Source organism: Populus alba, chromosome 1, assembly GCF_005239225.2.
Source record: "Populus alba chromosome 1, ASM523922v2, whole genome shotgun sequence".
NCBI lineage: Eukaryota > Viridiplantae > Streptophyta > Magnoliopsida > Malpighiales > Salicaceae > Populus > Populus alba.
This window is the reverse complement of record NC_133284.1, coordinates 26,669,991-26,812,583: the sequence shown is the minus strand read 5'-3', so window position 1 is coordinate 26,812,583 and position 142,593 is coordinate 26,669,991. Positions and strand designations below refer to the sequence as shown.

At 33.7% G+C, this 142,593-nt stretch overlaps 14 protein-coding genes, 1 long non-coding RNA gene and 1 pseudogene across 30 annotated transcripts; 8 read left to right on the top strand and 8 right to left on the bottom strand.

Annotated features, from left to right (window-relative positions):
* Positions 1-497: 497 nt before the first annotated feature.
* On the top strand, positions 498-2,197 carry LOC118045348 (uncharacterized). Its single transcript, XM_035053951.1, has 2 exons — positions 498-1,986; positions 2,127-2,197. Exons 1-2 carry the CDS (start codon positions 498-500, stop codon positions 2,195-2,197), a joined length of 1,560 nt encoding a protein of 519 aa, XP_034909842.1.
* A 4,106-nt stretch (positions 2,198-6,303) lies between these two features.
* Positions 6,304-7,890, bottom strand: LOC118045347 (uncharacterized). Its single transcript, XR_004686966.2, has 3 exons — positions 6,969-7,890; positions 6,648-6,885; positions 6,304-6,525 (listed from the first exon to the last, which is right to left on the bottom strand). It is a non-coding gene; the product is annotated as an uncharacterized lncRNA (long non-coding RNA).
* A 3,309-nt stretch (positions 7,891-11,199) lies between these two features.
* Positions 11,200-13,711, bottom strand: LOC118045346 (elongation factor 1-beta 1). The gene is made up of 5 exons (XM_035053950.2): positions 13,333-13,711; positions 13,144-13,231; positions 12,381-12,498; positions 11,646-11,759; positions 11,200-11,554 (listed from the first exon to the last, which is right to left on the bottom strand). The coding sequence occupies exons 1-5, from the start codon at positions 13,533-13,535 to the stop codon at positions 11,391-11,393; spliced, it is 687 nt and encodes a 228-aa protein (XP_034909841.1). The 5' UTR covers positions 13,536-13,711; the 3' UTR covers positions 11,200-11,390.
* A 29,506-nt stretch (positions 13,712-43,217) lies between these two features.
* On the top strand, positions 43,218-45,747 carry LOC140954945 (uncharacterized; annotated as a pseudogene).
* Positions 45,748-50,775: 5,028 nt separating this feature from the next.
* On the top strand, positions 50,776-54,688 carry LOC140954677 (uncharacterized). Its single transcript, XM_073405105.1, is given in 9 exon segments — positions 50,776-51,341; positions 51,569-51,708; positions 51,846-51,943; positions 52,292-52,509; positions 52,682-53,140; positions 53,264-53,482; positions 53,571-53,716; positions 53,937-54,086; positions 54,216-54,688. Coding segments are annotated over 9 exon segments (1,875 nt in total). The 5' UTR covers positions 50,776-51,193; the 3' UTR covers positions 54,513-54,688.
* A 23-nt stretch (positions 54,689-54,711) lies between these two features.
* On the bottom strand, positions 54,712-66,828 carry LOC118045344 (uncharacterized). Of its 10 annotated transcripts, none has more exons than XR_012168128.1 (8): positions 66,452-66,815; positions 66,299-66,339; positions 66,121-66,213; positions 65,989-66,063; positions 65,499-65,588; positions 65,289-65,345; positions 61,255-63,555; positions 60,760-61,163 (listed from the first exon to the last, which is right to left on the bottom strand). XR_012168128.1 is itself a non-coding variant. In XM_073405097.1 (8 exons), the coding sequence occupies exons 7-8, from the start codon at positions 62,277-62,279 to the stop codon at positions 60,842-60,844; spliced, it is 1,347 nt and encodes a 448-aa protein (XP_073261198.1). In that variant the 5' UTR covers positions 62,280-63,555; positions 65,289-65,345; positions 65,447-65,588; positions 65,989-66,063; positions 66,121-66,209; positions 66,299-66,339; positions 66,452-66,828; the 3' UTR covers positions 60,760-60,841. The 10 variants fall into 10 exon arrangements, 7 of the variants coding, with proteins under 7 accessions (XP_034909838.1, XP_073261203.1, XP_073261201.1 ...); XM_073405097.1 differs by having other exon boundaries at positions 65,447-65,588; positions 66,121-66,209; positions 66,452-66,828; XM_035053947.2 differs by lacking the exons at positions 60,760-61,163; positions 61,255-63,555 and adding an exon at positions 54,712-54,999 and having other exon boundaries at positions 66,452-66,816.
* On the bottom strand, positions 55,838-57,883 carry LOC140955388 (uncharacterized). The gene is made up of 6 exons (XM_073408056.1): positions 57,387-57,883; positions 57,151-57,289; positions 56,980-57,050; positions 56,628-56,901; positions 56,441-56,560; positions 55,838-56,363 (listed from the first exon to the last, which is right to left on the bottom strand). The coding sequence occupies exons 4-6, from the start codon at positions 56,628-56,630 to the stop codon at positions 55,914-55,916; spliced, it is 573 nt and encodes a 190-aa protein (XP_073264157.1). The 5' UTR covers positions 56,631-56,901; positions 56,980-57,050; positions 57,151-57,289; positions 57,387-57,883; the 3' UTR covers positions 55,838-55,913.
* Positions 66,829-70,741: 3,913 nt separating the features above from the next.
* On the top strand, positions 70,742-74,280 carry LOC118045341 (uncharacterized). The gene is made up of 9 exons (XM_035053938.2): positions 70,742-71,068; positions 71,296-71,435; positions 71,586-71,683; positions 72,028-72,245; positions 72,418-72,876; positions 73,000-73,148; positions 73,252-73,452; positions 73,676-73,825; positions 73,955-74,280. Exons 1-9 carry the CDS (start codon positions 70,921-70,923, stop codon positions 74,249-74,251), a joined length of 1,860 nt encoding a protein of 619 aa, XP_034909829.1. The 5' UTR covers positions 70,742-70,920; the 3' UTR covers positions 74,252-74,280.
* Positions 72,291-80,511, bottom strand: LOC118045342 (uncharacterized). 4 transcript variants are annotated; one of them, XR_012168118.1, is made up of 16 exons: positions 80,152-80,510; positions 80,004-80,044; positions 79,826-79,918; positions 79,609-79,683; positions 79,097-79,146; positions 78,748-78,837; positions 78,538-78,594; positions 77,305-77,374; positions 76,466-76,567; positions 76,345-76,397; positions 75,529-75,676; positions 75,321-75,405; positions 74,913-75,041; positions 73,206-73,411; positions 73,015-73,073; positions 72,291-72,802 (listed from the first exon to the last, which is right to left on the bottom strand). XR_012168118.1 is itself a non-coding variant. In XM_035053943.2 (15 exons), the coding sequence occupies exons 1-14, from the start codon at positions 80,408-80,410 to the stop codon at positions 73,057-73,059; spliced, it is 1,269 nt and encodes a 422-aa protein (XP_034909834.1). In that variant the 5' UTR covers positions 80,411-80,510; the 3' UTR covers positions 72,291-72,802; positions 73,015-73,056. The 4 variants fall into 4 exon arrangements, 3 of the variants coding, with proteins under 3 accessions (XP_034909834.1, XP_034909831.1, XP_034909833.1); XM_035053943.2 differs by lacking the exon at positions 73,206-73,411; XM_035053940.2 differs by lacking the exons at positions 72,291-72,802; positions 73,015-73,073; positions 73,206-73,411 and adding an exon at positions 74,349-74,692 and having other exon boundaries at positions 80,152-80,511.
* Positions 80,512-81,128: 617 nt separating this feature from the next.
* On the top strand, positions 81,129-86,844 carry LOC118045343 (4-diphosphocytidyl-2-C-methyl-D-erythritol kinase, chloroplastic/chromoplastic). The gene is made up of 11 exons (XM_035053944.2): positions 81,129-81,426; positions 81,627-81,722; positions 81,835-81,903; positions 82,100-82,204; positions 82,278-82,334; positions 82,431-82,631; positions 83,333-83,425; positions 83,509-83,608; positions 84,775-84,874; positions 86,118-86,203; positions 86,480-86,844. The coding sequence occupies exons 1-11, from the start codon at positions 81,259-81,261 to the stop codon at positions 86,575-86,577; spliced, it is 1,173 nt and encodes a 390-aa protein (XP_034909835.1). The 5' UTR covers positions 81,129-81,258; the 3' UTR covers positions 86,578-86,844.
* A 1,717-nt stretch (positions 86,845-88,561) lies between these two features.
* Positions 88,562-93,714, bottom strand: LOC118045339 (uncharacterized). The gene is made up of 2 exons (XM_035053936.2): positions 93,542-93,714; positions 88,562-90,691 (listed from the first exon to the last, which is right to left on the bottom strand). Exon 2 carries the CDS (start codon positions 90,660-90,662, stop codon positions 88,701-88,703), a length of 1,962 nt encoding a protein of 653 aa, XP_034909827.1. The 5' UTR covers positions 90,663-90,691; positions 93,542-93,714; the 3' UTR covers positions 88,562-88,700.
* A 5,951-nt stretch (positions 93,715-99,665) lies between these two features.
* Positions 99,666-102,114, top strand: LOC118045338 (uncharacterized). Its single transcript, XM_035053935.2, has 6 exons — positions 99,666-99,858; positions 100,004-100,040; positions 100,853-100,926; positions 101,032-101,125; positions 101,267-101,349; positions 101,699-102,114. The coding sequence occupies exons 1-6, from the start codon at positions 99,787-99,789 to the stop codon at positions 101,873-101,875; spliced, it is 537 nt and encodes a 178-aa protein (XP_034909826.1). The 5' UTR covers positions 99,666-99,786; the 3' UTR covers positions 101,876-102,114.
* A 1,405-nt stretch (positions 102,115-103,519) lies between these two features.
* On the top strand, positions 103,520-108,515 carry LOC118045337 (uncharacterized). 4 transcript variants are annotated; one of them, XM_073409350.1, is made up of 7 exons: positions 103,523-103,732; positions 104,949-105,178; positions 105,969-106,041; positions 106,291-106,384; positions 106,832-106,948; positions 107,037-107,094; positions 107,465-108,515. In XM_073409350.1, the coding sequence occupies exons 3-7, from the start codon at positions 105,987-105,989 to the stop codon at positions 108,182-108,184; spliced, it is 1,044 nt and encodes a 347-aa protein (XP_073265451.1). In that variant the 5' UTR covers positions 103,523-103,732; positions 104,949-105,178; positions 105,969-105,986; the 3' UTR covers positions 108,185-108,515. The 4 variants fall into 4 exon arrangements, with proteins under 4 accessions (XP_034909823.1, XP_073265451.1, XP_073265449.1 ...); XM_073409348.1 differs by having other exon boundaries at positions 104,949-105,200; XM_035053932.2 differs by lacking the exon at positions 104,949-105,178 and having other exon boundaries at positions 103,520-103,732; positions 107,480-108,515.
* Positions 108,516-111,266: 2,751 nt separating this feature from the next.
* On the top strand, positions 111,267-113,260 carry LOC118045336 (thioredoxin-like protein Clot). Its single transcript, XM_035053930.2, has 2 exons — positions 111,267-111,485; positions 112,752-113,260. Exons 1-2 carry the CDS (start codon positions 111,341-111,343, stop codon positions 113,003-113,005), a joined length of 399 nt encoding a protein of 132 aa, XP_034909821.1. The 5' UTR covers positions 111,267-111,340; the 3' UTR covers positions 113,006-113,260.
* Positions 113,261-113,919: 659 nt separating this feature from the next.
* On the bottom strand, positions 113,920-119,191 carry LOC118045335 (sister chromatid cohesion 1 protein 3). The gene is made up of 13 exons (XM_035053929.2): positions 118,914-119,191; positions 117,996-118,257; positions 117,829-117,913; positions 117,677-117,738; positions 116,996-117,582; positions 116,769-116,907; positions 116,552-116,688; positions 115,861-116,453; positions 115,460-115,499; positions 115,309-115,354; positions 115,063-115,198; positions 114,369-114,511; positions 113,920-114,110 (listed from the first exon to the last, which is right to left on the bottom strand). Exons 1-12 carry the CDS (start codon positions 119,035-119,037, stop codon positions 114,413-114,415), a joined length of 2,310 nt encoding a protein of 769 aa, XP_034909820.1. The 5' UTR covers positions 119,038-119,191; the 3' UTR covers positions 113,920-114,110; positions 114,369-114,412.
* A 5,853-nt stretch (positions 119,192-125,044) lies between these two features.
* Positions 125,045-126,485, bottom strand: LOC118045334 (probable ribose-5-phosphate isomerase 2). The gene has a single exon (XM_035053927.2). It carries the CDS (start codon positions 126,148-126,150, stop codon positions 125,335-125,337), a length of 816 nt encoding a protein of 271 aa, XP_034909818.1. The 5' UTR covers positions 126,151-126,485; the 3' UTR covers positions 125,045-125,334.
* Positions 126,486-142,593: the final 16,108 nt, after the last annotated feature.

The window sequence follows — 142,593 nt, the reverse complement described above, 5'->3', positions numbered from 1 at the left end:
CAATGAAGTTTTTTTTTAAAAAAAATAATTTAGATTAATTCAAGTTCTAGATTAACCGAGTTCTAATTAATCTATGATACCGACTCAAGTTTTACAACTATGCTATATTATATGCATGCATATCAATAAAAAAAGTGTAGTAAATGGAAACTGAAGCGAAGAGTTGTAGTAGTGAGAGGTTACCAAAAGGATTTCTCATTGAAGAATCGAAGGCAATGAATATTTATGTGAATCTAATAAATTCTGAATTAATGCCACCTAAAATTTGTGAGATATCTTCGCAAAATGGTTTCTTCTATCCAATCCAAGGCCTTCTTTCTTTCTTCTTTCCCTGAATGTAGCATCTTATACGGCAAAATCTCTCTTATCTTTCCCTACTTATCTATCACAATACCGATTTTTCTTTAGCACCTTTTCCTAGAACCCTAGCTAGCTTGTGCTGCAGTCTTCTTTTTTCTTCTTCTTTTCTTCTTTTCTCCTTGTCTTTCAAGTCTCTCATGGATGACCATGAACGAGAGTTTTTCCAAGGGGATCATTATCCTTCCAAGGTTACTGCAGCTAAACCTGTTGCGTCACAACCATTAGATCCCTTAGCTTCGAAATCGAAATTTTGTTTCAAGATAAAAATAGCTAACAGCAGTAAACCTAGCGGGGATGATGGTGAAGGTTCAGCTGCTGACCTACATGGACCTGGTTATCGGGTGTGTGAATATTGCGGTAAAGAATTTTCATCAGGGAAAGCGTGGGGAGGGCATAAGAGACACCATCTCAAGAACGATAAAGATCTCAAGAAAGCTAAAAAATTAGAGCTTACCAAGATCCAGCTTGAAAAGACGAAGAAGCATGAATTGAAATTGTCAAAGAGTAACGCCAGTAGATGTAATACCATCAAAGCTGGTGATGTGAGTGTGGCTAGTGGAGGAAAACCAACCTGTTGTTTGTGTGGTAAAGTTTTTCCTTCGATGAATTCTCTGTTTGGCCATATGAGATTCCATCCTGATAGAGGCTGGAAGGGGACTCAGCCGCCTTCATTTTCTGACAAACACAGTAGCTCCTCTAGTCTTTCTGAATCTGCAGCTGGATTAGAGGTTGATCAGATTGGTTTAGCTATGGAAAAAGGTTTAGATGATGGTGTTGATCTACTCGCATCCCTCTCAAGTTGGAACAAGAGAGATAAACGAGGGCGGACCTTAGATCCAGTTGAGGCTGTGTGTGATCTGGACCCAGTTGTGGCTGCCTGTAATCTGATAGAACTATCTCGCGATGGTGGCGGCCAATTAGAGAAGCAGAAGATTGAGGAAGTTCGACAAAGCAAGAAGCTAAAGATTAATGACGAATCAGCAACTTATAAATCTTTTCAACCAAAAAACAGCGGCAAACCAGTGGTTGATCAAAAGGCGGTAGCTTTCGACAGTGAAGGGGGAGTTTCGTGTTGGTTTAATGAAGAGAAAGGCAAGACGAAGAGGGAGACAGATGAACAGGATGATGAATCTCACAGTATGATCACCAAGAAGAAAAAGAAGAAGAAGATGATGATGAACTGGATGTGCAAGTTGAATGATTCTGAAACTTCAAAAGGCACTGGATCATATAAGATTGGATGCCGCAGTTACAATATAGCGTTTCCAACATTTCATGCTCCAGGAGGTCATGTACCACCAGGCCTTGCCAAAGTAGATAGAGCTGAACTGTTGGATCTTAACTCCAACATGGATGTGAAAGGCCATGTTCTTTCTTCCACGGAAGTTAAACAGTCAGAAGAAATTGAAGAGGAGGGCTCAATCCCAATGGGGATTTCCTCCTTCCAATGTGATATATGCCATAAGACATTCCCCACCGGGCAGGCACTGGGAGGTCATAAGAGATGCCACTGGAAAGGGCCAGTTAAAGCTAGTCCATCACATGATGTAGCTTTACTAGGAGAAGCAAGTCAAAATACTTGTAATACAGAATCATCTGGCGAAGCCAATCAAGCTGGAGAAGCCAGTGCTTGTAGATTCAGCTTTGACCTGAACATGCCCTACATCATGGAGGAAGGACAATAGATTTCTTTTGTCTTCAACTAGGTCTGATCATTGAGCTAAATTTGCACCTCCTTTGTAGTATTTGAATTTCCTTGCTTCCAGTTACTCGGGCCAGTGCTTGTAGATTAAGCTTTGACCTGAACATGCCCTACATCATGGAGGATGGGGAATAGGTTTCCTTTTTCTTCAACAAGGTCTGATCATTGAGCTACATTTGAACCTGCTTTGTAGTTTTTGAATTTCCTTCCTCCTCTCCAGGTTCTCATGCATTTCCGTCGTCTTCAGGTTTAAATATATTACCTTTAGTATATTTCATATATATTGCTTGAATTTAAGCTATCTTCAACTACTTTTTTTTTTGTATAATGTCCTTTATTGTTTCCAGGCGGGCTATAACTATTTCTAATGTAAACCATTGCTGAACTTTGAATGAATCTGATGCAAGAAGGAAGCATATTGAGTCTTATAATGCTTAATTTCATGTTAATTTATCCAAATTATTGCTCAAAACTTGCTTGCTTCTCCTGATGATAAATGTATGTTGCTTTGTTTTTCTGGCGTATGAACAACTTAATTTACAAGTCTAAAGTCTAAACTCCTAGCTTCTGAACTGATCAGGTGAAGGGGATGATCCCAAATGTCTCGACGGTAAGAGTAAGGAAAAGAATAGATGAAGAAAAACCTAGCTAAGTTGTTCCTTGGCCAAGAATTCCTTATGCCTCTTGCGATCCATTTAACAGAAATTAAAGAAGGCTTTCATTTTGTACCATTTTCAATTCAATAATCTGCTCAACTTTCTTTGGTCCAAATTCTCTTGAGCATACAATCTTTTCACAAACAAGTGGTCTTCAGGTTTTCTCTCTTTGTTTTGTAATATAAAGTCCTGCTGGCAACAGCATGATTTTTTTTCTTGTTTTTGGATTACTAAGCAGTAACATCATAACCTGAATCAACTTGAATATTCACCTTCTTTTCTTCCTCTTCTGCAGATTTAGTATGCACTTGGATTGCATTCTAAGTGTTTTCAAATTGTGTTTAAGCAAAAAAGTCAAGTTATTTTTGAATGATTTTAATGTAAACGACGTTAAAATCATTAAAAAAACACATAAATCTTTACAAAAACATCTGCACAGCATTACTAAACATATATTAATTAAACATTCCTAATCTTGCTAGGTGTTCTCCATGACAAAAGTATTTAGAACATGTATAGAAATACATACATACACACACACAATCTTAAGAGGAAGACATGAGACTGGGAATTCCCTTAGGTGCTCCATCATATCGCAGAAATTTTCTCCTGATTTTTTGCAGTAGCATCGAGTAGAACAATGGCTGCGAAACTAGGTGATGGTAACATCATAAATCTAGTAAGATACGAGATTGAAAACGAGGGCACTGTTTTTCATTAATCACAGAAGTGCAATAAAACAACATTCTTAACAAGCAAGAGACGTGGATGTATTATCTTTACCATACTTTCATGAGAGATGGAAACTGTAACCATAATGCCTTGAAGGTAGTATTATGATGTCTGCTTGCTCATATAGTGCTAGACTTCCAAGTAAAATACCTTTTTAAGATGATTATAAAAGGAACGGGCATGCTTATCCTTCTCTCATAATCAGTTTTTGAGACGGAATGTATGATTTTTGCAATAAGCACAGTAGGATCAGATCATAGAGTATATATTTATGTTGATCGAATTCGGATAGGGTTGTGAAAACAAGAATATATTCAAGTGATCATCTTTTCAAGATTTTAGGCATGTTTGTTTTTACATTTTAAAATTATTTTTGAAAAAAATTAATCATTTTTTTTTTTACTTCAAATTAATATTATTTTGGTGTTTTCAAATCATTTTGATAGGTTAATATTAAAAATAATTTTTTAAAAAATAAAAAAAAATATTATTTTGATGTATTTTCAACTAAAAAACATTTTAAAAAAACAACGTAACTATATTTCCAAACAAGTTTTGAATATTTGAATTAAAAAACATAGTTATGAAGTGTCCAAATGTTAAATACATATACAGAAATTTTTATGTATAAAATACCCAAAATATTCATTTAGTCAAAATACGTTTTCTTATTATTAAGCTAAGCCCAAAATCCCCACTCCAATTAAATAACAGTAGCTCATGACATGATTATATTATAAAAATCTGTATTTCACTGTAGACCGTGAGATGTAATTCATTTTGGATTTGCATGATGTCATTATTATATATTTTGCTCTTTTCTGTACAAAGTTTTTGCATGGTTGCGGGGCTAGAATGGTATTTCTTGTGGGTTTTAAAGTCATTTACAAATTCATTGGGACAATTTAATAATTTATATTAGTAGAATTACATGGATGTCCTTAAAATAATAATAAAAAAAAGGCTAAGAGAGCTTTTGTATAATTTTTTTTTTACAAATTGTATAATTACTTCATTTTACTTAAAGTCAAGAAAATTAAAGGATGAGTCAAATGATATTTTAGAATTTTTCTTATGTTTTTTTTTTTTGTTATACTCTATTTGAATAAGAGGAAAATTAATATTTTTATAAATAAAATAAAAATATTAATATTAATATTAATAAAAAAAATGTTGCTGGCATGTCATGCGATGACTAAAATTTCCAACTATCATGTCTTTAACAGTGTTCAGTGGAGGCAAAGCTTACAAAACAACGCGTATTACTCAAGTCATGGTGGTTTGATAGCGGTTGAGTTTTTTTTTCTCCCTGTATTTTCTCTTTCTACTCTTTAAAATTTGTGTCAAATCAATTAAAAATCAAGGTTGTCCTCCTATTTATTTGTTTTTCAATTATAATTTTTTTATTAGTCTTTCTTCATTTTGGATTCTTCTATAGATTGTTTTTATTATTATTATTATTATTTAATCTCTTTCCATTTGATTTTATTTTACTTTTTATATCAAATATGGTACTTATTTTCATTTTTTTTTCCTTTTCTTGGTTTGTTATTTTTTTTTTAATTTTAACCCTCAACATTTTATTTCATTTCTTCTTATTTTTTAAGATTAAGCCCTTATTTTTTTATTGTTTTTTTTAAAAAATTTTTTTTCTTAATTTGTTTTTCTTTTTCAATTAGTCCCTGAACATTTTATTTCATTTGTTTTTTAATCCAATTTTGGTCCTCATACTTTTAATTGCTCTTTCTTATCCATTTATTTTATTTTATTTTATTTTTCAATTAAGTCTCTCATTATTTTTTTTCATTAGTTTTTTTATCAAGATTTGGTCCTCATTGTTTTGATTACTATTTGTTTTCTTTTAAATTTTTTTATGGTTAAGAATTTTGCTCAAGATCTTTTTTGTCTTTTGTAGGGTCATCTCGATCATAAAGAGTTGCTCACTACCAGAATTTTGCAATTTACAAACAAAATATTCCATCGGTAGTTAGACATTGATTTTGTTGGCATAAGTTTTATCATCTAGATCATGAATGGTTACCGTTTTTCAGAAAACTTATTGTCGATGATTTATGTTTTGTCAGTTATTCCATCAGTAATATAATCACCGATGGATTTACAAACAAAAAACACATACCAAACAAAAAAAAAATTGTATGCATCATTATGTCAGGATTTACATTAGTGAATATAACTGACAAAAAGTATGTTTGTAATTCCATCAGTGATTTATGTCTACATTATCGACAGATGAATTTCGTTGATGATTAAATATTATTAGTGGCATTTCTAGTAATTCTTTTTCAAATCTCTGTAATATACCGACAAACTTATTTTATTAGTGAGCTTGTTAGTACATTGTTTAAATATTTTTTAAAAAATATATAATAAACATAGTAGAAAAGAATTAAAAAAAACATATATTTATTACAAATTTAAAATTTATCAGTTTAAATATAATTCATCTAGAATTGAGGGGTTGAAAGAAGAGGAGGAAACGAGTCTTCGCTAAGACATGAAGGCAATGAGAGGGAGCATATGTACCGTCCATATATGAACTCCATTTACAACCATTAGAGTTTGGTCTTCTCATAACTAATTCTTGTTGTCTCAGTCGCAAGACGGGTCATTTGAGTTTCAACTGTTGGTTTAAAATTGCCTAAAACTCTGAAGATTTAGTGCTCAAAACTGATTGCGAGTATCCAACGGTTGAAACACTTCAGGTCGTCCACAACTCCTCTATCATAGTGTTTGAGATATCATAAACCTGATTTTTATCAGGTCTACTAGACAATCTTGCCTCCAACCACAAATCCAGATCGAGTTCTGGATGGGTTGAAAGATCATTTATATATCTCTCCTGCAATCGGGTGTTATATGTTTCTTGAAAAAAAAAAGTTAGCAAATTAAAAAAAATAATAACTTAAGAAAAGAAATTGTTGAAATCCAGCATACCATGAACTTTTGAGCTTGATTGTCCACTAGCTGCTACACCTCTTTCTAACGGTCATCATTTTGCATGTGAGTTTCTACAAAAAGTTTCATTGGTCTTGGTTTGCATCCAAAAACCATAACCTGCAAGAGAAAACTATTGTTAGTTAAACATATTAATAATAAAATAAATTTTTTAAAAAAATAGATGTAATAAATAAGAATATTATCATCCGCTTCACATGTGAAACAAACAGAATGCATACGCTAGTGTGTGTTGTAATGGTATCGTAAATCTCTCTATTTTGGTTTTCCGTATCGAACTGCAACCGCCACAAAAAACGCTTAAATATTGCTTGTTGAATGTATTATGTCCATATAGCCTTTAAGGCGTGTGAATGTCTAAAATCCCTTCAAACTATCGCGTCTCTCCAACATGGAAGATCTCTTTCTTTAGCATATTTTTTAGTTTTTTTTTTCACCTTATACCCAAAATCATGTAACCTGTATGGTAGAAATGAATTATTGGTTAATAAATGAAAAATAAAATTTAAATAAAAAATACAATATTGAGTATTCAATCTTACCTCGTTGTATTGTGATTCTCTTAACCCTCCTGACAACAACGTTGTGCCTTATCCTAGTAACAATTTTCCTTGCACAATAAATTTATAAAAGAATTAATTCATTAAAATTAATAAACTAACCGAATTAACATGATAAAAAAAATGAAGTATATATTAACCTTGAACTTTATGGACCATGTATCAATCATGGGTTTCCATTCAGGATTTTTAAAAACCTGACTCTATTGAAATAATTGCACTTTCATCGATGATTTAATCATTGATGTTATTATGCGGGCAGCCTCAACATTTATAAACCTTAAATTGCATTCGTTAATTGAAATTAATTTTTCAAAAATTATTAAATGTTCTTTATTTTTTAATAGTGTTTGAAAGGAAAACAAAATTACATTGAATGGTTGGGCTTCGATTGGGTAATGTACTTCCCAGTAAATGGTTCCCTCTCTAAACGGACCCCCCAATCAGCGATGCAGCATCATACTCGACAAACCTATATTGATAAAGGTTGTTTGTGCCTAAGGTGAATGTTCATATTCAGTACATAACGACTTATGGTCATAAAAAATGTTGCTTAAAGAACTAGCAGTGATCATATTTGTACGACATGCTAATGACAATCCTATTTAAAAAGTAAATAAATCGGCATCACCTTTTCTATAGAGGAGACTATCCAAATTTTGTTTACCTACAAATACACATCAATAATATGTTTCCACAAACTAATTGGTTTTATTTAGGACTTCTCCATGCTCCTATCAATTTCTAAATAAATAAATAAACCATAAAAAATATAAGGAGTGAAAAACTCTATTACTTCAATGTAAAATTAATTTAAATCGGTAAAGAGATTTATTTTTAGAGTATATCTCTTCAAAATTCAAACAAATCCTTTGCTCTTATATGCACAAACCTAAATACTCAAATCACTTAGTAGATATTAAAACACATATACTCACTAAATGCATCATCTTAATTGTATTCATTAACAAATGACATAACATCTAAATTAGTTTTTAAAAATAAATTAGACTTAATAGAAAGCCTATTTTGATTAATGTTTAACATTTTTTCAATAAACACACCACACAAATTCAATTTAGTATTACATTTTCTCAAGAAACACACCACACAAATTTGAAACTATGAAAAATATTTAATAAGCACATAAAATTTATTAATCTCATAAAACCAGAATATCCAAATAAGAAATCAAAACAATTAAGTCTCAAAACCCTAAACCCAGTAATCATTGAAGCAAAAACATCAAAACCCAACACACAACAACCAACAAAACACTTGTTAATAAAACACATTTACATGGTATTAAGAATCAAAACCCAAAACCCATTGGTACCATTTCAAACAAGAAACAAAACCCAAAAACAACTTCTATCAAAATAATACAGTTTTGGTTTCAACAAATTAAAGGAAGAAGAATGGGATTTACCTAGATGAAGAGCTTACTGGCTTAGATTGAAAGGGAAAAATCTATTAATAACCACCTTAACAATAAATAAAAAAAGTAAGAAGAAGTAAGAGTTAAAGATTTTACTTGGCATAGAGTGAGAGAGGATGAAAATGAGAGTGAAAAATAAGAGAAGAACTTGAGAAAGAGAGAAGAAATGAAGAAAATATAGAGAGAGAAGAAGAAATTACATTAAGGAAGAGAACAAGAGAGGAAGAAGATGAACTTTTGTTATGAAGTTAAGGATTTTGGTTTTTTAATTGTGTTTTTTTTTACCGATAGAATTTCTAACGGACAATTAAAAAAATTAAACCTGAAATTTTATATAAACCCCTCCCAAATATCACTAATGGAATTTTAGTCCATCGATGATTACATCAGTAATAGCTAGTGGTATGAGAGTGTAATTTTTCTCGACTTTCTAGAATATACCGATGAACTTAATTCGTCGATGATACCGTTTGTATGTTCTAGTGGAATTGGAGTGTTATTTTTTTCTCAACTCTCTATAATATACCGACAAACTTAATCCATTGATGGTTCCATCTGTAAGTCTTAATGGCAATACATGTAATTTTATTCTAACTCTCTAGAATTTTTCTACATATATAATCCATCAAGAATTTAATCAATATAAAATATTTTTTGTGTCCAAATATATATATATATTTTTTATTTATCCATCCTGCAAATACATTAAAATTACATCACAATAACATCAATTCTGTGTATAATAATAATATCATACAAAATATTACATTCCTTGTCATGTAATAATAAATTCATGTCATTGTGAAGGAACATCTAGAAATATTACAATAAATTTAATTTTATTACATATTCATGTTTTACAAACTAATCAAAATTATCTACTTTTTCATCAATTTCATTATATTCTTCTTCATCGCAATCTTTTACATTGATTTTGATATTGTTATCATCTTCATCAACTTTTGTATGTCTGTTAGTTCTCAAAACATTATTTAACTCCTTAACATCAACATTGTACATTAGGCATTATTTGTTGTGGATTACAATAGTGGAATTACATTCTTGCACTGAAGAGAAAAAAAAAACCATTATAATTGGCCTATAGGTGTAGATTAGTATTTTCATAAAGTTCATTTTATCATTCTTCAATTGTAGAGGGGCATCTTTGTCTTTTCATAAACTTTTTATAAAGTGGATTTACTTTAGTACCTTTAAAAGCAACTTTTAACTTAACTATGACTACGGGTATTTTTGGTTTTTAGCTTTTTTAGAACAATGCAATGACTCTATCACTCTTAAAAGGAAAATTCTCAAAGCATCTTTGTAAGGGTCAATTCGTCATTTCATGATGGTTTTTTAGCAATAGATGTTTAGTCCAAGGGGTGATGTCTTTTGACACAAAAAAATAAAAAGCTGCTGACATGTATACAACACACATCAGCCACTCCGTTGCCTTCGAACAAAGCATGTGGATGACTGTGGTGGTGTAAAAAATTGTCTTACCATGTCATTGGATTCGTCTCAGTGTTCTCTTCCTTCTTAGGCAGCACATGTATGATAATGATGTCTGGTTTGGTGTCTGTTTGATTATTTTTTTTTTCCCTTCATTACTCTCTCATATGCCTCAGTTTTGGCACTACCCATGGAAAAAAACATAGCAACCCTTGAACTTATTTTTTATTTTTTATTTTTTCAAATTCAATCCCTGTTTATTTGGAAAAATCACTTTAAATTGAAAAGAATTTTAAATTTTATCTTCCTTAAGTTTTTCATCTCTCAAAATTGATCCCAACTTTTTTAGATGGCTTATAGATTTTATTTGTTTCTTATAATTTTATCCTCATTTTTTTCCTTAGGTCTTTCATCAAAGATTTTATAGTTTTTTATTTTATCATTCAAATTAAATTTATAATTACTTTTAATAGTAATAATATTTATTTCAGTTTGGTCAGTCATCTTTTGATTTTTTATTTGTTTCCTTTGTCTTTTTATCAAAGTTTTTATATCAAAGCTTTTATGGTTTTTAATTTTATTCTTCTATTCAAGTTTACGATTTTTATCATAATAATAATAATAATAATAATGGTCATTACACTAGTTGAAAATTAACCTAAAAAATTCAATAAAAAATAACAAATAAAAAGACTCGAGATAACTCGGGTTATTTTATAAATCAATGAAAAATTCAACGAAAACCACTTCGAAAACTTGAATTAACCTCTAAAACTTGCACCCTTAAAATCCTAGAACAAGCTCAATACAGAAACTCTGAACTCAACTAATTTAATATTGAAGAATTAAATAGAAAAAATAAAAAAAATATCAAAGTAAAAATATATATATATATATATATATATATATATATATATATGGAGATCAAATTTGAATGGAAAAAAAAAATTAAAAAGGATGATATCGTAAATAATATCAATTTAAAAAACTATTTTAAATAAAAAAAATAGTAATTGAAAAAATAGGGACCAAACTTGAAAGTTAAAAAATAAAGGGATGAAATTAAAAGGAAATTTTAATTTTATAAATTATTTAAAAAAGTTAATTCTAAATTGTTGAATGATGAAATAAAAAAAAAAATAAAAGCTAGCCAAGGAAAATTCAATAAAAAACAACAAATAAAAAAAACCCGAGATAACCCAAGTTATTTTAAAAAAATTGTAAAAATTCTACATAAAACAAATAAAAAAAATGACAGTCTAGTCTAGTCTAGTCTCCAATTGAATAAATATAATATAATAAGACAAGCAAAAACAGTTCATATGGAGGCATTCAGCCAAACACAGCAGAAGAGGAATTTAATTTTTTAAGTGATCGTCATCTCATATCTCACTGATCTAGAGAACAGAGGCACAAGATTACCAGGACACGATATTAAACAAAAAGGAAATGACTGACCAGCAAAACTTAATGCCAAAGATGGCTACACTACAACCAGTAGAATGTAAGCTGTCTTAGATTTTGTTGAAGGCAACAATATCACAGCTCTGAATATATTCGCTGCAAGGCTCGACTGTGAGACGCTCCTCAATGAGGGAATCCACTGATACAAGGTCATCGATGATGGTAAGCATGATCTGGAGCTTCTTGATTCCATAGCCAACTGGAGCCAATTTTGCTTAACAAAACCAACACACAAGGGTTAGTATCACACAATCAAGTCAAGTGAGAGCAATAAATAAATAAAACTCAGTCAAGCCAAATCATACATGCTCCCCAAAAGAGACCGGGCATTTCAATACTCCTAACCGCCTTCTCCAACGCCGCCATGTCTGTCTCATCATCCCATGGCTTCACATCCAAGAGAACAGAAGATTTTCCACCTAAAGGTGGGGAAAAGTCAACAGAACAGAATATAAAATGAAGTCATAAAAGGAGTTTGTTTTTCAAAGTAGCACATTAAGGAAAAAAAAAAGGGAAAATAATACGTTGAAAACTTATTTAGCATAGTTTGGAAAGTGTAGCATATCTCATCTGCACCTGCTAAGTTGCAGGTGTCATCTACTCTTTTAAAAGATGTGGTAGAGGCAACTTTGTTAAAAAAAATTAATAGCCATTTTAAATTTTGAATTTAAAAAAATAATTAAATATCATTTTTATCACAACTACGGTAAAAAATAATATTTATTTACTTTTCAAAGATAATATTTTAAAAATAAATAAATAATTGTGATAAAGATAATATTTATTTATTTATCTTTTTCCGTTTTATCCAAATCTATGTTAACCCTAAAAAAATATTATCTTTATTAGAGATTTTAATAAAATTGCCTCTGCCAAAGAAGTCACCGATGACAACTGCAATCGTGAAACTTTAGAGTCAGTTGGCAGTTGGCACCTGGCACCTGCAACTGTGTTATTTACCCACATAAGTTTTCAACTGTGTTATACAAGAGCATGAACGAGGTTTGGAGTGAAGTAGAAAAGGGACCAAGGACACTTACTCTCTTTCTTCTTGGAGGATCCCTTTTTAGCTTTCTCCCTCTCCTCTGCTGCCTTCTTGTCCTCTTCAGTCTCATCACCAAAAAGATCCAAGTCATCGTCGTCGTCATCACCAGCAGCCTGAAACAGAACAGGGAAAACTTCTGAGTTCAATGCAAGCAAGTCAAGAAGTGCCCCTAATATTTTTGCCATATGACTTGCACCAATGCAACCAAAGCCCTGGACATTCCTAATTCGAAACTAAGGCACTGTACCGAATAGCAAATTCAGCGTGATTTGTGAATCGCCAGCAAATTATTCTTAGACCTATCACTTTGACCACGAAATAGTCATCCCTGGCATGTAATAAAACAGTACAAAAAATTATTGTCTGAATTAAACAATAACGAACTATCATCGCATCCTACCTCTAGCACACCAGCGAGAAACACAAGTCAAGCTTTAAATTTAAACTCATACGACAGCAGCAGCTATACTCTCGCTGGTTCCAGTGCAGAAGTCTTCAACTTGCAACGTTAAATTTGCAAGTTAAAGCTGCCCTATCTGTGTGTTACTGGGTAATAAGCTCATGGCCTTCTAAATCGATTACATTATTTTACTCCCAGTTGGCAATGGTTTTATATGCAGCAAAGCTAATCAAATCACACAGTGTATAAGCTACATACGCATAGCGAGAGATCCAAAATTTGAGATACCCAATTGAAAACAAAAACCAGAAATCAACATTCAGTTATTAAAAAAAATTATGAAAAGAAAGAAAGGAACCTCCTTGGCAGGGGCAGCTTCAACGGGAGCAGCGGCACCGGCACCGGCACCGGCACCAACTCTTACACCGGTGGCTTTTCCTGGGAAGCTATAAATCAAAACACAAAACTCATAATTAATCAACAACCAAACCAAAACAAAATCACCCCAAGATGCGAAATTGAACTTTGAAAAGTGAAAAATTGTTACCTTGAAGCAAGCTGTGAAGAAACAGAGTCATACCACTTGCTAGCATTAGTGAAAGCGTCACCAGGATTCTCCAAAACAGCACCGTAAACTTTGATGTCATCTTTGGAAATCTGATCTCCGGAGATATAAGATTTTCCGGCGAGATACTCGTCCAGGGATTTGAGGCCGGATTCTGTGTGGATATCTGAGAAAGTGACTGCCATTATTGAAGATGATGATGAGAAGGATATGGATCTCTCCTTTTCAATTACTTGGAAGATGGGATGCCAAAGAGAGCGATAAACAGTGTGATTGAAAGAGGAGAATTGTGTGGAGTGGTAGTGATGGTTTATAACAGTAAGAGAAACCCTAGATTAGAAATTATGGGATTTGGAATGATTGATTGATGGATATTCTTTTGTTCAGATGGGTTGGCTTTGTGTGGTGGACTTATTATGTTGCTTTGGCCCATTTCCTCTTTTTCAAAAAATCAACAATGCGTGTTTACAAAGTTATCATGTTGTCCATCTTACTGTTGGTTATTTATAAAACTAGATCTAGTAGGTAATGGGTTGATCCGGTGTTTAAACCATTCTTGATTAAAAAAATTTAAAACTTAATGGAATTGTGATTTAATAAATCTCAATTTGATTCGATTACAATTTACTTTTTTATGTGTTGATATATTTTTTTAGTCAAAACAATATTATTTTAATCTTTTTTAAAAACAATTGAAGGTCAACCTTAATTTCAATTTCAAATCAAGTTTTACAACTATAATGATTATAATTATATTGTGAAAAATATTAAAAACTCAATACTTTGTTTATCAAAATAAAAAATAATGTAATTAATATATTAAGATTGTATTTATGAAGATTAATGTTGAGAAGGATTCTTTTAAGAGTGTGTTTGGTATTAAGGTTGCTGTTGTGGTTGTGATTTGAAAAATATTGTCTAAAAAAAATACTTTTAGTTGAGGTTGGTTTGAAAAAATATATGTTTGTTTAAAACTGTGATTGAAATTAAGATTGAACAAAAAACAGTTTAAACTGTTTGGTAATCGTTTATGCGGTGCAAACTGCGTTCCTATAAAATGTTGAAATGTTTTTGCAGAATAAAATTTTTTAATTTGATTTTTCTAGGTTTTCAAATCATTTTCGTGTGCGGGTCGCAACAATAATTTTTACAACGTGAAAAAAATATTATATTATTGTTTCGTTAATAAAAAGCACTATGAACCATCACTGCTAACATGATCCTATACAAGCAAGCTTTTCAAATTGAGGTAATAAAATAATTATAAAAGACATATATTAATATTCTTGTTTTGCAATTGAAATATTGTAGAGTTAAGTACTACTATTACATCATTAATCAAACAAGACGTTATATAAATTATGCTTTATTGTTCCATTAAATTATCTACAATCCCATCACGTACGAAATTCATCCTATTTTGCCTACTGTTTCCATTGCTTTCAGAGTGTGCCACAACATCTAGTAAAATATCATCAGGTACATAACTGGAATTGCGATCAAATTCCGCAAATGCAACATCATCATGCGATCTTCTTCTAATGTAATTATGTAGTGCCATTGATGCAACTACAAATTCAACTTGCATTTTGTATGGATAAGCAAACATGTTTTGTAAAATCCTCCACCTTTGTTTCCATAATCTAAAAGATCATTCTATGACATTACGTAGTGATGAATGTGCACGATTAAAAACTTCTTGCAGATTTCTAGGTTGTCCACGACGCCTAAAATCTTGTAAATGATATCTCTCACCTTTATACGGACCTAAATAACCATACTCATTTGGATATCCAGCATCAACCAAATAGTATTTACCTATAATTAAAAACAACATCAAAATTTGTCATGTAATTAGTAAATAAAAAACAAAATTTATACCTAAGAACATAACAAATTATGTTGTATACCTACCTTCTGGTGGTTTAGGGAATTTTATATTTATATTATCAATAGCCTCATGAAAAATACGTGTATCGTGGGCATTGGCTTCCCATCCTGCCCACACAAACGTGAATCGCATGTCAAAATTACAAGTCGTCATTATGTTTTGAGTCGGAACATCTTTTTTTTTCCTAATAAATGAAATTTGATTTTCGGTTGATATACAAACCCGCACATGTGTTCTGATGCAACCATATTATTTGATAGTTTCACCCACATTTAACTAGTGTTTTGCATATGTTTTATATATAAAATGCCTTGATATTCTTTGTTTTATGTTTTGAAGGCACTTTTGGATGAAAGATGAAAAAATGAGTAAATTGGAGGTAATTGGCATATTTGACCTTCAGTCGATGTTTTGTGCAGAGCGTGAGCTCTAAAGGTCTAAATGAAGTGATTCTAGTGGAATTAAAAAGCTAACATCCATACCTTTCTGGACATCTAAGGCAAGACAATAAACTAAGGAAGAGCATGGAAATCGCAGCTTTCAAAGTCAAATCTCGCAATCTGCCAATGTTGACCTTCGGTCATTCTGACTTGAATATCGGAAGCTACAGAAGTCCAATTGATGCAAACTCAATTTTTTTGGATTCCTGACGCCAATTCCTATAAACGCTCCAAATTTCAGCCAAAAAAGATTTTATATGAGGGAGATATGATTTTTCAAATATGACAACTGAATTCTGCCAGCAAACAGGTTTCGTGAAAAAACGAGTCCAAATTACGTTCCGAAGCATCTAAACCGACATCCAAGTTTTTTATTTCAGCAATTTAGCTCCTCTAAGTCAAATTTTAAAGATTTCATGCAAAGCTATTTCTTTTTTTTTTTTTTAAGGAAAATAGTTATTGAACTACTTAAATGTAAATTGTCTGCTTAAGGGATGTCTATTTTATAAAATAGAGATTAGAGTTTCCTAGCATATAAAAAGAATGAGAGAAGAGAAGGGGGGCAGCCAACTAACAAGAGAAAAACACCCCCCCTCCTATAAGAAACCCTAAATCATGCATTCTTCCATCTTTTTGATGAGTTGTTCAACAAAAATACAAGGCTAAACTCATTTTCTTGGTTGCAAGGACACGAAAACCTTCAGATTTCAAGAACTGTGAGATTTATTCTTCCATTTATTTTTAGTTTGTATTATGAATGAGTATGTTTGTTTTCCTATGCAAATTTCCTGTGATTGTTTATCTTATTTTGCTAGAGCGGACTCTAAGTTATTATTGTGAACAATCTATTGCTAAGTTTGATATCAAAACCGGAGTTGTGGTATATAAACTTGTGAAGCAACTAAGCTTGATAATTGTAGCGGAACTACGTTATTAAACTTAAGGAGAACATTCGATCAAAGCAACATAAGCAGACAACTTGGTTGTTAAGATTAATGAATTTATCTAGATCTTAAGGCTGCCATTGGATTAAATCATTAGTGCGGACACTGTGATTATTTGTTGGTTAGGGTTAGTTATACGACGAATCCGTTAATTAACCAATGTTAAGAAAAGATAAAAATTCAGAATATAAACTAGAGTTTCGTTTCAAGGATTTTTTGATTTCTATAGGTGGATGTGTGATTTCGACCAAGGCTTGTTCTCTTGATAATTTTCTGATGTTGTTAAATTCTGTTTGATAGTTTTCTGTTTTATTTTGCTTTAGCCTATATAACATCCAAACCCCCCCAAATTGCATAACGTATAGCATAAAAATCTGAACTAAATCTTCCTCGTGGGATCGACCCCTTGCTTGCTCTAAACTATCTTGTGTGTTGTGTTTTAAGCTAGGGTAATTAATTTGTGTGACCGCGACATCGCAACATGTTCCATCAATTGCACCAATACAATTCTGACAAAAAAAAAAAAACATTGACAATATGATGTCGTTACTTACTAACATGCATAAATCAATTTTTGAATTGAATACTGACAATAATAACACAAATATTTTTCTTACCTTGAAATGCGGCATATATTTTGGATTCATTGCAATTTCTCATGGAGTGCTTGTAAAACTCGGGTTATCTGGTTTTATGACATTGACTGCAAACAAACATACGGCTGCGAGGACTTCTTTAATGCATCTACTAACAGTTTTCCCCGAATGTTGAAATTGCTCTTGCACCTCCCTATTCGAAGCTCCTAGTGCTATTGTATGTAGAAATATAGCAAATTTTTCAATCACACTCATCCTTCTCGAAGGCTTCAACCCATACGTTGTTTCTAAATCACTGCACAGGCTCAACAAAGTTGATGTGTCCATTCTAAACATGTTGACACATCGTTGCCAATGTCTTCATAAAACTTCAGTTAACCAACGCATGCCTATATTGTATGAAACCATGCATGGTTCTTTATGTATATGATTAACATAATACATGTTTAGTGCCCTAGCTGTGTACAAAACTAACTTTTTCATATCAAATTCTCGCTTCCAAAACGATTCTTCATCATCATCACTATCATCATTGTCGTCGTCATCGTCAATGTCATTGTCATCATTTGCGCCATCATCACCATCCCTTCCCAAGCCATCGTTGTCATCATCACCACAATAATTAATGTGATCAACAACATGATCCATTATGTTATCATAATCATCATCAAGAGCTTCATTGAATATTGCATTTAAACGTGCTTCTTCCATATGTATAATCCTAGATAAATAAACACTTAAATCATGTTAAACAATTTTTTTTTCAAATAAAACACAATGTCTGATGTAATACCTTTTCATTTAATTTTACACCACATAACTATTATATTCTACGACTTCACACTAAACAAAAATATTGAAACAAATTGTTGCATGAAAGTATATAATACATTGTCCACTGTTCACATTTCACGTGAACAGTAGAGACCGACAATGGTGATCAGCAAACGAATGAAGGAGAAGGCGAAGGACAAAGGAGGTTACCCTTGGTGGTGCGAGGTGTGGTTGGTGGTGGGAACGACGGGGAACAATGGTGGACTTCAGTGATGGTGTTCCTCTGTTCCTACTCTTCTCACTCTCCAATATATTTTGCTTGCTTCTCTCCCACTGATGGTGCTGCTGCAGTTGATGCCAATGATGCCAGACGGTTGCTATGGTGGAGACGATGAAGGTTTGCAGTGGTGGCGTGGTTTTTATCCTGCAGTGGCCCTATGTTTTTCGTTTGAAGCTGCTCTGCTTCCTTCTCACTCCCTCTGCAATGTTTTTTCCCTGTGGTGGTCGCTTCTATCCCCGTTGTTGGTGGTTGTGATGGTGATGACGATGAGGGTAGAAGGTTATTATGGCGGCGACGAGGCAAGTTGGTTGTGGTGGCCCCTTTTTTTTGTTTGAAGTTGCTATGCTTCCTTGTCACTGCCTCTGCTGCATTCTTTCCCTACTGCACTCGCTTCTCCCGGTTGTTGGTGGTGCTGCTGTTGGCGACGATGAGGGTAGACAGTTGCTGTGGTGGTGACAAGGAATATTGGTGGTGATGGCCCTCTGTTTATCCCGTGGTTGCCTTTTATATCCTCTGAGTTTGTTCCCTTGCATTTCTATCTCTACATGCCTTGTTTTCTCTTCTTTTAATGAAGCATTGCAAGTACCTGTGAGGTTGCTTCTTCTTTTCCCTTTCGTTTTGGTTCCAGCATTGTCACACAGGCTCGGTATTTAACAACCCGTGTTAATTACCTTTTCTCTTCTGTAACCAAAGTGCAAGGTCGAGAGCAGTTTATTGTAGTGTACCACTTAACTTGTTTTTGCATGTGAATTGTATTTTGAATCCTTGCATTTTTTTGTATCTTTACTTTTTATCTTCTATAACCAAAGTGCGTGCAAGGGCAGGAACAATTCTATCACAGTGTACTAGTTAGCTAATATTTGCATGAGAATTGTATTTTTAATCCTTGCATTTTTTTTATTTCAATTTTTTTAATATGTTTCACATTTTGTATATTGTTTTTTCCCTTACCGTTAATGCACATCACATGTGTAATTAGAAATACAAATTAATAAGTTAACAAGCTTCTAGACTACAATTTATATTTCTAACCCAAACTAAAACCAAGAAAAGGCTGATTTTTCATTTAAAAAAGATGTATAATTGGATTTTCCGAGCAGTATACTTTATAATTCCAAATTTTAATGTCGATAATTTAACAACCATTTGTTTGCATTTTCTACCAGTTGCATTTAAGCATGCATATTTTGTAAACTCTAAAAGCATTGTCCACATCATATTGCATTACAAATACTTAGAAACTTTCCGGATTGCAATTCATAATACATAGCACGTATCGAATAACACTACAACTTTTCGATACTTTAATATACAGTCCTTAGCATAAAAATAACAAATAGTAATGCTCCATAACCGAAAAATAGAACTTGCACACAACCTCTTCATGTCAAATGAGAATTGTTAAAATTAGAAATAGGATCTCGAACAATTCTGGCCGATTATCATCTTCAGATCTTTGCAAAAATACATAATTGTTAAGACATTTTAAAACATGTTACATAACAATTTAGATAATAATATTATCAACAAATTTATAAAAAAATGCATTCGGGATCAATATATACCTCCCTGTCTACGGTGCTTTACGCCGTGTAAACATTTTCTGCAACCATTTCATCTTGTTTTCAAGATTAACCATAGTTGACCACATTTCTCTATTCCTTCTCATACCCAAGAACTCAGTAGCATACGCATGAAAATCATCACCAATATGAACTTCTTCTATTAAGTGCAGCTCAATCATATCCTCATGAATACTACACCCTTTCTTATCTCTACATATAGATGTGGAATCACTATTGTTTGACATGCTGTCAACCATTTGATCAAACCATGACAGTAGTTGCATCCCAATTCCAGAACCTTTTTTTTTCCCTACTTGAACATCAAGACATTATCTTCCTTCTCGCTTTCCACTACTGCATGTGTTGCTATTGCTTGACATATTAACCCCTCTAACCATGTTGCACACATCATCGGTGAAATTTGGAATTCCATCCTCTTCTGAATCACCGCTTCCTTTCCAAATCAGGTTGTTCGTCATTGGCATTTGGATCCTCAGCAACACCAACATTGTCATCACGACGGATTCCAGCTGATGGTGCCCATGCATACTGTCCAGTAGCAACAATGTTGGAGAACATTCTGTTGAACTTCAACCGTAAAGACGATTCGATACCAGCTTGCCTAAATTTTTTTGCACCTCTTATTTCCTACACAGAACAAATGGAATTATTTAATGCAACTTGCCTAAATATTTTGGTAATTACTAAACTGAGATTTAATGAAATTAAAAATTGAGGCAGAAAAATAACCTGAATTTTTGTTTTCCACCACTCATCATTTGCATAAATTGTCCCTAATTCTGCACTCCAGCCCACACCAATTTCTGAAATGAGCTTCGTCCATATCCTCAAATCCTTTTTGCAGTCATCCCATTTGTTCTTTAATTGTGTCTTTGTAAATGCATGACCAATTATTTCCTTGAAAGATGTTTGCAAATATTTCCAACCGGCCTTGTCGAAATGAGTATTCAATCTCATTCCCATGTTGATGGCCTTGATGCAAAGGTCACAAAAGACATTCCTATTTGGATAACATATTTGCAAGCAAACATCATGAATTTTTATAACATGCTAATCATTTGCGTAATATTGGAATGAAGTGTATATGACATGCAATGGTGATTACCATTCTATAACAATTCTAGCCATTCCATACAATATGCATGTGTCCTACAAACAAAACACATTAATAGTGCACATCTTCATGCTTTATCAAGGTAATTGAAATCCGTTAGCAGTCAGCTCAGTTTCTAGCCAAAAGCATAAACATATCAAATAGATTCTAAACATTGTTTTTTACTGTTAGACCATCACCTCCCAGTTCTCAAATCCTAAAAGAAATAAGTATAAGCAAGCATTGTGTAGGATCAAGGCATAAAAACTATAAAAGACATGAAGCAGCACATATTTGACTCAAATGGCAACAACATTATCTAAATTAAACACAATTATCAGAACAAATTCTGCAAAAAATTTTAAAACAAACAGATGGTCAATTAACCTATTATCACAACACTGAATTTTTTTTCCATATCAGTATCTATGCAAGCAAAATGTTGTGCTTAATTCACAATCCTTTTAGCATAATATATTCATAAATATTGTAACCCAGAATAATACACGACACTTAAACATATATACATATCTATAATTATCTTCAGGGAGGCGTAATTGGTTAATAGAAAACATACTCTCTACTGTAGAACCGTCTCTTTTTTTGTCTAAATAATTTCTTAGTGTCCCCTTGTTCTTTTGCCTCTCACAAAACTCAGCTCTGCAGGCATAACATCAACAATCCTGAACAAATTATGAGAAGAAATGCAAATGAGAAAATTATTTTAAAATGCTGCAGATGAACTTCAAAATTAAACAAATGGCAATATACCTTTATATTAAACGAATCTACAACATCAGGCGCATGGCAAGTCATTTCAGGTAGAAAAACTGAAGGGGCAATTATTTTTTACAATAGATGAGATAATTTTTTTGCCGTGAGTGTGTTTGTGAGCTCACCCTGTTTTTTGTGTGACAGGGAGGAGGGATAAACACAATGGCAACGACTATAGGTGGGAAGAAATGATAAAAATGGAGGAGGGATCTGCTAGGTGGGAAGACAGGATGGTGAACGGTGAACAAATCAACTTCATAATCTCGTTGATGCTCATGGAACTAGTGAATGGCACGAGATAGGATTACTTAAATTTTTTAACAGTGGATGAGTGGGGAGGAGAATATTTGAAGTGAGGGCGTTTGAATTGATTTGTCGGAGAGGAGTTTTGCTGGGAGAGCAGTTAATTATCCAACGACTTTTTTTTAGGAGTAATTTCTTGACAGTGTCAGTGGATGTGAGGTTGCTGCTAGTTAGTAGCAGTTGCTGACAACTTTTTTCTAACCACAAGTTCGGCCACTAGGGTGATGGGTCCCGCCACTTTCAACCCACATTTTAAACATAACCAAACATATAAAAATTACGTGTTTGGCTACACCTCAGTTCCTGCCGCATTACCAAACAACCTCTAAATATATTTGGATATTATTAAAAAAAAAACTAAAAAGAAAGGTGAATTCAATGTTCTCTAAGACACTTTTCATTGTGAACAAAGTTGAGAATAATAGAATATGTTAGGTTGTACCTTAGTCAACCTTCCTATTTATACATATGCAGCAGAACACTGCAGGGATTACAACATTGGAATAATCCTATATTAATTTTCTATTTTGATAGATACATGCTATACATTCTATAATATATCCCCTCAAGTTGAGGCTAGGGGATCAACCCGAAGCTTGAACCGAAAAGCAGTAAAGGATGTAACATGAAGCGGTTTAGTGAAGACATCGGCAAGTTGATCCCGAGAGGGAACAAAACGAATCTGAATCTCTTTCTTGGCAACACGGTTACGAATAAAGTGATAATCCACTTCAACATGCTTAGTACAAGCATGGAAGATAGGATTTGCTGAGAGATTAGTAGCACCAAGATTATCACACCAAATGGTAGGAGCAGAGACTGAGGGAACCTACAAATATGTTAATAAGTATTGAAGCCAAATAACTTCAGCGATACCATCAACAAGGGCTTTATACTCAGCCTCAGTAGAGGAGCGAGCAACCATGTGTTGTTTGCTGGATTTTCAAGAAATCGGCGTCTAACCAAAAAAGACAAGATAGCCACCCGTAGACTTGTGATCATCAATACTACCAGCCTAATCTGCATCTATAAAGCCATGTAGAGCAAAAGAGGAGCCTCGAGTGATATGAAAACCATAAGATGTCGTACCTTTAAGATAGCGTAAAATACGTTTGACAGCGACCCAATGAGAATATGTAGGAGCATGCATAAACTGACAGACTCTGTTAACAGCAAAACATATATCTAGACAGGTGAAGGTAAGATATTGAAGAGCACCTATGATTTGATGAAATCGTGTAGGATCATAGAATGAGTGATCTGATAAAAAAGTGACTTTCGAAGGGGAGACTGGAGTATCAACGGGTTTGCAAGAAGTCATACAGCTTGGGTGAGGATGTAAAGAATATATTTATGTTGACGCAACATTAAACCCATACCAGTAGAACTGAACTTCAATACCTAGAAAATAGTGAACAATACCTAAGTCACGAAGCTTGAACTCAAAGCTAAGTAACTGTATAAGGTGATGGAGCATAGCAGAGTTGCTACCCATAAGCAGAATATCATCAACATACACTAGGAGATAAAATATATTAGTACCATCAGATAAGATAAACAGGGAGGTGTCAACCTTGGAAGCTCGAAAACCGATGGAGAGCAAAAAATCACTTAGACGAATGTACCATGTTCTCGATGCCTGTTTCAAACCATACAATGATTTGTGCAATCTGCACACATGAGATGGAAGAGAATAGTCAACAAAACTTGGAGGTTGTTTCATGTAGACCTCTTCAGTAAGAACACCATTAAGGAAGGCGTTATAAATATCAAGCTGATGAATCTTCCAATTTCGCGAAACTGCGATAGAAAAAACTAATTGGACAGTGACCTGCTTAATAACTGGACTGAAGGTTTCAGAATAATCAATACCTTTCTGCTAGGTAAAACTTTTAGCAACAAAGCGCGCTTTATAGCGCTCAATACTACCATCAACACGATGTTTGATCCGATATACCCATCTACTGCCAACGTTCATCGAATGATGAAATGGAACCAAAGACCAAGAGCGATTTGAGCGTAAAGCGGTGATCTCATCACACATAGCATTATGCCAAACTGCATACCAGTCAGCATCAGAGAATGCAAAAGGCTTAAAAGAGGGAGAATACAGTACCCATGTAGAGGTAGAAGTGGCAGCAGCGGAAGCAACCAAATTAGCTGTCGTTGGCTGTCGCAGTTTGAGAGTCATAGGATGTCTGCTACATGCTGGTGGAGACACAGGGGATGACGATGGCAGCGAGGAGACCTGTGGTAGCTGATAAGAGGACAAATCAACCATAAGTTGCAAACCAGCAGAAGAGGATGATGAAGAAGCAGCCTCAAGCACAGGATTGTTAGCAGAGGAGGGGTTGTAAGCAAAGACCAAATCTGCAGGAATGCTGGCCAGGGAGGGTGAAGCAGAGGAGGGACTAGAAAGTGCCCTAAGACTATGAGGAGATGAGACCAATTGACGATCTGAACCTGCATCATAAGGGTTAGATAAACAAGCATAGGATGATGGCCAAGGGATGGGTGGAGGCTGTGGTCAGGTGGTTGTTTGGAGTGGCAGAGCTAAGTGCTGTGGGCTATTTGGGTGCTTGGTGAAAATGGGTAGCAGTGGGTGCTTTAGCAAATTTGGGAGGGTGATAGTAGCGGGTGGGGTGGGGGTTGTGGTGGGGACCTTTGCAATCTGTTTAGAATTATCAAATGGAAACACATGTTTATAGAAGCAGACATGACGAGAAATATAAATACAGTGAGATGCAATGTCAAGACATCGATAACCAAGATGCGAGGAACTATATCCAAAGAACACACATGGATATGAATGAAAATCTAATTTATGATTATTATATAGACGCAGAAAAGGAAAATAGAGACACTTAAAAGTACGCAAAAAATGATAATCAAGAGACCGTTGAAATAAACAAATCAAACGAAGAGCGATGGGCAAGAACAGGAGTAGGCATGTGATTTATAAGATAAACAGAGTTTCAAAAGCATAATTCCAGAATCTAAAAGGTGCTTTACAGTGCGCTAAAAGAGTAAGACCTATTTCCACAATATGCCTATGACGACGCTCTACTATTCCATTTTGTTCATGAGTGTGGGGACAAATCGAACGATGATGAATACCAATGGTCTGAAAAAATGTGGATAATTTTCGGTATTCACCGCCCTAATCACTTTGAACAGATTTTATTTTTAATGAAAATTGACGTTCAACAAGAGTCTAAAATTGATGAAAAACAGAGTAAACATCAGACTTGGCAACGAGAGGATAATACCATACATATCTAGTATAGGCATCAACAAAGATAACAAAATAACGATAGCCATCTGAAGAAAAGAGAGGAGCAGGGCTCCATACATCACTAAAAATTAATTCAAGCAGAGCAAAAGTTTTGTGACCCATAGGTTCTAAAGACAAACACGATGATTTTCCTAAAGGACAACTTTGACATTGAAAATTAAGACGTTTGTTGTTACAAATGATCTTATTTTTTTTAGATTAACAATTGAAAAATACGTGAAGTAGGACGACATAGTCGACGATGCCATAAATCAGCAGAGGCAGTAGTGTAGGGAGACCAATAGGCTTGAGGAACTGACGTGACGGAAGACTTAGTCAGGGTATAGAGACCATCTTTACTCTGACCTGAAAGAAGGACTTCATGGGTGTTGAGATCCTTGACATAAAACACACGAGGGTGAAATTCAAAACAAACATTATTATCAAGATAAAATTCTGACACAGTTGGCAGCGTGGATTCTGCCCCCAATCACTGCCAAGAGCCCTGCCGACTGTCATCGAATGAGGAGTTTTGGAAGCTGCGGTGATTAGGTCTGGAGCTAGCAAATCAGTTGCCTCTACTGCTGGACTGGTTGGGACCCCAGCCACTGTTGAAGCGGCCCCTGCTGTGGCCAGAACTGCCAAAGGTCTGGTGTTGCACAACAAGGGCAGATGATGGAATGCTGGGTGTGGACAACAGAGGAGCATGAATGGCAGCTGAAGATTTGTGAAGAAATTCATGCGTGAGGAAATGACTGTGAAGATCTGCATATGATAAAGGTTCGGCCTTGGTAATAAGACTGGTAACTAAGTCTTTAAACTCTCCCCGAAGACCACGAAACACATATAAATTGAAATCTTTAAGTGAAACCAGCCGACCAGCAGCAACCAATTCATCAAATAAGGCCTTAGCTTTTAGCATAAATTGAGTTACTGATTCATCACCCTGTCGAAGATCCTGAAGAGAGCCGTGAAGTTGCATAATACGATAGTTGGAGGTGGAAGCGAGAGTTCACTCAAGAGTGCCCCAAGCTGAACAAGAGCTTTGACAGCCAACAACAAGATGCAAAACTTCCTTAGATAGGGAGGAAAGTAGAGCATTCAGAATGAGTTGGTCCTGTTGTTTCAAGCGGAGAAAGAGCAGATTTACCTGAAGAGAGATACCATCTCCGGCAAGAACATGTGAAGGTGGACATGTGTTGGAGCCATCAACCAAACCAAAAACTCCTTGGCCTAAGAGATACGGCAGTATCTGCATACGGCAATATAAATAATTGGTGTTTGTTAATTTGAGGGAGATGACTTGATGGGTGTGAGAAAGAGAGATATTGCTGGCGACAACAACTGCATCAGACGTGGGCTATAAGAGGAGGTGTTCACCGGCCATGGCAAAGGAGAAACCAGGCGATGAGGCAGCAGAGGAGAGTAGAGGAGGCGCTGCAGGAGAAGAAGGCTGCACTGTCGAAGAAGAAGGCTTGACTATTGGTGATGTAGAAGAGGAAGATGTATATGGCGGTTGTTCCATTGAAGAAAGGAGGCTGTGAAAAAAGTAGGTTTAATTATTTTAGGGTTTTACGTCTCTAATACCAAGTTGAGAATAATAAAATGTGTTAGGTTATGCCTTAGCCAACCTTCCTATTTATATATATGCAGCAGAACACTACAGTAACTGTAGGGATTACAACATTGAAATAATCCTATATTAATTTTCTATTCTGATAGATACATGGTATACATTTTATAATGGGCAGGAACAATGAATTCACCACTTTACTTTAAAAGAAAAAACCTTTTGGCTAGAGATTAAGGGCATGGTTGTCTTTTTAATGTGGGCATTTTGGTATTTTTAAATTGATCAAGGGCAAAACAAGTATTTACTTTAAAATTGCATCATAAATTATCATAAATACTCTTAAGATTAATGCATTGTTTGGTGTCATTGAAGGGTATATTTGTATTTTTACTAACAAAGTGCATAATAAAATAACCGATTTAATCTTATAAACAAAATATTTTAGCTGGCTAGTAGGGGTGTTTTCGTCTTATCCTTTTTATTTTCACAATAAAAATGCCTCTTTTGTCTTGGGTTTTAGTTTTGTATGCCTTAGATGGTATTTTAGTTATTGTAATATTGGTTTTTTTTATTATTATTATTGTTATTGGGTAAAGTGAGGGTTAGTTTTGTTTTTTAATAAATTTAAGGGATTTTAGACAAAAAAAATTAATAATAACAAAGCTGACGCATGCGTCAACATATCAGCCACTCCACCTTCTTAGGACGGCTCGTGCAGTTGATTTTGGAAACCAAAAATACCATTATGGGGTGTCATTAGATTCATCTTGGTGTCTTACCCATGTAGAAGTGACATGTGTAGAAAACGGACCTCCAATTTGACTTCAATGACCATTATTGTTTTATTGTTTTTTTCCCTCTCTGCCCTTTGATTCTTACACCTTACCCTGTAATTTTTTAAATTGGCCCCTTAGCTTCTCTTTGTTTTTTATTTTATCCTTAATCTTTTTTGTAAACCCTCGAATATAATGATCTCATCTTAATTTAGTAAAATAAAATAAAATACAAAGTATGTGGAGAAATGATTAAATTGAACAAATTAATTAAATTAAAAGAGAAGATATTTAATGAGATGGGTAAAATTGAAAATAATAATAAAGGAGTAAGGAGTTAGTAAAGAGAAAGAGAAGTAGTGGGGGGTCAATGGATTGATAAAAGGAATAGTGGGGTCAATGTAAAAATAGAAGTAAATATGGGGGGCAAGATGCAAATAAGGAAAGAACATAATTATAAATAATAATAAATCCCTAGAGTAATGGCCGGCCAAGGAGAGGAAGAAAGAGGAGAAAAGAAAAATTGAGAGGAAACCTTGTAAATTCATCCTTTTAATCCAAAGAAAAGTGAGAGTAAGTGAACTGAGAGTGCTTCACGTAAGATTTAGAAAGAAAACTTAGAAAACACTTACTAGTGGGAAGGGGTCAAGGGTTAGAAGAAGGAAGGAAAGAGAAGAGGAAAAAGGGTTGTTCTCAATCTCTTAACTCATTGTTTTGTAATAAAAGGTAACAAGCTCTCTTATTGAGATTTTAGAATGCCTTAGTATAGGTTTAATAAGTTTGTTAAATAATGATAGGTGGATGAAATGATCGAAAAAAAATGCATGGGAAACGAATTTATACTTGTTAAACACTTAGAAATCAAAAATGTTGTCTCTCAACTTCTCTATTGATATTTGGACCCTATGATGACAAATTTGAGATACTTGTCTTCATCAAAGTTGTAGACCCATGTCATAGTGTTCCAAAGAAACAAATCATGCATAAAACCAAGCTCTGTAGCTCCGGTTATACTCAAAATACTAAACAGTGTTCAGATAATAACAGTTTAATTTTTTTTAGATAGTAATAGTTGGACAATAACAGTCCAACATTCTTTGATGAGCAATTTTGACTGTCTTGGTGGCATAACTAGTTCTTCTTACATGGAACTTGTACCCTCGTGTCTTAGCTTTCCAACGAGACCAATCTCGCTTGAAATGGAGTTTTATAACTCCAGATATAGTTAAAACTCTAAGGAGAGGTTAGACAATAACAATTTGATTTTTTAGACAGTAATGGTCCAATGTTCATTGATGAGCAATTTTGACTATCTTGGGGGCAGAACTGGGCTATCCTTTCTACATTGAACTTGTAGCCTCGTGTCTTAGCTTTCCAACGAGACCAATCTCACTTGAAATGGAGTTTTATAACTCTAGATATCGTTAAAACCTGAGGAGAGGTCAAACAGTAACATTTCAATTTTTTAGACAGTAACAGGCCAAAGTTCATTTATGAGCGATTTTAACTATCTTAGGGGCAGAAGTGGGTTCTTTTTCCTACATGGAACTTGTAGCCTCGTGTCTTGGCTTTCCAATGAGACTAATTTCACTTGAAATGAAGTTCTATAACTCAAAATATAGTTAAATATCTAAGGAGAGGTCAGACAGTAACAATTCAATTTTTTAGACAGTAACAGTCCAACGTTCGTTGATGAGCAATTTTAACTGTCTTGGGGGCAAAATTGGGTTATCCTTCCTACATGGAACTTGTAGCCACGTGTCTTGGCTTTTCAATGAGACCACTTGAAATGGAGTTCTATTACTCTAAATATAGTTAAAAATCTAAAGGGAGGGTCTGATAGTAACAGTTTAATTTCTAGATAGTAATAGTTGGACAATCCGTTATGTGGAGTCACCTAAAACTTGTAAATTGGTATTTTTTATTTGGAATTGTTTTTCAATTATAAAATGTTGAATTATGAAGGTAGTGTGTATATATGTATGTATGTATGGTCAAGACTTGAAATTTAAATTAGTGTAACTATTGGTACAAGTGAAATTATAGAAAATAGACTAGAGCAGGGGACGACTAGCAGAACATAGTTTTTAGGTAGGTGTTTGACACTTCAATTTCTAATTTAAAGTCTTGTGTAATTCCTTAACTTAGTCCCTGATAAGATGTAGTTCAAATTTTTGTATTTATATGTAGTGTTTGAATGATGAATGGACCAGTGTCCTGGTTTGGAACTGGTGCCCTGTGAATGGGCTAATGAATGAACCAATGTCTTAGTTTGGAACTGGTGCCCTGTGAATGGGTTGATGAATGAACCAGTGTCCTGGTTTGGAACTGGTGCCCTGCGAATGGGCTGAGGAATGGACCAGTGTTCTGGATTGGAACTTGTGCCATGTGAATGGGATGATGGTAGGACCAGTGTTCCAGTTTGAAACTGGTACCATGCGAAAGGGCGATCAATAGAAATAGTTATTATTGGATAAAATGGGTGTGCTAGTAGGTGAGAAACTATAGAAATTGATGAATAAAAGAATTAAAATCCAAATTGTTAGTGTGATGAAAAATATACTAGATCACCTTAATTAATTTAATTATGTTTATACAAATTGCTATGCAGGTTCATTTCAGCAGTGTAACCCTTAGTTGATGCTTGGGTGTTCTCTTTGTATAGTCACTTAAGTTAATAGGAAAATGAAAGAATTTTTTCTTTGGGTTGTATATAACAATACTCTTAAATTGTATGTATAAAGTTATGTAGTGTTATTGTTTTTAAAACTCTATGTAGTAAATTGAAATTTAAAATCTTTATTATGCAAACGTATGAATGCAATTGTGATGGTTAATTAATGGTTACCTCTTGAATTGTGTGAATTTTATCTTAAAAGTCTATAGTTTGAGACGTGGAATGATTGGATTGTGTATGACCAATGAATACAAGTTGTGTACAAATGATTTGTCGATAACTTGGGACCTCCCAGCATAAGGGAACTCTGCCGAAATTTCGGTAAAAATTTCAATAAACTATGTATGAGTTCAATAAAAAAAAAATTACCACATTTCTTTTTGAAGGTTGATGCATTGGTTTTGGTACGGGGGATGTTACATTTTTATTGATATTTGTTTTATTTCAAATAACTTATGAAAATCCAAATTTGTTTCAATTTCATTCTTATTTTATTTTTTTACTTCTCTTCGTTTTTTATTTAGTTCCTGATCTTTTTGTTGATATTTCTTTTATTTGAAATAACTTGTGAGAATTGATTTTTTTTCAATTTCATCCTCGTTAGATTTTTTTAATTTGTCTTATTTAGTCCTTATTTTTTTAATTGTTATTTATGTAATCTAAGATAATTTTATAGCGTGGCTTTTTTTATGATTTCACACTCAATTATTATTTTTTCCTATCAGATTTTGTCCTTATTTTTTTTTTCTTCGCTAAATTTTTTTTTAGTTTTATGTTTTTTTTACACTCAATTACATCATTCAATATTGAGTTGATTTAGATTTAAGCTTCGTAGTCAACCCTTTTTTGGAATTCCACATACTCCAGTTTGAAAAATTAACTCAATTTAAGGATGTTCGCTAGGGATTGCTTTTTCTTTTTATTATTCTTTTAAGCTAATGATTTTTCAAATTTTATCTTTTGATAGTTTGTTTATTGAAGATTAAGCGATTAAGCTCTATGTTTTTTATATATTTTCTACATCCTTTATTGTTTTTAATTAGTTGGGTTATGTAGGGTCTTTTTAAGTTTTGTTTTTGTTAGATATATTTTCTCAATTTTTTTTATTAAATAAAATTGATTAATTGAATATAGATGGATACTCACTTCACTGTGTTCTGTTCAGTTTGCTTTTACAAGGCATTTCTTTAACAAACCATATAGCTTTTTTCTTATGTTGTCTTGCATCCTTTAGTAGTGGAGTTTGAACCAACTTAGCAAGCTCATTTGGTTGTGGGCGATGTCCACGGTCGAGTGGCGGTGGTTCTCCAATGATCTTTTCTTTCTTTTCCTTACAAGTATGATATCAATGTCATGTTTTTTTGTTTAGTATTGCCAAGTGTTTTTTTATGGTTTGTTTTCTATTGTTGTCTTCAATTTAAATTAGATTATTAAATTAACTGATCTTATTGGATATAGTCAAGTTAATGACTCGAGTATCAAGTTCTTTTTGCTTCTTTCAAAACACTATCAGCCTACGATATAATGCGGGTTCTCAATCTAGTAGTATAAACTAAAAGAGGTCGTACATTTATGGTGCACCTTCTCACAATTTAAATTCATTTCAACAATGTTTTTTTTCCTAAATCTATATTTCTTTCCAAACTTTATACTTCAATAATTAGGTTATTAAAGATTAGACTTCATAATTTATTTTTGTTTGTTTTATACACGGTTAACTCGGTCTCATAACCTGTGTCACAATTTTAGCGAGTTGACTGATTAGTACTTAAAAGTGTATTTTTAAAAAGGTTTTATATCATCATTTTACATTTTAAGTATCAATAACTCCTTAACTAGAGCATGTTTTATAATAACATATCTAATAATATAAGATACTTTTAATTTATGTTAAATGTTCATCTTAAATGCAGGTCTATCACATAAATGAAAGGATTGATTGATGAGTTTAAGTACTGATATTGAAAGGACAAAGAGAGAGCCAAACTTAGAAAAAAGATGTTGGTGCAGTCCAAACTGGAACACTGTTCGGTAATTGGGTCATATCTGGAGCTGTAGATCTCGGATTTAGGTCCGCTTTATATGGATGGAAAGACAAGAAGATAAGGATTTTCACCAACTCAAGAGTTGGCCAACCACTCAACAATTAGTCATCAAATCAATAGTTCCAAATTTTAGCCTATAAAAGGAGGCATTTGCCATGTATTTAAGAGCTTCGTTGTTCAGATCAAGAACTTGCTCTTACTCTATCTTTTTATATTTTTTGTAATTCTTAAGTTTTGCTTTCATTAATATCTTGTTTATGCTTTAATTTCCTTTCATTTACTTAGTTAACTTGTATCTTATTTATGTTCTTATTTTGTTTTTTATGTTTCTCTTGTTCATTATGTTTAGCTAAGTTTATTATGTCAAGGTGAAAAGGTTACACTAATGGTGTAAGAATAAGTATAGTGTAAACTCAACACGGACCTTAATGTTTAATATTAACATGTCTTATCTTTTTATCTTACTAATTCTTAATACCTTGCTTGTTAAATGGTTAATCTAGATTTGTGTTGTATAACACTTGGTACAACAAATGTTTGGCACTCTCATAGCCCAACTGTATGGTATAACCTACACTTGTGCTATGAAAGGAACTTGATTTGTTATTAACATAAGTTAGCATCATCAATTCCTAACAATATTTAAAACTTTGGTGTTACTTAAATAAGATAATTAATATGATCATGTGAACAATTTATAATGAGCTATTAATGACAAATCATCTGATTGGAACCTCCTTTGTGTGTGGTTTCAAGTTGAATAATAAGAGTTTATACTATATTTGTTTGAAATACCATTAGTGGATCCTCTAACCTTGACATTTGTTTTTATCATTGTTTAATCCCTACATTAATCTTCCATCTCAAAGTTCTCATCAACTTCTTTATTATTATTGTTGCTGCTGTTGTTGTTGTCTATAATTTATACAATTAACCTCCCTGTAGTTCGACCCCGGTCTTGCTGGGTTATTTATTACTTCGACACTCTTACACTTGGGAGAAGACATCAATCTTTTGGTCATGTCAAGTTTTTGGCGTCGTTGCCGAGAAGGTAAATTCTTGTACAAATTATAGTATTTATTTTATTTTCTCTTTTCACTTTTATTGTATCTAACTTTGTTTCTTTTGTTTTGTTTTGTTTTCTTCTTCCTTTTATTCTATTTCTACACGTGCATGAGTGTTTGGTCACGTACATTAAGTGGTAGACTTTGTAGGGTATCCTCATCATTTTTAGAAAATATGGCCAAAGAAGATAACCAGTCACTTCATAATGAGAATAACCATGTTAGAACACTTAGAGACCACATGAATCCCACAAGAACAAGTGCACCCTCATGCATAGTTTTCCCTCCTGATGCATCTCATTTTAATTTTAAGCCACACATTATTCAACTTTTATCTTCTTTTCATGGTTTACATCTAAAAAATCCATACTTGCATTTGAGAGAATTTGAAGAAGTTTGTAACACCTATAATGAGTTAAATTGTAGCATAAATACCATTAGATTAAAGCTTTTTTTCTTTTTCATTAAAAGATAAAGCTAAAACATGGCTACAAAATCTTAGGTCAGGATCCATTCGTGTTTGGGATGAAATGCAACAACAATTTTTAAAGAAGTTTTTTCCATCTCACAGAACCAACTCTTTCAAAAGAAAAATCACCACTTTCACTTAAAAACTAGGTGAAACATTTTACCAATGTTAGGATAGGTATCGAGACTTGCTTAATACTTGCCCTCATCATGGTTTTGAAACATGGAGATTGGTTTTACAATTTTATGAAGGGTTAACACCTAAAGATAGGCAAATGGTTGAATTGATATGCAATGGAACTTTTGAAGATACAGACCTTAATGAAGCAATGGAGTACCTAGACTTCCTAGCTGAAAATGCACAAAATTAGGACACTACAAGCACTTATGAGGCACCAAGTAAAACCCAACCTCATACATCTCATACATCTAGTGGAGGTATGTATAACCTTAAGGAAGATCATGACCTCCAAGCCAAGTTTGCATCTTTAGCTTGAAAAGTCGAGGCACTAGAATTGAAAAAGAGTGGTCAATTAAAATCTGCTCAAGACATTGTGTCAAATCTGTGAAACAAATGAACATGCAACCAATGAATGTCCAACTTTGCCTTCTTTTAAGGAATGCCTCCATGAACAAGCCCATGCTTTAAACAGTTTTCAAAGACCCAATCATAACTCATACTCGTAAACATACAACCCTGGTTAGAGAAACCACCCAAATTTAAGTTGGAGGAGTGATGATAATAATGCACAAACTTCACAGCCACTGTTTCAAGCACACCATAATTTTCAAAATTCTCATGGATATACACCTCCTTATGCTCCACCTCCTAGAAGAAATCTTGAGGAAACATTGTATGCATTTGAAAAGCAAGAAACAATCAACATCCAACTTGCTTAAAGTATGACAAATTTTAAAGATACTCTTGCAAAGTTAACATCTACTCTCAATTTCCAAGAGAAAGGTAAGTTTCCATCTCAACCATAGCAAAATCCAAAAGGGCAATACAATGCAAATACAAGTAGTTCTGGAAGTCAACACATGAATCAAGTCAAATCACTCATCACTCTTCGCAGTGGTAAGGTTATTGAAAAACCCACTCTTGAACCTTGTGAGAAAGATGATGAGTCAATCTATGAGGATAAGGAAGGGGTTGAATCTGAACATTATAAAAAAAAAAAGACTGATTCTCCGCTAGCACTTCCATTTCCTCATACTATGACCAAACAAAGGAAAGTCAATCACAATTCTGAAATCCTTGAAACTTTCAAACAAGTAAGGATCAATATACCTTTATTGGATGCTATTAAACAGGTACCTTCCTACGCTAAATTTTTGAAAGATCTGTGCATTGTGAAGAGAAAACTGAATGTGAAAAAGAAAGCATTTTTAGCCGAACAAGTAAGTGATATTCTTCAGAACAATAATGCTTTGAAATATAAAGACCCTGGTTGTCCTATAATTTCTTGCTTTATTAGAGAACATAAAATTGAAAGAGCCTTACTTGATCTTGGAGCTAGTGTGAATTTACTTCCATATTCAGTCTTTTAAAGTCTCAATCTAGGTGAGTTAAAACCAACATCTGTAACTCTTTTACTTACTAATAGATCTATAAAAGTGCTTAGAGGAATAGTTGAGGATGTGTTAGTACAAGTTGATAAATTCATTTACAGGTTGTGTCTTGGATACATAACCTATTGAAGCATGTAATTCAATTCCTGTTATTTTAGGACGTCCATTTCTTGCAACTTCTAATGCATTAATTAATTGTAGGAATGGACTGATGAAGCTATCATTTGGAAACATGACATTAGAGATGAATATTTTCAACATTTGCAAGCAACCTGGAGATGATAAATATTTACAGGAAGTGGACTTTATTGAAAAATTACTTCATAATCAATTTCAAACCACTTCTAGTGAAACTGAAATTGATGAACCTAACGAGCTGCAAATGGTCTATTTTTAGGAAGAAGCAAATGCATGTAATTGGAGACCATAAATTGAAGAATTGCCAACACGATCAATTGAGTCCATACCTTCAAGTGTTCAACCACCAAAACCTGATTTGAAGCTATTACCATTCAATCTCAAATACTCATTTTTAGGAGAAAATGAAACTTTTCCGGTAATAATCTCTTCAAAACTTAATGCACATCAAGAAGGTAAGTTATTACAAACTCTAAAAATGCATTATAATGGACCATAGCTGACATAAAAGGAATTAGCCCTTTGATTTGCACACACGTGATTTATTTGGAGGAAAATGCCAAACCCTCTAAAGAAATACAACAAAGGCTTAATCCTAATATGAAAGAAGTAGTGAAAAATGAAGTCATTAAGCTTCTAGATAATATAATCATTTATCCTATTTATGACAGCAAATGTGTAAGTCCTACCCAAGTTGTACCTAAAAAGTTTGAAGTCACTGTGATAACAAATGAGAAAAATGAGTTAATTCCAACTAGGACTATTATTGGTTGGTGCATGTGCATTGACTATAGGAAACTTAATTCAATGACTAGAAAAGATCATTTCCCATTACCTTTCATAGATTAAATCCTAGAAAGAGTTGCATGTCATGAATTTTATTGTTTCCTAGATGGCTATTCAGGTTACAACCAAATTGAAATTGCATTGGAAGATCAAGAGAAGACTACTTTCACATGTCCATTTGGTACTTTTGCATATCAAAGAATGCCTTTTGGATTATGTAATGCACCAGCCACATTTCAAAGATACATGCTTAGCATATTCAGTGATATGGTTGAACGTTTCCTTGAGATTTTTATGGATGATTTTTCTGTTTTTGGTGATTCATTTGATGACTATTTAAATAACTTGGAAAAGGTTTTGAACAGGTGTGAAGAGAAGAATCTTGTACTAAATTGGGAAAAATGTCACTTTATGGTAACAAATGGCATTGTACTTGGTCATATTGTTTCATCGAAAGGAATTGAGATTGACAAATCTAAAATTGAGTTAATTGTTAACTTGCCAACACCAAAATCTATTAAAGATGTTAGATCATTCTTAGGACATGCTGGTTTTTACAGAAAGTTCATTAAAGATTTTAGTGTAATATCTAAACCATTGTGTAACCTTCTAATAAAGGAAAATGTTTTTGAATGGGCTAAACAATGTGAAAAAGCCTTTGTTAAACTTAAAAGCTTGCTTACTTCTGCTCCTGTCATTCAACCTCCTAAAAGGTCACTACCTTTTGAAATAATGTGTGACGCTAGTGATTATGTCGTGGGTGCTATCTTGGGACAAAGAAAAAATAAGAAACCTTATGTGATTTACTATGCAAGTAAAACTTTAAATAGTGCTCAAATGAATTACACTACCACTAAAAAAGAATTACTTGCAGTAGTATTTGCATGTGACAAGTTCAGATCTTATCTTCTTGGCTCACCTGTTCTCATTTTTAGTGATCATGCAGCATTCCAATATCTTCTCTCTAAGAAAGATTCTAAGGCTAGATTGGTGCAGTGGATTTTTTTACTTCAAGAATTTGATATCACAATCAAATACAAGAAAGGCACCAAAAATGTTGTCGCAAATCATTTGTCAAGATTGACAACCGATTCGAGATCTGACACCACACCAATCGATGACTACTTTCCTGATGAATCTTTATTTTATGTCTCTACAATGCCTTGGTTTTCTAATATTGTTAATTTTCTTGTTTCAGGACAATTGCCAGCTCATTAGAGTACCCAAGACAAAAGAAAGTTCTTGAACGAAGTGAAGAACTTTTATTCGGATAGCCCTTATTTATTTAAATATTGTCCTGATCAAATATTTTGAGGATGCATTCCTGACAATGAGGTAAGTAGTGTCATTAAATTTTTTTCATTCTGAGGCATGTGGGGGTCATTTCTCATCAAGAAAGACAACTACAAAAATCTTACAAAGTGTATTTTACTGGCCCACCGTGTTCAAGGCCTCACATGCATTCTGCAAGACTTGTGAAAATTGTCAAAAGTTGGGATCTATTTCAAAAAGTCACATGATGCCTTTAAATCCTATTCTTGTCATTGAGATCTTTGACTGTTGGGGTATAGATTTTATGGGTCCATTTCCTCCATCATTTGGTTTCTTGTACATATTAGTCGCAGTAGATTATGTTTCAAAATGGATAGAGGCAATTCCAAGTTGAAACAATGATCACAAAATAGTGATAAAGTTTTTGAAAGAAAACATTTTAGTCGATTTGGAATCCCTCGAGCCATGATAAGTGATGGTGGAACACATTTCTACAAGTCATTTGAGTTTTTAATGAAGAAATATGGAATCACACATAAAGTTGCCACCCCTTATCACCCTCAGACGAGTGGACAAGTAGAACTTGCTAATAGGGAGATCAAATAGATCTTGGAGAAAACAATGAACCCTAATCGGAAAGACTGGTCTTTAAGACTTAATGATGCACTTTGGGCTTACCGAACTACTTATAAAACATCATTAGGTATGTCCCCTTATAAACCAGTCTATGGCAACCTTGTCACTCGCCTATAGAACTTGAATATAAAGCTTATTGGGTTATTAAAGCTTTCAATTCAAACCTTGATAATGCTAGTCAGCTGCGAAAATTACAAATAAATGAGCTTGAGGAAATAAGAAATGATGTATATGAAAATTCAAGAATTCATAAAGCAAGAATCAAAGAGTTTCATGATAAGAAAATACTAAGAAAAACATTCAATGTTGGTCAAAAAGTTTTGCCTTATAATTCAAGACTCCATTTATTTCCTAGAAAACTAAGATTAAGATGGAGCAGTTCTTTTATTGTGAAACATGTGTATCCTTATAGATCCTGTGATATCGAGAATCCAAAGAATGACAATGATTTCAAGGTAAATGGACATCATTTGAAAGTTTACTTTGATAATTTTTCAATTGAACGTGACTTTATTGAATTGGGTGATCCTGTGTATAAAGATTGATTCTTTTTCTCACATTGTTTTTATGTTTCTTTTTTGTGTGACTTTTGTTTTGCTAGTCTCTCTCACCCCGGTCAAATAGCAGATGACGGTACTCCGTGACTCTTAAGTCGATTCTTTCAGTTTCCCATGATAACTAATATCTATGTATATATTTGTGCAATTATTTGCTCTTTCTCCTTTCTTTGCATCTCGTCTTAAATTCTCATTTGAAAATGAACACCACTTTTGAAAAATTGAAAAAGTATTTTCTTGTTTTACCTCCAAATACAATTGCTAAAATTTACCGTGCTAGGTGTGAAAGATTGAGGTTGTTAATGAACCATGGAATTCCTGAAGATATTCATTGGCTAATTGAAACAAATGTCCAATTATCAGGTGAGTCCTCCAATTCTTTCATTTCATACATTCCTGGAACAGGTAAAAGCACTTTTACGAAGAAACATCATGCAAAACAACCGAAAGTCTGTCACAGATATGCTAGATGGACTTGTAATGCGACATGTTGTTCATTAATGATGGGCTGAGTAAGGGGTCTTTAGATAATCATCTATTGACTCTTGAGACGCACCCTAGTGGAGATGTGCATCGTGCAATTCATGATTTATGGCCACAATTCCATAAAGAACATGCTCAACTTAGTCTTGGGAATCTGACTAAAAAAGACCCTGTTTGCCAGTTTTTAAGAAAACTTGATGGGAAGCCTATCCCCAACCCATATAGGACATTTAAGTCGTTCTTGGATGTAAAACCAAGGAAAGATGTGAGCCACAATCATAACTACATGTACATACACATGCTTTTTTAAAATAAGTAAATAAATAGAGAGAGAGAGAGAGAGAGAGACTGTGAGACTCTAGTTGGGCTACATATAAATGGTATGATTGCCTTTTCAATTTCTCATCTATAAAATCTTTTTTTCCTTCCTTTCATTTATACTCAACCCATACATTCAACAAATATAGAAGTGTGTGGAAATGGCAGGTTCCTTAAGTCATCACATAAAAAATATTTGTGTTTTCGGTGGATCCAGTTCTGGGAAGGAAATCGAGTTTTTAGAATCAGCAAATCATCTTGGTCAGGTACTAGCTGAGAGAAAGATTCAATAACTGCATTTTTAGGAGGTAGTCAAGTTTTGAGGGTTGTTCTCAAAGCTTTAGCACAAGGGGACATCATTGGAAAAATAATTGAAGAGGAATTACAAGTCTCCACAATGTTTGATCGAATGAATACAATGTTTAAACACGTTGATGCCTTCATTGCCTTACCAGGTGGTCTGGGCACATTAAAAGAAATCTTTCATATTTCCTCTTGGGCCCAACTGCACATTCACTATAAACCCATAAGTCTGTTAAATGTTAATGGTTTTTATGATAAGTTGTTGTCTTTTCTTGATCATGTTGTGGCACAGGAATTTCTAACATCTTCGGCACGACAAATCATAATCTGTGTTGCTACAGCTGAACAATTGATTGACCAACTACAATCTTTCATCCCTGTAATTGATCCCTCCATGAGTCGCATAAATTGGTCAACTAAGAAAAATCGTAAAAAGCTTAGATTGGATTTGAGCCTTTGTTTGTAAAAACTTTGTATCTTTTGGTTTTATTATTGTGTTTTGTTGTTTCTTATATTTGTTTAAGTGTGTTTCAGGTTTGTTAGTATTTGTTATTTTAAGTGATATCTTCTATACTCTATCTTTCTACCTTAGGACATTGAGGACAATATCTCATTTTGGTTGAGGAAAAGGGTAGTAGTTGATATATTTTTTAAAAAATAAAAAACTAACTGTGTTTTCTATTTCATAAACTATTTGCAAAATTGTTGTTGCTAGGATGCCAGAGTAAAAGGAGTTCTTTTGTTAAAGTGACTCTTGAGACGCATTTTAGTAAACATTCTTAACAAGGTCTATCAGAATACTTCTTGAAATATTCAGGTTTACAAACTTTCGTATTGTTATCACTTGATTCTACTCATATGCTCATTTCACAAATATTCTTAAATCGTTATTTTCACACACACACTTTAACATATGATTGTGGGTTGCACATTAGATTATTACGTTATTTATGTTCCTTTGTTAAATGTAATAACTAAGAGAAAGGGATGGTATATAATTTGCAAAAACAAAAACAAAAACAAAAAATAATGATAATAAAAACATAGATAAGTTTTGTTTCGTAGCCTCCCTAACCTAAGCAATTAAGCCCAAAGGGGTGTTTTAACACTTAATACCTTAAAGTCAACTGACTTGGGAGCTATTGGCCCAACGCTTGTTACATGGGTTGAGGAGAAAAGCTTAAGGGAATCAAACATTGCACTATCTATATATCATTATCTGCAACCCGAGTTACTAAGCTCGTAGGGGTGTCTCAATACCTAATGCCCTAAGACCAACTAGTCTGGGAGTCATTAGCCGAAAGCTTGTTACATGGGTTAAAGATGCATTATGTTTTAATTTATATATATATATTTAAAAATAATAATAATAATAATCCTAACCGAAGGAAGTTAATCTTAAACATTAAAACAAAAATTTTGTTTTCTTCCAAGTAAAACCCTATAACTATGTGTTGATTTATTGAGCACAAAAGGAAGGTTTATTAGTATCTTGTTTAAGAGGTATTGAGCAGATATATGAATTTATGAGAGTTTGTTTATCTGGATAGATTAATGGAAGTTGAATAATAAATGCCTTGCTTTGTGGAATTTGCAAATTATTTTTCTATTTTAACGCTTTGATTACTAGGGATTAGTAATAAGCTGGTTGGGGTGTGTCATTAGTACTTAAAAGTGCATTTTTATCAAGGTTTTATATCATCATTTTGCACTTGAAGTATCAATAACTCCTTAACTAAAGCATGTTTTATAATAACATATCTAATAATATAAGATACCTTTAATTTATGGTAAATGTTCATCTTAAATACAGGTCTATCATATAAATGAAAAGATTGATTGATGAGTTTAAGTACTGAAATTGAAAGGACAAAGAGAGGGCCAAACTTAGAAAAGAGATGTTGGTGCAGTCCAAACTGGAACACTGTTCGGTAATTGGGTCATATCTGGAGTTGTAGATCTTGGATTTAGGTCTGCTTTATATGGATGGAAAGACAAGAAGATAAGGATTTTTACCAAGTCAAGAGTTGGCCACCCACTCAACAATTAGTCATCAAATCAATAATTCCAAATTTTGGCCTATAAAAGGAGGCATTTGCCATGCATTTAAGAGCATGGTTGTTCAGATCAAGAACTTGCTCTTGCTCTCTCTTTATATTTTTTATAATTCTTAAGTTTTGCTTTCATTAATATCTTGTTTATATTTTTCATTTCATTTCCTTTCCTTTGTTAACTTGTACCTTATTTATGTTCTTATTTTGTTTATTTATGTTTATCTTGTTCAATATGTTTAGCTAAGTTTATTATGTCAAGGTGAAAAGGTTACACTAATGGTGTAAGAATAAGTATAGTGTAAACTCAACATGGACTTTATGTTTAATATTAACATGTCTCATCTTTTTATCTTACTAATTCTTAATACCTTGCTTGTTAAATAATTAATCTAGATTTGTGTTGTATAACACTTGGAACAACAAATGCTTGGCACTCTCATAGCCCAACCATATGGTATAACCTATACTTGTGCTATGAAAGGAACTCGAATTGTTGTTAACATAAGTTAGCATCATCAATTCCTGACAATATTTAAAAGTTTGGTCTTACTTAAATAAGATAATTAATATGATCATGTCAACAATTTATAATGAGCTATTAATGACAAATCATCCGATTGGAACCTCATTTGTGTGTGATTTCAAGTTGAATAATAAGAGTTTATACTATACTTGTTTGAAATATCATTAGTGGATCCTTTAACCTTAACATTTGTTTTTATTATTGTTTAATCCTTACATTAATCTTTCATCTCAAAGTTCTCATCAACTTTTTCTTCTTCTTCTTTATCATTATTGTTGTTGTTGTTGTTGCTGTTGTATTGTTGTTGTTGTCTATAATTTATACAATTAACCTCCTTGTGGTTCGACCCCGGTCTTGTTGGGTTATTTATTAATTCGACACTCTTACACTTGGGAGAAGACATCAATCATTTGGTCGTATAAGATACCAAAAAATTGACACATGCCCTAACTTTTACATGTTATACTACCTTAAAAATGTTGAGCTGACCGAGTGCATGACATGTGGGCATTCCCGTTACAAACCCAGAACTGGTAGAGGAAAGACTTTTGTAGCATATAAAAAACTTAAATACTTCTCAATCACACCTAGACTGCAAAGGTTATTCATGTCACCAGGGACTGCTGAGCACATGACATTACATCAATCACATCATGCGGTTGATGGAGTGATGGTGTATCCTTCTGATGGCAAAGCTTGGAAACACTTTAACAGTGTGCATCCTCACTTTTCAGCTGAATCAAGGAACGTGTGTCTTGAGTTGTATACAAACGGATTCAACCCATTCGGGTCATTTGCTGCTCCTTGTTCTTGTTGACCAGTCATACTAATGTTTTATAACTTACCACTGGGGATGTGTATGAAGCCGGAGTTTATGTTTTTATCTATGGTCATACCAGGTCCGAGTAGTCTGGGGCGGAATATAGATGTTTATCTTCGTTCGTTGATTGATGAGTTAACACAGTTGTGGTCCTTTGGAGCTTTGACTTATAACATCTCGAGGAAATAGAATTTTTGTTATGAGAGCAGCTTTGATATGGACTATCAATGATTTCCCAACTTATAGAATGGTTTTTAGTTTGAGCACGTATGGAAAGCTAGCATGTCCATACTGTATGGAGAACAACAAAACATTCACGCTAACAAACGGGGGTAAAGCTTCTTCTTTTTTACTGTCACCGTTGTTTCTTGCCATCGAATCACAAGTACAGAAAGAACAAAAAGGATTTCTTTGTTAGCAGAGTTGAAAATGATGTTGCACCCCCGCGTCTTTCAGGTGAAGAATTGCTTAATATTGTGTCAGAGTACAGTGACATTGTGTTTGGTCTCCAATCAAGTAAGCAGAAGTTTCCTAGTTTTGGTTTGACCCATAATTGGGTAAAGCAAAGTATCTTTTGGGAGCTTTCTTATTGGAAGACCAATCTTCTCCACCATAACCTTGAAGTCATGCACATTGAAAAGAACGTGTTTGAGAACATTTTCAACACCGTCATGGATGTGAAGGGGAAGAAAAGTGACAATATCAAAGCTGGATTGGATATAGCGTTGTTTTGTAACTGTAAAAACATGGAGTTGATTTGTGATGGGTCACGGGTCACAAAACCAAGAGCAAGCTTCGTGTTAGATAAAAATGCACAACTACTAGTTTATAAATGGCTTAAGAGTCTGAGTTTCCTCAATGGACATGCCTCGAACATATCAATGCTGGTTAATATAGAGGAATGCAGATTATATGGAATAAAGAGTCATGACTGCCATGTGTTTATGCAAACACTCATCCTATTAGCTTTTTGTGATTTGTTGCCAAAGGAGATATAGGATGCACTAATGTAGATTAGTCATTTTTTTATAGATATATACTCCAGCAAGTTGAATGTTGATCACATTGAAAGGCTTGAAACGAATATCGTCGAGACATTATGCAAACTTGAGATGATATTCCTTCCATTATTTTTTGACTCAATGGAGCATCTTCCCATACATTTACCATTTGAGGTTAGATATTACAGTTGCTATGTAATTCATAATTAAATGTTTTTTTTGTTTTTTTTATTGATAATTTTTTATTAATTCTATATATTTATATATATGCAGGTTCTTGTTCAATCTTTAAAAAAAAAAATGTTAAGAACAAGGCGTATGTTGAGGCGTCAATATGTGAGGCCTATATTGTTGAGGAGATCTCAATATTTATCTCATATTATTTCGAACCTCATTTAAAATTGAGGATCAATCATGTTCCACGGCATAATGGTGGTGCTGAAGTGCCTTCAAGTGGTAACTTGTTAATATTCTCCAATCCTGGATGACCAACACCTAAAAATGTCATGAGAGGAAGATATTTGTCTGAAATAGAGTTCAGACAAGCACACAATTATGTCCTATTTAACTGTGATGAGCTGAGATGTTTTATTAAGTAAGTAGATGTTTGGCTTAAACTTTGTCAAGAGTGTACTATTTATGTTTTGTGATACCATAAACTCATATAATTTGGAACAACCTTGCAGGCAACATTGACGATACTTACTGTCCAATAACTCACAGCTGACCGAATCCCAGATCTTTCAATTACAAGATGAACAATTTGCCATGTGGTTTAGAACACATGTAAATCCTATCACAAACCCATTATCTCTTGCAATGTAAGTAATTGTACGTCAATATTACAAAATATCCGTTTAATTTTATTCAAACGCTATTGGTATGACACAACTAACAAAGGAATCAAAGTACATCCTCACTGTGGTCTCGTTGAAATCAACTCAAAAGCTAGACACCACAACGTAAATGATGTCTTTGTTTTCGCAAAACAATGCCAACAAGTTTATTACATATACACCCTTTCCTTTAGAAGGGACCGATCAAGAGTTGATTGGTTATCCATTTTAAAAACCAAACCCAGGGGTTATGTCGAGGTTGTTCAGGATGAGAACGAAGACACAAGTGTGATAAATAAAGTCTTTCAAGCTAGTGAGTTGGTTGAACCATACTGAGTCGCTCCTTCAATTGACTTAGAAGAAAAATTGAATTTTTGTGTTTTCAATGATAGTCTTATTGATGTTGACGCAGAGAACTTGAATGTCGTTTTCAGCTCTAATGGACTAGAGAATGTTGATGAAGAAGATGATAACCACATTGAAGAGTGCGATGAAGCTGATGATAACAATTCAATTGAGGACGAAGATGAAAATTCTAACTAAGCATGTTGTAAAGCATTATTTTTATAATGTAATATTAAGGATGATATTTTGGAACATGAAATATTTATTCTTCTTTAATTGTCAGCTCTTGTTATTGTGTTGTGTGTGTTGTAAGTTTGCAATTCAAGATTTTGTGCAGGACGATAGATAGAAATACATGGAGAAGCTGCAACAATATTGACAGTTTCTCCAACGAAATTACCAACGGACTGGCACCCGTCGGTAATAAACCGAGAGTTGAAAAATATTTATGGATATACCAACGGAATGGAACCCATCGGTATTTGACTGAGAGTTGCAAAAAAATTACAAAATTTTTTCACTGTCACCGACGGATATACTGACGGACTGGCACCCGTCGATATTTGACCAAGAGTTGAAAAAACATTACAGCCCCTACCATTATCACTGATGGATATACCAACAGATTCACCAACGGGTAACGTACCGCCCAAAGCGCACGCCTATCAAAATGTTAGATCGTTTGGCACATTTAACGACGAACGAAGCAAACCCAAGACGCCCGTGCTCTGACACACGGTTACCAACAAATTTACCGACAGACTGAAAAGTCTAGCGTGATTTTCAAATTTTTTTGGTGCGGAATCAATTAATTACCGACGAAATTTAATGCCACCGACAATAATACCGACGGGTAGCGTACCGCCCGAAGCACACGCCTATCAAAGCGTCAGGTCGGTTGGCACATTTACCAACGGACGAAGCAAACCCAAGACGGCCATGCTCTGACACGCAGTTACCAATAGATTTGTCGACGGACTGAAAAGTCTGGCGAGATTTTCAAATTTTTTGGTGCGGAATCAATTAATTACCAACGGAATTTAATGCCACCGACAATAATAAATGTTCATCGGTAATTCTGACGGAAAAATTGCAATATGAATCCCCCCCTCTGGGTTCATTTTTTCTCTTGCTCTTCATCTCTATTTCTCTTCTCCTCTCCGTTTATATTATTTTTTTGCAAGAGATTGTGTTCTTTTGGTGCTAGTTCTAGCATATTAAAAGGTATCTATTCTTCTTTCTTTATCTTTGTAATTTTTTATTTTTTTTATTTTAATTATGATTATTTTTTTGGTGTTCTTTGTTTTGTGTATTGTTTGTAGAGAAAATCTTCAAATCAATACACTATTAAGGTAAGCATTTTTTATTCCTAAATTTATTTTGAATTTATGTAGTGTTTTTTTGTTTTATGTTTAGGATGTTTTGTGTAGTGTTCTTTGGTTTTTTTTTTCTTTTTATTTATTAATTTTATGATATTATTGTTTGTATTGCCATAAATGTTATCATTGAATTTATGTTTAAAATGTTAATTTAAATATAGAATTAAATGTAATTAGTTTATCTTAATTTTATGATATTATTGTTTGTTTTGCAATAATTGTAATTGTTGAATTTATGTTTTAAATGTTAATTGAAATATAGAATTAAATTTAATTAGTTTTATCTTAATTTTAGGATATTATTGTTGGTTTTGCAATAATTTTAATTGTTGAATTTATGTTTTAAATGTCATTTGAAACATAGAATTAAATTTAATTAGTTTATCTTAATTTTAGGATATTATTGTTTGTTTTGCAATAATTGTTATTGTTGAATTTATGTTTTTAAATGTTAATTGAAATATAGAATTAAATTTAATTAGTTTATCTTAATTCTAGGATATTATTGTTTGTTATGTTGTTTATTATTTTGATTAATTTTAATTGTTATTCATGAATTTGTATTGATGTTGGTTGAAAAAATATAGATGTTGAATTTCTATAGATGTTAGGTTGTGTAGAGTTGATTTTGCAATATTTGTGTAATTATTAATTGATTGAATTTCTATACATGTTAGGTTGTATATATAATGTTGCTGGAGTCAATTGGATTGTGGTTAATGTAAAAATTGCAGGTTTGGAAACTGTGGGTCATTTCTAGTATAAGGGAGGTGTTGCCGAATTTTTTTAAATGATTGAATTTCTATAGATGTTAGGTTATATATGATGCTGCTTGAGTCAATAGGATTGTGGTTATTGTAAAGATTGCAGGTTTGAAAACTGTGGATAGTCTCTAGTATAGGGAGGTGCCGCCGAATTTTTTTAAAATAATCAAAGTTAAATTATGTAACAATTTGTATACATTTATGTAGATGCGTCGAATAAAATTTACAGCACGTCACCAGCAGACGGATGATGCTAGTTCTTCTAGTAGTGAGGAGGGCATCGCCTTAGGTGCTGATCACGGCGAGGCATCCGCGTCAACTTGTGATGCTGGCTCTTCTAACGCATTTTCATACTGCAGAGGTGGTGTGTCTTCACAACGGGGTCAATTCACCTGCAAGTATCTGGCATAGTGGAAGGATGACCTCTAAATATAAGTTTATTTAAGTTTTAGTTTTTTTTATATATACTTATAACATAATTTATAAACAACAAATTAATATTTTATTAATTTTATTTAATTTCAGGTTCACAAACATTGAGACTGCCAGGACAATAACATTGGCGTTTAAATCATCTATGGGGATTCCATTGTTTCAATGGAGTCAGTTCTCCAGACATCCTGAGTGGAGACCTAATATTGATGTCTGGTTTCGGCGATTTCAGGTAGGTGTAAATTTTTAATTTCCAATTTATTTTTAATAAATAATTTTATAATTTTATATCTTGTAATATTTTTATTTTAAATGAATTATTTATATACACATAATAAATTTGATTGAGATAGCGCGGACAACAATATTGTTAGGATGGTATAAAAAAATCACGTGGCAACTAGGTAACATCAAAAATAATATTTATTTTTAATTTTTAATTTTATGTTCTAAATTCTAATTAGTTACTGTGGAAGTAGGTTGCGTGATTTTTGGTATGACACCTAAAAAAAGGCTAAAATAAATGTGAGGGACAACGATCTTGAAGGATGGAATGAGATGGTGGTTTGGCGGGAATTCAAACCGCCATTCATCTCGAGAGATAAATGGGAGGCATATATTGAGCACGTGATGTCTGAGCGGTTCTCACGGTGCTCACAGTCCGGAGCCAACAACCAGAACCGGCAAATTCATGGTTTGGTGGCCACGCATACTGGCGGCTCCGTCCTGTTTAGCACACATACGAAGCGGATGGTAAGATTAATTTAAATGAAATATATTGCTAATTAATTTGTTGTTGCTTATAAATATATTTAACTTGCAACTTTTTTTTCTTACAGGCTACGTCTTTCGGACGCGAGCCGAGTCCAATGGAGCTATTTGTAGAAACGCACGTGCGGAGTCAAAACCGCCAAAAGGGGGTGCAGCAATACATGGACAACCGTGCCAAACACTTTGTGGTATGTTCGTTCAATCATTTGATTTCATATGTTATTGTTTTCTTGAATTGAATATAATGATTTAAAAAAAAATCAGGAAACCTATAATAGCCGGTTGAAGGAGAGATATGGGGACGATCCTTCAACCGATTGGATTTTGATCTGGATTTGTGGATGGAGGTCGGGTCGTCTAGTGGACTCAATAAAAATCGGGTGTACGGCCTCTCCAACACTACAGCTGAAAACTTGCGATCGGCCCATAGTGTCTCAACCGTTGGGAGCTCTCCGTTAGTATCAAGCACCCAGTCAGAGGAGTTCATAGCATTGAAACAACAATATCAACACCTCTCAATGGATTATGATCAGCTCCGTCAAATGGTTATGGAGATTAGATCAAAGATGGTTGATGATCCAAGTGCTCCCTTTTAGTTGTACGGTCCCGGCAACAACTAGCCTCCTCCTCCTCCTCCTCTATTTTAGTTTATTTTTATTTTTTAAAACATTAAATTTGTAATGAATATTTGGATGAATATTATTTAACATTATTTTTATATTTTTAATGTTTAAAAAAAATTTATTTGGTTATTAATTTTTTTTCCTGTTAATAAATAATTTTTTTTTTGTATTTTAAATAAATACCGACGAATTTCCAAACGGAAACATGTCGTCGGTATTTTACCGAGATTTGCAAAAAAATTATTGTCCATGCCACAATCGCCGACGTATATATTTCGTCAGTAATTTCCATTACTATTACCAACAGATATATTCCGACAGTATTTGATAGGGAGTTTAGAAATATTTACCGCCCATGCCACAATCACCGACAAATGGTCCATCGGTAAACACCATTGGAAACACAAACTGACTTATTCCGTCTGTAAAATTCTCACGAGTAATTTTTTTGGCGCGTTTCGCCATCTGTAATACTGTCGGTGGTCTGTCGGTGTTTGGTTTTTTTTTATTACCGTCAGAATTGGCGATGTAATCGGAAATTACCGACAATCCAAATTTCGACTGACAGATTCCATTAGTGCGACCGTCGGTAATTTTTTTACCAACAGGTCATGTGCCTCACACTGACGGACCGAATCCGTCTGTAAAACTATTTAATGGTGTAGTGTTTTTAAACACTTCCCCATATATGGTCGGAAAAAAAATACTATTTTTTTAAATAACTGGTATTTTTTATTAGTTTATGAGTTAGTTAAAACTAAATTTTCTTCTAAAATAATATTAAAGACTTGTAATTTAAAACTAAATTTTCTTCTAAAATAATATTAGAGGGAGTAATTTACCAAAATCTTGTGGATGTTAACCTTAATTAATATTTAAACTCAAAAGATTTAAAAAAAAATAGAGAGAACGTAACCACTGAAAATGTGACTAGTTCCACCTTAATATTTATACTCAAAAGATTATAAATTGTCGACCGAAAAGCCACTTAATTAAAATATGCCGACCAGAGACTTCTAAAATAATATTAAAGACTTGTAATTTAAAACTAAATTTTCTTCTAAAATAATATTAGAGGGAGAAATTTACTAAAATCTTAATGGATGTTAAATTGTTAACCTTAATATTTAAACTCAAAAGATTAAGAGAGAGAGAGAGAACGTTACCACCGGAACTGTGACTCGTTCCACCTTAATATTTATACTCAAAAGATTAAATTGTCGACCGAAAAGCCACTTGATTAAAATATGCCGATGATCAGAGAAAGCAACTGCTGCTCGACAAAACGAAGAGAAGCAAAGAAGGAGGACTGCTCGACAAAAGATGATCAGATTAAAATATGCCGATGATCAGAGAAAGCAACAGCTGCTCTTATCATGGTCGTGCTGGTAGAGTTCCTCAACACTTAATCCTAAGGGCTTACCACAACTTTCTCAGTGATCTCCTGTCCTTTTGCCTTAATAATATACAAACACAAACACGACATTTGGTGAAGAATCGAGGTGGCTTATCCTTGGACGGAACAAAACATATATACTGACAGCTGAAAAGTCGAGCCAGTAGTCCTCCTCTACGCTAGGAAACATCATAAAAAGTAAAACTATGTGCTTCTTTGGATACCCAAATGTTCTTCTGTAGAGAATTTACAAAGAAATAATTAGTCATTTTGTTGTCCATGGAAGGAGCTCAGAGGGTTTTGGTGATCCAAGATGCATCAGGGGAAGTTAGTTCAAGTGCCATCAAGTGGGCACTGCATGGGTTATCACTTAAGCCTGGAGATATGCTCACCCTTCTTGGTGTTCTTCACTTGGTCAATATCCCTTGTAAGTAAACTTACACCAGAATTTCTCTGCAAGGCAAGATATAAATGCTGATTCTGGATGAGCTGATCATGGGGCTAAATCCTTTTGTTCGAAAAATTGTTCTCGATCAATAAATTCCTGGGAGTTTTTAATAATAAAAACTAAAGCAGATTTTATGCCCTTTTCGCTTATGAATCTGTTCTTGTATTTATTTAGTACTGTGTGTTTCTTTTCTCTACATTTTTTAGTGGGATACAAAAGCAGAATAGACAGTTCCACGTTCGGAGTAAATCAGAATATTGTTGACATGGTAGCTACAGGGAAGAAAAATGAGTATGAAAATCATGGGGAACTCAAGGAGCTATCCAAGCTGTATGAAATACACAAGGTATTTAGCAGAATCTAAGGAAGATGCACCTCAGGATGAACTGCTTGTCCTGGGGTCACTGGCAGGCTTTGAAAATTTTGAGTTCTAATCATGGTATTTCTGAAACATCTAATAAAAACTTTTTCATGAAATCCCAGGTTGAGTTGAAGATAGAGGTGGCTACAGGGCCTTCACCAAAGGAAGTTGCTTTAAAGATAGCTCAAGATTTGAAGGCAACATGGATTATACTTGACAGGTGCAAATAGGACTGCACTATTGCAAACTTGTTCACTCCTTGTTAATTATATACAACTCTTGCTAAGCTCTATATATATATGCGTAGTAGCGAGTGCATGTCTGCATTTCAATTCAAAATTCCCAATTTCAATGGCTTGGAAATTGAAAAGAGAGTTACTAATTAACATAAAATGTTTGAATTATCAGATATGTTTATGCTTCCCTTGATTTGCTGTTGGATATTGTGGTTTCTCTTAATTTTAATTATTTCATCTTGTATAATATATTTTTGTTTCTTAAACGATTGATGTTCTAAACAGCCTGTGATGCTCATCAAAAACTGTAAAATTAACAGATCCTTTCACAGAACAATGAAGAAAGACAGAAAATACTTCCTCCAAAAGCTTTCGTGTGGGATATCAAGAATGAAACGCAACAACAGCATTGAACAATTGAGAGGACCAGAAGATTCTACAGAAGCCAATCAAAATGAAAGAGTACGCAACATATGTCTATCTTATGATGAAATGATTCCCGGATCCCTAGAGCATCAAGAGCTTTTCAGCATTGAACTTCTCCATCCAAGTAAGTTTGTAGGTCTACGCATATGCATTCACAGTTTGGTTCGCATTTGCATAAATTCTCATGCTTTTCTGACCAAAATTTGTTGCGTTTACAGTACACTTGTGATGTCTTGGATACAGTTCTCAAAAAAATATTTTCTAAGACAAGAATATTTATAATGATCCATTGATAGGGCAAACAGAAGTCATTCAACCAAGCCAGGTTGAAGCACTAACACAGAGCAGCGGCGGAGATGAAGTGGTGGTGGAAGAATGGCAACCTGAAGTGACATTTAAAAATTCAATATGTAACCTTTGCAAGATTAGGCGACCGCATAGTGGATGGATAAGGCACTTCACGTTTGAAGAACTTCAAGCTGCTACAGATGGTTTTTCAGCAAAGAACACTATATATGAAGGTGGAATTGCTACTGCATGCAGGGGTAAGCTAAGCAATAATCTGAAAATTGTTGTCAAGCAACACAAATCTTCAAGCCATCAAGGAGAAATGAATTTCAAATCAGCAGTCCGTCTGCTCAAGAAAGCTAGACATGACAATGTGCTCATGCTACTGGGATCCTGTACAGAACCAAGTGTCAGATTGCTTGTATACGAGTATGCATGCAATGGTTCAGTTAATCATCACATATCAAGTAAGTGAAATCTATTCAACATGAACATGCAATTCAATCTTTAAACAGAAACTCAATTTCTTGTATCCCTGAAATTCAATAATTCTAAGAAGAAAACAAAGTGAAATCTCTTGCATGATGCAGAGCACTGCCCCTTACCTTTGACATGGACAGAAAGGATGAAGGTAGCAATGGGTGCTGCTAGAGGTTTAGACTACCTGCATAAGAACAACATAATTCATGGAAACATGAGAACAAGTAACATTGCTCTAAATCATGATTTTGAACCAATGGTAATGTAATGACTCAAAACTAGATACTAAAACGCTATTCTATCAATATCAACACACCCTTTGTCATCATGCTTCAGAAACTGAATATTTTGTCGTAAATCAGCTTGGAGATTTCGGCATCTCAACAGAAAATCCATCAGATGATATAGATTTTGAAGATGGATACGTAGCCCCAGAATATCAAGAAAACAGGAAACTTTCAACAAGGACAGATGTCTATGCCTTTGGCGTAGTCCTACTGGAGCTGATCACTGGCAGGAATGCTTCAGACAAGAAGCCAGGGGAGAAAGGTCTTGTGAAATGGGTAACCAAAATACCATACATTTAACTTTTGAAAATTGATTCCTAACTTAAATAGCTACAAATAGAACGACTAGAAAAATTTAATTCCACCTTAAGAATGTGTTACTGTATGAGAAATCCCATCTTAACAGGAAACTGTCAAATTTGGGCAGAATTTTTAGTTTATCAAAGTAATCATGCTTGAAATTATTTACATATTTTCCACAATGATTCTTGAACAGGCAAGGCCATTTCTGAAAGACAAGAGGCTTCTTGAAATACTCGACCCCAGAATTGACAGCTCCTTTGATTCTGAACAGCTTTACTGGATTGGTCTAGTGACACAGAAATGTCTCTGTAACGATCCTAAGAAACGATTAACCTTGGATAAGGTAATTGCTTAGATTTTGTCAATGAAATCCAATCGCAACAAGAATCATACATAGGAATCAGCATGACAAAAGATGGTTGATTGTTATGCAAGGAATTAAAATACATTTTATCTACTTATTTCCTTTCAGGTGGCATCTGCGCTAGAATGCATAACAGAGAGAAAACCATGCCAAGTGATTCAAGATCTTGCTGCAGCCAAATCTTACTTCTACAGCACATTTGAATTCAATGGATTTCGAAGGTATGATAAATCATTTAAAAGAGACAGCTTCAGCGTAGAAATAGACGATGAAAGCCGAGCTAGCAGCTCATTTTCGTTTAATTCAGCAAGTTTCAGTAGGAGCCCCACAAGTAGTGTGAAGAGTGACAAAATGTGGAGAGAGAAATCTGGAAGTAGAATATCTTATTCAGAAATGCTTGACTAAACATCAGTTGTGGTGTTTTTCAGTTTGATCTGTATTGATACTTGAATGCTCGTGGAGTAGTTCCGAACTGTTATGACCGTTGCCTTATCATAGGAGAACTGGAATTGATGATTAAATGTGAAGCTGTTTATAGCTAGATCTCGAAGATCAACATCAAAACAAAGATTTTGATTGTCAAAACCTTACGGTGATTTTCTCCTTCATGATCTGCACTTTTTTCACATCAGACCATCGAAGACAACCCGCTTAGTGCATATGCAAGTTGTTTGTTCAAGGAATTCACATGATTAACGTCGTCAATGGATTAATATTTCTTAAGTAACACATATAGCGTTTTATTCAGCAGTGAAGATCATATAATCTGTAGTCGTCTATAAACACAAAAGGTGAAATTAATACATTCATAAAGAGAATTACCACAAGAGATGTAAAAGAAATGATGATTCCAAATACTAGAACTCCATTGACTGCTCCAATGAAGCGCTGGCTGTAATAAAATTGAATTTGAAGTTATCTTTTCTTCATTCAATTTACTGGAAAAAAATAAAGAGAGAGAGAGAGATATAGAGATGTTTGCAAACGAAACATGAACTAAATCTGATCCTCTACAAAGCCTGCCAAAATTCAAGATGCAAGAGATGCATATATCATCATATATTTGTATCAAATCACAAAAATTATGGTATGATATGTTTAGAAAATAATATAAATCATATTTTGATATCTCATTTAATAACTTAAGTTTTTAGGTTGAGATGGTTCTTTAATATCACTACAAGATTTCACAGTTTTACCGACGGAAATATTCCGTCGGTGTGTGATAGAACTTTCGTCGGTAAAGTATTTACCGACTATATTACCGACGAAATACTCTCGTCGGAATACCTTTTGTCGGTGATTTCACATTTCGTCGCTATATCGGTCGGAAATACAAAAAAAACTTTTACCGACGGTTTTACCGATGGACCGTGCGCGCCAAAAAAAAAAAGTTTCCCGCTTGGAATATACCGACAGAATATTTTCCGTCGGTGTTATAAAAATACCGACGGACTAACTCCGTCGGCAAAAGTGTCGGTGATATTTTATACCGACCGAATATTTCCGTCGGTAAATTTATACCGACGGAGTTGTTCCGTCAGTGATGGTCGGTGACGGTGGCAGACACTGTCCAATGCCGACGGAGTTTTTCCGTCGGTAAATCCCTGTGTAATTGTTTTTTTTTAATTGTTTTTTAATTATTTTGAAAAAATAATATAAATTAATGGTAATACAAACCAATTATGCAAATAAAATTTATATTAAGCAACAAAAACTCAAAGTGAAATAATATTCATTACAAAATGAATGTGTTTCAAAAAAACATTAAACAAAATTTTAAATGTAAATAATGTTTATTAAAAATTAATATAAAGGTGGAGGAGGAGGAGGAGGATGGGGGTTAGGCGGCCAAAAAGGATTAGGCGCACATGTTCCACCTTGTGTCATGTTCATGACCATTTGCCGAAGCTCTTCATAGGCCGCTCTTTGTTGTTTAGACTCTGTTCTGTGTTGTTCGTTCGCCAATCTTTGCTCTTCTTTGAGTTGTGTGTATGCCTCTGATAGGTGGTCGCACCTTTGCTGCAAGGCCACAAACTCCTTAGATTGGGAGCTCGATACAGATTGGGAGCTCCCAGCGGTTGAAGCAGTACCGGTCGACCGCAAGTTGGCCGCGGTAGTGTTGGAGAGCTCGTAAACTCGATTTTTATCGGGTCCACCTGACGATCCAGCCTCCATCCACAAATCCGGATCGAATTCCGAATGGGTCGATGGATCGTCCCCGTATCTCTCCCTCAACCGATTATTATAGGTCTCCTGAAAAAAAAAATCATCATATTCAATTCAATAAACATAATAATAACTTACAAAATAAAATGGTTGAACAAACATACCACAAAATGTTGAGCACGGTTGTCAACGAACTGTTGCGTCCCCTTTTGGCAGTCATGACTTCGCACGTGCGTCTCCACAAACAGCTCCATAGGGCTCGGCTCACGTCCAAGAGACATAGCCTATAATGAAAAAAATGTATTAACAACAAATTAATTGAACGATATATTTCATTTAAATTAATCTTACCATCCGTTTCGCATGTGCAGAAAACGGAACGGAGCCGCCGGTGTGCGTTGTCACCGAGCCATGAATTGGCCGATTCCGGTTGCCAGCACCGGACTGTGAGCGTCGAGTGAACCGCTCAGACGTTACGTGCTAAAGATAGTGCGGCCATATATCTTCCGGGATGTATATTGGTTTGAAATCCCTCCAAACCGCAACATCGTTCCAGCCTTGGAACCCCTTATCCCTCGCTGTTTTTTTTGCTTTTTTCTGGGTGTCATACCAAAAATCACGCAACCTAATTCACGCACGAAAAAATTACATTTCAAAACATAAATAATTATGTAAAAAATAGTCGTATTGTTTTCGATGTTACCTAATTGCCGCGTGATTTTCCCACACCCTCCTCACAACAGTGTCATGTTCATCGTCCCAGTAGAATCGATGCTGTATATAAAAAAATAATTTTTTAAAATGTTAATAATTTATTTACAATTATAACTAGAATTTATTAGAAATAAGCTGAAAATTATATATTAACACGAACCTCAAATCTACGAAACCATGCATTGATTTGAGACATCCATTCAGGATGTCTGGATATCTGACTCCATTGAAACAATGGAATCTCCATCGACGCTTTAAACGCCGATGATATTACTCGGGCAGCCTTAATGTTTGTGAACCTAAAAAGAAATGAAATTAATTTGTGATTACTTCATAAATTATGTTTTAAATTTGTTTTTTTATATATATAAAAAACTAAAACCTTAACAAACTTACATTGAAAGATCGTCCTTCCACGGTGCCTCGTACTGGCAGGTAAATTGATTCCGCTTTGAAGGCACGCCGCTTCTGCGATGTGAAACATCGCTGGAAGAGGCAGCATCGGTTGACGGCGCAGGTGGTGTAGGTGCCTCTTCTTGAGAGGCACCTAAGGAAACATCATCATCGCTGCTAAACGAACTTTATTCGACTGGACGTGAACGACCAGCTCTGGTTTTCATTTTGCGCATCTAAACAATTTTATATTAATAATTGTATAATAAAATTCAAAAGTTAAAAAAAAATCGGCAGCACCTCCCCTATACTGGATACTACCCAAATCCACAAACCTGCAAATATTAACAATAGCCACAACCAATTGAACCAATCTATACTAATTATTCCAACATATTCAACTATTAATCCTAAGATAAATTCAACGTTAACAATTACAATTCACAAATTAATCAATAATTATATTCAAAACAATAAAAAATATGACAAAAAATAAATTCAATAAATTCAACAAATTAATCATTTTAATTCAACATTAACAATTATAATTCAACAAATTAATCAATAATTATATTCAAAACAATAAAAAATATGACAAAACATAAATTCAACAAATTATAATTCAACAAATTAATCATTACAATTCAACATTAACAATTATAATTCAACAAATTAATCAATAATTATATTCAAAACAATAAAAAAATATGACAAAAAATAAATTCAATAAATTCAACAAATTATACTTCAACAAATTAATCATTATAATTCAACATTAACAATTATAATTCAACAAATTAATCATTATAATTATGACAACAAAACAATAAAAAATATTCAAAAAATTCAAAAAAAAAAACCTACATCAATAAAAGGAACGAAATATACATACCTTAATAATGTGACAAATTCAAAACTTTATCTACATTACCAAAAAAAACACCAAAACAAGAAAATAACAAAAATAAAAACAACTAAAAATAAATTAAAAGTAAATAAATTAAATTGGAAATCGATAATTATTCCAACAAACGCAATTATTAATTCTAAGGTAAACTCAACATTAACAATATTAATTCAATAAATTAATCAATAATTATATAGGCAATACAACAATAAATTATATTCAATAAATTAAAAAAAAATATAGACTAACAATTAAATTAACAAATATTCAACAAATTCAAAAAATTCAAAAAAATTCAAATATTCAACTTTAACTAATTCTAAGTTAAATTAACTAATAACAATTCTAACAACACAACAACAAAAAATATTCAAAAAATTCAAAAAAAAAACCTACATCAAGAAAAGGAACGAAATATACATACCTTAATAATGTGTCAAATTCAAAACTTTATCTACATTGCAACAAAAAACACCAAAACAACAAAAAATAAAAAAAAACTAAAAATAAAATAAATTAGAAAAAAAACACATACCTTTTAATATGATGAAGATTTACAACACCAAATCTTGCTAGAGATTAAAGGTGAAAGTGTTTAAGGATTGAGGGGAAAAAAATGAAAAATCTGAGGTGAAAAACAGAGGAGAAGCGAAGCGGCGGGGAGAAGAAGAAAAAATGAGGCGAAGCGGCGGGGGCTGGAACTTATAGGGCAGTTTTATCGACGGACTCACCGACAGAATTAATATCCGTCGGTAAAAGGTAAAAAATTTCATTGGTAACAGGTCAAAAATCCGTCGGTATTTTTTGAATTTCGCCCCGAATTTTTAAAAGCCCTCCATATTTTTCGCAGTCCGTCGGTGATTCCGTCGGTAATATGACAAGTTCAGAGGCGCATTAATTCACACACTTTGGAAATCACGCGGTTCGTTGGTATTTCTGTCGGTAATGTGTGTGACCGACAAATTACCGACGGATCTATTCCATCGGTATTAGCATCGACAAATCTGTCGGTGAATCCGTCGGTCATTATGGCATTTTGTTGTAAATATTTTTGAACTCTCTGTGAGATACCGACGGACTAGAATCCGTCGGTATACCCGTCGCTGATTGTGGCATTTTGTTGTAAATATTTTTGAACTCTTTGTGATATACCGACGGAATATAATCCGTCGGTGTATGTGTCGGTGAAGCCGTCGGTAATGTCGTCGGTGTTGGTGGCATTTCGCGTAATTAATTTTGAACTCTCTATGATATACCGACGGATCACTATCCGTCGGTATGGACATCGGTAAGATTGCATGATGCAAGAAAGGTTGTCTTTGTATTGCCTGTTTACCTTCCTGCAGAAACTTAACTGATAAACTGTCCAGCACATAAACACAATAACCACATTGCTTAAACAGTAAATATTTTGTTTTAAAAAATACATCATCTATAATCTAAATTACATGAGACAAATGTTTTTACATAGGGCTTCATTTTCATAATTAGTCGGAATTTTCTTCTTCTTCCTCATCAGTTGAATTGTCATCATCTTCATCGCAATCTTCAATATGGATATCATCTTCTTCATCGACATTTGCTTCTCCGCTAGAGCTGAGAACAACATTCAACTCCTCTCCGTCAATATCAACAAGACTATCATCGAGAACTCGAAAATTTGAATTTTCTTCCAATTCAATCGAAGGAGCAACTCGATATGGTTCAACCAACTCACGAACTTGAAAGACTTCATCTCGCACACTTGTGTCTTCGTTCTCATCCTAAACAACCTCGACACGACCCCGTGGTTTCGTTTTTAAAATGGAAAACCAATCAACTCTTGAACGATCCTTTCTAAATGAAGGGGTGTATGTGTAATAAACTTGTTGACATTGCTTTGCGAAAACAAAGACATCGTTTATGTTGCGGAGTCTAGCTTTTGAGTTGATTTCGACCAGACCATGGTGCGGATCAACTCTGATTCCTCTGTCCGTCGTGTCATACCAATAGCATTTGAATAAAAACACTTTATTCTGCTCGATATGATATTGCAGTTCGACGACCTCTTCTAATATACCATAGTAGTCAACTTCTAACTGGCTACTTGTGGATCCCTTAACACAAACACCGCAGTTGTATGTCTTTCTTCCTTGCCCGTATTCTTTAGTATGGAAAACATATCCATTGACAAAATACCCGTTGTAGCACCTAACTTTTCTTTCAGGGCCGAGGCTTAGTGAAGACAATGACTTGGGCGCACTCCTTCCCATTTGATAAACCTTGTAAATATATGTAATTAAATGTACATCAATACACGGTAAATGAACGAGAATCTCGTAATGACATGCATACGTTAGAATGAGTTTGTGATAGTGCTTACATGTGTTCTGAACCATGTGGCAAATTGTTCATCTTGTAATTGAAAGATCTGGGATTCGGTCAGCTGTGAGTTATTGGAGAGCAAATATTGTCGATGTTGCCTGCAAGTGATAATGAGTGTATGATATTACAATATATAATTAACAGTATATTACTGACAAAGTTTAATTAGTATTACACATATATAGATTTACTGAATAAATGGTCTCAGCTCATCACAGTTAAATAGAACATAGTTGTGTGCTTGTTTGAATTCTATTTCCGACAAATATCTTCCTCTTACGGCATTTTTAGGTGTGGGTCGTCCAGTATTGGAGAATATTGACAAGTTCCCACTGGAAGGCACTTCACCGCCATCGTCATGCCGTGGAACGCGATTGATTCTTGTTCTCAGATGAGGTTCGAAATAGTACGAGATAAATGTTGATATCTCTTCAACAATATAGGCCTCAGATATCGAAGCCTCAACATGCGCCTTGTTCTTAACCTTTTTTTTTAGATTAAACAAGTACCTGCATTGAAGTACAATTCAAGTATTTTCAAATAAGAAAAACATAGAAAATACTTTAAGATATGAATTCCATTGCAACTGTAATATCTCACCGTTCGAATGGGTACATCCATCTATACTGGACCGGTCCTCCAGCTTTTGCCTCGAACGGTAGATGTATAGGGAGATGCTCCATTGAGTCAAAAAATGAAGGAGGGAATATCATCTCAAGTTTGCATAGTGTCTCGATGATATTCGTTTGAAGCATCTCAATGTGCTCAACATTCATCTTGTTGGAGCATATATCTCTGAAGAAATGACTGATCTCCGTTAGTGCATCCCATATTCCCTTTGGCAACAAATCACGAAAAGCTAATGGGATGAGTTTTTGCATAAACACGTGGCAGTCATGGCTCTTCATTCCATACAATCTGCAGTCCTCTATGTTAACAAGCCTTGATATGTTCGATGCATGTCCATCCGGGAAACGCAGACTCTTAAGCCATTTGTAGACTAGCAGTTGTGCGTTTTTTTCTAACACGAAGCTTGCCCTTGGTTTTGCAACCCGTGACTCGTCATAAACCAACTCCATATTTTTACGGTTATAGTATAAAGCTATATCCAATCTAGCCTTCATGTTGTCCTTTGTCTTCCCCTTCACATCCATGACGGTGTTGAAAATATTCTCAAACACGTTCTTTTCGTTGTGCATAACGTCAAGGTTATGGTGGAGAAGATTAGTCTTCCAATACGGAAGCTCCCAAAAAATACTTCGCTTTACCCAATAATGGGTCAAACCAAAACCAGGAAACTTTTGCTTACCTGATTGAAGGCCAAACACAATGTCACCGTACTCTGATACAACATGATGCAATTCTTCACCAGAAAGACGCGGGGATGCAACATCTTTTTCAACTCTACCAACAAAGAAATCTTTTATGTTCTTTCTGAACCTGTGATTAAGTGGCAAGAAGCGACGGTGATAGTCAAAAAAAGAAGCTTTACCTCCGTTTGCTAGCGTGAATGCCTTGTTGTTTTCCATGCAGTATGGACATGCGAGTTTCCCATGCGTGCTCCAACCAGAAAGCATTCCATAAGCTGGAAAATCACTGATAGTCCACATCAAAGCCACCCTCATAAGGAAATTTTGTTTCCTCGATATATCATAAGTCAAAGATCCGGAGGACCACAACTACGCCAGCTCATCTATCAACGGTCGAAGACAAACATCTATATTCCGCCCCGGGCTGCTTGGACCGGGTATGACAGTAGATAGAAACATGAACTCCGGCCTCATACACATTCCTGGTGGCAAGTTATAAACTGTGAGAATGACCGGCCAACAAGAATAGGGAGCAGCAAATGACCCAAATGGGTTGAACCCGTCTGTACACAACCCAAGTCGAACATTCCTTGATTCAGCAGAAAAGTCAGGATGAACACTGTTAAAGCGTTTCCACGCTTCGCCGTCAGAAGGATGCACCATCACACCATCAACGGCATCGTGTGTTTGGTGCCATGTCATGTGCTCAGCAGTCCTTGGTGACATAAATAACCTCTGCAGTCTAGATGTGATCGGGAAATATCTAAGTTTTTTATATGCCACTAGAGTCTTCCCCCTGCCAGTTCTGGGTTTGTAATGGGAATGCCCACATGTCATGCACTCGGTCATCTCAGCATTTTCAAGGTAGTATAACATGCAGAAGTTAGGGCACATGTCAATTTTCTGGTATCCTAAACCGAGGGGTTTCATCATGGACTTCGCAGCATAGAAGTTCTCTTTGAGCCTGTTCCCTTCAGGTAAAATGCTTCTTGCCCAATCAATAATTTTGTCATACCCGGCCTCACTCAACCCGTGATCTGACTTGATGGTGAACATCTGTGCCACAACCGATAATTTACTGTGGTTTGTGCAGCCATTCCATAATGGTTCGTCAGAATCTTTCAACAAATCAAAAAACCTAGCTGCCTCTGCATTAGGTTCTTCTTCTACGATTGGACATTGATTGACATTATCTTGATTCATTCTCATTGCATCCATAACCATGTTTCTGTAAGGATTAGTGTTGTCATTTGCCGCTTCATGCACGTTGCTAGCACTAGAAGTTGACCCAACCATCGTTTCTCTCATTCTCCTATTACTAACAAATACCTCTCCATGTGCATACCAACACTCATAATCCTCCACAAACCCTTTGTGTAGAAGATGCATCATTACAACATCTGGATGCAGATACTTTTTATTTTGACACTTCCTGCATGGACACCTAATACCGCCTCCAGTAAAATTTCTAGGAATAGATGTTGCAAAATTAATAAAACCCTGAACCCCGTTACAATAATCCATCCTCCGCAATCCTTGGGGTGAATCTAGATACATCCATGAACGATCATCCATGACTTCTATCGAACCTCTATAAAAAAGACCCATTAAGCAAGCTCTTAATTATTTCAAAACATAACATGTAATTCGGTAATTCTACAAATTAAGTTTTAACAATTTTCAAACAAATACAATCTTACAAAATCTAAAACAAACCATAACAAGTATAAAATTATACATTCATATACTACAAGTTTGTTTGAGAAATAACAATAAAACATGTACATCTACTAAAAAAAAATACATATACTAAAAAAACAATAAAATTGACATTTAAATGTTAAAATTTTGAAAGATAGAATTACTTACAAAAAATGATAAAATCCGTCGGTAAATCAGAACACGGATGCTATGACCACAAAACTTCAAGAAATACAACTTGTTGTGCTGAGATGAGGAAGATTTTTGTTTTGGGGCGAGGGGGGGCTAGTTATTTTGCAGATGGGGAGGGTTAGGATTAGGAAGAAGAAGGAGAAATGGGGGAGGAGAGTGTTGGCAGAGTGGCCATATATTCACTTTTGCCAACGGACTTACCGACGGTTTTTATTCCGTCGGTGAATCCGTCGGCGAAACCGTCGGTACTTCTGACGGGCAATCAACACGTCACCGAACGGACCTGCTATTCAAATCCCTCGGTGATTCCGTCGGTATTTTTAACGGTGCACCGGTCACGTCACCGGTACGGATCTGGCATTTCAAATCCGTCGGTGATTCCATCGGAAAAATCACCCGCCAAAACCTCTGCGCCACCTACCCGCCCTTTTTTCATTAATTCTAAATTTTTTGTCAGTAATTCGGTCGGTAATTACCGACGAATATTGTCCGTCGGTGATTTCGGCCGAAAAATACCGACAGAAAAAATTTCGTCGGTATGTCCGTTGGTATTTAGCGAATTTTTGGTGGTGTATAGTATCAGAACTTTGCTGATCAAACAGTCGCGAGTTTAAATCTCACCACTTTCATTCTAATTAATAAGAATTAAGCACGAACTAGTATAAACTGTGCACGTTTTTAATTTCAAAGACTTTTTCACATGAGAAAGTGTGTTAGAAAGTAATATAAAACTATTCTTAGAACCTCACCTAATAGTTTAAGCTTTTGGGTTGAAATAGTTCTTTAATATGGGATCAGAGCTTTACTAACCAAATGATTACGAGTTTGAATTTCACCACCCTATTTTATTTAATAAAATTAATTAATAGCACAATATAATGGTGGACACATGCGAGTTTCAAGCCCGAAAAATTTTTACTTGAAGGATGTATTAAAAGAATAATATAAATCATATCCTGAAAACTCATCTAATAACTTAAACTTTTAGGTTGACATGGTTTTTTAACATGCTAAACCAAATCTACATGCACCAATTACAACTGACCAGCTTAGAAGTGAATTCCAATAAAACTCAAGGAATAAGTTTTAGATTTATCTCCATCTTAAAGTAGACATCATCATTTTTCATTATTTTCCCGTTCAAAGTAGAATCTGAAGAGCAAGATTGACAACTTCATCACAGCAACGTAGTGAAGTGCAAATGCCAAACTTTAGCTGTGTGTATAGAAAGGGGCACTCATCCAGTCAATTGTCTCGGACCTCTAAAATTAGCTTTGAACTTTGTACAATGCAGGAAGCTCCATATGCAGGCATGACAGAACAATGCAGAAATTGATGATTCCAAGTTTACACAGCAAACAGTGATAGTATGAAACAATGCATGATGCTTCTGATTCCTCAAGCTAAGGATATATGAAACATATAACCAACCTTCCAAAGTAGCATATGCCTCCAAACACTAAGGAGAATAAGGTTGCACTTTCCCATCTGCAAACACAATGCAACCTGTCAGCACATACAAAATTCATAAACTGCTGACAAAAATTAATTGACAAAGACTGCTGATGAAACAACAAAGTGAGACATACAAATTAGGGCGAACACTTAGGCACATTAAAAAGCTAGAATTATGGCTCGTACAATGGAATGCCGAGAAAGTTCGTCAAAATATCTGAAGAGCGAGCCACATAAGCGATGAGAAGGGCATAATGGATGAATATGTATGACCAACTGCAAAACAAATCACAACGAATGTTCTTCATGTTCAATTCAAGTCAAAATAACTTAAACTGTAAGCAACAATGCACAGAGTGTCTGAAATTCATGAGCTAGAGAAGCTGCTCTCCCTTTCTCATCCTCAGCAAGTATATAGGAAAAAATAACAAGCAATAAAATCTTTTCTTCCAACATTTCTCTCTTCATTAAAAGCGCATAATACTATCAATGAGAGACCTAAAAAGTGTTCAAATCTCATTTTAGCACAGAAGACAGGAAGAGTTTCGATCGAGCCAGATTTAAAGAGAGCCCACAAACAGCGGTTACTGATCTAATCCTAATCTTATCATAAATCTCTCATACAGATACAAAACAGTAAACTGCAGAAATTAATTTCAATACTAGCTGTACTTACCAATGACACACCACCTGAACCCAATTCACACATTGTGTTCACATTTACTTCAGCAATGAGCAATCCCGTAGTAACCTACACAGTAGTATAAAAAGCAAAAATCACCAAACTAATCTTGGTAAAGATTGTTACCATAAAGATCCAGCAAAGAATGCAGGCAACCGAAGAGGCCAAAAATCCAGATTCTTGAGTCACAGCAGGAATTGCCAGGATCCCAGCACCTATCTAGATAATGGAGATACTTAGCCATGCTAAAAGTATAAAACTGCGTATAAACACGTACAACCAACAAGAATACACATATATATACCGTAGTGCCAGCAACCAGAAGTATTGCACTAGATAAACTTCCTGAAAACACAGAGGAACGACATGAAGACAGAATTGCATGCAACAAAGAGAACGGATTAAAGTATTTTTTTTATAAAAAAAAAAAAAAAAAAAGGAGACAGAACTGGGATACCAGGTTCTCTCTTCAAGGTGACCTGGTTAAGGTTAGACAAAAGCCTTTCAACTTCATATTCTTGCTGTTGGCTTCGAGACATGCATTGAAAGGACGTTCTTGATAAATAATATTGGTGATTTGTGTGTAAGTGTTGAAGTGGTCTTGATGGTGTCCATTGTTGTGGAATGTGCAAGAACTTGTGCTTTCTGCTTGCTGGGGTTATTGCAAGGGTTCGAATTTGTGAAGAACGAGAAGGCAGAGGCAGAGAAAGAGACATCGTTTTTTTTTATTATTGTTATAATAATGTCAGCCTGTGTTGGCTGCTCTGCTGCCTCCTTCTGGTGAGGAATGGAGAATGAAGAGGAGGGAGATTACAAGGCAACAAAAATCAAGATAACGTGGGCCAACCTTTACTTCATTCTCCTCCTTTACATGCTTTAAAAAAAAAACAAACCGGACCGGATTATCGAATTAAAACAATTAAAAAATATATTATTTTGATTAAAAAAAATTAATAAATTATTTTTCATGTTTTTTATAATATAATAAACTTTTAAAATTAATTAATAAGTTTTTTTAAACACGTCACTCAACACAATGACTAAATTATAATTTATTTTTTATTTAATTAATGTTTGATCCGAAACTCCATTACAAAGAGCATCATAAAAATACAACTTAGTCACTATAATTTATTAAGATTAAGTGATTATTCCTTATAGTATTAAAAATAACTAAGCAATCCTTTGATTGTTATTGACCATCTCAAATTTGTTATTTTTTTTTTTTTTTTTCATAACCAAGATTCCCTATCCTACCCACTTTACTTTTTTTATTATATTTTTTATAGAAATAAAATAAAATAATAAATTGAAAAAGGGTATGAATACCATAAAAGATTAAGAGGACTAAAAGAAAATAATTAATTTATAGTTTGTCACGTGCCAGGTTGCCTGAACAATAGAAAAAATCCACGAAAAACGCCAACCAAAATATAAACATTTTATGCGAGAAACACGCTCGAGAATCATGCCCGGCAGTCATCCCAAATACTGTACAATTGAAGCTTGAATTTCACTATTTTACCACTGAATTTATGTGCCTGTGATAGCAATACCAAGAGCAAACACAACCACCATGGCTTCTTCTCATCTTCTCTGCAATACTTTTCCCATTCAAACATCTTGCAATCGCTCAAGCAAAAGCAACATCTCTTCATTTAAGCCAAGTGGGTCCTTTTCTTTTTGTCAAAAACTTCAATTTCAAAGGACCCCAGTTGGTTAAAGCTGTTGAGAAGATAAGCTGAAGTTGATCTGCTGTACATAATAAGATGTTGATCTGCTATTGAAGTTAATCTGCTACAAATATTCCAGCTGGTATAGTTGAACTGATTGAGTTGGACTCAATCACTTGTGGCTCCTACTTTCTAGGCTTATGTTTGTATATATATACTTGATGTAAACACCACTGTGTTAATAAGAAATCAATAAAACAGTTCTTCATTCTTTTTCATCATCTAGTTTTCATGGTATCAAAGCAAGGATAAAAACCAAGCTTCCATAAAAATTCTCCAATGGAGGACATTACTGATTCAACAAGTATCAACAAAAATACTACCCTTCCAAACATGACCTTTTTAACCATTGATCCTTCTGATCCCGTTTTTATTCATGCATCAGATCATCCAAGCATGACTCTTGTTCCAAAGGTTCTTGATGGATCCAACTACGCCATGTGGAGACATTTCATTTTAATAAGTCTCAGGGCCAAAAACAAGTTGGGATTCATCAATGGAACCATATCAATACCAGGTGAATCTGATCCTAAATACATGTTATGGCAACGATGTAATGATATGGTTCTTTCTTGGATTCTCAACTCCTTAAATCAAGAGCTTGCCAATAGTGTTCTCTATGCTGAAACCCCCTCTGAAATTTGATTGGATTTGCAAGAACGATTCTCACAAGGTGATTTTTCTCATCATTATCAACTTCAACGTTCCATAATGGAATTGCAGCAAAATCAGGATTCCATCTTCGCTTATTACACCAAGATAAAAACACTGTGGGATGAATTAAAAATGAGCAGTCCAGCTATTCAGTGCACTTGTGGTGGAATGAAACAATTGTCAAACAATGAGGAAAAGATGAGACTTGGTCAGTTTATTATGGGATTAAATGAAAGCTATTCAGCTATTAGAGGGCAAATCATGCTCATGCAACCCTTACCAACTGTTAAGAAAGCATACTCACACTTATGTGAGGAAGAAAAACAACGTGGACTGGTTGAGCACAAGGTTACTGAACAGGTTCACGCCATGAATGTCAAAAGACCAGGCTATACTTCACAACGACCAGGCTATACTTCAAAAGATTTCTCTCGAAATTGGATGCCTGGCTCATCAACAATGCAAGGATCCAAGAAACGACTTCACTGCTCCTACTGTGATGGAACAACACATACAATGGAGAGATGTTTCTATTTGATTGGGTTTCTTGTTGGTCATGCTCTTCATGGCAAGAATGTTCAACCTAGGAATCGAGCTCAAAAGGTGGCTGCAAATCAAACAGAAACCGAATCATCTCACACCAACATCAAGTCTGTTCAAATCTCTTATCAGCCTCTTCAATTCACTCCTGAAGAATTTTCACAAATCAAAGCCTTCTTTCAAACCGAGAAATCCACAGTCTCTGCAAACTATACAGGTAACTCCACTCCATTTTGTTCATCATCCATGACTCACAATTCCAAGTTTATTCAATGGATCATTGACAGTGGAGCTACTAACCATATAGCTACTTTAGTTGTTGATAAAGCCATTATTTCTATGTTCTCTCAAGTCACCTTACCAAACGGTTCCCTTGAAAAAATTACAAGTGCTGGCTCTGCATATATTACCAAAAATATACATGTTCATGATGTTCTTTGTGCACCCTCATTCCATGTGAATCTGCTTTCTGTCAGTCAGCTCACATCCACTTTAAATTGTTCTGTCCACTTCTTTCCCACTTTTTGTATATTGCAGGACCTTGCTACGAAGAGGATGATTGGCCTGAGGAAGCAAAGTAAGGGACTATACTACCTTATGCCACAATCAGAATCACATTCAACAACACCAATCTCATATCAAGTCTCTTTTCCATCAGGAGTTGTTTGGCACAACAGATTAGGACATCCATCAAAATTACCCTCCCATTTTTTGTCAAAATTAATCCCATCTTTTGTTTATGATTCGCAACATTCATGCGAAGTTTGTCATTTGGCAGATTCCATCGGTGTGACCGTCAGTACTTTTTTTACCGACAGTTCATGTGCCTCACACCAACAGACCGAATTCGTCGGTAAAACTGTTTAATGGTGTAGTGTTTTTAAACACTTCCCCATGTATGGTCGGAAAAAAATTGCTATTTTTTTTAAATAACTCGTATTTTTTATTAGTTTATGAGTTAGTTAAAACTAAATTTTCTTCTAAAATAATATTAAAGAGTACTTGAAATTTAAAACTAAATTTTCTTCTAAAATAATATTAGGGGAGTAATTTACCAAAATCTTATGGATGTTAACCTTAATTAATATTTAAACTCAAAAGATTAAAAAGAAAAAAATAGAGAGAACGTAACCACCGAAACTGTGACTAGCTCCACCTTAATATTTATACTCAAAAGATTATAAATTGTCGACCGAAAAGCCACTTAATTAAAATATGCCGACCAGAGACTTCTAAAATAATATTAAAGACTTTTAATGAATGTTAAATTGTTAACCTTAATATTTTTATTTTTATTTTTATTTACGTGAATGTCCAGGCCAGCTTGAGCACATCACGACTAATTTCACGGCTCACTGAACATCCTGCAAACCCAATGAACATGTAAGGCACCGCGGGGATGACAGGCATACACGATAAGGTTTGAACTCAGGATGCAGAGGAAGAGAACAAGTTTCTTTCACCGCTGTGTCAAGACCTCAAGTGCATTAACCTTAATATTTAAATTCAAAAGATTAAGAGAGAGAGAGAACGTTACCACCGGAACTGTGACTAGTTCCACCTTAATATTTATACTCAAGAGATTAAATTGTCGACCGAAAAGCCACTTGATTAAAATATGCCGATGATCAGAGAAAGCAACAGCTGCTCGACAAAACGAAGAGAAGCAAAGAAGGAGGACTGGTTCCAGGACTCTTATCATGGTCGTGCTGGTGGAGTTCCTCAACACTTAATCCCAAGGGCTTACCACAACTTTCTCAGTGATCTCCTGTCCTTTTGCCTTAATAATATACAAACACAAACACGACATTTGCTGAAGAATCGAGTTGGCTTATCCTTGGACGGAACAAAACATATATACTGACAGCTGAAAAGTCGAGCCAGTAGTCCTCCTCTACGCTAGGAAACATCATAAAAAGTAAAACTATGTGCTTCTTTGGATACCCAAATGTTCTTCTGTAGAGAATTTACAAAGAAATAATTAGTCATTTTGTTGTCCATGGAAGGAGCTCAGAGGGTTTTGGTGATCCAAGATGCATCAGGGGAAGTTAGTTCAAGTGCCATCAAGTGGGCACTGCATGGGTTATCACTTAAGCCTGGAGATATGCTCACCCTTCTTGGTGTTCTTCACTTGGTCAATAGCCCTTGTAAGTAAACTTACACCAGAATTTCTCTGCAAGGCAAGATATAAATGCTGATTCTGGATGAGCTGATCATGGGGCTAACTCCTTTTGTTCGAAAAATTGTTCTCGAGCAATAAATTCCTAGGAGTTTTTAATAATAAAAACTAAAGCAGATTTTATGCCCTTTTCGCTTATGAATCTGTTCTTGTATTTATTTAGTACTGTGTGTTTCTTTTCTCTACATTTTTTAGTGGGATACAGAAGCAGAATAGACAGTTCCATGTTCGGAGTAAATCAGAACATTGTTGACATGGAAGTTGCAGGGAAGAAAATTGAGTACGAAAATCATGGGGAACTCAAGGAGCTATCCCAGCTGTATGAAACACACAAGGTATTTAGCCACTTAACCGTGCAGAATCTAAGGAAGATGCAACTCAGTATGAGCTGCTTGTCCTGGGGTCACTGGCAGGCTTTGAAATTTTTGAGTTCTAATCATGGTATTTCTGAAACATCAAATAAAAACTTTTGCATGAAATCCCAGGTTGAGTTGAAGATAGAGGTGGCTACAGGGCCTTCACCAAAGGAAGTTGGTTTAAAGATAGCTCAAGATTTGAAGGCAACATGGATTATACTTGACAGGTGCAAATAGGACTGCACTATTGCAAACTTGTTCACTCCTTGTTAATTATATACAACTCTTGCTAAGCTCTATATATGCGTAGTAGCGAGTGCATGTCTGCATTTCAATTCAAAATTCCCAATTTCAATGGTTTGGAAATTGAAAAGAGAGTTACTAATTAACATAAAATGTTTGAATTATCAGATATGTTCATGCTTCCCTTGATTTGCTGCTGGATATTGTGGTTTCTCTTAATTTTAATTATTTCATCTTGTATAATATATTTTTGTTTCTTAAACGATTGATGTTCTAAACAGCCTGTGATGCTCATCAAAAACTGTAAAATTAACTGATCCTTTCACAGAACAATGAAGAAAGACAGAAAATACTTCCTCCAAAAGCTTTCGTGTGGGATATCAAGAATGAAACGCAACAACAGCATTGAACAATTGAGAGGACCAGAAGATTCTACAGAAGCCAATCAAAATGAAAGAGTACGCAACATATGTCTATCTTATGATGAAATGATTCCCGGATCCCTAGAGCATCAAGAGCTTTTCAGCATTGAACTTCTCCATCCAAGTAAGTTTGTAGGTCTACGCATATGCATTCACAGTTTGGTTCGCATTTGCATAAATTCTTATGCTTTTCTGACCAAAATTTGTTGCGTTTACAGTACACTTGTGATGTCTTGGATACAGTCCTCAAAAAAATATTTTCTAAGACAAGAATATTTATAATGATTCATTGATAGGGCAAACAGAAGTCATTCAACCAAGCCAGGTTGAAGCACTAACACAGAGCAGCGGCGGAGATGAAGTGGTGGTGGAAGAATGGCAACCTGAAGTGACATTTAAAAATTCAATATGTAACCTTTGCAAGATTAGGCGACCGCATAGTGGATGGATAAGGCACTTCACGTTTGAAGAACTTCAAGCTGCTACAGATGGTTTTTCAGCAAAGAACACTATATATGAAGGTGGAATTGCTACTGCTTGCAGGGGTAAGCTAAGCAATAATCTGAAAATTGTTGTCAAGCAACACAAATCTTCAAGCCATCAAGGAGAAATGAATTTCAAATCAGCAGTCCGTCTGCTCAAGAAAGCTAGACATGACAATGTGCTCATGCTACTGGGATCCTGTACAGAACCAAGTGTCAGATTGCTTGTATACGAGTATGCATGCAATGGTTCAGTTAATCATCACATATCAAGTAAGTGAAATCTATTCAACATGAACATGCAATTCAATCTTTAAACAGAAACTCAATTTCTTGTATCCCTGAAATTCAATAATTCTAAGAAGAAAACAAAGTGAAATCTCTTGCATGATGCAGAGCACTGCCCCTTACCTTTGACATGGACAGAAAGGATGAAGGTAGCAATGGGTGCTGCTAGAGGTTTAGACTACCTGCATAAGAACAACATAATTCATGGAAACATGAGAACAAGTAACATTGCTCTAAATCATGATTTTGAACCAATGGTAATGTAATGACTCAAAACTAGATACTAAAACGCTATTCTATCAATATCAACACACCCTTTGTCATCATGCTTCAGAAACTGAATATTTTGTCGTAAATCAGCTTGGAGATTTCGGCATCTCAACAGAAAATCCATCAGATGATATAGATTTTGAAAATGGATACGTAGCCCCAGAATATCAAGAAAACAGGAAACTTTCAACAAGGACAGATGTCTATGCCTTTGGCGTAGTCCTACTGGAGCTGATCACTGGCAGGAATGCTTCAGACAAGAAGCCAGGGGAGAAAGGTCTTGTGAAATGGGTAACAACCAAAATACCATACATTTAACTTTTGAAAATTGATTCCTAACTTAAATAGCTACAAATAGAACGACTAGAAAAATTTAATTCCACCTTAAGAATGTGTTACTGTATGAGAAATCCCATCTTAACAGGATACTGTCAAATTTGGGCAGAATTTTTAGTTTATCAAAGTAATCATGCTTGAAATTATTTACATATTTTCCACAATGATTCTTGAACAGGCAAGGCCATTTCTGAAAGACAAGAGGCTTCTTGAAATACTCGACCCCAGAATTGACAGCTCCTTTGATTCTGAACAGCTTTACTGGATTGGTCTAGTGACACAGAAATGTCTCTGTAACGATCCTAAGAAACGATTAACCTTGGATAAGGTAATTGCTTAGATTTTGTCAATGAAATCCAATCGCAACAAGAATCATACATAGGAATCAGCATGACAAAAGATGGTTGATTGTTATGCAAGGAATTAAAATACATTTTATCTACTTATTTCCTTTCAGGTGGCATCTGCGCTAGAATGCATAACAGAGAGAAAACCATGCCAAGTGATTCAAGATCTTGCTGCAGCCAAATCTTACTTCTACAGCACATTTGAATTCAATGGATTTCGAAGGTATGATAAATCATTTAAAAGAGACAGCTTCAGCGTAGAAATAGACGATGAAAGCCGAGCAAGCAGCTCATTTTCGTTTAATTCAGCAAGTTTCAGTAGGAGCCCCACAAGTAGTGTGAAGAGTGACAAAATGTGGAGAGAGAAATCTGGAAGTAGAATATCTTATTCAGAAATGCTTGACTAAACATCAGTTGTGGTGTTTTTCAGTTTGATCTGTATTGATACTCGTGGAGTGGTTCCGAACTGTTATGACTGTTGCCTTATCATAGAAGAACTGGAACTGATGATTAAATGTGAAGCTGTTTATAGCTAGATCTCGAAGATCAACATCAAAACAAAGATTTTGATTGTCAGAACCGACAACCTTACGGTGATTTTGTACAAAAATAAGGCAAATTGGAAGTAAAACAGGATGGGAAAAAAAAAAAAAAGAGGACGATAAATTAGAGGTGCATGAAGTTCTCTAGTATTTCAGAAAGAATGATGAACCCAGCAGCTCCCATCACAAGAGAAAGGGTAACTTTTCCTCCAGGAACCAGTTGTTGTAGTTTGATAGATGTTGATGGACTTGAGTACCTGTCTGACCATGCCATTGCAGCAGGAATAATTCCAAAGAGCACCAATACTAACAATAACATGGAGCAACTAGGGCATGTCAGTCCATATTAAGTTTCTAAACTTCGCATGAATAATCATACAAATGTCTAACTTCACAAGTAAAGAAAGAATATTTCAGACAATCTTGCGGTTCTCTGAGAGGTGAGCCGACTCAATGATAATCTAAACAAACAATACAATTTTAACATAAAGGACACTAAGAAATGGAGAATACTTTGCTTGCATACCTCCATATGTCCCTGCAAAGTCCAGGGCCTTGAAGAAAATTTCAGGGTCCAGCAATGCTAACACCAGTGGTGGAATCAAAGTCAAGATGTAGGGCAGAGGCTTGTTCTCACCTGCTGGGAGCTTTAGAACTGAATATTAACAAAAATAACAAACTAGTTATCTTCCTAAAGAATGAGATGATTATACTTTTAACAAATTCAGAAATTGTGAAAAAGAGTTCCGTAACCTTAATATACTAGGATTGCAAGAAACATGAAGGGAAAATAGAAGAGAGCCAAAAAGAAAAACTACACAGAAAATAGCCGACTTTGAACCAAGAAACCTTTTACAATTGGTCATTTACTTAACATGATCAGACATGCATATGATTATAGTTTGTCATAATTATTAGAGGAAGGTTCTCTCACAGTCAGCGAGGAAGTCGGAAAGTCCCAAAACGAATCCAATATAAGATGTTCCAATTGCTAGGAATGAGAAGGCTTGTATTATGGGCTGCAGAATGGATAAAAAGAAACAGTAAATGAAACAAACCATAGTGTTTACTTCCCACCATACCTTTTGCAAGTCATTTAGAAGCAGAACTCATGAGGTTAACAGTTTTTCAAAAACACTTACTCCCACAACTCCATTGGTAGATAGCAGCTGTTGTAATGGATCAGCAATCTTATCAGCCATCTCAGGGGTTGAAATGGATCCAAGAATTACACCATCCCATACAAGAAACAAACCAAGGGGAATAGCTGTGCCTAGAACAATGGCAGTCCTGAAAATAGAAAACCTGATGAACTCACTGTGTACAACAATGCAAGAAGAAGATCATAATAGCAGAAAGGAAAACAAGGTCTAGAGTATAACATGTAAGACAGGCAGACAAGCAAAGAAGCCAGCTGCTAGTAAGCTAAAGTTCAAATCCCTTTATAAAATTTCAATAATTAAACCAAATTTCCAGAATGAAGGCAGTCGAAGGAACTTCAACAAATCTTGAACGTTGACAACTGCATGTGGTTGAAAGCTACAAGTCTATGACAATAACCTATGTACCATACAAACTAAATCCCTAGTCTTGCTTTCATCAGAGATCACCAGTTAAAAAATTTAAGAACGAGTAAGACGAATTAAAAGACATGAAATAGCCCTTGGAATTATGACAAAGCTAAAAATGAAATGACATGATTCCTCAATCAATCAAGAACTTTAGACCACCTTATATACACAAAACAACTTTGTGGAGCCTGTCAACACTATCAACTGTTTGAAGCAACTAATCATCTATTCTCATTCTCATTCTTGGAGGATTTTATAAAGAAAAAATGCAATGGTTTGAATTGTTGATGACAAAGAAAATAAGATTACCAAGAAGATTTATTGAGTCCAAAAAACAAACACACTCAGAGCAGTAACAAGCAAAATTATGATGATAAGATCAGTCACCTTACTTTTGATAGGTTTCCTTCAAGATTTGTGCAAAGAACAGGTACTACATTCTGAACAAAGCAGATAGAAAATGTTACAATTGCTTCAACGTGGAAACACTACAGGTCAGTAATATTACCTGATAAACAAATGAAAGTGCAATTATGGGTATACTCATAGGAACAGCTGAAAAGTTGGCTTTCAAAAGAGCGTCTAAATGCAGGTCTCCACTTGCAGCCACCTAACAAAACAAAATTTAATTTCCCTTCACATATAACATGCAAAGAAGCACATTCACCACTTTAATTACAACATCATTTGATAGAACTAGTTGCCTGAGAGTGATGAGAAGGTAAACAAACAAGACTTTAGATTCAGAAATCACTGTTTATCTCTTCCTTCTAATTCGCCCTTTTCTCCTTTTATTTTCAAACTTTTCCAGGCAAGAGATAAAAGTTTAATGACTATCCTAGAGTCAGTCTGTATGGACCGGTGGAAGTCTTGCTGAGAATAGAAGTGAAGTTCTCAAGTTCCATGTTTGAGATGCAGTTTGAAATTTTTTTTTATTTGTTTTTCAAGAAACATTACAGAAATCCTGTTCACAGACGTTTTTGAAAGTAGTTGTCATAGCAGCAGTTTTACCATGAGGAAGCCAGGCTACTCCAAACTTTCCTATAACTTACTGATGAGATAATTCTACTAAATATGTAGTTTAGCAACCTCAACAATTTATTTAACAAAGAAATATGTTGACGATTTCCATACTTCTCCTTCATGATCTGCTCTTTTTTCACATCAGACCATCCAAGACAACCCGCTTGGTGCATATGCAAGATGTTTGTTCAAGGAATTCACATGTTAACGTCGTCAATGGATTAAGTAACATATATAGCGTTTTATTCAGCAGTGAAGATCATATAATCCGTAGTCGTCTATAAACACAAAAGGTGAAATTAATACATTCATAAAGAGAATTACCACAAGAGATGTAAAAGAAATGATGATTCCAAATACTAGGAGTCCATTGACTGCTCCAATGAAGCGCTGGCTGTAATAAAATTGGATTTGAAGTTATCTTTTCTTCATTCAATTCACAGATAAAAAATAAAAAAATAATAAAAAAAAGGAGATATAGTGATTTTGCAAACGAAACAGAACTAAATCTGATCCTCTACAAAGCCTACCAAAATTCAAGATGCAAGAGATGCATATATCATCATATATTTGTACCAAATCGCAAAAATTATGGTATGCTATATTTAGAGAATAATATAAATTATATTTTAAAATCTTATTTAATAACTTAAGTTTTTAGGTTGAGATAGTCATTTGATATAGCATCAAAATTTTGCTGACCAAACAATCACGAGTTTGAATTTCACCACCCTCATTTAAATTAATAAGAATTAAGCACGAGATAGTGTGGACCGTGCAAGTTTTAAGTTCAAAGATTTTTTTCACATGAGAAAATGTGTTAAAAAGTAATATAAAATTATTCTTAGAACCTCACCTAATAGTTTAAGCTTTTGAGTTGAGATGGTTCTTTAATATGATATCAGAGCTTTATTGACCAAACGATTAAGAGTTCGAATCTCACCATCCTATTTTATTTGATAAAATTAATTAATAACACAAGGTAGAAGTAGATATGTGCAAGTTTCAAGTACAAAGAGTTTTCACTTAAAGGATGTATTAAAAGAATAATATAAATCATATCCTGAAAACTCATCTAATAACTTAAACTTTTAGATTGATATGGTTTTTTAACATGATACACAACATCTACATGCACCAATTACAACTTACCAACTTAGAAGTGAATTCCAATAAAACTCAAGGAATAAGTTTTAGCTTTATCTCCATCTTAAAGTAGACATCATCATATAGTATACCATTCATCATTTTTCATTATTTTCCCGTTCAAAGTAGAATCTGAAGAGCAAGATTGACAACTTCATCACAGCAACGTAGTGAAGTGCAAATGCCAAACTTTAGCTGTGTGTATAGAAAGGGGCACTCATCCAGTCAATTGTCTCGGACCTCTAAAATTAGCTTTGAACTTTGTACAATGCAGGAAGCTCCATATGCAGGCATGACAGAACAATGCAGAAATTGATGATTCCAAGTTTACACAGCAAACAGTGATAGTATGAAACAATGCATGATGCTTCTGATTCCTCGAGGTAAGGATATATGAAACATATAACCAACCTTCCAAAGTAGCATATGCCTCCAAACACTAAGGAGAATAAGGTTGCACTTTCCCATCTGCAAACACAATGCAACCTGTCAGCACATACAAAATGCATAAACTGCTGACAAAAATTAATTGACAAAGACTGCTGATGAAACAACAAAGTGAGACATACAAATTAGGGCGAACACTTAGGCACATTAAAAAGCTAGAATTATGGCTCGTACAATGGAATGCCGAGAAAGTTCGTCAAAATATCTGAAGAGCGAGCCACATAAGCGATGAGAAGGGCATAATGGATGAATATGTATGACCAACTGCAAAACAAATCACAACGAATGTTCTTCATGTTCAATTCAAGTCAAAATCACTTAAACTGTAAGCAACAATGCACAGAGTGTCTGAAATTCATGAGCTAGAGAAGCTGCTCTCCCTTTCTCATCCTCAGCAAGCATATAGGAAAAAATGACAACCAATAAAATCTTTTCTTCCAACATATATTTTCATTAAAAGTGCATAATACTATCAATGAGAGGCCTAAAAGGATAAAAGCATAAAAATGACTTAATAGCCTACCAAGAAAATTGAACTCCTGCCACCCCAAGTGTCCTCTTGGCCATTGACACCTTAAATCAACCACCAGAAAAACAGAAACTATAAGCTAAATAGAAAATATCAGCAAAATTAAGATACAAAGTAAATAATATTATACTCACTTCTTTTTTAAGAAAACTCTACTCTAGTATATGACGCTGATTATGGAGCTAATTAATCAGATCAAGTTTCCATCAACCATACTGAATAAGCATTTGATCATGGACATACAAGCACAGATTTTCATTCTTACACCATGGCTTGCAAATATTCAAACTTCGATTACATTTTTCAAGTCAAAATAAATTAAATATAATCGAAGTGTTCAAATCTCATTTCAGCACAGAAGACAGGAAGAGTTTCGATCGAGCCAAATTTAAAGAGAGAGCCCACAAACAGCAGTTACTGATCTAATCCTAATCTTATCATAAATCTCTCATAGAGATACAAAACATTAAACTGCAGAAAGTAATTTCAATCCTAGCTGTACTTACCAATGACACACCACCTGAACCCAATTCACACATTGTGTTCACATTTACTTCAGCAATGAGCAATCCCGTAGTAACCTACACAGTAGTATAAAAAGCAAAAATCACCAAACTAAAAACAGACTCTTTCATTACAGATGGAAGCCCAGAACATTTGTGTAGAATTATTTATATCCTAGAATGCCATCATAGATGAACTAATCTTGGTAAAGATTGCTACCATAAAGATCCAGCAAAGAATGCAGGCAACAGAAGAGGCCAAAAATCCAGATTCTTGAGTCACAGCAGGAATTGCCAGGATCCCAGCACCTATCTAGATAATGGAGATACTTAATTAGCCATGCTAAAAGTATAAAACTGCGTATAAACACGTACAACCAACAAGAATACACATATACCGTAGTGCCAGCAACCAGAAGTATTGCACTAGATAAACTTCCTGAAAACACAGAGGAACGACATGAAGACAGAATTGCATGCAACAAAGAGAACGGATTAAAGTATTTTTTTTATAAAAAAAAAAAAAAGGAGACAGAACTGGGATACCAGGTTCTCTCTTCAAGGTGACCTGGTTAAGGTTAGAAAAAAGCCTTTCAACTTCATATTCTTCTTGTTGGCTTCGATACATGCATTGAAAGGACGTTCTTGATAAATAATATTGGTGATTTGTGTGTAAGTGTTGAAGTGGTCTTGATGGTGTCCATTGTTGTGGAATGTGCAAGAACTTGTGCTTTCTGCTTGCTGGGGTTATTGCAAGGGTTCGAATTTGTGAAGAACGAGAAGGCAGAGGCAGAGAAAGAGACATCGTTTTTTTTTTATTATTATTGTTATAATATTGTCAGTCTGTGTTGGCTGCTCTGCTGCCTCCTTCTGGTGAGGAATGGAGAATGAAGAGGAGGGAGATTACAAGGCAACAAAAATCAAGATAACGTGGGCCAACCTTTACTTCATTCTCCTCCTTTACATGCTAAAAAAAAAAAAAAAACGGGACCGGATTATCGAATTAAAAAAATTAAAAAATATATTATTTTGATTAAAAAAATTAATAAATTATTTTTCATGTTTTTTATAATATAATAAACTTTTAAAATTAATTAATAAGTTTTTTAAACACGTCACTCAACACAATGACTAAATTATAATTTATTTTTTATTTAAATGTTTGATCCGAAACTCCATTACAAAGAGCATCATAAAAATACAACTTAGTCACTATAATTTATTAAGATTAAGTGATTATTCCCTATAGTATTAAAAATAACTAAGCAATCCTTTGATTGTTATTGACCATCTCAAATTTGTTTTTTTTTTTTTTCATAACCAAGATTCCCTATCCTACCCACTTTAATTTTTTTATTATATTTTTTATAGAAATAAAACAAAAAAAATAAATTGAAAAAGGGTATGAATACCATAAAAGATTAAGAGGACTAAAAGAAAAAAATTAATGTATAGTTTGTCACGTGCCAGGTTGCCTTAACAATAGAAAAAATCCACGAAAAACGCCAACCAAAATATAAACATTTTATGCGAGAAACACGCTCGAGAATCGGCAGTCATCCCAAATACTGTACAATTGAAGCTTGAATTTCACTATTTTACCACTGAATTTATGTGCCTGTGATAGCAATACCAAGAGCAAACACAACCACCATGGCTTCTTCTCATCTTCTCTGCAATACTTTTCCCATTCAAACATCTTGCAATCGCTCAAGCAAAAGCAACATCTCTTCATTTAAGCCAAGTGGGTCCTTTTCTTTTTGTCAAAAACTTCAATTTCAAAGGACCCCAGTTGTGAAAGCCACAAGAAAACAAGTAGAGGTGTGCACTTCTAGTTTAGAATCCTGTTGTTTGTGTTTTGGGTTCAAAGTTTTGAACTGTTTTTTTTTTTTTGTGTTTGTTTTATTTGGTTGGTTTTGCTTTCATTATAGCATGGTTTGTTGTTTATGCTTTGAATTCAAGTTTTGAACTTTTGGGGGTTTTTTGTTATGGTTTTTTTTTTGGTTGTTGGGGTAATTTAGCTGGTGTATGATCCTGATGGAAGGGTAAACAAGTTGGCGGATGAGGTGGATAAACAGGCTCCTCTCTCAAGGCTCACTCTTTTCTCACCTTGCAAGGTTTGTTAGCTAGTGTTCTCATGCCTTGCTTGTGCTTCAACTTTATGATCACTGGGTTTGTTTAGTTTTCTTAATAAATGTATGTGCATTTTGGTGTTCTTATTTGGTGCAGGTTAATGTCTTCTTGAGAATAACCAGTAAGAGAGAGGATGGGTATCATGATTTGGCATCTCTATTTCATGTAAGCTTGTACAAATTCTAGCAGTGAATGCCTTTAGATTTCTTGTTAGATTTATGCACACTACCAAAGTGAAATCGAAAAAAGAAACCTGATTGGTTTAGCATTTTTTTCTTTTTTAATGCTGTGTTTGGTTTTAGTTTCTTCCGTCATTTGAATTTCAGAAGTTCATAATTTTTTTTCCCTCTTGCCCCCTCAGGTGATTAGTCTCGGAGATGTAATTAAGTTCTCTTTGTCACCATCAAAAAGTATTGATCGATTATCAACCAATGTGTCTGGTGTACCTCTTACTGAAGATAATTTGGTAAGGCATAAATGATATTGTTCTTGCTGTGTATTGCTTGTGAACTTTTATTTTCTGAACTTTCTTCTTGCAGATAATTAAAGCCCTTAACCTTTACAGGAAAAAGACTGGCACTGACAATTTCTTTTGGGTAAGAAGTTCTATTGGTTATTGTATTTGAAGATCTGTTTTTAGATATGAACACGGTAATTGAAGAATAATACTGAATATTTGAAATTGTTGGCAGATTCATTTAGACAAAAAAGTGCCCACTGGAGCAGGACTTGGTGGTGGGAGCAGCAATGCCGCTACTGCCCTGTGGGCCGCAAATCAATTCAGTGGTTGTCTTGCTACTGAGAAGGAACTCCAAGAATGGTCAAGTGAGATCGGTTCAGATATCCCTTTCTTTTTTTCTCATGGAGCAGCCTACTGTACCGGTCGTGGTGAGGTATGTATGAATTTCCTTGAAGACCTTTGTTATTTCATTCCTCTCATTTGCCGATGGAGATTGTTCAATTACAGACTTGATTGAGATTTCCCTCATTCTTTTGAGAATGTCAAATTCCTTCCTTTTATATATTGCTTTTGCTATGAATAATAAGCTGGTTTCATAAGTATAGTTGCAAACCATTCCCTTTCTGGAGGACTAAGGGCTGGTTTAGTTTAGTCTGGAAGACTGTGGGGAGCCACTTATGGTGTTTAGGTAGCGTTTCTGTTTAGTAACCTTTAGCTGGGATGTTGTTATACCATGCATGGATAGTGTGGCTGTAGTTTGGTACCAAACAAACTAGTTCTAGGCTTCTAGACAAGGCAGAATGAAGATAAAAGATTCATGTCCCAACCTCAAACTGTGTAGAGTTAATAGCTGAGGTAGTATTGTGCATAAAAGGACCATGCAAATGTTAGGATGAGTCATACAGAATCGTGCAGTTAGGAAATCATTTGAAAACCAGGTAGGCAGTGGGGGAAGTTGCAACCTTTTCTCAGCAAAACAATATGAATTGCTTGAATTGATTTCTCAGTTACTTTTAGAAGGACATGCACGCCCATTTGCCATTATAGATGCCTGCCTCAAATGTGCATGCATGTCTGGAAATGCAATTTTGTTTAGCTAGAGAACTTTCTGAAGTTTTTTCTCTGGTTTTTTAGATTGTTCAAGATATTCCTTCACCAGTATCTTCAGTCATTCCAATGGTTCTCATGAAGCCCCCGCAGTCATGTTCAACTGCAGAAGTTTACAAGGTAATTTGGTATTAGTATTATGGAATAGAAAATTGTTTGGGTTTCTTTAATATCTTGATAAGAGAACTTTTTTGATTTTTCAGCGCTTTCAATTGGATAAAACCAGTCAAGCTGATCCTTTAACATTGCTGGAGAAGATCTCAAGGAATGGAATAACTCAAGATGTCTGTATCAATGATTTGGGTATGAATCTACAGATACTTGAGCTTGCCATCCTTTTGTTCGCCTTTCTGAAATTTGAAGTTTTCTTTCTTTCTTTCTCCAATCCCCCTGCTTTCTGATTAGGTAAACCTGCACGAAAACCTTTGTTTTAGATGTCTGAATAACCAGTTTGGTTTCAGTTCTTAGCATAATAATTGAATAACGAGGTAACTGCAAAGCACAAGTTTTGTTGTAGAATATATAAACCCAGTAACATAGTTACACCTTGCTGTCCCCGGCCATACGTATTACACATAAATATATATATAAAAACTGCTGGATCCAAATTTACTGGTTATCACACAAGCTGGTTCTTATTGATGCAGTTTCAGAATATATGAATGAATGTAGGGTCAATTACACTCATGGTCCCTGTACTTTGTAGTTTGATCAACCAGTTCCCTCAGCTGCTAATTTGATTAGATTCCCTCTACTATGCATTCTGTTTACAGTTAGGACCCTCCATCCACAACTGCATCAACATTGATTTGGTGTCATGCTTGATGCATGACTTGTGTCCCAATTCTTAAAAACCTCCAAGTTTTATAATCAAATGATTACAAAATCAAAACAATAACAATCTCTCTAGGTCAATATAAAGAAGAAAAAACTGGGCCTAATCTGGACCACTTCCGCTCATGCCATGTTGCCACCATCATTGCTGCTACGTATGCACCAAATCTAGACCAGCAGATCATGGAATTAAATATCGATTGCTGCTAGGAGTACTGGTGGTACCTTTTCTACCACACAATATTTATGGTGGTAAAAGGTGACAGAGACATTAAACATGCTATTTGATGGTTGGGGCAATGATGGGATAATTGCAGAACAACAGACGGAAATAGAGGTTACTTTTATGCATGCATAGTTGGCTTTGGGCTGGTTGACCCTTAATCTAACCCTAACGCTTGCTTGCACCATGTTCTCAAATCAATACTGGTGCCCATCTCTTTGTCCATTTATCCTCTCTTTTTTAGGCATAAAGGGCAGGTATTGCAGGTTATAGACTCCCTTATCATCCTGAGTCTGCTATGCTCATGGTAGTTCTTGGATAGCCAGGGCTGGTCAATCATACATTTTGATTTTCTTACTTTTCAGGGATGGAATATTCATTATTTATATATTCTTGAATGGTTTTCTTGCAGAACCTCCTGCCTTTGAAGTTCTCCCCTCTCTCAGAAGATTAAAACAGCGTATAGCTGCAGCTGGTCGTGGACAATATGATGCTGTTTTCATGTCTGGAAGGTATGGTGCTGGATTGCGATTTGAATCTTCATATTTAATCAACATTTGGCTTAGGTCAGCAAAATGGTTTTCTGATAGTGTTTTATTTCTGATGAATTTTAATGAGATTTGATTTTTTGCACTTCAATGCATGGGTTACTGTAAGCTATGGTAATGGCAAGTGACAAACTCTTTAATGCACCTTGTCATTGTAATTTTTGTAGTTCTGATATCAATGCGTAATAACCCCATGTTCACAATGATAGTTTTAGGTTCAAGTTAAATGCTGGTCGTTTGAGCAACCATGCTGTCCAATAGGCCTTCAAATCCTTTATACAGGATGCATAATTTTCTGTAACACAGCAGTTATCCTAATGGTCATTAAAGCTCACTTACAATGGAGTAGATATACAATCAGGTCAACTATTTATTTTTTGATATTTAGACATCCTCTTATGCAGTGGCCCAACTGGAGTACACTTGAATGCTTTTCTCCTTGAGAGAGAGGGAGAAGTTGAAACTAATAGTTTAGCTTCTCTCATACTCCTAATGTCAAGTACAAATTTTTCAATAGTTCAGAAGAAGGCCATCCTTTCTCCATTTCCAAACCCTATACCCTCTTTAAACCTTCATCTATCTGCTACTACTCAAATGGCACAGCATAGCTGCCTTAAATATTCATTAATGCAACCTGTTTCGGCTGCATTTAAGCATTTGAAGCTCATTTCTGAATGTAATCATTCAAGTGCTTGAACGTTTCATACCGACATTGAAATTAGGATGGAATGAGGTTATATTCTTGCCCTGGATGTGTCTCTTAACTGTTAAATTCAGCCCGTTTGCCTTGAATGAGCTGTGATTGAATGTAAGGTGGTGCAAGCCTTGATACAATGTTGGTTTCTTTATCATATTCTGTGAATGTTATGCCCTACTATGTGTATATTGTTAAAAATCTTATCACTCTATGTTTTCTAGGTTCTCTTTTTTGTGCTTGCTTTCAAGTTTTACAAGATGATCTTGTTTTTTTCACACCTCTTACTAATTGAGCATTAGTAGTTGATCTCTAATGGTGCAAGGAGAGTTGGAATAAAACAAACTGTTTGCATGAAGTATCTAATCAGTTGTAGCTTTATATTTTAATGTTGATATGCCAAAAGAAGACAAGTTGATGATATTAGAACATTCATGATAACAACTGGGATTGACTTGAGCGGTCATCCATTGTACCTCAATCTGAATTCTATTTCCCATATATTCCATGCAGTGGAAGCACAATAGTTGGGATTGGCTCACCAGATCCTCCGCAATTTATATATGACGACGATGAGTACCAGGATGTTTTTGTGTCAGGTAAAACTAGTCCCGCCCATTAGCTTCCTATTTCATAAATGCCTCACTAGAATTCCTGAAGCTTGAAGAGCAAATCCCTAATATCACTGAAGTAGGTTTCCATTTACTTAGAGATGCATTAAAAGCAAGAGGGATTAAGGTACACAATCAGAGGCTAGTTTTCATCTTTTAGGAAAAACTCAAGGCCCCCTCAATGAAAGAAGAAACCTCTTCTTCACATTCCTCATGTTATTTGTAAATTTGACTCTTTCACATCATCATTCTTTCTAATTGCAGAAGCCAACTTCCTAGCTCGTGAAGCAAATCAATGGTATCAACAACCTGCTTCAACAACTTGTAGCTCTCCACCCGAATTTTCCCGGCCTCTTGAGTGAATTATTCTCTTATATAAAACAATGGTCACATCTGTATAATTGTATCATTCATTGAGGTGCAACTTCGAATTTTCGCTGCCTCTTTTCTGCTGTGAGTAGTCTTCACAATTTTTGTTAATCAGAACGAATAATAGCAAATGCTAGGTGGTTGGATAGGGAAAGATATCCAAGCCATTTCGAGTCAAAACCTTGCTGTAGTTACAACTGTAATACCTTTTTCTGAAGCTAATGAAGCCATGTAGCTGGGAATAAAGAAAGCTTTAGACATGTTGATGGAGGGGGTATTATCAGAATATATGCTAAACTGCTGGTAGAATTAAAAAAATAAAATAACGTAAATATATAATATATAATAATATATATATATAGGTGTTGCTAATATTTTTTTAGTAGAAAAAAAGATGTAAATTGCATAAGTATTGTTTGATGTGATTAATTTAACTTGATGGGTTTTAAATTCAAGACAATCTAGAAAATTGGTTAAAAAAAAAAATTCATGAATATTAAAATGGAAAATATATTATATTAATTTAAAATAATTTGGGTTAACTTGTCGATTAATCTGTATGCAAAATCATGAGATTATAATAATATTATAATAATCTTATAAAAAGTAAATTAAAATAAATTGTGAATTTTAATTTTTAATAAATTCATTGTTGAATAAATAAAATTAAAAAGAACAAAAAAATAATTTGAGTTTAACAATCAAACCGCAACTCATCATAAGATTAGATAACCTAATAAAAAGTAAATTAAAAGAAATTATAAAGTCTAATTTTTAATTAACTTGGTGTTAAAATATGAAATTGAAAAAAGATTCAATTAAAAGTAAGATATAAAAAACAATTTAGTTCAACTCGAGTTAACCAATAAACTTGTGACCCGAGTTATAAGATGGAATAATCTATAAAAATAAAGCCTGAAATAAATTACGAAGTATAATTCTCAATAAACTAAATGTTGAAGGATGAATTTGAAAGAGAAAAAAAAAACAATAAAAAAAAGAGGGGGAAAAAACTTCGAATCAACCCTTCAAACATATAATGCAAGTCATGAGATTTAAATAACCTCATAAAAATTAATTTGAAAAAAATTATAAAACACAATTCTCAATAAACTAAATATTAAAATATATAATTAAAATTAAAAAAAAAAACACACACAAAAAAGAAAATAAAACGTTATTTTAATAAATAGTGTTTTGTGAGCAGGGATAAAGTAAAACCCCCTTCTTTTTTAGTTTTGTTTATCAATATGAATATCTTATAAAGCATAATGTTGAATGATAAAATAAAAGAATTATTTATCATGTGCAAAATTTAATACTCGGGATGAATAATTTCACCTGAACTGGTCTTATTAATATCGATCTAAATTGAAAGAAAATGTTTAGAATTAATTAGGTTTAAGTAAAATTTAAAGGTAAAAGATTAGGTTTACTTGACTTTAACTCGACTTTCAAATAAATAAATAACATTGAAGAAAAACTTACATGTATACAAATAAATTAAGTTATTAAATAGTTATAAATTATAGTATTTGACTTCATATTTTAAACTTAGGTTGTGTTCATGGATACTTAATAAATATTTAAAACCTAATTGGATGAGTATAAAAAATTCACATTCAATCAAATTTGAATAATTATTTTTATACAATGATCTTTAATCAATAAAATTATTTTACTTAAAATGTCAAATCATCAAAAAAAAAAATTATTTTTAAAACATTTTTCATTCAAAAATACATTAAAATAATTTTTTTTTTTTTTTTAAAACAACAAATTAAAACAATCTAAATATATAAAAATTAATTGAATTTTTTTTTTATTTAATAGCGCATCTGATTTATGCTAATTCAAGTGGATGGAACTTAATTTCCTTTCATCATTTTTTTCAAACTTCTGGCTTTATCGAATTATGACTTGACGGATAGCAAATCAACGAAAAGGAAGGGGAAAAGGGGATCAAAGGCAAAGGACTTTCGAAACTGGAATGATATTCACCAAAAATCAACAAAAGGAACCAACAGCAAATTCAAACACATTTTGAGGTCTCTCTTTTCTTCTTCCTTTTTATCTTTATCATTCATTCATTCATTGAAATCATCCCCTGCCGCCCCTACAGCGAAGGAGATGAAACAAACTGTCTTGACAAGCCAAAGATATCATTCCCTTCAAATGGCGAGCTCCATTCATGGGAACCGGAGGTGGATGTTTCTGAATTAGCCACACCACCATCCCGCAATCCCGGAATGGGTATGCCATTGCCGCTGGGGGCTGATCTCATTGCCAGTCTAGCGCCAAAGCCAGAAGCACCGGTGGAAGCATACGCTTGAGCACTGCTATTTAAACTTGGTCCTAACCACAATCCACCGGGCCTTGGGGAAGATAAACCTCGATTCAAACTCCAGTCTATGCTGCTGTAATCTAACTGCTCCATTGACCCGGAAGTGCTCCAATCAACTGGAGAGGTTGCCCCTGATGAACCTGTTGAGCCCAAACCAGAGAAAAGTCCAAGGGAAGAAGCAGCAGCAAGTGATGGCGATGCACCTGCTCTACTCCATAAGCCATTTACTTTGCTGGCTCCAGGAGAATCCCCTGGGCCACTGCTGGGGACAAAATACTGCGGTTGTTGATAATGAAATTGGTGGAGCATCTGATTCGAACTCGGATTGTTTGGGCTGGGGCTTCTTGTGCTAGGAATGTGTGGCATCAAGCCATTTGACTTCATGATATCAGCACTATTGGTGGGATACCAACCAGTGGCTGTTCCAGGAGGAGATGAGCTTATGCTTGCAGTTGGAACCTGCTTTGAATTTACAGATTGAGGCCGCTGCATCATAATAACCGGTTCTCTAATAGTTCCAGGCTGAAGGCTCTTGTATTCACTTCCAACAGCAACATAACTGGTTTCTGTCTTGGCAGGTGGAGGTGGCCCATGCAAAGGAGATGCCAAAGAGTGAGAGACAGAAGGATTTGATCCCACACTAGACCATCTCTTGTCAATTGGAGTGGGAGTTGGCTGAGGTCTTGGCCACTCCGACTTCGGTTGTATTCTCTTCAAGGACTGCACATTTTTACTACCTGATTCCAAAGATCCTGCCACCAGAACAGCTGCTTTTGTATAGTTAAAATCTTTATCCTCTCTTCTCTGCTGTATCATGGAAGTCGGGTTGAGCTTTGGTTGTGGTCTCACCATATTCTGGCTACCTGCTAAAGAATGCGTATCATTACTTGACGTTGGAGGATCACCATTTTCATCAGGTTTTTGAGGAGAAGAAGGTGGATCTAGCTTCAGTTGTCTTAAACTTTCTACAGCCTTCTCAAGATCACCTTCAGAGGCAACTACAGCTCTTTCAACCTCCTGCTTTGTGCACTTATATCTGATTTCCATTTCTACAATCCGAGCAAGCTCTTCTGATATATCAATTTTCAAAGTACCCCCACCAAGGTTTTGATCTCTGTGCTTATCTGCATGTTCACCCTCTTCAAACAACCATGTTACAGATTCTTCTAACTTGCCTTCATTCAATATAAGAGCCATTGTTGCCCGTTCATGCATAAATCCCATTGCAACAAGCTGTTGAGCTAGTGCTTCCAGCTTTCTCGACATAAGATAGCCAGTGCAACGCTCATGCAACTCATGTGCTCGCCTCTCCTTTTGACGCTGATGCTTTTTCTCATTCTTCTGGCGGATTTTTTCCCGCTTATCATTTTCAGTGCCTGGTATTGTTGTTTCTTGCCGGATTGGATGATTAGATGTCTTCTCTTTGTGATCTTCTGACTCGCCAGACCAGCTACCATTATTCGAAACAGAATCATACTCAACCCCAGCTCCATGCGAGCCTCCAAGATGATCATCTGTCTCATCAATGTTTCGGAAACGACTATTATTGTGTAGAGGTGAAGCAGAGGATGTCGGCACTGTTTCAATGGTATGAAATGTTCCAGACAGTGGATTGTATGCACTAGCTGAGATACCACTTCCAGCATTAGCAGGTCCCGAAGGCTTTGATGAAGCCTTCTGGGGTTCCTTGCCAGCCTTTTTGTCCTTTGACTTTGATTTTGAAGCTGGAGACATCTCAAAAGGCAAATATGTTCCTGTGATGTCTACAATAATGATTAAGACATTTAGTATACAGTTTTGGAAAAAGACAAGTCACTCAGTCAGGTGGATCACCATTAAATCAGACAGTATAACAACCAGTGAACATCCACCACAATATCTTCATAAGAGTTTATATGGAAGCAGAAAAACAAGTCAGTTTATGCTTATAAGATACAGATAGTATGCTATTTATTAAAGAGTCAGAATCTCATATCTGCAGAAATGGACACATAACGAGTAAACACAGGCCTAAACACCAATGACCATCTCATTTAAATGATGTTTTAGTGATGCCTGTTGCAGATCTTCAAATTGAAAAAAGAAACCACCAGTATACATGAAGCATGAGAAGTTCAAAAAACTGTTCATTACAAATACCGATACCTTGAGGACTAATATTGTATAAAATACATAGGTAGTATTAGTTTGGCCAACTCATAAATGCACATTCTGGCATGTTGACCATAATGAGCATGCTTCTCTGAGAACCAAACCAAAAGTACCCACTGTATAACTAACCATCTTTTCCCTGCTCTTTATTTTGCAAAAACACATTCACTCACTTTTCATGTGAAATTTACTACCACGAATAATATCATTCATTTTAAATTGCCAGAGAAGTTGTTACAAATCAGAATACAGGAAAATGCAGACTATATACATCAGGAATGTGGAGCTTGAGAATTTATTTTAGTGATAACTCATACATGTCATCCTCAGAACAATCTAGGAAATTACAAAATACTGTGGTAATAAAGTTAAGCATTACTACTGAATCACAAGATTCCCCACGATTCATAGCTCTCTCCTATTTAACAAAGCATCAAAAAATTCTTCACCCTAGTCATTAACTTAAAACTGTTGAAACTGATTTAGTTGAGAAAGCTTCTGGCTTCTAAAATGGACGATCCGGAAATCATAAGGATGCAATTATTAACCAGGGAACCCCAATACTGCCTTGACCAGGGAACCCCAATATTGCCATATCCTTGCCTACCCTCTAAGGAGCACATTGCTTAACAAACCGTACTTGATCAGGTAATTCTGTCAACAACTAAAATCCTATAATTTTGTTCCAACACACCTCCTTTATTGCAAGAAAAACTACTCTGGAAGCATTTGAACAGCTAAATTGCCAACTCTTGTGTGCCTTTAACTGTTGTTCCAATCCTTCAGCTCTATTGTGTCCTCATTTGGCTATAGCATGGTTTCAAAATTTATTGTGATGCCAACAGTTGAGAATCACTTGAAAGGTCCAAATATCATCCAATGATGTCATTTCAAATGTTAAAGAGTCGTCAAAAGAGCTAGGGTTGTCCTTAGCACAAGCGAGGCAGTGAACAATCTCCACAAACGAGGCCTCTTCTTCCAGAGCATAAATACTCAGTACCATTAGGACCTTAAAAGTAAAAAATAATAGTTCAAAAACAGCATCATTCAGCCAAGCAAACCCGATAGATCCTTTGAAGAGAATAAATTGTCTAGGTTTATTTTTATAGATGCTAGATAAGCTTGCAGGTACATTACTACATTAGCAGTGAAAGAAACAAACACAAAATTCAATTCCAACAACTGCTTAAGTAACAATGTTATTCCAATCTTCACACCATCACCCATTAAGACTGCATTCAAAAGTCACTGGCCTTCCAGAATCTCAATGAAGTGATCCACATTTCCAAATGAAGTTTAGAAAAACACACCCATAGACAGGATTGTGTCATTTCTGTTTCTCTATCACCAAAAAGAATCGTTGAGCATTAAAGCATAGTTGAATTTGAGATTTAATCACCCTTATGAACTTAATTTTTTCAAGCAATCCCACAGTGTAATCGAGAGGAGCAACCACGAGGAACCACATCAACTCAAGTACTCAACCTAACTGTCTATTAGCATCCTAACTTCTCCTACGACAATCAATAATGTTTTTTAAACCCAAACAATCACTGTTACCCTATGTAACATGTCTAACAAAGCTCAACACAAATACAATAGTGTATCACTGTATGATTACTTTTTATCTGAATTAATTGTTCATACATTTCTGGTAAAATTCTCTCCAAAAGGGCTAACAAGCAAACAATCAACTCCAGTGCTTTACAACTAGGATATAACACCACTATAACAACATAATCAAAAATAATAAAATGACCCGCAGATAAAACTACCCAAAACTTGCAATGAATTCACCCCCTAATCGGTCTCAATTCTCAAGAATTAAAGTCTGTTTGGGATCGCAGTGAAAACCACGTTCCCAAATTTTGAATTTTTTTTTTGTTATAAATTAGTTTTTATACATATATTTTCATATTTTTTAATAGAATGATATAAAAAAATTTAAAAAAATAAAAAAATTTATTTTATTATATTTCTAAACGAAAATTACTTTTGAGTCTTTAACGCACCCTTACTTTAAAAAGAGAAACCTAATTTTCCATCTCATCGTAAGCAAACCAAGCCCTGGAGACACTAAAAAATGATCTCTCCTTCGAAACAAAAAAAAAAAAAACAAGAACTGCCGCAAGACAACAAACGAAGTATCAATTTCCTTCTCCTTCGACTGTAAATTTTACGGCACCGGAATTTTCAATCCTTTAATAACTTAGAAACAACATTACTCCACTGGTTACGATCACAGATGACAGAATTATCGGTCAATTGATAATAGTCAAAATTGATAGATCCATTAAAAAGTTTCCAAAACATCGAGATTCTAAGTCTTAAACAGAGCAAGAAAATCGAATTCAAATCCCTAATTCGATTGATGTTCCGTCAATTAATTATAATCAAAATCAAAATCGAGTGCAAGAACTTAGAGAGAGAAAGAGGAGGAGGAGGGAGTGAGGGAGGCAGACCTGAGGAGAGAGAGTGAGAGATATGGCGGTGTGATAGATCGGACGGCGGAGATTAGGATTGATCGAGGGTGAAACCGAATCGATAGAATTAGGGTTTTTGGAGAGAGAGAGGGGGGGGAGAAAAGAGGGATTTTGATTTTTGTTCTTATTGGTTTTTGAGAAAAATAAAATTAAAAAATGGAACTGCTTTTTTTTGCTATATATTGTAATGGATGGATGTGGCCCCTAGCGTTGTCGGCTTCTGTTTTTTTTTTTTTACGACTATTGTATTTGTTTTATTTTTTGGTCCTCCAAGTTATACTATTTTCATTGACACCCCCAGTAATTTTTGTTTTCTTGAATGTAATACATGAACTATGGAATGTTTGGATTGAGACCTCTCTGCATCACTATTCCAGGATGGAACTTCATTGAAACCACTAAATTCTCAACAAAACAATCCTTTTTAACCTCCTTGATAACTTTCCAATACCAACAAGTATTTCTAAACTCAAATCAATAAATAAAATTTGAGTTTTAATCTCTAAATTTGAAATTTTCCAAATTGTTGCAAGGATGGAGTTGAGATTTTAACATATAAATTAAATTTTTGTCCACAATTATAAAACTGAACCAACTCGGAGGATCAACCTGGGACTTAGCTGACCTAGGACCCAAGCTATTAAAAAAAAAAAAAGCATAATTGATTTAGTTGAAAACTCAAGTTAACATGTTATCTTAATCAACTTGAAATTGATTTAGTCAAAACTCAATTCTTAACTTGTTAATTTTTTTAAAAAATAATCAAATTAATATTATTTTATCTTTTTTTAAAAATAATAATTTTAATTTTTTGACCCGTAATCCAAACCTTATCACAGGCAAATCCTCAAATCAGTTCTTACAACTATACTTTTCTCAAGCAATTTTGGGTTTATTAGAGTAAATTACAACGTAGTGCTTATAGTTTAACAAAATGAACTAATCCGATCCTGTTGTTTGAGAAAGTAATACATCAATTTCAATGTTCTTAAATTTTTTAATAAATTAGTCCTTCCGTGTTTTTTTTTTCTTAATGTGTTGCTGAGTTTCTTTGATTTAGTGTTTTTTTTTTTTCCTGAAAATACTCTTTGTTTTTGCATCAAATCTTCAAATAATTTTAGTGCACTGCACGTAATCTCCCCAAGGCAATATAAACAATAATGCAAGATAAGAAGATTAAAGGTGAAAAAAAAAATATAACCGGTCCTGCTGGATGTTAATTTAAAAAAAAAAAAATATATATATATATATATATATCTAAATTCATCTAAATCAAAATTTATTTTGCAAAAATTATAAATTTATTTTATTAATAATCATGGATCCTTCCAAATTATACATATAAAATTGACTTGGTCAAACCCACTAAATCAACTAGTAATATAGAAATTTGTTTTAATTTTTAAGAAAAATCAAAGCAATTTTTTTAATTATTATTAAAAATATTAAAACAATGTGTTTTAAATTTATTCTTATAACTACTATTAACTTTTCAGAACTATAATTTAAAATTTGGATGGAGCCATGAGTTGTGTTGATTACACAAAAACCTTTGACTTGAAATGTTTTTAAAAAGAATTTGGCCAAGTCTTAGCCAATGTAAATTTGGCCAAGTCTTCAACAATGTGGGGCTGCTTGTTTCTTGTTTTTATATTTGAAAAATATTTTTTAATTTTTTACTTTAAATTAATAATTTTTAGTGTTTTCAAATCATTTTACTATGCTGATATTAAAAAATAATTTTAAAAAATAAAAAGAATATATTTTTAAATAAAAAATATATTAAAACACAAACACAATCATACACCAACCAAGCAGGTGAGCATCTAATATCACAGTTTCTTTGGCACATGATTTTATAGTTATATAGTAATTTTCGGAAGCCAATTTATAGATTTCAAGAAGTGATTACCAAAGTCAAAAACCATAACTTTTAAAAATAAAAAATAAAAAACACAAAACACTGACATGTTAAGATCTGTTCGTAGAAAAGTCTTACTTTTTTCAAAAAATAAAGTAGGTGTACTTTTTATGTGAGAGAATGACATCTGCTAGCCTTTTCTCAACTACCCCTCCTCTTTCCATGTTAGCTTGTAATAGGCTAGATTATGAGGCAAAAAGTTGGTATATGTCCTTAAGTGATCATCCTAGATATAAATAGACACGGATAAGTTAGAATCTTAAGTACTCTTATTAAATATTATATATATATATAAAAAAAAACAAAAAAAAAGCCAAATGAGATGGAGATTTTACTATAATTCTATATACAGATTATTATGAATTATAATACTAAAATTTATATGGGTATGTTGTATAATTAAAAAAACTATGGGAGGTGTTTTCATATGTTCACATTGTATTTTTTTTTTAATCGAAAAGCTGCTGGCACGTGTTCTACACGTCTCAGTAAGTGGATAATGCTCGCGCTATTAAAGAGGTGCATGAGATGCTACTCGGTAGTTAAATCTAGTCATCCGTCGTATAAATAAATGCACAAACGTGCCTTCTTCCACATGGTGGGGCACGTGTAAATATATCATGGTTGGATTACCGCAAGTGATCGATTGTTTGTGTTTTTTCTCTCGTGACAATTAAAGTGCATAATTATTCTCTATTTATTTGTTGTTTGCTTGGGCCTTGCTAATTGCTACCACGTCAGACCCAAGATCCTTGAATCTAGTAACAATGTCAAGCTCAAGAGTCATGGGTCTAGCAACCATGTTTAGTGTCAGACCCAGGAGCGGCTGTCAACAATGTTTGGTGCCATACATAGACGCAAGTCTGACATGGGTACTAAACCCAGATGCAGGTTTAGCTTGCTTGCCAAACCTCAGCTTTTTGGAGTTGGCAACTCTGTGTAGGTATATTGTGGACTAAGACAAAGTCCATTATAAACTTGCACAATGAATTTTCCAAACTCTAAAGGCTTGGGATGGGCTAATATTATCTTTTTACATAAAGTTAAATTTTCATTTTGCCCATTAGTTGAAAAAATTAAAGCCCTGATTGTAGGTGTATTCCAGTATTTTTTATAGACTCATTGGTATTAAACGTTTCATTGGGGATATGATAGTCTTTTGATGATTATTTGCATAGTAAAAATATTATTTTATGCCCAAGGTTAACAAAAATAAAACTTGTTACTATGAGTTTTTTTTACCTTTCACAAACTATTAAATAGTTAAAATATATCATTTTATCCTTTGTTTATTTGTTGTTTGCTCGGGCTCACAAACATGTCAAGCCCTAGCTACTTGGGTTTGACAATTATATTTGGTGTCAGATCCAGGCATGGTCTAGCAACTATACATGACTGCCAAACCCAAGAAAATTGGGTCTAATATGGCTACCAAGCCCAATTCGGCTGGGTGGACTCTTGGATCTTTCATGACTGTTAGATTCAAAGTGCTTAAAATATTCTTTATAAACTTAATATTTTTTATATTAAAAAAAAAATTAATATCGACTCGCCGCTAAGTGTGGGCCAATATACTAGTATAAAGTTAAAAAGTGTGGAAAAAATATTTTTTTTTCAGCACTGTGTATTATAATAATAATATATTATGTTATGTGGTTTTTTTTTCTTGCATTAGGACTTTTTTTTCCATTTAGTTATTGATTATTTTTTAATTTAGTTCTTATTTGATGTGTTTATGAAGAGTTAGAATTGAGAATTTATTTTAATTTTTTTATATATGATTATTATAGTATCAAAAAAATATATCGGTATTAGGTTAATATTAAGTATAAAGCTAAAGGTGTAGGGAAAATATTGTTTCCCCACATCCATTAGCATTGTAGATTACAATAATAATCCACAATATTGTGATTTTTGTGTGTGTGCATTTTAACCCTTTTCTTTTCCTTTAGTTACTATTATTTTTTTTAATTTAGTCTTTATATGATGTGTTTATGGAGATTTACAACTGATAATTTATTTTAATTTGTTTTTTATATGGTTATCGCGGTATCAAAAATATATTTTGACATCAGGTTGATATCATAAAAAAAATCTTAACGTTGTGGTATTATCAATTTTTTTCAAAAGTTTAGCTAAACAAAAAACGATTAAAAAAAAACTAGGTTATTAAACTTTGTGGAGTCAATGATTCAGTTTGCGAGTTTAGCATGGTAACCCTAGTTCCCTAGTTCGCGGGTTTAGCGATGTACTTTTATTTTAATTTTTTCTAATTGAACTCGATTTTGTGATTATCCATTTTTTTTTATTATTATCATATAGTTAAAAAATAGTTTTGAAAAAGAAACATGTTCTTTAAGTTTAGAAATTCCATGAGCTTGTTGATTGGTTTGACAAATATAACTTTCTTTTTAATTTATTTTTTTTAATTAATCATTTGATATTGGATTGATTGAGATTTGAGTTTTTATAAATTGTTCTATTTTACTTTCTATAAGGTTATCATAGTCTTAAAAAAAAGTCTCAATATTGGTTTAACGCTCGATTTTATTATTGTCTATTTTTGTTATCATATAGTTAAATAAACAATAATTTAGAAAAATAAAAGTAATTAATTCCAATGAAGTCCATTACCCGGTTTGTGGGTTTGAGGTGTTGATCTGGTTACCCGATTCATAGGTTTAACGGATTTACCCATTAAACCTGATATGTCTCTCTTTTTTTTTAATCCCTTAATTTTTCTAATTTTTTTTATTTCACTCTTCTTCAATATTGAATTGAGAAATGGAATTCATGGTTTTTTTTTTAACTTTTTATAAGGTTATCACAATATCAAATAAAATATATTTTTTAGGGTTGATACTCAATTTTGCAAGCATCTAATTTTATCACAAAATTAAATAAAAATAATTTACAAAAACAACAAAGTTATTAAACCCATTGAAATCTATGATCCAGGTTGCGGGATGACCAAAGTCGATCTAATTTGAGATTGTCTTAATATTAAAAAAAATTATTATCTTAAATATATATTTTTTAAAAGATATATACTATGTTTTTATTGATCATTCAAGTTATCTGGACTCATTAAATTAAACGATTCATTTTAGGTAAGTTCTTACACGATTTAATAAAAAAATCAAGCTAGGTAAGGAGTTGAATTCGCATGTTTGAAAAATCAAACCACTTAATTAGATTTAATAATATTGTTAAAAAAATTTCTATATTCTTGAACACTTTTTTTAAGGTTTTTTTTTTTTTAATAATTTAACTTATAGTGGAATGCGGTTGAATGTAATAGCTGGTTTAACAATATAAGTTGCGGGATAAAAATAATTATTAAAAACAACAAAGTTATTAAACCCATTAAAATCTATGATCCAGGTTGCGGGATGACCAAAGTCGATCTAATTTGAGATTGTCTTAATATTAAAAAAAATTATTATCTTAAATATATATTTTTTAAAAGATATATACTATGTTTTTATTGATCATTCAAGTTATCTGGACTCATTAAATTAAACGATTCATTTTAGGTAAGTTCTTACACGATTTAAAAAAAATCAAGCTAGGTAAGGAGTTGAATTCGCATGTTTGAAAAATCAAACCACTTAATTAGATTTAATAATATTGTTAAAAAAATTTCTATATTCTTGAACACTTTTTTTAAGGTTTTTTTTTTTTTTTTAATAATTTAACTTATAGTGGAATGCGGTTGAATGTAATAGCTGGTTTAACAATATAAGTTGCTTCTTTTCTTAATATGCCTGATTACCTTGAGATTATTATTATTATTATTGTATTTTAGCAACCAAAGAAACTTCATAAATGTTTCTTTTACATCAAAATTGAATCGTGGTTATTAAACCTGGTTAGACGGATGGATTAACCTAGAATCTAGTTATTCTGGGGTTTGGTCCAAACTAGATTTTATAATAAATTTATAAAATTAACTTGATCAAAAACCTGTTAAAATTTAAAATTTTAATTTTTTAAAATAACATTGTTTCCACCATTTTTTAAAATTTGTTCATTCTGTCAAGCCTTGTCCCGTGTGGAGTTTAATAAATATGGATTAAACAAGCTCTGTTTTTTTGTTTGAAAAAGAGAGTTAATCACACCCAATGGGTTTTACTGGCCAAGCCCAAAGACTCCATTTAAAACCCCTGAAACCGAAGTGAACTAGGAACAAGAAAGCCCTTCGATTTCAGGCATAGGGTCTGTAAGAAACGAGGAGGAAGGCAAGTCATGGCTCCGAGGGAGCAGTAAAGTTACTTTTAAATATCTGACTAAGACAACAGAGATGTTTACAAATAATCAAAGACAAGAAGAAAGAACCGGAAAATATGGAACCCCAAGACTCCAATACCTTCAGGTATTCTTTCTTTTCTTGAAAGGCCCTTCTGTTTATCTTCTTCTTTTTTGTTTTTTCTTGTTTGCTTTAGTTTAATTGTTCGTATCATAAAATAATAATTACCCAGCAAATCAAATGATCATTTTGTTTTATTTTTGATTTACAGGAGTTGGTGAACCAGTTTCAGAATGCAGCGGATGAAGGTACTTTTAAATTTTGCTCGTGGTGTCTTCTTTAATATGTTTAGGTCAATCTATATATATGTGTTGTAACTTGTAAGCACTTAATTGAAGGCTTAGCTCCCTTAATCATTGATTAATCCCTTAGCTTGATCAGATTATTAGAGTTCATGCTTTTTACCTGATTTCGTTGTGTTGTTGGCTATGAATTTACTTTCCTATTAATAATCCTTGTTGATTTTGAGAATCTTCCATTACATGATTGAGTTATAATATGCAAAGCTAGCCCGTCTTCAAATACTAAACTGATTTCTATGTTCTACATGGCTGTAGAATGCAGTTTACGATGTCATTCTGTTTGTAGCTATTATGCATCCTAACTTTGTTATCTGTGTTCTGCATTTACCCTTTGTTTGGTATGAAATGGAGTCTTTGGCGGTGGCAGTATTTCCGCTGTCAAGAGGAATGTTGCACAATCTAGATTCACTGGATATCTGTGCAATATGCAGCCTAAGCAAATATAGAAACTCGGGTGGTAGCAGAGGACGTGCTTCTTTGTCTCTGCTATTTTTTGGGTGTTGTGCATGTTGCTTTTGTGTCTGGTCTGGGAGTGAAAGTGGAGTGTCAATTTATATCATTGTGAGGAGGTGTGGGGGATTCTGAGGGTGGAGACATGCTTGAAATGTGTCTGTTTGTAAGGGTAGCCAAGTTCAAATACTGTCTGTATTTTTGCAAATGTCACTTCACACCATGTCTTGTAATGTGACTAAACCATTGAAAACTAACCTTGCCTATACAACTTCTATTGACCATATTTTTTGTTCTTGTTGTTGCAGAAAGAAAAGAGAGGATTGCTGCTAACTTGGCAAACTTTGCTTATGATCCTTATAACTATACATTCTTGCGCCAGGTTAATACTTGATTTTGGTTTTAGAAATATCTGGTTATAATTATAAACCAAGGAATATTTCATATAATTCTTCCATGTCACAACTTTTGAATGTGATCTAAACAGCTAAATGTTTTGGAGCTGTTCCTTGATTGCATAACAGAACCAAATGAGAAGCTTGTGGAATTTGGGATTGGAGGAATATGCAATTCTTCTGTTGGTAAGTCCAACAGAGTGTACCTTCTGCTAGAACTAGAAATACTGCTGACCGCAAGTATCAGGCTGCAAAGATTGTTTGCTTTGCATATTTATAGCCTCCTTTTTCATGCTATTTTTTTTTCTTCTAAACTCTTGTGTGCAGATCCAGCAAATGCTGCTATCATCACTCAGTCCGGTGGCATACCCCTCGCTATCCAGTGTTTATCAAGCCCAGTAAGAAACACTGTAAGTGGAAAAGCTTGTGCTTCTTTATTGTTCCACCCCCCTGCTTCATAACTTGTTTTGCTCATCCTGGAGATGATGTGGTCCTAACTACACGGCCTAAATAATTTTTTTCCCCTGTAAGAAATTTGGCTGCCCTCCCCCCTTCTCTGTTTTCCTCACTCTACCATTCTCATGATGGAGTGTGCTTTTATAGCTTTGACATTTCTTTGGTCTTTCAGAAAATTTTCCTTCGTTACTGGGATCAATTCTTTAGGATGCTTTGAAGCTATAGCTGACCTTGAATCTATGAACCATAATTATGCAGTTTTTTGTATGGTTTAATTTAATTAAGAGTTCTGTATGCTTGCAGGTTAGTTATGCTCTTGGATCTCTTTATTATCTCTGTAACTCATCTACCAGGGAAGAGATTCTAAAGCCAGAAGTTGTAGATGTTATCAAGAGGTATGCTGCGGCCGAAACAGTAAATGTAAGCTTCAGTAATCTGGCTAAAGCTTTCTTAGACAAGCATGTGTATGAAAACAAGTAACATTAGCATGCTTGATGTTGATATGGAAGATTCGTCCTCAGTTCATTGTCCAAAATGAATACATTCTTCAAATGAAAAAAGTCGTTGTCATCCTCGTCATGTCGTCATCATCTATTTCACAATATAGGTTTTCATCCGTTTTTTCTTAGAAAAAAGAAAGTTTTGTACAGCTATCAGAGAGTCCTGTAATATTTTGGCATTTTCAGAAGCTAATTTAACTGCACAAGCTGATTACTGAATTTTATTGCATAAAATCTCAATACCGGCAAAGTGAAATTTAATGTTGCCAATCAATTTATGCTAAAATGCGAAAAGCTCCCTTTTCATTTGTTGTCTTTCGCAGATTTTCGCCGTTTCCAATTTGTTGAGTTGTGCATGAAACAATCCAGAGAGAAATGAAACAATCCAGAGAGAAACAAAATGCATTTGGATTAAAATAGATACCATATAGATGAAATCTATGAATCCTGGTCATTTGAGAAAAGTTGTGTTTCTGAGACTGCCATTTGAAATTTTCGAGGGCACTCCCTCGCTAGTTTACAATGCTCCGAAATTTGGGCTGTTTCTCTCGTATATGGCTGATTAGCACCTTGTCCTGCAAATTGCAATGTGTTTAAATTTAGGCAGCAAGAAACGATCTCTCCAGGGCATAAACGGTTGGGAATTCACGACATAGTTTAGAGATTTTGGGCTCAACTCAAACACCAAGTTGATGCTAGGCAGCAACTTCAACGGTTGGCTTGGTAGTAAAAGAGTTATTTTCTTGACTTCTTGGATCCAAACTTTAGGGTCATCGATTAAAAGAATTTGTGCAGATTGATGTTTGATGAGGCGTTCTTAAAATCGTTCAAAAATAATAATAGTTTTGATTTGATGCAGAAGCTGGTCCGAAGACCCTCAAAAAGTTGATATTAGGCAAAACAGTAAAGGAAAAAAACCCAGCTTTTATTGCTTTCGAAGATATTAAGAATAAAAAGAAATCTGAAACAAAGTCATTTTAGACGAAAAGCATTTTTAAAAATAAGTTTTTGAAGTATTTTTATGGAAATATTCTCATATAAATGCAAATTTAAGAGGAAAAAAAATAAAATATTAATAAGAAAATGTAAAAGAAAAGTGAGTTTTCTCAGTTTTAATGATGGCTAGCCAGTTATCCATGCATTGAGTGGTATATTATATATATAAAAAAGAGACTAAAAACAATAATATTTTATTTTATTTTTTTAACTTTAAAATAGATTAGAAGATAATTTGAATTAGGTTCCTAAGAATAAGAATAAACCCTCCATACTAAAGTTTTAAAAGTGTATGATGCTCGTTTTTTTTTTCTTTTTTAATATATATATATATATATATATATATATATATATTATCAACAAAAAAAAAAGAAAATAAATAAAATAACGTGTCATCTTCTATGGTAGCATTATAAAAAGAATCCCAAATTAAAACAAATAAAATATAGGGGCTCAAGTGGAATATTAGTAAATTTATAAGGGTTAAAGTGAAGTCTAACCATAGAGATCAGAAAAAACAAAGGAAACCAAAGAGACGGCAGAAGCGTAACGTTACAGCTCAGGCCTTTTTTAAGATTAGAGGTTGGCAGTCAAAGCCCATAAATGTAATTAAATTAAAAAAATCACCCTGAACTTTCAAAAAATATAAATAAATTCCCCAAACTTCCCCTCGTTATTCCGGCCAAACTCTGCTCAGCCTCCATCATCTCTCTTTTTTGTATTTTTTTTTAAACAATATTTTCTATTTAACAACGCTGTCTTTTCCTTGCTTATCCTCAAGAGAAAAGAAGAGAGAGATTCTTACAACATGAAAAAGAAACTCGACACTCGTTTCCCTGCCGTAAGTCCTTTCTTTTGTGCTGTCTTCATGTTTTTTTTTTTTTTTCGTAAAAAAAATTGTGGATTGTCTTTGTTTTTTTTTTTTTTTTTTGTTCTACTGGCTTTCATGGTTAACGATTCTGTTACTGTCCCCCCTCCCCTTTTATGGCTGATACTACTATGAGGTTAGAGAATTGTTGATATTTAAAGCAGTCTAATCTTTATTGAGTTTTAGATTTTGATTTTTTCCATAATATTTCATGCCCTTTACTTTTTTTACAAGGACTACTGAATTTGTGGCCCATCTGGGGCAGTTTGTTGGATATTTTATGTTTTTATGTAATTTACTTGGCTGAAATAGCAAAAAAATAAGTGGACCAACAAGTGTTTTTGTTTGGTTAAACTTGAGGTAGGACCAGTTTGATTATGGTTAATGAATTGCCTGTATGTAGGGCACTGTCTAATATGTTTTGACTTGTGCTTTTCCTCTTTCTTACATGTACTTGGCGTGCTACTGAATTTGTTGCATTGCTTTGTTGTTTCGCATGTGGGGCACTTTGCTGGATTCTTTTGTTCACCTTCTACCACGTTTTATGGGGTTTCCGAGGGATTATTGATTGGAAGACAGATGGAAACATCTTGTTTTTGTAATTTTTGGTTGTTGATGTGACTTTGCTGTAATAGGAATGAACTCAGCTCTTTTTAGAAGTGATGTTTACCTTTTGTTTTAGTCTTACTACCTGTTAAGTTATTGTTTTGTTCTATGCACGTGATGCATGATAGATGTATGGTAGTTTGGTTCTGTGAAACGTAAGCCATTTTTCAATGTGGAGTAGAAAGTTTAGTCTTTAAACTCAACTAGTAACAGGAGTGTGCATAATTGAGTGGAAACTGAAACCTAGCCACATAGATGTGATAACCCATTAGACAGAATAACATAGCTGCAAAAAAATTGTTTATTGCAGGTGTGTGTGCAAACACTTGCCGTCATGCGCAAATTAAAGAGTTTTTAGTTTTACACCATGGTTAGATATGAAATTTGTTATGTGCTGAATTGTGGATATAAAGTTATCAAATCTTTTTATCATGTTCTAACCTTTTCTCTTCTTTATTTGTCAGTCCCCCTTCCTTATTAATCGCAAATTTTCCTTAGCTTACTGTGCATTTAAGATTCCTCTCTATCTCAGCTTGATCTCTCTTTCCTTGAATGTGACCCCACAATTTATTTTTTTAAGAAGAAGATTTGTGCTCAAGAGCATTATTTTGAAACATCAATGGGTGGTTCAATTCCAAAAAGAGCAAAGAACTGCTCTCAACTGCATACTTGGAATAGGAATAGGATGTTTCGTCCAAAGAGCAACCCCTTCCTCTCTGTCCCCCTTTATCTTGCCCTGTTTCTGATGCCATCATTTTTCCCTTTCTAAAAAGCCTATCCAAAGGCTCCGGGCATCTGACAGTGGTACAAGAGGTATTACCACACAGAAAGCAGGGTAATGCCTTGTTATGACTTCTTTTCTGCAACAATTAGTTGGCACTAATTTGTTAGACCAGACTAAAACTTTAACTTTTGTGGGTAAAGCATCCTTCTATAGCCTTCCCATTTATGTACAACACTGTAGTACTTTGCCATGCTGAAAGAGATTTTATCGAACCTCGACATTTTAGATTGGTTATTTTTTCTGGTATGACCATTTTGATTGGTTCAATTTACCGCCCTTCAAAAAATTGATTGATTGAACCTACTCAGCTCTCCGCTGTAATTAAATTCTTTTTGGTATTGGTCACTCGACATGCAAATTGTAAATCTTCCCTTTCTTGTGCATAGCAGGATAGCATTTTGTTAGGTAATCTTGCATGTGTTAATTAATTTTGTTCTTGTGCTTTTATCACAGGAAACAAATTTAAATAATTTTCTTCTTACAATAAATTATGCCTCATCTTGCATTTGTTCAATCACTCATCGAACGATGATGATTTCATTGATAGAGCCTTTGTATCAACTCTTGTGGGCAGTTGTACCATGCCAAGGACTCTTTAACTTTAGGCTTGCGTTTGTTTCAAATCGAGGAGAATCTAGTGGTTACACTTTTTATTGGCCCCATTTAGTGCTTTGAGATGTGAACAGGCTATGAGCAATTAACAGATATCACTTGAATTCTTGCATAAAATTTTTCCCTAGCTTTTCCAGTGATTTTCTTTTTACAATGTTTATTTTTCTAGCATTTGATTATCTACTTTATCTGGGTATTATTTGATAGGTTCGAATCAAAAAGATTATGCAAACAGATGAGGATGTTGGGAAGATTGCCATGGCTGTACCTCTTCTTGTTTGTAAGTAAATAATTATGGATTCATGCTTATGCAATGAAAGGAAACTTGGCCCCTTTCTATTTTCTTCCACACCACCTTTTTCTACCTGCTCTTCATAAAGTCATCCCATGCCAATACCATGCATGGAAACCCTCTTCCCCTTCCCACCATATATTTTCAAGTAATGCATTTTTATTCTTCTACTTGTTTTTCTTTATGGTTGTTTTGTTTCATTTACAGTACTAATTCAATTTGTATTGAAATGTGCAGCTAAAGCCTTGGAACTATTTTTGCAAGACCTATGTGACCGAACATATGAAATAACTCTGAAAAGGGGAGCCAAGACCTTGAATTCATTGCATTTGTAAGTAAGATTTTTCTATTGTCTTTGTTGCTACAAATCTAATTATGGGTGCCAAGCTGCGGACCGTAAATTATTTTGGTCCTTAGAATTGAACCTTCCAGGCGCTTTGTGACAATATATTGAAAGCCTACTTGTACTATATAGAGCTTTGAGTTTGGGGTCATGGTCAATCTTATTCATATTGTTGGTCTGGTCCCGACTCTTAGAACAAATGAGATGTAGCTTTACACACACACACAAACACACCACACACCCCTCTCTTTCTCGTGTGCAGGGGCATGCCCACACACGTACACACATGTGCCCGGGCAAGTGCGCTCACATGCACACCTCGGACGGGCACATTAACGTTCATGTGTCCTCATGTGTGCATTAGACATTTTTATTCTCTACACCTTCTAACATCAGTGAATTGAGGTGGTCTGATTTTTGCTATGAAATTTACAGGAAACAGTGTGTACAGACTTTTAATGTTTTTGATTTTCTGAGGGAAATTGTGAGCAAGGTTCCAGATCTTGGCGGTCCAGATGCTGCTGGTGATGAACGTGGTGTTGCCAAAAGAAGGTTTGGAATGTCTAGTCTTATATCTTCATTTTAGTTTGGACATTAGATTGCTTGATGACTAATGACATTCTTAATACTTCAACTTTAGGAAAGTTGCTGATGATGAAGACAATGACAGTGATGAGGAGTGCAGTAGAAACAGAACAGTAAGTTTCCATGTCTTGCATTATATAAAAATGGAGAAAGAAAACTATACAAGTATTTTGCATGAAGTTAGATATCAGCATTTATATGTTATCCTTAAAGTTGGAAGTTGAATTTCATGTTACCTTGTAGTTTGAACTATTTATGACTGATGTCTACAACCATGCTCTTAGTTTAAATGGTGTTAGTTTTGCGCAACAAGTTAGATTGTATCACCTGCTGCAGATTGTTTCTGTGCTCCATTGACTATAAGGCATATGTTATGGCAACTTTTAATCGATGTAGAAAATAATCTTCTATGGATTTATTCTGACTTTTATGTTTTTGAACAATATGTTGCACTAGAACTCGACCCTAAAATTTTGTTGACAGAATGAGACTGTCCAGACAAGCAGCAGTGGCAGAGGAAGAGGAAGAGGTAGGGGCAGAGGTAGAACCCGTGGCCGGGGGACAAGATCCATGGAGAGGGAGACAGCTGCACAGCATGGGAAGTTTGAAGATGACCCTGACATTGGTCATCACAATGACGAGCACTGTCCAAAACTTGACAAGGATTATGAGCCTAAAGATTCGAAGGATAATATTCCAGCTGGCAGAAATTTACAAGCTCCAGTACGTGACTTTGACCTGAATGCGGGCTTGGATGAGAATGGAGAAACACAACCAGCGTTAGCTTCTGTCCCTGCAAGTTCCTTAACAAAACCTGACACTGTTGTCCCTACAAGTTCCTTAACAAAACCTGACACTGTTGTCCCTGCAAGCTCCTTAACAAAACCTGTTGTCCCTGCAAGTTCCTTAACAAAACCTGACACTGTTGTCCCTGCGAGCTCCTTAACAAAACCTGCTGTCCCTGCAAGTTCCTTAACAAAACCTGGCACTGTTGTCCCTGCAAGTTCCTTAACAAAACCTGACACTGTTGTCCTTACAAGTTCGTCAACAAAACCAACTCCTGAATTGAAGCATGAGGAAGTGCCTGGATGGTCCCTCGAAGACATTGAAAAGATGGATATCAATCCCGTTCAACTTGCAAACTTAAATACAAGAATAGACGAGGAGGAGGAAGATTACGATGAAGAAGACTGCAGCTACTAGCTAGTGTTTTGTTCTGCTGTACATGGCTTCTCACATCCTATAGGTTTTAGGTCCTTGCAGGAAAATATGAATCTGAAGGTAGCGATTATTGAAGCTCATCAGTGGCGACTAGGGAGCTTAGGGTTAAGTGGTAGTCATCATTACAGACTAGGCAGAAATTGGTAGGTTTCTGTGTCTTCTTCAGCATATATTTTCTACAGCATTTGCTGAGTGTAGATTACTCATTAGCTCCCTTAGGCATTTAGATATCAGTTTGTTTAACCGTTCTTGTATTTGAAGATGCAACACGCTAACTATTACTTCTTGAAGGCAGAGAAAGGCTCATACAATAGCTGGGGAATTATGGTTTGTCATGGACCCTTTTTTATATAATGCAAAAACAGTAAAGAACATGAAGGCCACACAGAGCCTAACTTGATCCAAACCACTACCACTAGGAAAAATCCAAGTTAAGCTTCAATATTGGATACATCCCTTTTTGGGATTCGTTTTTCTTCATAGCAATTGCATTTGCTATGATACTCTGAACTTTCTAGTTGCAAAATCAAAGATGCTCCGAAGAGTTTTTAGGACCATATGAACAGCCAAAACACAGTATACAAAATCGGCCAATGTTACGAGGTTATATGGCTGGGGGAGACCACTTGGTGACCCCAGTCTTATTTAATTGAAAAGAAAGAAATGGAGTTAGTATATCATGTTTATATTTAACTAATTAATTTAGTTTAATTTAATTTAAAAAACATTTTTTAAAAAAAGTTAAATTTAACAAAGAACAAAAAAAAAAGGAAAGAAGAAAGACTCAAGATAACTTGGGTTATTTTTTTTTAAATAATGAAAAATTATATAGAAAGAAAATAAAAAAATATCAGAGCCAAATCTCTAATTAAATAATTGTTGAATAGTGAAACTAAAAAAACACGAGCTTAAAAAAAATTAAGAAAACCTAGGTAGATCTCATAAATTTAGGTTAATATCTTAAACAACCTATAAAATCATATATTTAGACTCAATTGAGAACCTCAATTCCTAACAAATGAAGGATGAAATATAAAAAAATATATCAATTTAAAAAATTTGTCAAGGTAAAGAAAATAATCAAAATAATAAGGACAAATCTGATAGGAAAAAAACTGAAGGAGGATGGAATCATAAAGAAAATTAATTTTAAAAATAATCTCAAATAAAACAAATAGCAATAAAAAAATAATAGCCATTGATAAAAAAAAAATTACAGGATAAAATTAAATAAAAATTCTAATTTTATAAATTATTTCAAATACTTCATGTAGTAATAAAAAAAATAAGGACCAAAATTGCAGGAAAAATAAATTGAAGGATTACTTTGAAAATTTTCATATTCGAAAGTTAAGGAAGAGAGAGAGAAAAAGATAAAGAAAAATAAAAGGCCGCTAACGTCAAACTAAAAATTAGTAAGCTACACACGTTATTTAGAGATGAAGAGGTTACCAAGACGATTTCAATGTCATTGTAAAAGACAATACTTGGTCAACGGGACACACCTCACACGCTGTCATTGTTTTTAAATTATATTTTATATTTATTAAAATATCAAATTACCCCTAAGTAAACTTGATATAATTAGAAAAACCAAAATGAAAGTATGAAAAAGTTTTTGGACACTAGTTAAAGAATTTTTCCTTCTAAGAGTAATTTAGTCATTTTATTGTACTTTAAAAAAATAAAAAAATAAAAAACCCCTACACACTAACTAAATAATTTTTCCTTTAAAAGAAATTTAGTTATTTTATTATGCTTTAAAAATTAAAAAAAAAAAATAGTCCCTGATCAATTTAATAATAATTAATTAAAGTTGTGAAAGGACCATATTATTCTTAATAGACAATTCAATGATTTATATTAATAAGAGAAAAATAATCATTATAATTTTTCAATTCACAATGCAATGAGTTTGTATGTACTTTGAAACCTTGATCCTTTTTTAGTTTTTTTATTAAATTTTAATATGTGAAAGTAATTAGTGTGACATTCATGCATGTTTGTTTTGTATTTGCTTTAAATTATTCTTTTTTTTTTTTTTATCCCCTTTCAACTTGTTTTTATAGAGCTTGTTTCGTGATTCCAAATATAGCAAATATAAAATTATTCATAAAAAATAACTTTATATTTTCTATAATGACAGAGTTTATAAATTATGGTTAACAAATCATACAGGCTGCAATATCACAACTTTATTTCACGTGAATAGTTTAGATGTAACTTTTTAACATCATTGTGGTAAAACTCCTTCGAGAATCAATATGTGACAAAGCCTGGTCATAAGTCAAGAGATGATATTTCTGGATTCTATATTTTTTTTTTTATAAAAATATAAAAATATTTTATTTTAAAATAAATTAATGAATTAAAGACCGAGTTAAGTTTTGTCCGGAATCAATCAAAGTTGTTTTATTAAGTTAGATGAGTTTTTTTTTTTCCAACCTGAATCAATTCAAGCTCCTGAGTTGGACAAGTTCCAAGTCGGATGAGTCCTAGATTAATCTAGGTTTTAGGTCTTATTTAACATTGTTGTCAAATCATATTTTTTATTTTTATTTATTTTTTTTAGTTTTAAATTAACATTTTAAGTGTTTTTGAATTGTTTTGATATATAATATTAAAAATAAATTAAAAAATATTATTTTTATATATTTTTAAATAAATTTTTTTTTTTTAAAAATCTCTATGTAACTTTCAAATAAAAATTCACAATAATGTTTGATAAACTACACGCCTTTCCAGTTCAAGCCTCGTAAGCCCCAATTGTATCCTCTTAACATATTAATACAGCAAAACAATACGAATCACTTTTAAATATATACCAAGTAATATAAGATATTTTTACTTCAAATTAAGTAAAGTTGATCGTTTTAAGTAACTGTGTGTGTGTGTGTGTGAGAGAGAGAGAGACCTTAGGTACCTACTATAACGTCCATGTACATATAGATTCGACAATATAGGCTGAAATATATTTCTGAAACTTCGAGGATCAAATAAGTAGTTGCCTTAAACTATGAGGACACAACATAGCAGTCCTATAAAAATGCCGACCGACCTTGCGGCCACTGTCTTTCATCTTCAACCCAACAAAAAAAAATCAGGCTTCGAATATTTTGAGAAACTGAGAAAGAAAACATGACAGTAAAGTTGGTGGATGCAACCATTTCAAGCTTTGGCAGTGTGTTTGAGAAATTCAAAGCAGAAGCACCCAAAAACAAAGTTAATCTCATCCTTTTCCTGGCTGATAATGACCCTTCTACCAATCTCAGTTGGTGCCCTGGTAAATGTTTTTTTTTTTGGAATTTATCTTCGTTTATGGCTCGAAAAATGATGACCCGTTACGTAATCCTTGTGAAAGATATGATCTTTTTGAGTTTATAAGATTGAAGGTGTTTTTGTGATTGGTTTCAACATTTTTAAGTGCGGTCTTTGTGATTTTGCTGCCTTTTTTTTTCTTTTTTTTTTTAAATGGAGTGAAAAGATTATATATTTAGGTTTTGGGAAATTGAGTCTTGTTTTCTTTAAAAAACTAGTAGATTGCAGAGAATTTAGGTTCCAGAAACAGCACCATGTCATATATAAGTTGAAACATGCTTGTGTTTTTCATTTTCATGTGCTTTTTTCTGAATAAAAGACTATATTTATTGATGCAGAAATGGTAATTGAGAGTAGAGAGATAAAGTTCAAGTAAAGATAAGGGAAGAGCATTGAGTGGTTCAAGAAGCCAAATGGTTTAGGAACATTGTGTGTATATGTGTTTGTGAACATGTGTTTTCTAATGATACAAAAACTGAATTCACCAAAATTAGATATTTGTGAGCACACTTTCAGTTTGCAGTCTTAAGATTTCGTCCAGCTTTTTCTTCAAGTACTGTTATTTTTTTAAGATAATTTCGCCAGAGGTCACTGCTGAACTTCTTGGATGAGGGTTATTCAATGTTTTAGGGAGCTAGTTGTAATAGAGTAGGGTACTGGGGTTGCCCATGAGAGAAGAAAATTTGTACACCTAACAACATCAAGGCCAAACAAGCAGGCTAGAACATAAATGGAGAATGAAGGGGCCTTAGAAGAGATAACCCTCAGTTGAAATGCTGGCAAAGCATATCTCCTCTGCCTCTTTAGTTTGTAGTTTGTGCTATTTGAAATGTAACTATTACCGTTCAAATAGCCACAGATATAACTATTTTAATTTCTTATAGAAATGACTCATTTGGAATGGCCTTCGCATCATTTATGGCTCAGTACTGAGAGTTAGAAAGGCATTGGTTCATTATTCTTCTGGAACACGATCTTTTTCTCTCACAGCTCTGCTCTTAAGATTACTTTTTTGGCATCTTATGCCACATTTGGCTTTATTTTGAGTGGCTATTATGAATTATTCCTTTGAGTGAAGAACTTGGAATCTTTTACTCGATGTATAAAAAATGTGCTGTTTTTGGTACAAATCTGTTGATTTTGTGAGGTCTGAGTTGCTTGTTTTGAGAAATATGACAATATTCAAATCCGGAATGTAATTTAATGATTTCTTTTTGACATCTCTAACCAGATTGTGTGAGAGCTGAACCTGTAATTTTGAAGAAGCTGGAGGCATTGCCAGATGATGTTGCGCTTCTGCGAGCTTATGTTGGAGATAGACCAACATGGAGGAATCCCCAGCACCCATGGCGAGTAGACTCAAGGTTCAAGCTCAAAGGAGTTCCTACATTGATCAGCTGGGAGAGTGATGCCGTCAAAGGTCGCCTTGAGGACTATGAAGCTCACCTTGAACACAAAATCAATGCCCTTGTTTCTGGGAATTAACTTGGCATTTTTCCAGCTTATGAGATGGCTGGAAATCCTATGATTCTTACTAGGACTATCTGAGCATTTACCCTGTCAAGTGTAGCTTGTTCATCTTGCACCTTGAGCTTTCAAGTCTTTGTGAAAGCCTATTAAAATAAAATTAAAATAAAGTGTAGCTATTCAAGCCCAAAAAGACATTAATAGCTTCTTGATGATATTATGTTCCAAGAAGTTGCCCAGAAGAAATCAAGAATGTCTTCTTTTTCTTTTTTATTTGTCTGTGCAAGAGAAATTTGGTGTCTTTGGTAGATGGTAGTTGTGATTTGAATTGGAATCACTGAGAGCAACCTTTGGAACTATGAGAGCAGGCTCTGCTAATCCAGCACTTTGGATGCAAAGGCTCACAAAATGTGCAGTGTGCATGCACTAGTTTTGAGTGTCCTAATGGGAGTGTTTCGTTTTGGCATTTGAAAATTAGGAAGATGGTCCGCCATACTGTTGGATGCTGATCCATACCTGTTTCAAGAAGCCATCAAACAAAATTGCTCGCTTTAATTGCTGGTTTTCGTTTCTGCTGCATAGATAGAGGTACGAAAGTAGCAACGCGAGTCCTCTTCAATGGAACGATCTAGACATGAAACAAGGGGATCTGAAGCATTTTATTATTTTTTCACTATTTCTACCAGATCCATTAACAGCAGATTGAGAGAAGTAGAAGACCTTGTTACTTTGGTTAAAATGCTGGTTGATTGCAATGATTAGGCATGTCATTCCGACTTGCTTACCCCACTCGCAGTGTGAGTTTTACAAAATCTCCATCACCATGCATTTTTTTTCAATGATTTAAATTAATATTTTTTTAATGATTTTAATATGCTAATATTAATTTTTTTTAAATAATAATAAAAATATTATTTTAATATATTTTCAAATAAAAAATAATTTAAAAAACATTCACAGCTACACTAAATCTAATATAAAAAAGGCTCTAAACCTAGTATCAAAGATCAGTTCCTAATAGTGATGTCGACTACTACTCAACTTCACAAAATTCCACTCTTGTATTCCTGCTTCTGTACAACTCCCCCGCTTCACTCAAACCTTCTCTTTTGCTTGGAACTCACTGCAATTCATAAAATAGAACGGATCAATAGCCTGATATTTCCAAGTACTGCGTGCGCGTGTACTATATATATATATATATATATTAATCAGTATTCAGAGGGTGATCTACATTTTAACTGTTTCATTTTTCAGTAATCAGGTAAATTGGCCATTAAACCAGGACAAATAGTAAATTATCAACATCACTTTCAATAGGTCTCCAAAAAAGAAATGAATATCTAAATATTGTGGTTAATATTAGTTCTTATAGCCATACCTATACATAAGGCCTGCAAGGCACTTTAAATAGCTTCTATAACTTCATAATTGGGCCTTTGATAGCGTTGAAGTCAACTTCAAAGCAATGTCACCATAAGGTTCCTCCTGCTGTACATCAATAAGCCCATAGCTCTTCAAAACCTGCAATTCACCATAAAGGATCACATAATACGAAGCACGGTGAAGGGAAAAAGGTTGCATTTTTAATGCTTATGAAAAGATGTAAGAATCATCAAAATGAGAATACTGCTTAAAGATAAAATTGTTTGATGAAGCACAAATTTCAGGACTAAGTCACCATGTTGGAACTAAGAAAAGTTTGCCAATATAAGAACCATGTGCCAAGGAGCCTAAAGAAGCATTAGGTCACCATGAGAAGCATTAGGTCTTGGGATTCAATAGCGTGTCATTTTATCTTTCTGGGTTTACAATGCTAGCTTCTTGCTCAAGATTCAAAGTTGAATCATTGCTTTTTGGCCCCAGAGTAAAAAACCAAGTAATGCCTAACATGCGTTATTGTCATGATAACAGGAATTGGAGAGGGAACAATGACAGGTTCAAAACACTTAAAACAATCATTGTTTAAATGGAGAGGCTTTCTTTCCTTCATGGTTTTTCTCTTTCACAGAAAGGTTTAGATTGGTGGTAATTGACAAGTGATCCATTATGAATGAAATGACTTTGCAGCTTACCATTGTTTCAAAGAACATCCGAGCACATAACTTTCTTGTTTTTCCTTGTAAGATACTGGTGAGACTGATATCTCCAGATGACTCTTCTGACAATGGGATAATAGGAGAATGTTCTTTTAAATATTTAGCCACGCCCCTGCATGCCAGCATAAACAAATAAAAAGACAGCAGCTAAAAGGAACTGATAATTTGAATCAACAGGAAAGAATTTCCTCCAGGCACGGGGAATAAAGAAAAAGAAAGTACCTTGTCCTCACAGACAATGAATCAATGTCTCGAGTACCTAGGGATCCTGCAATAAGCATAAATATGTCATCCACATATCATGCATTAAAAAATAAAATTGTGTACATTTGATATTATTCAATTTCTATGAAACAAGAAAATATCAGCTTACCAACTGGTGTGTTGTCTGCTTCTAGTATTTTAGCAAGGTCCTACAAAAATATAATATTGGAGTCAGGAGTATCATTAACTTCGTCAAGTAGCTCAGAAGAAAAGTTGCAAGAACAAGGTTTGATATGACACACAAGGAATAAGGCATGAGTTTTATGCTTTATGTATCTACAATAATGAAAAAATGGTAAGCACAAGTGCATTATTGAGAAGTGGAGTTTGAAATATCATGTATATGCCTTACTTTCAAATCTACAGCTTCATATATTTTAGCTCTGAGAGTAACATGGGCCATGCAGAAGTAGCAGCAATTACAATTAAAAAGAAACACAATTATAGAAACTGTCAATGCAAAAGCATGTGACAAAAGGAATAAAGAGTCTACGAAAACAAACGACTTACATCATCTTCTGCAGTATTCATCAATTCAGGAATATCAGAGAGCCCAGTGTTTTGTTCACCTAACTGATAAGTTCCAGGGGAAGCTGAAAATCCTGGCGTGTGCACTGTTGTAGATGTTCCTTCCTGGGGTACTGTTCCTGATCCAAAGCTGCTTATTGGCATGGGAGTGAAGTCATCTCTTATAAGAGAAGAAGGCATGAATCTTCCTGGAGAAGGCATGGACACTGCTGGAGAAGGCAGGTCTGATAAAAAGTCATTGCCATCAAGACCTCCATCATTTCGAAGTCGTTCGATTTCCATATCAATTTCAGGTAAAACACTGTGGTAAGAACAGCCTAGATCCTGTTGGGTTCGCTCCTTTTCCATGCCAGATTGACGTCCTGGAACAGGAGATTGTGCAATCATAGGCTCTGAGATGGGTTCAGCTGTGGGAGCAGGAGAGCTTGCCATCCTAGGCTCAGGGATGGCTTCAGTTTCAGGGCCATGAGATGTTGTAACCCCATGCTCTGAAATAGCTCCCTGTTCAAGAGTCAAATGAGGTTTTGTAGTAATATAATCCTTCTCAGAAAGTTTGCATAAATCTTCACAAGACCCTGGTGATAGACAAGCATCAAAATTCTCTTGAAAATCAATTCCACAACATTGAAGGTAATGAGCAAGAAAAAATTCATTAGAAGTAAGACCCCCTCACCAGTGATCAAAGGCTCATAAAAGATCTGTTCCTTTCTCAAACTATTGTTCAACCTCCATATACCCACCACAGAGGATGACCTTGTCCTCTTCTGTCGCATCAGATCACTAGGATCCTCAAGTGCCCTCCTCATAAACCTAGCAAAGTTTCATATACTTGTATCAGTAAGCAGTGCCATGGAAAAAGTAGCCCTACATGCACCCATAACAAATCTTACCTATTAGTCAACACTGTGGCCTCATCAAATTGCATCCTCCTCCTCCTCCTTGGCCGTGGCTGCTGAGCAGCTGGAGGCCCTGGTTGTGGCTGCTGAGCAGGTGGAGTTGAACGAATGGCAAATTGAGGTGATAAATCCCCTAAAATAAAAACAAGAAGCTTGTTAAAAGTAAACATACAAGCCCTAAAGACACTTACAACCCAAGCATTTAAGAAGTATGCTCTCACCAAATGACCCATGTGTGTCAAAAACATCAGGAATATCTTGTGAAGCAGCAGAAGTAGGTGCTTTTGAATGCTGCTGAAATGGTAAAGACTTCTCTAGAGAAGGTAAAGCATCTTCCATTATTGGAGAAAGGAAATCCTTCTCATTTAGAACTTCGTCTAAAGATCTATTTGGTTCAGTTGCATCATCCCTTCTAGTCGGACTCAATGGAGGAAAGCTTTCTGAGCCCAAATCAGTGGCAGCATCACGCATAACTTCAATTTCTGGAGGGGAATTTTCTCCACTAAGACTTTGGTTAAGAGTCTCAGTAGGTACTGATGTCTGATTACTTGGACCAGGATCCTGAAAATCCCTAGTGTGCATTAGAACTTCTGTCTGATTACTTGGAGCAGGATCTCGAAAATCCTCAGTATCCATTGGGTCTTCTGGTTGATCACTTTGACCAAGATCTTGAAAATCCATATTGTCCACAAGCACATCTGTCTGATTACTTGCACCAGGTCCAGTCTCGTTATTCACAACTGTCTGAGTCCTTTGACCTGTATCTTGAGAAGGCAAGTCACCATTGACTGGAGGTGGTGGATGGATACTGTAGTTATAAAAGGATTAATATTAGATGGATATCTTCATTTAAATTCCAAAAAAAGAAAGAGTGAATCTTTCAAATGCAATTTGGGGCATACTCATCTACTGGTCTAGCCTCTGAACTAGGATCCTGTTCTGGAACTGATGGACAGATATTATCCTACACAAAAATTCATGCAAGTGATAATGCATTCCAATAAGTCATATCAAAGTACAAAATCATCACCAAACCATAGAAAATAATATGGACCTCATCGACATGTATGGTGATGTAAGGAGAAATTTGATCTGTTATCGTGATTTCCTCGTAACTCTTGAGATGATTATCCGGGGACCTAACAACAAACCTATAGAATCAGAAATAAATTTTAAAACACAAAAACATGAACAAAAAACTTGAGATATTTTAAAGTTTACCCTTCGGGATCTAAGTAATCACTCATGTCAAAGCCATCAAGGTTGAGGGTCGGTGGCAAAGTGATTGACTCGAATGTTGCTGTTGTGGCGTTCTCTGGCAAATTAACTTCTATAGTTGTGAAAGCCTTGTTTAGCCCAGCAAGAACAACAGTACAATCTTGGAAAAGGTAATCAACTTTCTTTTTATATATCCGAACAACACCTAGCAAAAGGTGGCCTGACATTCTCAACGCAATCGGAACTTCCGGGAACATAATTCGATCTAAGAACACATTCATAAGATTAAAAAAAGAAGAATTAACATGACCACAACTCCCGTCAGTATATTAGAAAATTAGATGTAACCACTTGAAAATTAAAAATCAGACAGGGGAATCAAAATAATTAAAATAAATAAGCACTGTGAAACCAGGTTCATTCACCGAAGAAGCAAAGATGATTTCTTTAACAAATTAATCTTCATTACAATTCAAGAAAAATAAGAAAGTGGGGAATTTAGACCTACTAAGCAATAAAACAAATTAGACAAATTTATTAATTCTCTTTGAAAAATAGAACCACAAAACTGGAAGAACAATAAAAAAAACCCTAAATTCCAACCACTGAAAAAACAAAATTGCAAAATTTCCATTACCCTTAAAAAAATATTGCAAAATTAACATCTGCAAAACCCTTCATTTTCTCAATGTAATGCAAATTCATTTACACTATAAGTAGCGTACCAAATCAAAAAATGCAGCTCAATTCATTAAAAAGCGAAAGAGATTGAAGAAAAATAAGAGATCTTTATGCCACCAAATAGCTTAATCGATGAAAATAAATACAGCCCAGATCATAAAAGGCAAAAAATTACAGAATTAAGATCCAAAAAAATCATTCTTTTTAACAAAAAAAAAAAAACAGAGAGTGATAACAGACCGACAGTGGAGGGGATATCAGTGGAGGTATAGTGAGATTTCTTGAGCCTGTGTTGAAGATGAGCAGCGCACCAAACAGTCCCTAAAGGACCCTTCCTTGCTAAGAACGTCTGCGAATAAAACATCTTCCTCTTCTTCTTCTTGGATTCTAAAGAGAGAAAGAGAATTCAAGAGAGAGTGGGGGAGGTTTTTTTTTTCATTTATCAGATAATGGGTTGAGGTTTTAGGGTTTTATTCAGAGAATTAATTTTGGCGCCTGAAACGATACTGGCGCCAAAGGGTGAGGGGCTTCGTTTTTGTGTTTTTGTAAAATGCGCTTCGTTATGTAGTTATTTACTCCTTCTGCCATTCTATTAACGATGAGATGGAAACGACATTACTTGTGATTGAAACACTTGTCCACCATCAGGCAAAACAGGTTTTAGTTTTGGAAGATTTAATGTAAAAAACAATTTAGAATTAGGTTTTAATTATTTTCAAATTCCTACAATTATTATGCTCAATATTTTTCTGAAAATAAAAACACATGAAAAGTAACTTGTGCTAGATATTTTACATTGCTAAAAAAGATAAATATGAATTTTTTTTAATATAAAAGATAATTTTTATTATTTTTATAAGATAGGTATGATTTTCTCTCTGTCTATCTCTATCTTACATTGTATGTATATCTAGTAGTTATAGTTTTTATGTATATCTTTATTACATATCTTTAGTATTATAGAAGTTATTGTAGAAAAATTAATTTACATTGTATTTTATAATTAAAATTTTGTTTGTTTTTATATTTTAAAAGTATTTTTTAAAAAATTAAATATTTTTTATTTTTTTTCTTTGCTTTAAATCAATATGTTTTTGGTGTTTTTAAATTATTTTGACGTACAAATATCAAAAATAATTTTTTTAAAATAAAAAAAATATTATTTTGAAATAAAAAAATATTACATTGATATATTTTTAAATAAAAAATATTTTAAAAAATAATCATAATCACATTACTAACACAGACTTTAATGCTTATTGTTATTCTATTTTCTATCAATGCTGAAAAAGTTGCAACATTAATTCCCCAAAATTTAAAAATCTATCAAAGTAATTTGGAATTTGATTTGGCTAATGAATGTGTTCTTGTTCTTTATGGCACGAAATCAGAAGGCATTCGATGCAACAATTTTGTGGATTAGTCAGTTATAATTATTGTTTATAACTTGATTATCTGTAAAGATTTTCTTCTCACCAATTGTGATTCTCATAAAAAAAAAAAAAAAAAACAAAACAAAACAAAAAACAACAACAACAACCCATTCCATCTACATACGTGCGCAAGTATAATAATGGACTAGTTATATACCCCGCGTGATGTCGCGGATCAATTATTTTTTATATTTCAAAAAAAGTTAAGATCTAAAAATATTAGGTTCTTTTGCAAAATTATACCCAAGAGCTTTAGGTTTGGTTGCAACGCCTGATCCAAGAGTAATATTTATAATATTAATAATAACATTAAACTTGGGTTAACCCTTAGCATAAAAGTATCTGAACTATAATACCAGACCTAATAGCATTGGACGTGGGTCTGACTGCAAGGTCGTGTCATAAAAGTGTGATAATTAAATAGATTAGTTAAAAAGAAAAAAACAAAGAAAAAAAACCAGCAGGAAGAAAAAAAACTAATGAAGAAAAAATAAATAAATTAATTGGGTTAACCCGTCATACCTTGAATTCGCATCATGAAAGTTTGATAATTAAAAATGAAAAAACAAATTAATAGGTTAACCCAAAATTAACTAAGCTAACTCATTAAACCAGGTTAACCCGTCAAATCCGAAATCCATGTCATAAAAGTTTGATAACTAAATAGAAAAAAATTTAACATCAACAATTTAAATTAAACGAAAAAAATTAATTTAAAAGAAAAAAAAGTAAAAAAAAAAAATTCAGGTTAACTTGTCAAACCAAGTTAACCCGTTAAACCGTTAAACCTCGGATCCGTGTCATGAATGTCTGGTAACTAAATAAAAAACAAAAGTGAACATTAACAAACTGAACTAAACGAAAAAAATTAATTAAAAAAAAATCAAAAAACAAATCCGGGTTAACTCGTCAAACCATGTTAACCCGTTAAACTCAGGATTTGTGTCATGAAAGTCTGATAACTAAATAAAAAAAATTTAACATTAACAAACTAAATTAAACAAAAAAATTTATGAAAATAAAAATAAATAAAAAAATTGACGGGTCAACCCAGAATTAACTAGGTTCTCCCGTGAAACTAGGTTAACCCGTGAAACTCGAGATATATGTCATAAAATTCTAATAACTAAATAGAAAGAAATTTAACATTAACAACTAAACTAAACTAAAAAAAATTAATTAAAAAGAAATAAAAGCAAAAAAAAAAAAATCTAGGCTAACTTGTCAAACCAGGTTAGCCCGTTAAATCCGGAAAACGTGTTATGAAAGTCTGATAACTAAATAAAAAAATTTAACATGAATAAAACATTAATAAACTAAATTAAAGAAAAAAATTTTGCTGAAAAAAACAAAAAAAAAAAGCAAAAAATAATTTTTCAAAAGGCATAAAAAAACAGCTAAAAGAAACAACTTAAAAAAAAAAAAAAAAAACAGCAGGGATAAAAAATCAGTATTTTACTATAGGCTGCACTGCGATCATATGAAATATCGATCACCGTGAGCTTGCATTCAGTTTGAAGACACCAGTTGCTTCTGCATGCCTCTAAGCTACATCATGGAACAGGCGATCCAGACCATCAAACGCCCAATCCAAACATGCATTGCGATTTGCGACTCTTTTTGTTGTGAAATACAGGAAACAAGGGTTTATCATGTATTTATATTCTTCATGCATGGGCCGGCGATCAACGAAGAACATGTTCGAATCCTGTAAGAGTAGCAGTAGAAACAGACGCTTTAAACCTTTGGTCCTTTGACAAGAGCTGAAAGAGTGACCAGAAGCGAACAATCCCAAGTTCAAATCTCTTATCAAGAGAGAAAGATCACGTCATGAAAGTTGCCTTATGATGAAGAGGCTGAGAATACAAGCCAGAGGAGTCTTTATTTTTGTGCGCGTGTGACCGACTGCTCCAGAATTTTGTAAGAAAACACTGGCCATGGAGCAACATAAAGCAGCTGTTCTGTTTTTCTTTTTCCCGTATCAAGTAGTATTTAAAAAATAGGCTGGGATAGGAAAAGCACGGTGAGAAGCCACAGCATGGATGGGGAAGCCAAATTCCAAGGAAGATTTATAACGGGACATAAAAACAAAATATTGACTTCTCTAATGCAAGCATTGTTGGTTTCCTTTAGGTATACACACGGTTTGGAACGATGTTTTAATACAATATAAATTTATAATTTTTTATACAAATCATTTTTTATTTTACATATTATATTTCCTAACAGCCAAAACTTCTATATGAACTGAAGTCCATCCAGTTTTTTCTCAATAATTCATCTACCCTAAAAATCACAAAGCACACGAATATAACCTTTTATTCCTTGTATCAAGTAGAAAAGATAATGGACAGCGACTAACAGCATCTCCAACAAAAATAATATTTGAAAAAGATAAATTGATAAAATAATATTTTAAATAATATAAGTATAGTTTTTTTTATCAAGTATATTCCAATGAAAAAAAAAACCATTTAAAAAGCCAATTCTATTAGAGTGGATAAATCAATGTTTTATTTTTTTTAATGATTTTGATGTTATTTTTTTTACACATGGCTAGATTTAATTGGCTTATTTTTTGTTAGCTCCAATTTGTTAGTTTTGACTCTTTTGAAAGATATATAGAAATAATACTTGTGAGAAACAAAAGATATTTTATCATTTTGTTTAGCTTTCCCTTGTAGCATGAAAAATAAATTAAAAAATGTTAAAATATTATTTTTTATTTTTAGTTATTTATTTAGCAACTTCATTGAAGATGCTCCGAGCATTATAGAGAAGCCCTGTCATTTTAGAGTTGGAAAGAGAAACCAGATGTACCGTACAACCAAACATATAAATGTGAGGTTCACATGATTAGGTAATTAGTTTCTTCTGTGAACTATTGCTTGAAGAAGTTTACAATTTGAAAATGCAGTAGGATGTCAACAAAGCCTGTTACCACATTTAAATTCAAAGATTGCTTAAAATTGATTACTATCTTCAAATGTTACATGGGAGATGCACCAACTAGTGTCGTAGATAGAGTTTCAAGTTATGGTTACTTTATTTTCATCCTAAGAGGTGGATGCTCAACGAGGTGGAGATTATTGTAATCTATAGCTCATATGAAGATATGATAAAAGGGTATTATTGAAAATTATTAATATCTCTTGTACTATAGAGTTTACTATAAATACATATTATATAACTCTAATTTGACAAATAGTGAAATAAAACTCATCATTCTTAAGATGTATGTACATTTTCAAACCATATTAAATCTGTGTGTTTTTCTTGTTTTCTTTTTTATGTGATATCATTATTGTTGTAGGTTTCACAACATCCTTGTATCTTCATAACCTTCGTGGATCCATTAGCAAATCATATCCAGAAGTTGTTACCTACAGGCAACACATTAAGGCTAAAAGTTGCAAAAAATTGCTCTCTTCCTTTAGAAAGATGGATGGTTCTGTAGCTCCATACCTCCCGAGTCCATTACAGCAAGAGCAGGGAGGAGGCCACCACGTGATAATGAGAAATGCAGACCTTATTGCCAACCCTTTTTGATACCTTGTAGAGACTTGAACCAAGATTAACCTGATGGAGCTGTAAAATTCATAATTTGAAGCAGCAAATCCCATCACTCAATATAGAAGATCCTAGTTGGTTTAAAATGCTATAGGCATCTGTGTTGTAGCAACCACGGAAGCTTAACCTCCATTCAGAGACAAGTCTGGCCTTCAATATGTTGGTGTACTGCACCACAAAAAGCTGTCCTTATCCCTGTTGGGGATCCATCCCATGTTCACATGAGCACTTGATGTACCATAGGTTATACCCTTACTCAAGGCAATAGCAACAGTGACATATTGCCGATCTGTCCTTTTAGCTTAAATAGCAAATATAAATTGAGATAGAGATCAGCTCAACAGCAATGCTTTTCAAAAAAGAGAGGAAAAAAAATGAGGAAAGCAATGAGATAGAGAATGTGAAGCAATTGATTCAGACATTGATTCAAGCTATATAAATGCTAATAAGGAAGCAAATTGTGGTTGCAATCTAGAAAATATATGACTAGACACGAACATTTCACTGCTGTAGTAAGATTATTCACGAGAGAAGATGATATAAAGTGAAATAAGAGCTAACAGGAAGCCTTCTTGATTTGTCTGCAAGCATATTCAAGGCAAAATAATCTAAGAATGGACAGTGACAATATTATAATCCTTCAGACATGTACAGCTTTAAATTACCAAGCACGCAAGCGGTTTGAGCAAATGCATAAGATACAAACATCACATTCCAACTTCACCAAAGTTAAAATCAGAAAGTAGTATTGTACCAGTCTCATCAGCACGGAGAAGGGCATCTCAATTAACATAGACATTGCAATTCTATCAGAAAGTAGTGTCTCAACAAAACCATTAGCTTTGAGAAGGATGACTCAAGCAACAAAACCCAACACGAAAATCCAATGTCACCCGAAATTTTATATGTACTAGCTAAACAAAATTAACCTGTGCTCCACTCTGCCCTGCAACCTGCTAGGTATAAAAGAGCCTGGAAGCTAGAACCTCTGTGAGACCACCATGCGTGAAGAATTTCTAAAGTGGATGATTGTAAATTATGTACTTACAAATCCCAAATTTCTTTATAAGCCTACCACCACTGCTCTTTTCTTGAAGCACCAGTAACAACATTAAAAATAACAAGTATTAGAAATCTACTAAGGCAGAGACCCCATCCTGCAGTTAAACTTGGGATTTAAAATGGCTATCCCCTTAGAAAGGCAAGAATGGTCAGTTCTAGCTACAACAAAATGTTTGATGTGCAAGTAAACTAATTGCAAATTTTCTGTTAAATATCTTAGTGATGTTTACGCTGTGGAACCAGCAAGTACCACGCAAAAAACATCTGAGCAAATTCATCTAGCAAGCCAACAGGTCTATTTTGGAATGTGATAAAAATGAAGCATCTCTTATATTAAATAAATCATAATCCAGCTGACATACATGTGCTCGATCATTCAGCTGACATAAAACCCTATTTTCTAACCTCCCATTCTAAGATTTAAGCCTCTTACTCGGAGACGATACCAAAATTCGAGGAGAATCATCCTCATGAATCATGTAATCTGATGCTAAGGCGACCAAAAACCTCTTCCCTGTGGAAACAATGAACAGCAACAGTACTCGTCTTGCCGACATCTTCAAAAATGATAAATTAACTCCTACATGAATCTCTAACTACTTTATAATCTTATTCTTGATGGTGACCCCAAGGTCCCCTGCAACAATAACAGTAGTCGCCATATCAAGAAACATTCCATGCTCAACCACGCCTGCTAACCTCAAAATTGCATCACTTGCAGCCTTCAAATCCCCAATATCTCTCTTAAAATACAAATCCACAACATAATTCCCATTATCAGTAACAAAGGGCAACCCACCATTCTCCATTCCATTAGAAATAGCAAAAGTCCTCAACTTTGCCACACAACCTGCATATTCAAACAATTCCTGCAACCTCTTAGCAGTAAATTTCCAACAAAAAGGCACAATCTCAACAGGCATAGCCAAACCACTACCCCCAATATACTTAACCAATTTAGACTCGTCAACAATAACCACGAACTTCTTACAAACACCCTCCACCATTTTCTCTCTCAGCAAAGACCCACCTCTACCTTTAACTAAATTAAGATTTGGATCAATCTCATCAGCCCCATCAATTGCAATATCAAGAACAGGGTGTGAATCAAGATCTGACAAAGGAATACCTAAAGACAAAGCTTGTTCATGTGTTTTTGTTGAAGTAGGTATACCTATAATGTTTTTCAACTTCCCTTGATGCAAAAGCTCCCCAATTCTATCCACAGCATGCTTCGCTGTTGAACCAGTACCAAGACCGACAACCATGCCTGATTCCACCATCTCCACAGCTTTGTAAGCTGCTATTCTTTTAAGCTCATCTTGGGTCAAAACCACAGGAGATGGAAAAAGCATCTCCATGTCTGGTTTCTCAGAAGTAACAAGATTGAAATGATGATAAGGAATGGCCATGTTTCTAGGTTTCTTTGCTTCTCTTAAAAAAAAGGGACTAGTTTTGCATTGATGAAGACAGCCCAGATGATAAAAATGTGAACTTTATTGGACCCAAAAAAGGAAATGTAGATGAGAATCTTGTATTGGGTGGTGGAGGAAGGGTAGGGCTTGCATGTTAGGAGCTGGGGGCTGAGGAGAGGATGGAGAGGTTCGGTTTCGGGAAGAAGTATTTATAGAGAGGAAGGAAAGTGACAATTTTTAGTTTAACACAAGTTGTCGATGATGATGACGAAAGAGAAAGAAAGAGGCATGTTCAGTGCGGCAGAGGAAAGAAGAACAGGAAAACAAGCATAGCCAGTGACATTGTGTTTTTGGGTTTTTTATTATTATTTTTATATGCTGATATTAAAAATAAAATTTGAAAAATAAAAAAAAATATTATTTTAATATATTTATAATAAAAAATATTTTAAAAATAATTATTACTCCACTACCCACCATTACTTTGCAAAACTCAGATAACAGGATCATAAGAGACTCTAACCACTAGAAGTGCAGATCACTTAGGATTGAAAAATAAATCATGACTAATTTGTTTAAAAACCTGAATTTGATTTGATTTATCTAAATTTAACTCGATTAAAGTAATTTTTATTTATTTTTTTAAATTTTTTTAATTTATAAAAGTAACTTTATTATTATATTTTGTTTATTTTTATATTTCATAAGTGCTTTTGAAAAAGATTAATTTTTTATTTTATTTTTTTATTTGTTTTAAATTAATATTTTTCTTTGTGTTTTTAGTTTATTTTGATATGTTAACATGAAAATAATTTTTTTTTTTAATAAAAATATTATTTTAATATATTTTTAAGTAAAATACTTTAAAAAATTATTATAATTATATTCTCCAGTATACTGTAATAGTATAAAAATAATAAAGGTATCTAGCAATGGAAATCGATGTCGTTTCTTTTGTTATCTTTTGTTTAGTGGGAAGAAAAATACAGATTCTTTCATCCTTTGCTCAATGGATGGAGTTGTCAGAGAGCATGTTGTCAACTTGTCATCCCATTTTCTTCTATTAAATTTAATATTACAATTAATTTCTTCCGAATAAATTCCATCCGTTAAATAAGATTCTATAAATCCAATGGTTATGACTTTCAATAAATGATTTTAAGAAAACTTTTTTAATAAAAGTAATAAATGTGTCTCACTTTAGATGAGCCATTGACTTCATGTGAATGGAATCATTGAGCTTACTTTGCTTCCAGGAGTACGAACGAAAGTGTTTTGAAATATATAATAATTGTTTTTAAAAATATTTTTTATTTTAAGATATATTAAAATAATATTTTTTTTATTTTTTTAAATTAATTTTAATATCAAAATATTAAACTAATCTAAAAATATATATATAAAATATTATTTTATAATAAAAAAAAGTAAAAATATTTTAAAATTTTTCAAATGGGTTTTGAAACGTAATATCAACCACATTTGTTTGGTTGTGTTTTTACCTGAATTTATTTGTTTTTAATTTTTTTATGTTAAAAATAAATTTAAAAATATTATTTTAATATATTTATAAAAAAAATACTAAAAATAATAACCAGCAACAAAATATTGATATTTAAAAAAAAAAAAGAGCAAAAAAGCAAAACACAAAAAGGCACGGGTATTGCTTGCTCTCACCATTCTCCGCGTCTGTTGTGCCTACATATCCAGCCAACCATCCTCTGTCCTAACTATATTTTATTTATTTATCCCAAAATCATATACTTGGAGTGGATTTAGATAATTACGAGATGTATGTCCACCCGCTGCGACGGGCTTATAAAATAAATATATTTAATTGTATTATAATTATAAACCAGCACTAGATAAGTAATATAAACTAAATATATGATGGGATTAATATTTCATGACAGAAAAAAAAGTTGTGTTGATAATCAAAACTTAAAGACTAAACAAAATAATTTGTAGCAATTCACAGTGTTTTAGGAGGAAAGATACATTGCTTTCACCACATGATTTAGCTTTTCTGTTAATAAAAAGCAAAAAAATCACAAAGCTAAAATTTCTACCAACTTAATATTAAAAAAACCAACAAAGATAATTTTGGAAGGAAAAAAACCTATAAGAAAAAACGTTGTAGCAATTAATAATGTTTTGTGAGGAAAACTATAGTGATTTCCCCAATAAAATAAAATAAATAACCATTTAAAGAAATACTGTAGCAATTCTTAGTGTTTTGTGAAAAAAATTACAACGCTTTTTCTATATGATTTAGCTTTATTGTAATTATAATTATTAACCAACTTAATATTTTAAAAAAATAGACAAAGATAATTTTGGAAAAAATAATAAAAAAATCATATGGAAAAACAATGCAATAATTCACAGTGTTTTAAAGAAAAAAATTATAAAGCTAAATTCTTAATCAGCTCAATATTAAAAAAAATTAAATCGATAAAGACAATTTTAGAAAAAACAAATATTAAAAGAAAACACAAAAAAAGGGAAAAAAATCATGTTGGAAACACTGTAGCAATTCATGGTGTTTTGTGATGAAAGCTACAGTGCTTCCCCACATGATTTAACCTTATTTATAATGACTTTTAATAGTAATTTTCAACAATGTTTTGTGAGGAAAGCTATAGTGTTTTTCCCACATGATTAAGTTTTATTACAAAGTTAAATTCTAACCAACTCGATATTAAAAAAAATAAAATTGATGAAGATAATTTTGAAAAAAACATATTACAAAAAAGAAAAACACAAAAGAAACTGAAAAAAAACCATGTGAGGAAAAATTGTATCAATCCATAGTGTTTTGTGAGGAAAAACTTGTATTTATTTGTAATTGCAATTCTTAACCAACTTAATATTTAAAAAATAAAACTGACAAAGACAATTTTAGAAAAAAAAAATTTAACAAAACAGAAAAAAAACCATATGAGAAAAAACACTGTAGCAATCCATAGTAATTTGCGAGGAAAGTTACGGTGCTTTCCTCACATATTGTAACTATAATTTTTAACCAGCTTAATATTAAAAAAAAAAAAAAAAAAAAACATAATTTTGGAGAAAATCATAAAAAAAAAACCATGTGGAGAAACACTGTAGCAATCAACAATGTTTTAAAGAAAAAAAAATTACAAAACTAAATTCTTAATCAGCTCAATATAAAAAAAAATCAACAAATATAATTTTTGAAAATATAAAAAATAAAATAGAAAAACTATGCGGGAAAACACCATAGCAATCCACAGTATTTTAAAGGAAAAAATTACAAAGCAGAATTTTTAACCAGTTTAATATTTAAAAAGTAAAATCATTAAAAAAAAAATTTATAAGAAAATTAAATGAAAAAAAAGAAGAAGAAAAGTTGGAAAAAAAAAGGAAAGCAATTTTAAAAAAAGAGAGAGAAAAAAAAAACGAAAAAAAGAGAGAGGGGAAGTTGAAAAAAAAAAAAAAAAACACTGTGGATTACTGTTGTAATCCATAGTGATTTAGGTGTGGGGGAACAGTGATTCCCCCACACCATTTAGATAGTGTTATAATGCATCTAATATTTCAAGCTATTAGGCTTATAAATTTATTCGGTTGTGTTTGTTTACTCACAGTCTTTATGTTTGCAGTGCAAAAAACATAATAAGTATTTTGTACTACACCAAACCAAGGTTGTTAAAATCACGATTCAACTCATAAAATCGTACGTTTTTACGAGTTAATATAGGCTTTACGTGCTAAATCGTTCACAAAATTTGAAAATAGGCAAAATCGGGTGAAATCGCGATTTCACTGCCGATTCAATGAGTTTGCTCGCAGGAGATAAAAAAGGAATGTTGATGACAGGTGTCAACCGCTTATTGGCTTTAACCCAGCAAAAGTGACAAATTGACAATTACAAATTCACCGAGGATGCACTATGCAGTCTTCTCTTCACATTTATGATTTCACCATTCACGTTCAGAATAGAAAAAATCCCTAAATTCTAAATCCTCACTGAGGATTCCTCAGTCTCTCAATCTCTTTCTCTCACCATTCACGTTTCTCTGCTACAAGCCCCTCAAGAAACTCCTTAAACAATTACCTCCCACCGTTGATTCTCTCAACCTTGATCGCCCCATTAATTTTCAACTCCATCCACACCCTCCTCCGCTCACTGGTGATGTTCATGGTAATACTAATAGGCCTTTGGTGGATTTGCAAGAATGGTTTGTTAGATTTCTTAATGAAGAGCTTGACAAGTTCAATGATTTCTATGTTGATAAAAAAAAAAGACTTTGTTATATGCCTTCAGGTTTCTTGATTTTTCTTTTCTTTATTTGTTTTACATGCTTATAGCTTTATGCATATGGGTTTTTAATTTCGAGGCTTTTGTTTATTATAGCTATGGGAATTTAAGGTATTGTGGTTTGATGGTGGCTTTTAAGGTTTTTCCTATATGCATGTCTTGTAAATCCGAACTCATAGGTCTGGTTTAAGGGTTCTGTAAGTTTTTGAATAATCAGGAGAGGAGTAGAATGGAGAAGACATCGTGACTTCATTGGAACAGGAGAATAGTGGGATGTCAAGGAAAAAAGACGCATAAAAATGGCTTTCCTTTCCCTGGTAGTGCTAGGTGGTGTTGTCAGATAGTATGTGAAGATGAGATTGTCGATGGGATTGGAGGGGCTTGATAAAGTTAAGAATAACTTTTCCAGTTTGTGGAACTTGCTGAAGTAGAGCAGAGTATTTTGTAGTATAGTTATAAGGCCAACCATCGTCAATTATAGCTGACAATGGGATTGTTGGAAGTTAGTTGAGGGAATTGAGGGTGTTGAAATGAGGATATTGAAATGAAATGCCAGCTCGTCAATATATGAGAATTTTGATCATGCAGAAAAGATAACTGACAGATTGGACTGGATGATTTTTCCCTTTTCATTTGACCGCATTTGTTTTGAGAATGGATTCTGTCTATTATTTTCTGATTGGATAATAATATAGAGATGGGCTGTTATGTATTATGTTATTTTATTTTAATAAAAATTTAATTACAATCATAAAATGTTTGGATTGATTACAAGGCTGATTTGAATTGATTCTTAAATTTTTTTAATGTATTTAAAATTCCTTACGATTTTACGATCTGTTTTTACGATCCGAGTTTGTTTTGCATTTTCTGTGCCGTGTCAAAATCGCGATTTTAACAACCATGCACCAAACTATGGTTTCTACTGTGGGCTGACTAAAAATTGAGCTTGAAAAGTAACTTTTGAGAAGCAGTTTTTATATGTTTTTTGTAATTGAGTTTCGTAAAACTCTGTTTGTTTTTGCGTTCCAAAAGCGTTTTTGAAAAAAATTAAATTTTTTTACTTTAAATTAATATTTTTTGTGTTTTCATATCATTTTGATGCGCTGATATTAAAAATAATTTTTTTAAAAATAAAAAATTTATTTTGATGCATTTCCAAGTAAAAAGCACTTTAAAAAGCAACCGCAACCAAAACCACACAACTGCCAAACATTTTTATACATGTTTTTTTGCTGCATATAAACTTCAACCACAACTTTTACCAAACATGTTTCTAAATCCAACTAATTAAACCTAATTATACCTTTTTAAAACTTATTTTTTTTAAACCACAATTACAAAAGTTACCTCAAATATAATAATCAAATTCAAGTTACCATGCACTTGCACTAACCAAACCCATAAAGCTTGGCTTCTTATTGTCAAATAAAATGAGCTTTCTTGTTTGGGAGTCTAGTTATGGTTGTTTTTCAAAATATTTTTATGCTAAAATAAATTAAAATGATATATATTTTTTTAAAATTTTTAAAAAATAATTTTTAAGATCAACACATCAAAACGATCTAAAACATGTAAAAAAAATTAAATTTTTTGGAATTCTTTAAACAAAGAATAATATATTGGACCCAAAAACCAAAACAGTCATTCCTAAACCAAACAAAACATTCCAAGTTGGACCTTTCTTAGCTGGTCACTGTCATTTTGGTAAAGGATTTCAGGATATAGCACATCATAGAAAATTATTTAAGAAATGTGATATTTTTACTCAGTCACCAATGAAAATTGTGGTTTTATTAATAAATTACTAATAAAAATAATAGTTGTTTTAAACAACTGATATTATCACTTATATTTGTATTAAACAATCACTAATCACTTGTGTATGTATTAAATCAACACTAATAATAATAATAACAGTTTTTCAATACAAAGACGCTTGGATAATGGTTATGTTATCAAAACATAATTTTAGCCTAAACTCAGCTTCAAATTTTGTATAAAACAAAGTTTAAATAACCACAATCAAAGCCCAAATAAAATCATAAACTACTAAACTTAAAACCTATAATTGAGGGTGTAATATTTTAATATTATTTTTATTTGTTAATTATAATTCTAAATTAATGCATGTTAATTCTAAATATTATTTTTATTTATTAATTGTAAAGATAATTGGTAATGGTAATAACAAAACATAACAATGTGTCTTTTTTTAACTTGTAAATGAATGATTTGAAATTTTAAACAATTTATTCATGATGTTAAATCATGTTTATCTAAAATAAGTATAAAAATACATAATATATAAGACAACATTAAAACCAATATTATAATTAACTACAACAACATTACAAAAGTAATAATAGTAAAAATAACTCATAGCTAAAAAAATAACATAATATAATTACAAACAACATATGTTCTCTATAACGACGAGTGGAAGAGCCGGCTTCATCAATAGCATAGCCCCCACCTTTCTTTGTGGTCACATTATCTGGGCTTAATATCTTTCCTAATAAGTCAAGTATAATATAACATGTTTTGAATCAAGAAGATGCATAATAATAAACAAGTTTATCATCATCATCAAAATTACAAAAATCAATCACAACATGTCGATCATTATATAACAAATTCTCAAATAGTATCATTCCCCTAAAACTTTATTCTAATCATGTCATTTTTCAAAAAAAATTCTTGTTTACTCCTCTGACTTCACTTATTGTTTTGCCAAGAACTCGAGAATCACAGGACTTGGTTTGTTAAAGAAAGCAGTGGAGTTATTAAAGACGGTGGAGTTAGAAGAAAAGACATGGCAGAGAAGGTGGTATAAAATTATTGATGAGATAAAATTACTATGTATACAAAAATTTGAAAAATAATGAAATCTGAAAAAAAATTAATTTTATAAATTATTTTAAATATAAAAAATAATAATTAAAAGAACATAACTCAAATTTAAAAGACATGGAAGAGAAGGTGGTATAAAATTATTCATGAGATAAAATTACTATGTATACAAAAATTTGAAAAATAATGAAATCATAATTTTTTTTTTTTTAAATTATAAAGAACATGAACCAAATTTTTTAAAAAGTAAAATTGAAGGGGACGGTTGGGCGCAGGAATTGAGGAGGGAGAAAATAAAGAAAATAATAAAAAAAAGGTTATCGGCATTAAACTGCAGGTTCATTCCCCACATACATTGCCAAGTCATGGAGGGGCCTCCGAAGGGATTTCAACACCGCCCTGGAAGCTGTTATTTGTCTACCGGGCAATGCTAACCACATATTAATGCATGCAATGCAGGTGTTAACTATTTTTTTAATAATATTTATATTTTTAAAAAATACCAAATTGTCTCGTAATGCACTCCATTATAAAAAAACAATCATGATAAAAAAAAAAAAAATGAAAAAAGCCCTCAAAGCCAATTTAGTAAGATTTGCTTTTAGAGATACTTTAGTAATTTTATTCTTTTTTTTTTTTAATAAAAAGATTAAAAAGCCTTCGTACACCAATTTATTTTTCTTTGTTTTCAAAAGTAAATAAATTATTTTATTGTGTTAAAAAACTAACAAAACCAGTTTACATCATTCAATTTAATAATGCTAATTAAACCACATGAAAAGATCATTTTGTTCACAATCTTTACTTCATTGACTGTTACCATGAGGGGAAAAAGTGTCATTATACTGTAATTATATGCTGCAATCTACAATAAAACAATGACTCCTTTAATTTTTTTCTTTAATTTTATTAGATTATTAGCTGGGTATGAAATAATCTCTATGTGCCAAGATTGACTAAATGTTGAAAAGTAGAGAGTGATTTTGCAAAAATGCTTTACAATTAAAAATATATTAATATAATATTTTTTTTAATTTTATTTTTAATATTAATATATCAAAACCATAAAAAAATCAATTAATATTTATTTAAATGAAAAATAATTTGGAAAGTATTTTAAAAAGTGGATTTATCCATATTATCTAATTATCATAAAATATATAGGTTGTGAGTTTTTCATTGTATAATTAGACATAATTTGTTGTGGATTGTTATAGTAAAATTATTATTTTACCCTTTGATGAAAAAAAATGGAAGCCTTAATGACTAATGTAATTTGGTCTTTTCCAATGATTTATTGGTCATTAAAAAATTATTCGAGGCATGTTATTCTTTTAAAAATTGTTGCATTGTATAATGATGTGTTTCCCAGGGTCAACAAAACCTAGAATAATTGACCAATAGTTATTTTGTTTTTTTAAAAACTTTAAAACATTAAGATTATTTATTTACCTTAGGGTCCAAAAATTTAAAGTTATTGATCAAGGGTTTTTTTTTTTTTGATTTTTTGCTTCTTAGAATACAACTGAAATATATTTATACCCTTAAAAAGATAATAAATAAAAAACAAGGCATACGTCTAGATGCATTTTTTTTTTTATCTTTAATGCAATTTTTTAAAAATAATTTTCAAGAACATTAAGGGCATTCTAATATTTTTAAGTCGGAAAATAAATGTTTTTATTCAAAAAAGCTATTGTAGCATGCTCATTATGCACCTATGCGTGAGTGGTATCCATGCCCTTCAATTAAAGTTTATGCTATCTTATTTTTTCTAATTTAGCCCTTATTCTTTTGATTTTTTTTTATTAAAGTATTTTCATTTTAAATTTAACCCTCCAATTTAAAATTTTTTGACGCCCTCTAATTTGTTTTTTATTTCAATTTTCACCCTCATTTTTTTAATTACAATTTTTTATGTAATTGATTTTTTTTTCGATTTCATCATTTAGTATTTGATTTGTTAGAGATTGTGCTTCGTTTTATTTTTATTTTTATTTGTGGTGCTTCTGATCTAATAACACAGGTCACGAGTTTGAAAAGTTAATGCGGTGCAACAACTTTTTTTTTTTTTTTTTTCTCATTTACTTTTATGATTTTATCATTCTACATTTTTTTTTCACAATATGATTCGACAAGATGAGATAAATCCCATGGAAAAGAACATTGAGCTTACAACAATGAGCTTTGTACTACGAGTTATGAGATGCATGCCTGGATGACTAGATAGTTTCCAAGAAGACTAGTGATAACATATACTTGAAGAGTATTGTTTCAGCTTGAGGTAAGTTTATAACTAATTGACAATCTTGATGGGTGTTGGCATGATGTGCACAATCAATGAGAGAACAATTCTCAAGATAATCCAGAAGATGAATGATAAGTTAAGCTCATTTATGATAAATCAAACAACACCACACTTGGGGGCACACTCATACTTGATAAACAACGAGAGGAGTAATCATCGCGGACAGCCCAGGATAGGCACGACACTTACAGCTGGGTGGATGGCTAGCATACAGTTAAGCCAGTAAATCAGATGGACAAAGAAGGCTTTGGAATGCAAACAAAAGCGCCTTATGACGATGGAGCATCAAAGAAAGGGGACCTATATTCCAAATTAGGTAAGAATACATGCATGTCATCTAACCTCAAAACATTGCACAATTGTTTTTGGATTGTTACAGGAAAAATCCTCAATGAGGTCTAGCAAGATTGTGGAAAAAGAAAGAAGCATTACATTGATGATAACAAAGAATCGGTTTTGATCATGGAATAAGAAGAAGATGAGATGAACCATATCATTAGGAAAATCTCAAAGAAATGAAAAGATCAACCTTGTAATCGAGAAACCCCGAGTTTTCAACCCCTTCAATCAGGAAGCATTGAGTTTTCAAACCCTATGATCTGGAATTATCAAGAAGCATCAAGTTTTCCAACCCCTCTCCTGTCATCCCTTCAGGAATTCGCCAAGAGGTTGCCAGACGGGATCTCAGGTAGCTTTGATTAAAAAGAATCACCAGATGGGATTTCAAATTGATCGAGCTACACATATTTTTTTGGTTCTAGTTGAATGAGGTCACCGGATGGGATCTCAGGTGGCTTTAGTTAAAGGGAATCGCCGGATGGGATTTCAGGTTGATCGAGCTACATACATTTTTTTGGTTCTAGTTGAATGAGGTCGTCAGATGGGATCTCAGGTGGTTTTGGTTAAAGGAAATTGCCGGATGGGATTTAAGGTTGACCGAGCTACACATATTCTTTTGTTTTGGTTAAAGGAGGTCGCCAAATGGGATCTTAGGTAGCTTTGGTTAAAGGGAATCACCAGATGGGATTTCAGGTTGACCGAGGTACACATATTCTTTTGGTTCTAGTTAAAAGAGGTCGCCAGATGGGATCTCAAGTAGCTTTGGTTAAAGGGAATCGCCAGATGGACTTCAAGTTGATCGAGCTACACACATTCTTTGGTTCTAGTTAGAGGAGATCACCAAATGGGATCTTAGGTGGCTTTGGTTAAAGGGAATCACTAGATGAGATTTCAGATTGATCGAGTTACACATATTCTTTGATTTTGGTTAAAAGGGATCGTCAGATAGGATCTCAGGTAGCTTTAGTTAAAAGGAATCACCAGATGAGATTTCAGGTTGACTGAGTTACACACATTATTTGGTTCTAATTAGAGGAGGTCGTCAGATGGGATCTTATGTGGATTTAGTTAAAGGGAATTGCTAGATAGGATTTCAAGTTGACCGAGCTACACACATTTTTTGGTTTTGGTTACAAGAGGTTGCTAGATGGGATCTCACGTTAAAAGAGAGAGAGAGAGAGAAAAAAAAGAAGAGAAAGAAAGAAACATAGAAAAAAAGTAAGGTCTTTAGATGAGTGGATATTGAGTAAGTTAGGAAGATAAGAAGACAAGTTTTCTTTACAAAGCTTATTATGCAAAACATTAAGGAGTTTTGCTTTGTAAACATTATAAAGAGGAGGCATTTGTTGTTACCCAATTTTACCCACCTTTTTGATAAAATTTTTGAAAAAATTCAAAAATAGCGAAAAACAACAAAAATATAAAAAACATATTTTTTAAATATATTTGCATCATTTTTAGCATTTTTAGCATTGTCTCAAAAGAATTTAAATTTTCAAAGATCTTTGGAACATGTTCGACTTTTAACTCGTTATTTTTTTAAAATCACCGATTTTCCTTATTCGAGTCGATGTTGATAAGAAAAATCCAAAAAAAATAAGAAAAATCAAATTTACAAAAAACAGAAGAAGTTGAGAGACCAAGTTTGGAAACTTAACAACATATTTACCTATAAAAAGGAGTTTTCAACACCTACACAAGCGGGGGACAATTTTAAAAAAACCAAGGGAAAGACAAGGAAACCCTAAACCTAAATCCATTTCTATCCAACCAGCCATACTTGAGATACCCATAAAAAAGACAGCCACCCTTACCCAGCTGCTGTGGCCTCTCAAATCTCTGCCTCCCAGCCACTTTCCTCTCTTTACACCAGACGAGCCACCCCTCCCTTTTAAAAACCAGAGCTCTTCTTCCCTTGTGGGACTCTCTCAAAACCAACATAGTTGTCTCCCCCTAAAACTAACACCCCTTTAGCAATCATTCTTCCCCTACAAAGAACCAGCCAAAGCTGCCCCCCGACCATTTCTCTTCCCTCATGCCACCAAGAACAACCCCTCAATTCCTTTTATTCTCCCTGGAGTCGACTAAGAAGAAGACGACCGCCCCTTCATCTCTCCGCAGATCGGCCATAACCACAACCAGCCTTACAGTGGCTCCTTTCTTCCTCAAGTCAAACACAACAGCACCGTCCTCACTGGAGATCTAGCAACCATCAGGTCTTTCCTTCCTTAGCCTCCATGCACACCGGCCAACAACAACCTTTCTTCCTTTAGTGGAGCCCACAGAAGCAGCCCGTAGACCCTAGTCCTCGGCCAGACCCGACAAAAGCCTAGCAGCCAGTAGCCCTCCTTGGTCTTGTCGCCACCGAAACAGAGAAGGGCAATAGGAAATGGAGTGGAATTGAGGAAGAGTAAAATAACTGATCCAACTTACTTTAAAAGCTTAGTGGGAAGCTTGAGGGACTTGACATGTACTAAACCAAATATACTCTATAGAGTAGGACTTATCAACAGATATATGGAGACACTAGATCAGTCTCACTTGAATGCAACCAAGAGAATTCTTCGCTACATCAAATGAAGGTATATTCTATACTTCAAGTAAAAACTTCAATCTTGTTGGCTACTTAGATAGTGATAGGGGTAGAGACCTAGATGAAAGGAAAAGAATAATAAGATTTCTCTCTCTCTCTCTCTCTCTCTCTCTCTCTCTCTCTTTATGAGAGATACATCTTTCACATAGTCATCCAAGAAGCAATCAATAGTAATGTTATTAAGTTGTGAAGTCGAGTATATTGCTACCAACTCAGTTGTATGCCATTTAATATGGTTAAAGAATATGGTAAAACATTTGGGATTTTCTTAAAAAATCCTATAGAGATTTATATTGATAATCGATCGGCAATTGCACTAGTAAAGAATCCATTATATCATGAAAAAAGTAAACACATCGATACACATCATCACTTTATCCGAAAGCATATGGAGAATAAAGAAGTTGAACTGATATCTTACAAAACGCATGACACCATTTAATATAGTTTCAAGGGAGAATTTGTTGCAGTAGTCTATAAAGTCAAGGATGACTGTTACCAACTGTAATCACCAACCGTAGTTGCCAACCACCTTCACGCTACCATCAACCATTTATGTTCATACTTGAAATTAGATTTTTCTAACTTTTAATTTTGTGTATAAATATACAGCTAAGTTTATGTTATTATATGTGAGAAATGTAAGAGATAAACACTAGAAAGAAAAAGATAGTATGTTTTAAAGCTTAACAATAAATGCAAGCTTTTTATTTATGAAATAAAATGGTGTGTTTTATCTCCCTAAGTGTTTCAAATCCACCAACATTATGTGCTTTGGTTGAATGCTGGTGTAAATAAAGGTTGCTGCTGCTGCTGAGGGATGCTATTGAATCACCTGGTAATGTTGTCGCTGCTGGTGGGAGTGAGAGGTGGTGCTGGTAGCAGACAATGAGTTTTGGAAGGGGCTGCCATGACTGGTAGAGCTGGTTGACCTCGAAGGCTGCTGCTGGACTAAGAATTGGAGGCTGATTTAGAGAGGTGGCTGTTGAGGGTTGTGGTTGTTCTTTTGAAAAATTAATTCGGTGGTCGTGAGTTGCCAGTGTTTGAAGATGAGGGCGAGGAAAAGTTGGACCGTTGATGATGATTGAGACAATGTTGAGTCAAACAGGTTGTTACAGGTGGAGAAGACTGCAAGCGATAACATCCATAAATAAAAGGAGAATGGATACTGGTTTTTTAAAGTTAAAACATGGGTTGAGGGTTGTGTTGGTGGCTCTTAGCCACTGGTGGAGTAAATGACTTTGTCAGTCTTGAGTTCACCGGTGACAGAAAGGAATATTGAAGGAAGAGATGGGTTCATTTTAATGAGAAGTGGTGACAGTGAAGAAAAAAGGAAAGGGGTCTCCTGTGATTTGTTTTAACTTTTGTAGCGGGGCAGGGTTTTGGTTCCTTCTTTATAAACAAAATATTTGTTTTCTCTTAATTGCTTGGTTATCGAGTAAATTTGATGATCTAGCAACTCAAAATTATTTTGATTATTATTATTTTTATTTTTGTGTTTTTGATATTTTGATATTTCTTATTTTTTTAAAACAATATTAATATCGACTTGATAAAAAAAATAATTAAATTAATAATTTTAAAATTAATATATTAGAAACTGAATGCATTGAAAGTAAATTTTTAATCTTTTAAAAAGATATTGAAAATGTAAAAAACAATGTAAATACATAAAAAATATGCTTTTTAAAATTTTTTTGGGTTAATTTTTGCTATCTTTGGATTTTGTTTTCAAAAAAGAAAAGAAAAAAAAAAAAAGGAGTTTGAAAAGCAGCCTTTTACAAAATCAACTTAGATTCTGTTTTATTCAATTGAGTTCCTCGTGGCTGGATGCTCTTTAACATCTATTTAGAACTACAACCTTGAATGACAAAAGTGAAGACATCATTTGTCTTTTATTTGTATTTTTTCCAATTCCTTGAAAGACAAGAGTAGAACTTATTTATTCTGGAGTGTTTAGATCCTGATGCTGTGGGAAGAAGACCATGTGGCTTATAGTATTGGAATTAATTTTAAAGTCTTAATTTAAAATTTCTTTTATTTCTTCTAGATGTCTCATAAGTTTATACATAAATATTAAAGATATATTTATCTTTTAAGTCTTTTGAATTATCCTAAACTAATATAAATATATGTTCAGAGTATTGTAAGTTTAAGTCTAAGTCTATAGGGACTTCCTCTCTTAGGTGAGTAATATAATATGAATGATATTTGTTTTTTACCATGCTTCCTATACTTTCCATTTTTACTCTTTTCCTTTAAATATTTCTAATATGATATCAAAGCTAGTGTGATCTAATAAACTTTTAGAGGGATTAAAGAGTATGAAATCCCAAAATAAAGTGGATGGACAAGTTACACCTAAAAAATAAAATAAAAAATAGAGATGCAAAATGATAATTCTTAACAAGAGAATTGAGGCTTTGAATAAAAAAAAGATAAAAGAAGCCTAAGAAAAAGGCTTAGTGCAAGTTAACAGCTTCTTACACAGATGAGATGTGGTATAAGAAAGACCACACATAAAGAAGAGAAGAGATCACTTTTCCTACAAGACATGAGAAATAGCCAACGAGCCATGACAAAAAGAAAGCGGCAACTGAAGAAATGAAATGGTCACTTGAAGAGCCAAACATTAAAAGGAGATGTTTGGCTAGAGAATTGTAACAACAACTACAAGAGGAGAAATTTGACTAAGAGTAGTCATGTTCAGACAATAATTATAGAAAAACAAATCAAAGAAATGGAATGGAATGTCATTAGCTAGTCACGATAAAAGGAGTGGCTGAGACAAAGATGCAAGAGAGATCTTCCTAAAATGAAAATAAAAGTTAATTCTAGAAAATTAATTATGGATGCAATGTAACAAAAAATTGAAAGAAGATATTGAAAATTATTATAAGAGTATCCTCCATCAAAATTCAAATTTCAAGAACAGTAAGACTTTAAAAATTAAACGTGAGTGTTGGAATTAATTATGAAGTTCTCATTTAAAGTGTCTTTTTAGTTTTTTTAGGTGTCTCCTAAGTTTATGTACAAATATTAAAGATGAAGTTATCTTTTAGAAGAGAAATGTAATATAAATGAGATTTGTTTTTTACCATCCTTTCCATATTACTAGCTATTTCTACTTTTTCTCCAAATATTTCTAACAGGGCCTATAGGAGATACATAAACCTGTCCTTCGTTCGAAACATGTGATTCTTTTCAAGTATATCAGGTTATACTTAAAATATACCAGGTTATTCTTTTTATCACATAAAAAAGGAAGATTCCGGTGTCCGGTGGAAACAATGCACACCCACACACCCACATCAACCCACTTTTGACTTGTGCATTTGAAGATAAGGGATAAGAACTGATTATGGTGAACATATGTGATAAGGATATTGCAAACCATGGAAAACAAATTTTCTTTCACTGACATGCAGGGAAATTTATTAAGGAATTTCAGTGGCATTTTGAAATAGCTTCACAAATTACAACAGATGTCTCTCTGTAAAATGGATGCGTTTTTTCTTCTTCTCATCTTTTAGCTGATCCATTTTCTGAAAGTAAGATTTTGAAGCAATGGCGCTGAATATTGTAGAGGCAGATAGAGCCACTATTTATACCTGATACATTTTGAGGAATGAGACTGGGAACTTATCCATATAAAGTTTGGTTTGCAAGTTGAGATGAGCCTGCAATTTGCTGCTCCAAGTAGTAGGCTACTTGCCTTGATATGTTCTGCTGTAAGGCATTTTCTTAGGCCTTCCCTCTGGGCTTTCACATTGAGCCTTAACATAATCATAATACTCGTGTCTCCAATCCGGTGACCTGAAAATTAGTTGTGGTTGGGAGTTAGGAAAAAAACTAGTTTGTATGGTGTCAGATGAGTCTAATATATGTTGCAAAAGATATTGGTTTCCAGCAAAATCTGAGACCATTAGAGTACACTCTCACATTCTATGTTTGTCATGAAGATGGAAATGGCGCTTTTTGGTTCAGGTGAAAAGGACATTAGAATGTGAGTTAGCATGCTTTTATCCATCCTCTCATAAGTTGCAGATATGGTTCCTTCTC

Bases quoted from the DNA above. Each gene is read 5' to 3' on its own strand.
- LOC118045337 (XM_035053931.2), top strand. From the start codon at position 103,700: ATGAAAAAGAAACTCGACACTCGTTTCCCTGCC. The intron at 103,733-105,968 runs GTAAGTCCTTTC...ATTATTTGATAG, and splicing joins TCGACACTCGTTTCCCTGCC to GTTCGAATCAAAAAGATTAT. The intron at 106,949-107,036 runs GTTTGGAATGTC...CTTCAACTTTAG, and splicing joins CGTGGTGTTGCCAAAAGAAG to GAAAGTTGCTGATGATGAAG.
- LOC118045344 (XM_073405096.1), bottom strand. From the start codon at position 62,279: ATGAGGGTGGCTTTGATGTGGACTATCAGTGATTTTCCAGCTTATGGA. The intron at 61,164-61,254 runs GTGAGATATTAC...ACTTCAATGCAG, and splicing joins TGGATGTACCCATTCGAACG to GTACTTGTTTAATCTAAAAA.
- LOC118045343 (XM_035053944.2), top strand. From the start codon at position 81,259: ATGGCTTCTTCTCATCTTCTCTGCAATACTTTTCCCATTCAAACATCT. The intron at 81,904-82,099 runs GTAAGCTTGTAC...TTGCCCCCTCAG, and splicing joins ATTTGGCATCTCTATTTCAT to GTGATTAGTCTCGGAGATGT. The intron at 82,205-82,277 runs GTAAGGCATAAA...TTCTTCTTGCAG, and splicing joins CTCTTACTGAAGATAATTTG to ATAATTAAAGCCCTTAACCT.
- LOC118045346 (XM_035053950.2), bottom strand. From the start codon at position 13,535: ATGGCAGTCACTTTCTCAGATATCCACACAGAATCCGGCCTCAAATCC. The intron at 13,232-13,332 runs GTAACAATTTTT...TTTGATTTATAG, and splicing joins TCTTCACAGCTTGCTTCAAG to CTTCCCAGGAAAAGCCACCG. The intron at 12,499-13,143 runs GTTCCTTTCTTT...GTTCTGTTTCAG, and splicing joins AAGCTGCCCCTGCCAAGGAG to GCTGCTGGTGATGACGACGA.
- LOC118045338 (XM_035053935.2), top strand. From the start codon at position 99,787: ATGTTTACAAATAATCAAAGACAAGAAGAAAGAACCGGAAAATATGGA. The intron at 99,859-100,003 runs GTATTCTTTCTT...TTTGATTTACAG, and splicing joins CAAGACTCCAATACCTTCAG to GAGTTGGTGAACCAGTTTCA. The intron at 100,927-101,031 runs GTTAATACTTGA...TGATCTAAACAG, and splicing joins ACTATACATTCTTGCGCCAG to CTAAATGTTTTGGAGCTGTT.
- LOC140955388 (XM_073408056.1), bottom strand. The intron at 56,364-56,440 runs GTATGTTTGTTC...TTTTTTTTTCAG, and splicing joins ACCGTGCTCAACATTTTGTG to GAGACCTATAATAATCGGTT.
- LOC118045341 (XM_035053938.2), top strand. From the start codon at position 70,921: ATGGAAGGAGCTCAGAGGGTTTTGGTGATCCAAGATGCATCAGGGGAA. The intron at 71,436-71,585 runs GTATTTAGCCAC...ATGAAATCCCAG, and splicing joins AGCTGTATGAAACACACAAG to GTTGAGTTGAAGATAGAGGT. The intron at 72,246-72,417 runs GTAAGTTTGTAG...ATTCATTGATAG, and splicing joins CATTGAACTTCTCCATCCAA to GGCAAACAGAAGTCATTCAA.
- LOC118045339 (XM_035053936.2), bottom strand. From the start codon at position 90,662: ATGTCTCCAGCTTCAAAATCAAAGTCAAAGGACAAAAAGGCTGGCAAG.
- LOC118045335 (XM_035053929.2), bottom strand. From the start codon at position 119,037: ATGTTTTATTCGCAGACGTTCTTAGCAAGGAAGGGTCCTTTAGGGACT. The intron at 116,689-116,768 runs GTAAGATTTGTT...AAACTTTGCTAG, and splicing joins GCCACAGTGTTGACTAATAG to GTTTATGAGGAGGGCACTTG. The intron at 115,355-115,459 runs GTAAGCTGATAT...TGCTTATTGCAG, and splicing joins AGCAGACAACACACCAGTTG to GATCCCTAGGTACTCGAGAC.
- LOC118045348 (XM_035053951.1), top strand. From the start codon at position 498: ATGGATGACCATGAACGAGAGTTTTTCCAAGGGGATCATTATCCTTCC. The intron at 1,987-2,126 runs GTGCTTGTAGAT...CCTTGCTTCCAG, and splicing joins CAATCAAGCTGGAGAAGCCA to TTACTCGGGCCAGTGCTTGT.
- LOC118045334 (XM_035053927.2), bottom strand. From the start codon at position 126,150: ATGGCCATTCCTTATCATCATTTCAATCTTGTTACTTCTGAGAAACCA.
- LOC118045342 (XM_035053940.2), bottom strand. From the start codon at position 80,410: ATGTCTCTTTCTCTGCCTCTGCCTTCTCGTTCTTCACAAATTCGAACC. The intron at 79,147-79,608 runs GTAAGTACAGCT...GGTTGATTTAAG, and splicing joins GTTCAGGTGGTGTGTCATTG to GTGTCAATGGCCAAGAGGAC. The intron at 74,693-74,912 runs GTATGCAAGCAA...TGTTATTGTTAG, and splicing joins CTTTGCAGGGACATATGGAG to TATTGGTGCTCTTTGGAATT.
- LOC118045336 (XM_035053930.2), top strand. From the start codon at position 111,341: ATGACAGTAAAGTTGGTGGATGCAACCATTTCAAGCTTTGGCAGTGTG. The intron at 111,486-112,751 runs GTAAATGTTTTT...ATCTCTAACCAG, and splicing joins CAATCTCAGTTGGTGCCCTG to ATTGTGTGAGAGCTGAACCT.